This window comes from Cavia porcellus, unplaced genomic scaffold (assembly GCF_034190915.1).
Source record: "Cavia porcellus strain 051 isolate PalLab524CR breed Dunkin Hartley unplaced genomic scaffold, mCavPor4.1 scaffold_4, whole genome shotgun sequence".
NCBI classification, from domain to species: domain Eukaryota; kingdom Metazoa; phylum Chordata; class Mammalia; order Rodentia; family Caviidae; genus Cavia; species Cavia porcellus.
Window position 1 is genome coordinate 49,503,150 of NW_026947487.1, and position 144,179 is coordinate 49,647,328.

Here is a 144,179-nt window from a genome sequence, read left to right on the forward strand (position 1 = left end):
TTTCTGAACCACCAAATCATCAAACCATATACATACATGTATATATATATATATATACATATATATATATATATGTATCAAACCATATACATACATGTTATATATATATATATATATATATATATATATATATATATATATAACATGTATGTGCCATAATGTTAACTCCCCACATTGTGCAAATATAGACTTTTTCCCCCTACTCACTCTACTCATTCTGTTCCCTCACATCTACCTCTCATGGTGTTTCCTAAGTTGGGGGATCAAACTTCTCTCCATTGTTCCTGCCGTAGTGAGTTGCAGGTATTCATACTAGTTTTTTAATCCTTAGACACAGTGGCAAGTAAAGGTTTTCTAAATGACTCACAAACTTTGACTAGAAATCTAATTTCCCTAGTTATATTATGAAAATGGTGATCCCCTGTTACTTCACCTTGTGAGTTGGTACATCATCTACTACCACCACCACTGATACCCCTCATTTCATCAATGTGGAGATTGAGTGAGCATCTAAGTGTTCAAATCTTCCTGAAGCAAGTAATATTGCATTTTAGGGTTATTTCTCCATGTCTTTGTGGAAAAACAAATGGAAAAATAGTAATTACTTCTGGGATGAGAAAGAATTTTCGGGATATACAAAATAAATGCAATGGAATTTGTATCTTTCACCACTTTCACACCAATAAAGCTAGGAAGAACAAAGAGAGATCTGATGTATCTTTTCAGCTTCTCCTCCTCTGCCTCCAGCTTCTGCAATTTGTCCTAGATTTTAAATACTGGCTGTCCATGCACTAGCACATGGAGGACTAGTCCTCAAAAAGCTACACCACTTTTACATCCTTTTGAGTGTCGCATTGACAGGTGGAAATGTTATGTAATGAGACTAAATTTTACCCAAATCTAAAGGTCACGGGCAGAGAATATGACTTCTAGTCAGAATTAATGGTAGCTAGTAAAGAGATTTCCTAATCCTGCCAGCTGAAGCTTGGTAAATGCTGACTGTCACTTTCAGTTCTGATTAAGAGTGAAGAACAATCAGTCTTCCCACCAGTATTCCTTAGGCTGCTCACGTAGCTGTCCATGAACTACAGGTTTGGGTGACAACTACGCTCTTGCCCTTCATGCAGCACGTGCTTCAAATGATCCATGCACTTTGTGTAGGGAAGCAGGTCTGTGTGGCAAGTTTGTTTATAGACACACCTTGTCATCTCTGCAAGTCATGTCGGGGTGTGGTTCTGCAAATGACATTTGAGCCAAAGGCAACTTAGCTCAGTGAACCTCTGTGCATTCTTTGTGCATCTGTAAAGCAAACCCCATCTGATGTGGCTAGTTATGCAAAACCGCACCAATTAGTATCCCAGCCCATGTAGTCTAAAAGTCCTGCATGTTGGCAAGCACTACCGGTGCTTCTCAGAAAGCAGGAGAAATAAGGATCACCGAGTAAGGATCTTAGAGTGCACCACCCGGCAACCCCACTGCTGTGTCTTCCCACTGTTCTGCATTGTCTGTTACCATCCCACAAACCATTGCTGCCACCCGTCAATGCTGTGACTCATATAGATGGTGAGCTATGATTTGGCGACCTATATTTTCTATTGTTCTTAATTGTTGGCCCTAAACTAGTGGTCACATGGACAAAATTGCCTCCAAAGGCCAAATAACTGAGGAAAAAAAAAAAAAAAAAGAATCTTTGTTTTTCATTTCCAATTTGTTAACCTACATGACCCAGGAACAACTTTAGTTCGGTTATAGTACTGACAATGAATGTCTGTTGAACTTAGCCAATTTTATTTTAGGCTCATCTTAATTTACTTTAACTGTAGTTTTATTGGACATAACTTAAAAGTCTAGTAAACTGCTTTGCACAGAAATCACTGCTCCGAAGTTCAAGGGCCACCAATGACTCATTGCTCCCTAGGGAAGATTATCAGATCTCAGGTAGTCAGGTTTCATTAGTCTTAACAACCTTAATTGTTGGAATTTGAGGTCAGAGGCTCAAGTGATAAGGTCTGTTGAGATGCTCCTTTAATCTACTTTGTTGCATAGCCAGTTTCTACCTCCTACATGTATGCTATAATAACTGCTCAGTGACCTATAAAGTGGCGCAGGTCCCTGACTTTATCTACCTGGTCCAGAATTTGAGCCCAGGGTCTCTGGGCTGACCCAATCAGAATTGTGGCAACCAACAGAAGAGGTCAATGTGATGGGAATAAAGATGGCTCCAGACCAATAAAACATACCTTCAGGTGTGTTTTGGGTTTTTCCAGAGATGATAATTATGCTACCAAAAAGGGTAAACTTAGGAAGAGAAAACTTGTCCTGACCCTCAATGGCACCATTCAATAAGCTTGTAAACTGGATGGGTTCAAAGGAAAGAACAAGGAACCTAGTGAGCATCAGAAAGGCTCCATCCTGCTAGCACGAGAGCAGCTTTGCTACTGCCATTGCCCATGGACCTCAGACTCTAGCTTCTTTAGTCCTTCAGTGAGGCTCACACAACAGCACTCCAGGGAGCTTCCAGGCCTTTGATCTCCAACCCATGCTGCATCCCTTGATCCCTCTTGTTCTGTGGTTTCCAGCTTCTTGGACCAAGCAGCTGCCCTCTCCTCTGGCTCTATGGCATGCATATGGCTTCTGTGGATGTTCACACTTCTGATTCTATCATTCAATATGATAATTCCCCTTCCCCAATAAGACATACCCATATAAGTGCATATGTGTGTGTGTGTGTGTGTGTGTGTGTGTGTGTGTATAGATATATGTGCATTTTTCCTATTGCTTCTATTCCTCTAGAGAAGTTGTTTCCTAAACCAAACCCTATGCCGCCTGCAGTTAAAAGGACTCTGCCTCCTTACCATCAGACATTCACACTTATTAATATTAGGTTTATCACTGACATTCTTGTACAATCCCTTCTATAAAAATATATCTTACAATGCCTTAACTGATATGCGAATTGGGTTTAATATGAAGCTTTCTGGAATCAGATTTCTAGATGGAATATAGAGCATCTTACATTAACACTGAAATCTCTCTTAGGACTTGAATGGGGTCCCCTCAAAATTTATATGCTGAAATCCTAACCTTTAATATCTGTCAGAGAGTAACTTATCTGCAGAGTTCCTTCAGATGTGTGACAGGTGGCCACATTTGAACAGGGGAGTTTCCAAACCCAATATGACTGCTGTACTAAAAATGAAAATTGGACACACGTAGATACACAGGGAGAACATGGGAGGAAGGTGAGGCAGAGATTAGGGTGACATAGTTCACAGTTAAGAAGCCTAAAAACTGCCACAAAGTTACCAGAAGTTTGAAGATGAACATAGGATACATTTTTTTCTTGTGCCTCAAGGAAGGAATCGGGTACAAATACACTGACATTTGATGTTTGATCTGAAATCTGTCAGTTTAATATCATTGCTTAAACTACTTATGTTCTGGGGCTTCATTCCAACAGATTTAGGAATGCAACCTACACTCCATGTGGTGTGATTCCAGTTACACTGATCCCACACAGCGAGCCCATCTACGACCTGCGACTTTTTTATAAAACAAACCAGAGTTTGAATGTGACTCCAATTTATGTTATTCAAATTCTTCCTTTTATTGATATTCTCCAAGAAACACATCCTTGAATGCCTACTACTGTTCCATAATGCATATCTCAAGTGAAAATGAGCATAGATTTCATAGTAAAATTGAAGGAACAATATTTAGGCTTCATGATAAATGTTTACCTACTTAGAAGAAAAGAATAATGGGATAGTTATCAAATCTTCTTGGAGAAGATTTATGGAATCATACAAAATTTTGTTTATTGCTGAAGTAATAAGAAAGTCTTATAGGTTTAGTAATTAGATTTCTCCATGCTTTTTTTTCCATGATGGATTTGAATGTTTTATGTTCTTGACATGATATCAATTACTTTATGAGAAAAAATACAAAATTTAGGTTATTTCTGAAAAGAGTACTCCTTAAAACTTCAGGTCCCATTTCCAATCCTTGATTAGTAGTTTCCTTTACTTTTCAAACTATTGTACAATTTGTGGTCACATAATTTTCTTTTATTCAAAAGATATTTACATACAATCATGATGTGTCTACTAATTCAACTGTGTGAATTATTATGTCTAGAAGATAAAAGCAAATTATTAAAGCTAATTAAATTGAAGAGTCCTTTAATATATTTATAGAGAAGAACAATAATTGCTGGTTGAAATCACTAAGAAAAATTAATATATACATATAATGTATACAACCAATTAATATAATATAATTTATATTCAAATATTTCATGTTAACCCACAACTATATACTTTATTATTTTTACTACCTATGTTGGTTTGTCATTCATACATATTAATGCAATTTTGTTGTCTCATTGGAGTTTCTTGAAATGCAGAACGATGGAAGGATATTGGGCTATTTACAAACAAACCAGAGATTGTTTCTCAAAGCTCCGCTTTCTTTTTGTGAAGTAATTATTCTATCACAAAGAAAAATTCATATTGTATAACAAGAACCTTCATGGGATTCTGAAAGACCCTTGCGTCCAATCCAGAGGGAAAGAAAAAATTAAAAAAAAATTACATGTTTTTTTTTTTTACAGAAAAAAAGGTAAAGCAAAATTTCATAACTAAATAATAGAATAATAACAGTAATAACAGTAGTTAATATATTACATGTTGTTATCTTTAAAGTAGTAGCTCCGGGTAAAAGATATAAGCATAAATTTTTTTTTCCAATCAATATTAAGTGAACTGAGAGACATTAATAGTATAACTGACTTACATTTTTTTCCCTTTTCCCCTTTTGTCTTTTGAATACTTTCTTCCCATCTCACAAAAATCTATTGGACATTTTAGACCTTACTTACTCTTTCAGATTCTCACACCTGGGAGACAGCTCAGTGTTTACAAATGTGCGTCTGATTTATTTCATTTATGGATATGGCCTCAATTTGCATCCATTTGCCCACAAAACTCTCAAGTTTATCTTTCTGTATGGCCGAGTAGCACTCCATTGCATAAAAAATGCATCTTTTTTTATTCATTCTTCGGTTGATGATCATTTGAGTTATTTCCAAGATTTAGCTACTACAAATTGTGCTGCAAGGGCTGGGGATTTAGCCCAGCGACATAAGCACCTGCCTGGCACATGCAAGGCCACAAGTCAAACCTCAGTTAAAAAAAAAAAAATCTATAAATTGTGCTGTGATGCTATAAAAACAGCACACATGTATCAATGTGGTATGATATTTCAGTTCTTCTGGGAAGATACTCAGAAGAGGAATAGCTGGGTGGAATATGCCTTTAGTCCTAGTTTTTGGAGGAATCTTTACAGCGATGTCCATTGTGGTTGCACCAGTCTACACTCCCACCAACAGTGGAGAAGGGTTATCTTTTCTCCACATTCCTGCCAGCATTTGTTGTTGGTTGCTTTTTGATGATAGTCATTCTGGGGTGAGGTGGAATCCTACCATTGTTTTAATGTGCATTTTGCAAATGACAGTGATGCTGAACAATTTCTCATATATTTATTTGCTATTTGTATTTCTTCTTCTGAGAAGTATGTGTTTGTCTCAGAGGCCCATTTTGGGACTGGTTCTTTGAATTTGGGGCAGTCTGATTTTTTTTTTTTTTTTTCAATTCTCTACAGGTTTTAGATATAAGTCCTTTGTCTGAGGGACAATTGGCTAAATTTTCCCCCTTCTGTGGGCTGTCTTTTCACTCTTGTGGCTTGTGGCTTCCTTTGCTGTTCAAATAATATCAGATATCAGTTTTTTAATAATATCAGATATCAGTTGCTGAAACTTTGAAGTATTTCCTGTGCAGACAGGGCTTTGTTCATAAACTGTCTACCTACACCTATGTCTACAAGATTTCTACCTACTTTTTTCCTGCAGTGAATTTAGTGGTTCGCTTTTGATATTTAGATCTTTGACATTCTGACTTTAGTTTAGTGAATGAGTCTAGTCTTTAGACATGAGTGTTGTTTTAGTGTCGGGAATGTGGAGAATCAGTTTTTCCAGCATCATTTATTAAGGAGGCTATCTTTCTTCCCATGACCATATTTGGCCTCTTTGTTAAATATAAGTTAACTGAGTGTGTGTCCTTGTGTCTCTATCTTCTAATCTACTGCACTGATCCTCAGGTCTGATTTGTTGCCAGAACTATGCTGATTTTATCACAGTAGCTTTATAGTAATTTCAAGTCAGGGAATTTGATGCCTCCTGCCTTGCCTTTGTTGCCCAGGATTGCCCTTGCTATTCTAGGTCACTTCTGACTCCAAATTAATTTATAGGAATGTTACCTCTAGTTCTGTGAGGTATGCTCGTGATATTTTATTGGGATTGCATTAAATCTGCATAATAATTTTGGGAGTATGGTCATTTTCGCTATGTTATTTCTTCTTGTTTATGAGCAAAGAATCTCTTTTCATTTTCTGATATCTTCTTTGATCTCATTTTTCAGAGCTCTGTAATATTCAATATATGTATCTTTTATATCATTTGTTATGTTGATACAAATGCATTTCATTTTTGGATGCTGTTGTGAAGGATGTGCTTTCTCTAGTTTCTCTTTCAGGGAGTTTGTTGCTTGTGTACAGGAGTGCTATTTTGAGTGTTGACAGTATCCAACTATACTACTGAATTTGCTTATTAAATGTAGACATCTTTTGGTGGAGTTTTGGTGTTTTCTGTGTAGCGTAACATGTAATCTCTTGAGTAATGATAATTTAACTTCTTCCTTTCATATCTTTGTTGCTTTTATTTCTCTCTCTTGTCTAATCGCATTGGTTAGTGTTTCCAGAACTGTATTGAGTAAGAGTGGTGATAATGAACATCCTTGTTTTGTTTGTGATTTTACAGTGGAAGCTTGCAGCTTTTTTTTTGTTTTTCCATTTAGTGTGATGTTGGCTGTTGGCTTGTCATAGATGCCATTTATCAGAATGAGATTGAGGCCAACTAGTTTGATTTTCTGTAGAATTTTTAATATGAAATAGTGTTGGACCCTGTCAACAGCCTTTTTTGCATCTATTGAGATGGTCATGTGCTTTTTGTCTTTAGCTCAGTTGATGTGGTGTATTATTGTTTTACATATGTTGAACCATCCTTGAATTTCTGTAATAAACCCTACTTGGTAATGGTGCATAAACTTCATGATGATTTGCTGTATTATTTTTGCTAGTATCATATTGATAGTATTTGTATCTCTGTTTATTAGCTAGACTGGCCTGGAGTTCTCTTTCTCTGGTTTTGGTATCAGGGTGATATTTATCTCCAGAAATTAGTTATGGAATACTGTTTCCTTTTCAATTTCATTAAAGAATTATTATCCTTAAATCTACCCTATATTTCTTGTAAAATTCAGCAGAGACTCTATTCAGACCTGGGATTTACATTGTTTCTAAGTTTTTAATTACTTTTTTATTTCATTGATTGATATTGTGTATTCAGAGCTTTTATAACTTCCTGATTCATTTTAAATTCACATATATCTAAGAATCCACCCAGTTATTGTTTCAATTCTATGAAATTAAAGATTTTTGAAGTAGGTATTATCCTTTGAATTTTCACGGGATTTGTAGTGATTTCACCCTTTTTATTCCTCATTGCATGAATTTGAGTGATTTCTTTCATTTTTTGATAAGGTTTTTGGAAAGTTTATCAATTTCTTTGTCGTTTCAAAGAAGCAACTCTTTGATGCATTAATTCTTTGTTTTGTTTGCTTAGTATCAATTTTGTTGATATCTGCTCTCATCTTTACAATTTCCTCACTGTTATGGGTTTTAGGTTTGACTTACACTTCTTTTTCTAGAATCCTGAGGTGCAACATTATGTTGTTTATTTGTGCTCATTCTGTTTTCCTAATGAGAGACTTCACTGGTTTAAATCTCCCTTTTAAGGCTGCTTTCATTTCATCTCACAGGTTGCTGTTTAAACCATGAATAATAAAAAGATATAAAAGTCACTACACACCCGTTAGGAGAAAACATCAAGATGGGGAGGTAGTAATCATAAATCAGTAAGCACCAATTACAGGACCACCCAACTTTATAAGACAAATATTAATAGACTTGAAAAATCAAATGATCAATATAGCACAACTGTAATGGGGGACTTCATTACCTCATTGTCACGAATACATATAATAACAAAACAAAAAATTAGCAAAGAAATACCAGAACTGAATGAAACCTATGAACAAATGTACATAAGATGTTTACAGAGTGTTCCACCCAGCATAAAAATACATATTCTTCTCATCTATACATGGCTATTCTACCAAATAGACCATATACTAGCACATAGAACATACATAAATAAATGCAAAATAATTGAAAGTATCCCATGTATATTATCTGACCGTAGTGAAATAAAATTGGAAATTAATAGCAAAAGAAATCACAAAAACTCCATAAACACATGGAAATGAAGGAACATTCTGCAGAATAGCTATTGGCTCCAGATAAAATTAGAGATGAAATGAAACGGTATCATTACAATTTTTAAGTTTTCTTAAGCACTTCACAGCCGTAACCAGTATAAATGCACACACACATAGACATGTGCACACACACAAATGCACACAGACACTACTACAGTTATTAAGTAACTTATATTGTTATTTGTTCACAGGTGTTATGGTCAATTAATTCATTTTTAAAATTTAATTAAGTTTTTTTACATGGGATTTCTTCTTAATTGTATTTATATTTCCTTAGTAAAGCAATATTTTTGTGCAATATGAATACATAACCAACATAAAGAATTCAAAAATTGTGAAAAGTGCTAGATCATGAAGGGAGAAACAAAAATCTTCATATTCTCTCAGCCAGAAACAAAAATTAGCAAACAGTACTCATCATTCCAAAATACATTTTGTATATACATTTTATACAAATACATAAAGATGAATAGATACACACAGTGGAAAAAAGATAAATAAAATATATATTTAAAAATTATCATACAAATTAGGATACTATAATCATTTATATTATGTTATATTATGGTGTTTATTTTCCTTAAACTCTGAAAGTAGAATTGCCCAGAAATTTTTCTCAAACAAGGTATAATTTTCTGATATGAATAAAATAATATTTTAAAAGTATTCAAAGCTAATATAATTATGTTCATATTCATAATCACTCTTCTATATTTGACTCTTCTAAGAAAAGTTGCACTAATTAATACTTTTACACTTCCTCCTCACATCCCAATTCTTTCAGTTACAGGGGACTTTATGTTTTCAAGGTCTGAAGCATTGTTCTTTAATTATATAACTTTACTTCCTAACATGATTTAGTACTGTTTCTATATTTAAATTTGATTCAGTGCTGAACAGAATTCTTAGTAATGTGGTTCTTCAAATCTTGAGTTGCATTATTTAACTGGTTTTTGACCACATTTCATGGACAAAAATATTTCTTTTTCGAGTTAATTTTGTTCATATTTGAGAATGTTAGCCTGGACATATTAGGCTTTATTTCTAAAATGTTTTCTAAAGTGCTCAAGTGTTTAGAAGTTGATTAGGTCATCAGGGTCTTGCTGATCAATGGATTTGTCCTTTGATAATTTCAGTAACTGACTGTGCTATTAGAAGGTGGGGCTTGATTAGAGGCAAGTCACCCTATAATGACCTAGAAGAGTATATTTAAATCACTGTCTCTCACTTTTTGTCTCTGCTTCTTGGTTACCAAGGTTGAAAACCTTTCTTTCATGGTGCATTTCTACCTTAAATGCACTGACAATATACTGAACCAACTGAAATGGTGAACTAAAATAAATCTTTCCTTTAAGCTATAAATGCCATATAATTCCTCCCAGTGATGAGAAAGAGAACAATACATAAACTTTATTGCCAAATTACTTGAAAGGACTGAAGTGTTTGATTCACAAATTACTTCCCAAATGTCTGGGGAGATGAAGTAACTATACTGTCTTCTACTACGTCTTAGGACAACTTGGATTTTCTGTTATTGCAAAGGCTTCTAATTGCTTCAGATCGAAAAGAATGGTAAAAAAAATTAAATTCAATGTTTACACTTTAGTTTTTAAATTGTAATCAAGCATTTTAAGTAAAGTAATTGTGATAAAGTTCTCATTTGTAGAATGAAAATTCATCAAGTCCAATTTAAAAGAAATCCAGAAGATATATTTTTAAACTTCAGATGAAGCATTGACTTTGCATCAAAAATTTTTCGTCATTTTCATGAAATCTTTAAATAATAATTTTATTTCTCTAATTTTACTTGTCTTGTGTCAACATTTTTCAATCCCATGTCTGAGTGTTTACATTCTTCTTACGAGTTTTCTACAGGATTTCTTGTTATTTTCCTTACCCCCTATATAAATAGATTTTAAATCTTGTTTGGAACTTGCTCAAAATAAAGATATTTCTCACTTTGTCACAGGCCTACCTAATATTAGGAGAAGAACCCACATGCCATGTGGCTATTGTTACTGTGTTCAGAACTTGAGATTTAACCTGGGACCTTGTAGATCTTGGCAAGGACTCCACCCCTGAGTTCCTTCCCCTGCTCTGTTTTAACATAGTTTCTGGTACTTCTGAGAATGCAAGACATGAGGACATAGGTGCTTTAGACCATCAGTTCAGTAGTATATTATATCTGTGTAGCACAGTTTTTCAGTATTTCAATCCTCATATATCTTATTTGCCATTCAGAATCCCCTTCTATCTCCCTCTATGCCTTCTCCTTTGTCATTGAATCGAATGTTTTACCTTATATTGTTTTAATATTACACTGTGTTGTATATGCCCAGTTGTTTGATCTATCTTTCCTTTCAATTACACTCAGGCTGCAGTCCCTGCGAAGCACTATTTAAGCTGATATAATGTAGAGTTCATCATGATATGACTCCCACCATATCTGAGAGTAGTGTGATTTCTCTCTGATTTACATGGTGAGAAAGGTGTATTTATGTCATTGGTTTTTAGTACCTGAAAAATAATGCACCCAAGACTGGGTATTTTTGCCCTATTATTGAGCCTCCTGTATCAGACACAGCAACCTTTGTGCCTCTAGGGCACAGAAGAGAGGTTAACCCATTCTTTGGAACTTCAGATTACTTCCCTGTTTTAGCATTTTACCATTCAAAATTCTCATTTTTACATAAAGTGTCTACTTCAATTTTCAAAGTTTCTGTATTATCTGTTATTCCCAGGCCTTATTTTCACCAGCTTTGAGTTGCAAGGAGGAACCCATAATTATTTTAACTCTTAGTTGTTTGCATGCATTGTAATGCAAATTGAGACATGTCAACTTGAACAGATTAAGGAATGCCTAGCTGGTTAATAAAGCACAGCTTTGGGTATCTCTCCTGACTGATGTGAAGACCAGTAAACTGATGGAGGGAGACCCAACCCAGATGTGAGTGACACCTAAAAAATAGGCTAGTAGCCTGGAAGGAACACAGTAGAAAAAGAAGAAGGAAATGGAGATTTGTTTTAAGAGCTCCATCCTTGCTGAGTTGTGACCTTACTGCATTATCTTCAGACACTGCTTTCAAATTTATTTAGCCTTCCAATGCATAATCCAACAGGCATCACTCCAAGGAACTTCCAGGCCACTGACCTAGGAATGGCACTGCATCCTTGATCCCTCTTATTCTATGGGTTTTGTGTTCTTGGGTTGAAGAGAAACTGGCTCCTCTCACTCTCCAGACATGGATGGCCATTGTAGACTCTCCTACCTCTGATTCTGTAAGCCTGCCTAATTGTTCCTTGCATAAACCAAAATATATTTTCTAGTGATTTAGTTCTAGATTCCTAGACAATATAATGTCTTTACAATATTCTGTACTATTACTATATAAATATTAAAGTGGAATATAAAATGCCCTATTTGTAATATGTGTGTAGCTATGTTTTCTACTCACTTTCTGGAGAGGTTCCCAAACAACTTCAGTATCTGACCACTTCCATGCTCCCAGGATAAGATCTGGACGGGCAGCTCTGGAGGCTCCACTGCACTTTTGAAGGGGTGGGCATTCCCATTTCATATCCTGGGGTGGAGTCTCATGTTCCATTTGCTTTAGAAGCAGCATTCTGAAAAAAACTCCTTTACTACTCAATCAAGCTATCCAGGGGCAGATTTGCCATCTGTTTGCTGAGGTTTATGAGTAAATACTACCAAAAAGAAATGCTTTGTTTAATTCAGACAAAAAAAAAAAAAAAAAAAGACTGGTGACCGCCTGGGGTATGATCACTGCTAAAACTGTGCATTCTGCATGGGTTTCTCTTCCTTGTATTTATATCAACCCTAGAAGGAGAAAAATGAGAGAACTTAATTTACCTTGTGATCTTGAACACTTCCTTAGGGCAGCTACCTGTCTTCACATAATCGATTCAATCCTCCTTTTAGTCTTACTCCAATTAATAGCACTTACCAGAGATGCTCAAGGCTTTCAGAAATCCCCACTCTCCCTCACTTGGATTTCCATGTAGTTTTACCTGTTCCCATGTGATGGAATGGGCAGATTAGAAAGGGCCATGACTGATACCCATAGAATTTGGGAAGTGACTCTGTCCTCCACAGAGATGGAACCTGGAACTCACGTGGAGTTGTGATTTCAAAAGCATCACCATTACTTCTTCCATGGGCTCAGGAGAGAAGGAAGACAATGGATATGACCCACTGGTAATTCTTTAAATTCTTTCCAGGTAGCCTTTGGCATTTTGATGAAATAAGACACTAGCAGGGCATGATTGTGGGGCATCAGAGCATACACAAGAGACCAGAAAATTTGAAGGATGGAAAGGAAAGAACAAAACAGCTCTCTGTAAAATTAGGAAAATGACATCATAGAAAAGTATCAGATAATTTTGCAGAGTATTAGGGCTCAGTCCTTTGCCTAAGACCTTCCTGTGGCTCCTTGGCTCTAGAGTAAAACTCAGGTGCCGTGCTTTGACACAATGCCTTCCAGTTCTGACTCCCCACAGTCTTCTTGCTCTAGTCCTCACCTCAGTTCCTCCAATTTCAGGGCCTCTATGTTTTCCTTCTTTCTGCAAGTAATTCTTTCTTTCTAGATCCCCCACGAGCTCATGAATCCTTTAAGTAATTCTCCAATATACTATTTCATCATGTTCTCTACAAGTCACTCACTCTAACTCTGAAAAGCTACCTGATACCTTGTCCTTCCCAGCACCCTGCCCTGATTCATTCATCTTTTCTATGCATCAGTTTCTATGTTAAAATGTGATTCATTCTTTTGTTTGTTCAGGACTTTTCTCTTCATAACAGAAGAATGATTGTCTCTGTTTGTCAGTGATTTATTTTGTGCCTGTAGTATAGAGTACTACACATACATTGCTGGATAAATGAATGGGCAGATCTACAGAGCTATGGAAACATCATATTATACATCATCCATTTCTTATCTTGATGAACAGAAATCTTTCATCAGATGTTGTATGTTCCTAGGCTTTCTCTTTTCTTGGTGTACTTATTCAACTTGTGACTCAATAGCAGAAGAGCATGAGGTTTTTCAAGCTGTTGATAAGTATAAATCGATCAGAGGAATGTGTTACAACTTAAATGGCATGTAGGGGATGTCTGACGTGCTTGCACAACTGCCTATATGATACTGAGAATGCAAGCCTACTGGAATGAGCTTGTTGTCCTATCTCTTCATAGGTGATGTTTTGTGTATCCACACTATATGTAAAACACACTGAAATTTATTAGTAACTTACAAGTGTACATTATTTATTATAATACTTCCAATGGTCCATCTTGCTTGTGAAAAAGATATGTTTTATAAATTACTGTTAATATTTCTTTTCATCTGATTTTATAAGATACATTTATATGTGGATTGACAAATATATACACATTTATTTTCCAAATTGTTAGAAGTCAGAAAATAACAAGCTCCCCTTTTACGGAGTTTAAGTTAGAAAATATACACCATGTGAGGCAGAAGATAGCTTTCATAAGCATAAATTTTTTCTTCATCTGACTCATCACAAAATATAATTCACAGTTAGTCTCATTTCATTACTTGAATCAGTAGTTTGAGGTCTTCATTAATCAAAAATATTGAATATTTTCCAAGTTTCAGCTTTACAGATTCTGAAATGTGTTCATATTCTAAAATCATGATGAAGTACAAACCAGGTGGATGGACAGTAAGCAAAAATTTCATCTGAAATATTTACAGAGCAAATTGTATAAGTTTCTCACAACTGTCTTCAGACTGAATTTTGAATGATTACTTGTCAAGCTGAAATGTAACAATGGGTCATCTTTAATTCTAGAACCATATAATTTTTTAAAAAAGGATTTCATAAAATAGTAATTAGTTAAAACCGTATCTATTTTACTGGAAGCCTTCTGAAGTACAGAATATTGAAAGTACAGATTACATCTAGTTTTCTGGGGCTGCATTTTAATGTGGTTGAAAGTTTGGCTGTTCAAAAGAAAAGAAAAATCATATTGGTCCAAATTTTAAACATTTTTCCACAACTATCTATAATAATAATGATTGTCTCATACATGACACATGATTGAAGTTTTTATTCAATGATAAACTCTAGTTTTATGTTAAAAACACAATTTAAGTAACGTTTTCAAATACATTGTCTTCAGACTAAATTGGTTCCATTATTTTTCATTTCTACTAATACTGATTCCTATGCTCTTTAACAGACAAACTGATCAGTGATTATTAGTATTACCTCACTTCTGATATTCCACAAATAAGGACATCCTCCATGATAATACAGCTAGAAGAGTGGGTTTAGCATGACAAGTGCAATGGGAGAGAATGATATGTACATTTAAATAAATTCATATTTAATTCAATGTTAAGTAGAAAATCGTCTATTAATTCAATAATACATTTTATAAAATTTAAATAAAACTAATTACATATATAATTTGACAATTTCATTCTTATTAATAATTTTATGTTCTCTTATAGACTGAAAAAACATTTTATGGATATACTAATTGGGTGATTAGGCAACTATCTTACATTTGAGTACAAGCAGTATGTGGGTATAAGTTGTCTCTAATTTTTCTATATATTTAGAATAAAAATTTAAAGAAGGTTTCTCATGTTATTTTCCATAATATTATAAAAGTGGTGAATTTTCTAGTTTTCCTGAAATTTTCACGATTGAAATAAATTTTGTGCATATATATTTAAGTCACAAATCACAATTATTATGAAGTAATCCCTCAGCCTGGAGTCTGGAATATTACCAAAGCCTGTCTATACCTGTGTCCTTTGCTTCTTACCCTGCTTCAACTCCACCCTACCTCTAGTAATGAATTTTGAGCATATAATTCCAAAACTTCCGCAAAACATAGCTTACTCAGTAACATATGAAGTCATAAACAATATACCATCCCCTTTTGTGTGATTTGGGAACATTATTCTTCTGTAATATTTTTAATAAGATCACACAGACAGATCAAGAAATAAAGAAAGAAAAAAAGAGAGGAAAACAAAAGACAGTACTTGGGAAGCCTTCCTGTATAACTTCCCAGTCATTTTCTAGTTTCACATTACCTTAGACCAATAGCCAGAGATGGACGTTACCTGTCTCTGATATTACTACAAGTGAGATCCCACCGTGTATCTAGGCTCTCTCATACACAGGTTTTTACATTTGTCAAAATCTCATGGTTCATTCATACAACCGTTCATCAGTTACTAACTCTGCAAGGTATTGGGTCGTCCTGGTTATTAATCGTTTGCCTTTGGCTCCTAATTCACCCTTTTCCTGCACTTCTGGAGCTTATGTGACTGAGCCCTGGAGAATTTTTTTTTTTTTTTTTTTTTTTTTTTTTTTTTTGCCAACCTCTCTGGTTTATGCCAGAGAAGACAGCAGACAGAGAGTATCTCAGTGCCAAAGTAAGGAGAAAGAACTTTCCCCCATTTTCCCAGGATATTGCTTGACATGCTGAAGATAGGCTATGGTGCCAGGGAACTCTGCTTCCCATCTAAGTAACCCTGGTGGCCCAGCTCTGGCCAGCACTCTACAGCAACCTTCATCATGCCCAGCTAGCGCCTTGGTCTTGGGTCATTAACTCTCCTCATCACATGGTTAGAACCCTACCACTGGGAAAATAAGTCCTGGGCTTTGGTAATGCTCTAAGTGTCTGTCTTGTTCACCATCTTTCAAGTCTGAAAGTAGTAGCCTTTCTATTATCCCTCTTAGTCCTTCACAGCAATATTATTTCACATTATTTAATTCTGTTTTCCCTGTGCAAATTACTTATATGTCATTTCCACTTCATGTGAAGACAGACTAAAAAGACAAGATTAATATTCTAAAATGACAACACCAAATGTCACACAAAGGTGTATGAGACAGTGGTTTCAAGATGCTCAATATTAGAGGATGAAAAACTGACTGATGGGAGATGGGGATCAAAACATTATGACGCCTATTAGCTTACTTAGATAAGATCAGGGCACCAAGAGGATGCTGTGAAACCAACTGATGAGCACGAGGCTCCTGGCAGCCAAGGATAAGCACAGCTCACAGCAGGGGAAATAGAGAGGAGCCTGGAAATCTGTGTGGTCCTCTCTGAGTGTTCATCAAATTTTGAATCCCTAAATCCATTTGAGGAGAGCAACTGGGCCCACAGAAAGAATAATTTAAGGGATGAAATTAAACATTTCCTGAAATTCATGCAAGGAGAGCTATAGTGCCTCTTCTATGTGCCACACTGCACAATCTAAATCCCCAACATACAGAAAAGCGGAAGGCTCAGGAGTGCTTCACAACACGGTGTGGACTGTCAGCGCTTACAGCCAACTAACATATCATGAACCAGCACACAAGAAGGTCACAGTATTGTCATGTTACATAACCTACTCTGATACAAAAGTACAAGATTAGTAGGATGTCTTTGGGAAGTTGTAAGAAAAATACTTAGTACAAAGCACAATGAAAGTTAAGGTGCCAGACAGCTGGTCAAAAGTGATCCGATACACAAAGAACCAGAAAACAAAAAGAAAGAAGAAATAAAATAAATTAAGCCGAAATAGACACTGATGTTAAAATTAGTAAATACAAACTTCATGACCACTACTAAAATTGTGACTTGCTTTTTAAAAAGTGTTTAGGAGACACTGGAAGTTATAAGAAAGACCAAGATTATAATTCTAGTAGTGAAAGCAATAATATTTGAAAATGCAAAGTTTTGAAGAAATTACATCAGATTAATTTTTGCAGAAGAAAATCTAGTGAATTGAAGAGTTAAAATCTGCCCAACCAGAATGACACAGGCAATAATTTAAACAGAAAAGAAATGAGCATCAAAGTGTTGGGGTTAAATTTTGACCACACTATAGTATACAAAATTAGACTCCATAAGGAGGAGTGGAAGTAGCAAAATTTGAAGAATATTTTTAAAATGATGGAAAAAATCTTTTGAAATATGGTTTTTTAAAAGAAACTGTAAATTCAGTTGTAAGAGGCTCAAAATCTCTAAGAAGAAGAAGCAAAAATAACACTATATATCGTAATCAAATTATTTTAAACCAGTGCATTAAAAAAGATTTTCGTCCTCACAAAAGCTTCTGAGAAAATAGAGGAGCAGACATTTGCTTTTGGCCCACAGTTTGAGAGGGCTCAATGTAAGGGTGGCTGGCTTCCTCGTGTGGGCCTGGGGAAGGCAGAATCATGGCAGAAAGATCTGGAGGGAAGCTGCTCACCTCTCCACAATCAGGAAAGAGCAGGTGAGAGGGAATGAAGCAGAAAGCGGCCAAAGCAAGGCTACATGACCTCGATCTAGGCAACTGGGACTCTTTTCCTATTTCCGTTGTCTCTCAATGATGCCATCAAACCATGGTCTCATCAATGGAATTGTGACATTATATTCATCATGATCCAGTCACCTTCTGAGAGCTCCTGTTCTAATCACAGGAAAATTTTAGGCTGCACTTTAGATCTGAACCATAGCAACAGGCTATAAACAGATGGTCTCAGAAGAAGGGAAAAGGCAGAAATGATTCATACAGAGATTCATAAGGTTTAGAGTCTATCAGAACATATAGAAATGAGTAGGCAGTTAATCAACATGCTTAATTTTCTGAACAAAATGAAAATGTGTATAAGGGTAAATCTAGACTCCTACATATAGTAAAAAAAATTCTTTCAAAAATGAGAATAAAATAGAAATAATTTCAGACATGTGTAATCCTGACACATTGATATCATTAGATCTGTACTATAAGAAATGTTAAAGAAGTCATTCACAGAGTGAAATGCTTCCAAATGATAATATGAACTTACACAGAGTAATAGAGAATATTAGAAATGCTAACTAAGTAGTTAAATATGTATGGACATGTCTGTTATTATTTGAGCATTTTTCTGAGAGTACTGGTGAGCCACCTTGGTTCTGTCAAGGTTTAGTTTTGGAATTATCTGTTACCAACAGTTATTCCAATGATTTTTGTCCTGAATCTAACAATTCCAAGCCTGTATTATTTTTCTGATTATTTAATTGATTCTAATCAAGATTTTGAATCATTGCCATTGCGTTGATTCAAAGTATGTAAGGACTTTTTATTACAAATTCAAATGCCTTGAAAATTCATGTGTGATTTTAGGATTTGCTAGGGTTGATTTCTTTATGTTTTATTCTTACCATTTATATTGGCTTATTTCCTTCTGAAGCATCAACAGAAAACCAAGAGTATTGACCTATATTCTTCCCCTTTGGCTTACTGTAAACCCAAGAGTAACTACTCTTTCAGACACTGCTACACATTCCTGTTGACTTCTGTTTGATTTCTTGGAGTGCTGGCTTATACATGTGCAGATTAGGGGTAAGACAATCTGGAAAATATTCACATACAGATTATTAAATTGCTTTTCCAATGTTTCCTATCTTCAGTGTAAAAAAATTTGGTTAGCTCAGAACTTCCCCATGAGTTTTTCCGAGTTTCCAATCCTTCCTGCCGTAGTTTGGAAAGTCTTTTGGAAGAGCACTTGTTGGATTCTGTGAAGACAGTCAGGCTGTTGGGCTTTATTCCACTTTAGAATGAGAAACAAGAACCTTCTTCAGCACTTTGGAGTGCTTTCTGGCAAACTTTCTCCAGCAATCTTCAGTGAGCAGAAGCCGCACGAGGCTCAGTACATCCTGAATGCTCTGTTCTGTTTTCCCATTATGTTGCCTGTACTTACTGGTTTTTATATTTTGAATTTGCTTTTTATTCTGCACTGTGAACTCGGTATAAAAATGATTCATTGCGTCCATGTTGAGTACAAACGAGATGGGAAGAATTAGACAGATTGTGCTCACTGTCTCTTGGCGCCTTTCTGTGTAAGAAGACATACTGATCCATTTGAGCCCATTGCCCAGATGGTTTGATAACTGTGGGAAGCATGATTCAATCTGGCAATGGGCATGAGACAAGGCATGTGCTCTCTCAGAAGAGGGCAGATACTTCTCACCATCTCTTGGGTGCTACATGCTTCAGGGACTCAAACTCCATGCATGGTCTCCAATGAGACATGGTCCAGGGAATCAGCATTATCCGTGATGCAGCAGAATGATTAGAGAAGCCACACTTTGGCCAACACACACAGCTTCAGTTCTGGCATGCAGCGAATCTTAGGACTCAGTTTACGAGATAGATAATTAAACTTCTGTCCTGTTTAAGCTACTTTAGATTTTTAAAGGACTTCCAACCACTTTTAATATAAATCACGACTTCTTTCATTTAGATGTTATATGGTGATTTCTTTTAAATCAGTACTGTTCAGATACTATATTTATGAAGACTTGATATTACAGTAGAAAAATGAAATATATGATCATGATAGCATTTCTGATTTTTGCTTTAAAAAGTTGACATTTATTCTTATACCCCCAGGCACTATAAGTACAAAAAAAATGTTTAGTCCTGTTGTCACTGATTTTCTTATTTACTTTGTTTTGGAAGCTCCTTCATCAATGTTAATATTCCAAATGAGAGTTCAGGCCATTATAAAAATGTGCAAGCCATCTAAAGCCAGCTGTTAAATTCATGCTAAAAATGCAAGAAATACGCACATAAACATTTCACATCAGTGATGATTTTAGGTATACTTTACCAAGACGTTATAACATAATATGATTGGTAGTGAACTCACGGAAAACACACTTTCCCGATGTTTTAGTTTACTTTGCCATTTTGTGTTTTATCTTGCATTTAACCCAGTTATTCACATCTTTTATAATACAATTTAAATGATTATAATCTAAATAATGTCCATGGTTACCGAATGTCTGAAACACTTTGATGATTTTGAAATGGAACAGATTATTTTGTCACATTACAAATTGTTTAGATTTGTGGACATTCTGTTTGCATGGTTAAAGTCACAACGTCCTATTTCAGTGAAAAGCAAAATGTTTTCGTAGAAAGGATATCAGGCACATGCAAGTAAGTTTTCAATAAACATTGCTTTTGGATAAAAATCTGTTTTCTATAATTCCTCTTATATGTTTTCTATATGGTTTGTAAAAAATTATGCAAATTTCCTACGATGTTTTTGAGTCTTGTTGAGATACCTACTTTACAGATGACTCATGGTGCATTTCAATAAGCATCTGCTCGAATTATCAGGAGGGCATTGAATAAAAGTGAGCATGTGTGCATCTTTAAGACATTAGCCAAGACCAGCTGTTTCATATTCTGAGTCCTTTCAATAACATAGGGCTTCCAAGCAGCTCCCAGGTAAAGGGATTTGGAGAGCAGGGGGTAGGGGCAAGCTGTGCTTGCAAGCAAGGAGGTATAACGGTGTTGCTCAGCAATCTTGCATTTTCTGCAGTGTGCTGATGCCTGCGATCCCAGCAGGTGGGTGTGCCTTGAGCCAAACTCCATGCCTAGGAAGACAAAACAATCTACAGAGCTCGAGACTCTGTTCAAAGACCGTGTGGAAATTTTCTAAAATGTTAACTGAAATATGATTCTAAATTAAAAAAAAAAACAAAAAAAAAAACAAACAAAAAAAAAAACTGAACTTCACTTCTTCATTCAGGCTCTATTATAAATCATATTGAATAAGCACAGAAAGAATCCTGTTGTACTTCAAAAGAAAGTTTTCATACCTTTTGCTTTTCACAGCTGGTAATGAGAATAATTAATTAAACTCCTTAATTTGGAACCCCTCCCAACACCACTTGTTAGGGCATCTTCTGTAAAGGTTATTATTTCATTCAACTCCAAAGTGAACAAGAACAGGATTGTACCAATTTTGCATAAAACATAGTACTTATTGATCAGAGTAGCAGACTCGATGAAGGTGTTTCTTGATGGAAGTGAGTTTTCTGGAAACGATTCAGTTTAAATGGATATGAAGGTGTCAACATCCATAGCTGCACTGGGCACCATCAAAAGGACGTAGGGATTCGGTCCAGGCTGAGACAATTGGATCCAGCCATAAAAACCAGGTTCTAATTCTTATATAGGAAAAACATAGACTGCAAAGACATAAAACCCTAGCATTTTTATTCATACTTATTCACACCAAAGGCCTAATTCTCAAAGCTACTGTCACAAATTCTTATGATTTTCTAGTGTAAATCTTTTTTTTCCCCTAGCTTTCTGACTTCACTAAATTCTTATTTTAATTCCATGAGCTACTCAAGTGCCTCTCCCCTCAGTATATTATTGAGAATCTATTTGTATTTCCTGTTTTGTATGACCAACAGACATTTACAAATACAAATTCGTGACTCCTCATTATTTAATACACTATTGCTATCTCTAGTGTCTTGGAGGTTTTGAATATTCCCACTTGTGTAAATTTCATTATATTTTAAATCTTTATGCAACATAACTCACATCTTTTTTAGTCTACATTCTACTTTTTTACACCAAGAGAATCCATTTTTAAACATGATGAATGGAAAGGAATTCAGAGCCAATTGGTATGAATTATAAGAGGAAGTTTGTCAAGAAAAGAAGAATTATTTTATATGGTGTTATATAAAGTGTTTAAAACCAGAGACACTGGAAAAGATTCAGTGTAATTGGAGGAGAGGCCACATGTGATCAGAATTGTATTTCCAAGAGGAAATAGAAACACAGTGGAGGCTGTGAAATGGTGAGAGTCGATGGTTGCATCCCAGATAAGAAATGATAGGGGCTATGATTGGCACAGCAAGTGCAAGAGGTCAGCAGCTGTGAGAGAGACGTGCACGGCCAGTGTCAAGAACTCCACGCCACAAGGTCATGATGAAGATGTGAGAACTGCCAGGCAAGTGTTCAGCTCAGATAAATCATAAATGATCAACACCCGGAATAAGGGAGCACTAACGTGGGGAAACAGAGGTGCTGAGATGATGCAGCTGATGTTAGAACTTTGCAGTGAAGGGATTGCACGGCCCTTAGGGAAGCTGTCCTGGAGACTGCAGGACGGCTGGGAGTAAGCAAAATGTTACTGTGCGGACCCCACCTTGCCAGGGACCTGTACAGAGATGAAGCTTCAACATGTGACAGTAGATTCAGTAAACTAGGGAGAGAAAGGGTACTGAGGTAAAATGGCCTACATACCACACAGTGAAATGTATTGTTTAAAAAAGAAAGATTATCATATTCATTTTTCTAATGGTCTGTCACAAAGAACTATATATTGTGTGGGTGACCTAAGTGATAATTTATTTTCTTGTAATTATGGAAGATATAAGTCCAAATTAAAGAGTAGATAGGCCATTTTCACAATATTTATTGTTCCTATTCAGGAGCAAGGGATGCCTTTACATTTTCTGAGATCATCTTCAATTTCCTTTTTCAGTGTATTATAATTTTCAGCGTACTATAATTTTGTATAGGTCTTTCACTTCTTTCATAAGAGCAATTCCTAAATATTTCATTTTTTTGGTTGCTAGTGTGAAGGGTGTGGTTTTTCTTATTTCTCTCTCTGTGATTTTGTTGTTAGTGTACAGAATACTATTGATTTCTGAGTATTGATTTTGTATGTAGCTACATTACTGAATTTATTTATTATATCTAAGAGTCTTTCAATGGAGTTTAGGGGGTCTTCTATGTAGAGTATAATGTCATCTGCAAACAGTGATAATTTAACTTCTTCTTTTCCAATCTTTACCTCTATTATTTCTCTCTCATCTAATTGCTTGAAAAAGGCCCCTCTCCCAAAACTCTTAAATAGATTCAATGCAATCCCAATAAAAATACCATCAACATACCTCACAGATCTAGAGAAATCACTCCTAAAATTTATCTGGAGCAAGAAGAGACCTAGAATAGCAAAGACAGTTCTAAACAGCAAAAGCAAAGCAGGAGGCATCACAATCCCTGACTTGAAGTTATACTACAAAGCAACCCTAGTAAAATCAACACGGTACTGGAATCAAAACAGAACCGAAGATCAATGGAATACATTAGAAGATACAACCACAACTACAAACACACTTAACCACCTTATCTTTGATAAAGCAGCCAAATAGGATCACTGGAAAGGACACAGTCTCTTTAATAAGTGGTGTTGAAAAACTGGCTCTCCATATGCTGGAAACTAAAACTGGACACATGCCTATCACCATGTACTAAATTAAAATCTAAATAGATCAAATATCTGAATGTTAAAACAGAAAAATTAAATCTATTGGAAGACAAATTGGGTAGAAACGTTGAAGACATAGGAGTAGGTAGAGAATTCATGAACAAAACACAAACCGCACGGGAAATACTTCCCAGAATCAATAACTGGGATCACCTCTTATTAAAATGTTTATGCATGTCAAAAGAAATCTCCAGCATAGTGAAAAGAAAACTCACAAACAGAAAAAATCTTAGTGAACTGTCCCTCAGACGAAGGACTTCTGTCTAAAACATATAAAGAATTAAAAAAAAAAAAAAAACTCAGACCCCCAAAATTCAAAGATCTAATCCAAAAATAGGCATCTGAGATGAATACACACTTCTCAGATGAAGAAATACAAATGGCAAATAAATACATGAAAAAATGTTCATCATAATTACTCATTAGAGAAATGCAAATTAAAACCACACTGAGATTCCATCTCACTCCTTAAAGAATGGACAGGATCAAGAAAACCATTAACAACAAATGCTGGAGAGGCTGTTGGGAAAAAGGAACTCTCCTTCAATGTTGGTGGGAGTGTATACTGATGCAAGCATTGTGTAGATCAGTTTGGAGATTTCTCAAAAAGCTGGGATTAGAGTCCCATTTGTTACAGCTATTCCATTTCTAGGCATATTCCCAGAACTGAAAGCATCATACCACAGGGATATATGTGTACCCCAAGTTTATAACGGTACAATTTGTAATTTCCAGATCTTGGAAACAACCCAAGTGTTCATCAACTGAGGAATGGATAAAAAATTGTGGTATTTTTATACAATGGAGTACTACTCAGCAATAAAGAAGGATCACATTGAGATATTTAAAAATAAATGGATGCAGCTTGAGACCATACTCATAAGTGAAATAAATCAAACTCACGTGTATTAATACCAAATAGTTTCCCTAATGTATGAAATAATTCAAATATATAAATTATGTGGTAATCATGATTCTCCATTATGTGGCTTTAAAGACTTACAAGGTTTTCACTCATTAATTGGAATGGATTTATTCTGAGCTGTTTGATATTGTTTCCTGTGATGATATGAACAGTTATTTTGAAGAAAATAAGGCATCATAATAGCTAGTGCTGATTTAATATCATCTTGTTTTGAAGTCCCACCAAACTGTTGTTCTTCTGCCTCCATTGGTTTTATGATGTTGTATCTTACTGTATTTAATTATATGTGATAGTATAAACAAAATTTTTATAGGCAAAGAGATAATATAGAAACCATTGTTCATTTTCCATTAGCTGGTTCTAAATACCCTGTAATACTTTCACCCTCTTGAATGGTTTCACACTGCCTTAGTATGTTTGAATCCGCAGTATATAAAGTTACACTCAAATATTTCAAGGAAAGAGATACTATGGTAACTAGTATTAAGTCGGGTTATCTTGTAATGAAGCACTAGGTTGCTGAAATTGTTATGTTGTTATGTCCTCTTTTATCTCAATCTCCCCCTTTTAAAAATTATTTATTATTATTATTATTATTATTATTATTATTAATTAAGGGAAAAATAGCAGGATATATTATAGTACCTTTTTTGATTTCCTATTAACTTGATTTGAAGCCCTGTATTGCTCCCACCATCTTGTTTTGACTGATTTTACTCTCTTCTCTTCTTTTTGATAGTATCAAATTCGAGGGTATAGGCAATTACTTTGAAGGCAATAAGATTCACTATGACGCCTATTCTGGTTTGACTACTATCTTCTTTTGAAGTCCTGTAATGTTTCCAATGTTTAGGTTTTTGGTCTTGTTCTGTACTGTTTTGTTCAATTTTATTATACCTAATGATATAGCAATTCTTTTTAATGTAGCAAGAGGCATTTTGGTAACCTTTGTTGATAATGTTCTATTCTGTTTTTACATCATGTGCTAGGTCTATACTTTGTTTTGACTGACTGCTTTGTTTTGTCATATTCGGTTTTATTCTCTTCCAGAAAAATGAATAAGAACTATGGGAATAATAAAACCCATATGTAAATGTTGTTGTAAAAATGAGAGGAAAAAAAAAGTGCTCTAAAGTATACAACTGCAAGTATGTTTAGGTGTGTTAAGATAGATGACCATATTACTAAGGTTTTGCTGGATCATTGAACACAACTGTTTGCAGTCTTGCTGTTTGAATGTCCACTTTGTATGATTTAATTCTGTAACTTTAATAACTATTTCTACGTTAACAGCATGTAATCTATTAACTAGTGATTTATTAGTTTTTTTTTTTTTTTAATTCTGTATTACTTGTACCCTTATACTGTTTTTTTCTTCCTTTTAAAAAATAGGTAGGTTTGGGTTTTCCTAATTCCTCTCCTTGGCTTCCATGTGGTGGTTTGTGGTATCCTCTGTGACCTTTCCAAGGTGTTGCTGCATCCCCAGCAGCTATCTGTTCTATTTAAAATGTCACAGGTTCCAGCGGATTAGGTATCTAGGCTTATCCCAACTCTTAACCACAAAGATCTCTTTAGCCGTGCCATTTCCAAATACATTCAACTTGATTTAGGACTTCAACACTTGTGTTTATCATTCACACAATTCAGGCCTTAATAATAAGCATGACAAAAAGATTGGTCCAGGGATGTGTGAAGTCAAAGAGGAAATCACAGGGGCCATCACAGTCCTGGAGGAATCTCCAACCCTCCAGAGTCAAGTTCCGTTTAGAAAATCTATGAAGTCAATTGAGAAGAGCTAGGGAAATGGAGATATTAGACTCTTACATTAATTATATAAAAGTTCATGTCTACAAGGGAGGAAAAGTTAGTGAAAGAGGATGCTATTAAACTCAGAGCAATTGTTTTGCTAGAAGCAGAGGCTGTTAGAATGCTCATGAGAAAGGAGTTGCAAACTGAGAGGTCCAAGGATTCCCTGGGGCTGCAGAATGTGGATTCCCTTACAACAACTGCTCTCCAGTTGCACATATGACTTCCAGGAATGGATCCCACCTCTGATTTAGGATTTAGAGAGGCAGGAATGACTGTACCTTGTCCCAATCTCTATATTATTTTCAGGTCATTGTGCTTAAATAGCAATTGATTAAATAAAAAAAAAAATATATGGACTTGACAAGTTTCAAAGTCAGCCTGAACTCTTAAGTTACATGATGAAGACAATGATGAACTTACTTAACAGCGCTAACATGGAGCTTCTGAGCTGGAAGACAGTGTTCAAAACACTTCACAAAATATTCAGCGATTTATGGGGCTGGGATTTAGCTCAGAGGCATAAGCGCCTGCATTGCAAGCAGGCAGTCGTGAGTTCGATCCCTGGTACCGGTAAAAACGAAAAAGACAAAAAAAAAAAAAAAAAAAAAAAAAAAAAAAAAAAATATTCAGCGATTTAAACAACGGTGGGGGCAGAATTAATAAAATAATAATTATAGTGTCAAAAGGAAAGCTCATGGGAATCAAGAATTTTAGCTGGCATCAACTGAAAGTATTCAATACTGACAAGCTGCCTCATGTTTATTGTTCAAATATGTGCTTGAAAAAAATCATCTAATCTCACAAATAAAGGCATGGTGCCATCAACCTTCTTTTGTAGCTCAGAAACAATGCATTCAGAACTAAAAAGTAATATACTTTAGCTCAAAATTCCAATCAGAAAAAGTCATAGCAATTTTCTTTGAAAATGCATTAAATATATAGAGACTTTGGTTTTCTTGTTTACTAGTAAGGGTAGCCTCAAACAAAGACTTTTGTAGGTAATTAAGTATTCATTCTGTCTTCCTAATTTAAGCAAAAAGGTCCATTATCAACTCATCCTAATCTCTAGCAGAATTTTGTACTAATCCATAGGCCCATAAATATTGTTTATTTTTAGTTTTGCTCTGATAGAAAATAAGGGTTTTAAGACTGTACTAATGAATTTGAAACTATGTCTCTGGTGCTTCCTTGTTTCCATTGGATTGCTGTGTGGTTTATTTTGTTGGTGCTATTCCTACCTTTACTCTAATGTCATATTGTGGCTTTATCCAAATTTTTTAAAAAGTATGCCTTCCACCTCCAGAAAACAGTCTCCCTCTTCTCTGATCCACGGTGGTTAATTGTTCAAAATTCTAACTATGAGAGCTATGAACTCAGCTCAGCAGGAGAGCAGGAGCTTAGTACACAAGGGCCCTGGACTCAATCTTTAGTACCACAAAACAAACAGAAACAGCATTGTACATGTTTACTTTTTAATACGACACTGTGGAATATTTAAGTCTGATGGATGATGTGTACAACAACAATGAATTCTCATGAACCTGCCCAGATTCCTGCCTCCCTGATGCTCCTAGTCAAAAGCTGTTTAAAATATATCATTAGTTTAAAAACAGCCAACAGCTGAGTTTGAATTTATTCCTGAAATTGTTTAGTATCCAGTTTAGAGTTCTTCACAATACTGTTGACCAAAATAATAGTAATGGTCATAAATTACAGGTGTTGAAGAGGGAAGACTTCTTATTTCAAAGTAGTTTTAAAAACTTTAAGAATATTGAAATAACATGTGAAGATTGCTTGTTCTGAACTTTCGGAACTGTAAAGAATCACATGGACAGAATTCTAGAGAAATTGAAAAGCAAACCTCATATATTTACTGATACAATTCTCACTGCCTGCCTTATACCTCTCTGATAAATAATCCTGTCAGACTGGAAATGAATTATAGGACTGCAGGATTCTGTGGATGGCATTGCCTTTGTGTTGGACGTATCTTGAGCTCATATTCAAAACTGAGTTTCATCCACTAAAGATATATCACACACAATATTTTCCTGAAGGTAGCAGAAAACATAACTTTGTCAGTTTAATGTTTGTTTGTTTTCAGATCCCAAATTCCTCTCTTTCCACTAATTTTGTTCTACCTCTTTATTGGTCAATGCATGAACTCTTATCCCTGTTTAGTGGGAGAAATTCAACTCATCATCAGTTTTTATTTCTGCCCTGTGGCACACACCCACTCCCTCTGCATGTTTCTCCTGCATCTCCTGACTTCTAACATCATCATCATGAAGGGGTTTGGAATTGGCTGCTTCCGAAGCTCACTGGCCAAACTCAGGACCCCCCAAGTCCACAGCATTTCATCTGTTTCAAAGATGAACTAACAACAACATCTATATTTGAACAAAAAGTTGATGGGACAAGAGATGGAGGTGAGGGATGGAGGATGTGGAAAGCCACATAAACAGAATGAAGTTACGTACAGACATCATGATGAATATAACCGCTGTTTACTGCAATTAATGAAAGTAGATTAATAAGAGCAAATAAATAAATAATTTGACACATTAGCAAAGACAAGCTTAATTAACATGTGGGTGTCTCACATCTCTCAGGGAAGAAGAAATTGGGTGAGGGGCAATGAAAGGAATCGTAAATGTCAGGGTTTTGGCAGATGAGGTGAGAGGGAAGGAGGTATTGCTGGCTCTAAAAGTAAGATGTTTCCCCAATTCACAGCAGCTTCCTACTGTTCACGGATTCAAAAGATTCTGCAGCTTTCCCCCCGCTTTGCTATGTTCATAACGTAGCTGGATTAGCATGGGCAGCAGTGTAGTGGGAAGAGAAGAGATGGAGAGCCGTAAGCTCTGTTTTGATCCGTGGAGGGCAGTAATACCATTCTGTGGGCTCAACTCATGAAAACTACCTGTGTATCTCATCAGGAAAACCTAGAGAGCAGTGGGTGACTTAAAAGAAAAAAAATAATAACTTGATGTAAAGGCACTCATTTCCACCCACTGGCTTTCCTTTGTACTTGTGGGACGGGGTCAAGCAGGTGGACCTCAGACCCAGCGCTCCTGGGAACTACGGCACACACACTGTGCTGGCAGGTGTCAGGACTGCGGCCTTTGAGAAGCTCCTTCCACCTTCTCTGTTACCCAACACAAGATCCCTGAGTGGAAAATAATGTGCGGGCTTAGAATTTCAATTCGCATACCAGCTTTGCCCCTAAACGGAATCTGGAGTCGATTAGTCGTCTAGAGCTAATGTACTTTGCAGACGGTTGCCCTGTTCTGGGGTTATTCACACCTGGAATGAAATTCTGAAATATCCAGAGAGGCTCTAACTTGATCCAGTCATAAAACTCTCAGACTTCAATATTTGACCTCTAATGATGTTCAAAATTAATTTCTCTCTCTTCTCTAACTTTCTGCATTTCCCCCTTGCTTTGTTCTCTACAGTTTGCTTCCTCCCTGTCTGCTTCCCTCCCTCCCTCCCTCCCTCCTTCCTTCCTTCCTTCCTTCCTTCCTTCCTTCCTTCCTTCCTTCTTTCTTTCTTTCCTTTTTTCCTTCCTTCCTTCCATTCCCAAGCTTTCTTCTGTTTCTGAGTGACTGAGATTTTTTCTAAGTGCACTTACCTAGAATTTGCACCTTTTGAATGATGTCTTATTAATCAATTTCATGCATATACTGTGCTGATTTCTTTGTGTATATATTTATGCCCGGAAAAAATATACTTAGCAATTCTATCAGAAAATAATTATAAGTAGAAATTGGCTACCATAGTAATAATCTTACTTGTCTTTGAAAGATCAAGAGAATACAATACTAAAATTGACTTTTCAGAACGTCTTTCTTAATCAATACATAAATGTATAAATGGAACCCAAGGTGTCACATGAAATGACACCTTTCTTTTTATGGTGTAACTCAAATCAACACTGACACTTTGGGCAAAGCAGATCTTGAATCTATGAAGCACATCTGAAATAAATAGCTAATACAACTCTGCTTGCTATATTTTCAGACCAAAAAAAAAAAAAAAAAAAAAAAAAAAAAAAAAACAAAAACGTTTTTGAACAAAGCTGTAATTCAGAATTGCTCTAAAACTGGTATCAAATGTAAACATAAGCATGTTTAATTCAGGATCAATAAATATTAGTGAATTTGAATTGACTAAGCTATTCACATTTTTAAATTCAGAATTTCTGGCCTCTATTGTGTCTTTTCGGGCGTTATAGTTTTGTTCAGATCATTTTCAAGACACAGTAAACTGAAGTCTAGCAGTGCCCCATCACCAAGGAGGCGAGTCTCAGAACTCAGTGCAGGGGAGCTTCTGACCCGTGAGATGCTAACAGTATGAACCCACCATTATAACCAATCATATTATTTCTGTTTGACACTTCCTTTTTTCTGGTTATAAGTGTAATCTGTTCACATGGAGAAGGGTATTTCCAACTGTCTTTGGCATATTTCCACTCACTTTTATAATGGTCTTTGATTTTAAGTCAGTTTAGTTAAACTTAAGTGCTAGTTTGTTTTTAGTAACATAGAGAGTGAAGATTTTTAAAGAACAAATGGTATTAAAACTAAAAAATATATAAGTAAATAATTTGTTAATACATGGAATGCATAGGAAAATGTCTAATGCAGCCATTTTAATGTCAATGGGTCAGTATTGCCATGATCATTATTGTCCAATATTTAGGATATTTACATGATAAAAGATTGCATGTGTTTATTGAGTGATATGTGTATTATCAAATGATAAAAAGGAAAATCAAAAGGATGTCAAACTTATATAGCTTTATGAAAGGGCCCCATGAAAAGAATATCGATTTGTTTTGTGCTAATTGATTGACCAAAGCCATCATCTCTGAGTCTCACTGATAACATAGAGTTGCTATCTTGGACAGAAAACACCTGCTATCAATAGTGAAGTTATCCAGACTAACAGTGTGTGACTTCCGCTACAATAAGCCACATCTGTGAGGTTCAGTATTCTGATCTCTAAGTGTAGGACAGTAAGGGCAACTGTAGAAAAGTAACAAATACATAGTTCAGAAAATAATGGATACAGACGACAAGATAATGATAGCATAGCTTGATCTTAGGTAATGACATTTTAGAATGTGTGCAGATCTTTTGTCTAAGTAAACATTGCATTTATTTTATACCTTATGAAATTTCCTTAGTATCCCTAGAAATTATATCACTTAACAAAAATTTGCTAAGTGTTTTAAACTGAAAACAAAGAAAAAAATCTCATAGTTTACCTTTAATTAACTCATTTACTATATTTTATTTTTTATTATGGGGAAAATTAAATAAACCCAACAATGAGATAATACCTCAAGCATATTAAATTGGCCATTATCAAAAATACAAGTGATAAAATGTATTAGTGAAGATGTAGAAAAAGTAGGTGCTTGCACACTGTTGGTAAAACCATTTTGGAAACAATATGCAGGTTCCTCAAAAAATACACTTAGTATCGCCAAATCTCAGTCCTACTTCTGAGTATTTGACTGAAGAAATTGATTTTCACGTATTAAAAAGATATTTGAACTCCACATTCATTGCAGCATTATTTAAAATAAGCAAGATGGGGAAACTATCTAAAACCTCAGAAGAATGAATAAGAAAAATATGAGGCACACACACTTGCTGAAATGTCACATAATCATAGGAAAACAAATTCTGTGACAAAATCAGTGGAACTAGGGAACATCATGCGAAGAGAAGAGAGCCAGGCACAGGAAGAAGTATTTGGTGCAAGTGGAAAATAAAAATTCTACCTCACTGGAGCAAAAAGTAGATAATCACTATAGCCTGAGAGACGGAGAAGAAAAGGAAAAGGGAACCGGGATGGAAGCCTTCAGAGTTTTCTTGAGACCAGAGGACTAAGTCCCTGTGAGTGATCGCCCTGCATAGTGACAGCAGATAATACAGTACATACATACTTCCAAATTGCCATAGTAGTTTTAACAGTCACACTGTGAAGAACAACACAAACAAGATAATTTAGTGAAGTGATAAGAAACTAGAATTAGCTTGGCTGAATCTTTGTGTAACATGTAGCAGCATCGCATGGTACCCCACTAACATACACAATTATTGTTTGTCGATTAAAATAATTTTTAAAAGATCATAGTGTAAGGTGAAAAATAGGTATAAATACAAGATTGATAAATAAAAGATGGCCAAAAGTTTGAAATTACTTAAATATACCATTTAGACCAGTGTTCATTAATAAATGGGACCAGTTTATGATGAAGCCAATTAAAAACATGAAGTCATTTTCATTTTATAGCCATAGATTTTAAGAAAAGTTATAAGACTGATTTTAATTGAAACTTTCAAGACCTAGAAACATCTGCAACCATTGATTACTTCCTTTTATTGGTTATATTTTAAGTGTAGAATTTATTTGAGTGAGCTTGACATTTGAATACACATGCGCAATGTGTAACACCAAATCGATTTGGCCAACGTTTATATTGTCTTAAACATTTACAGTGGCTTGGTAATATATATATTAATTGCATGTGTATATGTATTTATGGGGTGTGGTATGGCAGTTCAGTACTTGTGTATAATATGTACTAATCAGATGAGGATAATGAATAGTTTATTTTCCTATCAGCACTTTGTATTTAAAGGTTTTGAATTCCTGTTTTCTACTGATTCATAAAATACATCACAGTTTACAGTGAGCTATCGTCATCCCACATGCTATTTTATAGAAGACTAGAACATATAAGTTCTTTGTCTGGATAGTCTTTACCTAAACCTTTATATCTCATCCTAGAAGTTAAAATCTTTCACAGTATAAAATGGGAATTTTCTTCATTTCCAACTCTAAGAAATGCTCAGAGGTTACATGAGGAATACAAAGTGCACAAATATTTACATGGGAAAACCTACTTAAACATAGTATTATTGAGAGTGATGAGAAAAGAGAAGACATTTGCGCTTAACCAACAAGTCATACAGCAGATTTGCTACACACAGAAAATACTTCAATGAAAAATCTCACTACACTGGACAATCATCTTTATTTTTGAAGAAAAGCTATTAAACATTAATATAAAAATTTTTAGCTATCCCAATTCAGTTAATTGAGAGATTTTTTTAAATTCAACAACTTCTAAAATTTTTCTAAAAAGTAATATAATATGAATATAATATAAAAGTCTTTGGAACATAACAACATGAAAATTAGAGATGATGTATGAGAACATTAATACATGTTAGTTTTAGAGTTTTTAAAATGTTTAGAATATTTTACTTACTTTTGCAAGTGTAATAATGTAAAATTTTTTCATGAATTAAAATTTCAGATTATCAGTATCATAGAATATTTGTTCATTAAATATTTGTTTCTAAACTCACATCATACATTGTACAGATACCATTATGCTTGTCTGTTCTAGACAACATTTCAATTTCTGAGAGGCTTCATATTTTTAAAAAGACTTGTCATCTGTATCAGTAAATGTACTAAAAGTTTGAAAACAGTTAACAGCTTGGTCAATAAATGGAGAATTTTTTGTATCTTCCAGTAGATACGAAAAATGCTGGTAAAATAGCTGTTACTTAACTACAGCAAATGAGTGCTTTTTGATAGCAAATTCTTTGAGTTTTGGACTTGGGCAAATGAAACTTTGTGGAAAATAATAGAATAGTATAGCACAAAATTCCTATATTAATCACCAGAAGTTGACTTCAAGGCTGCTATTTCTATAAACTGGATACCGTGTCCTGAAATTTAGAAAGGAGAACAGTGCTTCTATCTCCTGTGACCCTTGCCCTTTCTCAATAGGTTTTATCAAAATGTTACTCCGTAACATCAAATATGTTTCTTTGTGCCTGCTTCTTCACAAGGCCAATTTTATGGAATCCTAGCTCCGAAAGGGTTTGGATTTTTTAACACAATTTCTAGTCATTTGTTGTGCTTTACTTCACGTTTTGCTCTGGCCTCACCATCTTAAGCGAGTCTCTTTTTATTTTTATCCCAGGCCTTACCCATTGTGTCATCTGGAAATATGATTAGATGAGTAACAATTACATTTCTGCTGAAAGCCTTAGGATTATCTGAAATATTATTTGATGGTGCATCACCGTACACGACGTAATACTAAAACTGTCACATACTATATCACACGAGTGTGGAAGATCAGGTAACAGCTGCATGGGCCCCTCCATCAAGTTCTGCTTACTGTCAACAAGAGGTTAGCAATTGGGAGCGAGAGTAAAATTTGCAGAATAATGGCATCTGACATGTCTGTGCAGCTGGCAGCGACATAGAGCAAATGAAAAGGTAGCACATAATAGAACTTTCATTTTTCAGCAAAGACACACACTCTACCATGGAACATTTCAACAACCGCTTATGAGTCCTGTGAGATTTTCCTTTTCTTCCAGAAATGCAATTAAATGCAGCGAGACAGTGCTGTATTTTATATAAATATTTGTGACAATTCAATGAACACTTCCTAACTATTCACATTGGCCTGACCTTTTTTTTTCCCTACTTGGGCAGGATGCCATTAGCCACACATGGTCTGAGGTTTTATGTCTGGGGATAAAACATCTTTACCTAAATGTTTCATTTTACTCTCACGGCATTCCATATTTCATCTTTGCACCTTTGGAGATAATTTTGCTTATGTGGTAGCTACATTAAAGAAAACACAATCCTTCTACTTCAGCCAAATCACCACAAAAAATCCTGCTTCTTGGGTGCTGCTGACTTTGAATTGTACTCCAAGCCTAAATGCTTTTCTGGACTTTGGATTTATATTTCTCTTTGGAGGAGAGTATGTAATGAGAGTGAGAAACACCATCTTTTTTTCCTTCAGACCTTCAATTCTTATCTTTCTTTTTTTCTACAAAGCAGATAATGCATCTAAAAAATGCAAAATAAGAACTCATTATAAACCTACGTCAAGGATACTCTTGTATCCTTATGCATTTAATATTAACAGATACCTGTAATGTGGGTCCTTCAAAGCTAATATGAGCTTCTTATTGGTCGATGCATGTTTGGAGGGAGCAATTATTGATTAGAACTTTTATCTTTGTTATTAATCGCAATTGTATGGGATTTCTGCAAGTGAGTTCAGAGTTATACAACTCTGAAACTTTGACTGTTTCTTTTTTCTGCATTTATTCTGTTTACCATGGCTGGGATGAAATACCCAACCACACAACCTCAAGAGGAGAGGTTTGGTTTGGTGATTTCAGAGGGGTCAGTCCATGGCTTCATGAAGAAAATATCATAGCGGATTAGAGTGATGCAGGAAAGCTGACCAACTCATTGTATTTGGCAAGCAGAGGGCCAGGAAAGAGCTAGAAGAAGGTGCCAGAGACCAGGTGCAGTTCTTGAGGTCACAACTCCCTGAACAACTTCCTTTGGTGAGGCCCGACATTCCTGCTTGGTCTTTCAGCTATGAAATCCCCAATGGCTAGGCCTATTGGTGAGGTCAACTCCCTTACAATCCAGTCACCCTGCAGCGATCTCCTAATGCAGCCCAGTGACATCCAAGATTAGCAGGCATATCTTCTCAGCTAAAGCTGGTAAAGAGACACTATTTTGAATATACCTGTAAAAGCAAGATGCTGAAATGTCAGAAGGTCTAAGTATATGCATCATGCAAGGGACTTATATTCCACATTTTCAAGGTCTGGCTTTGTGTCTTTCCATCCTCCTTAACCTGGAACTTTATTCTTTACAACGTGGAGTGGTAAAATTTGAAGTGCAGACATTGAGTTGCAACTCTCAGCTCAGGCACATTTGATGTGTTTGGAGATGTTAAACAAATATAAAAAATTTAATTAATTATGCTGTACATTTTGAGACAAAAAATGAAGATTTTGCCAAAGCATTGAGGCAAATGGTTTAAAAATGTAATATTCTGGCAGGCCTTGTATCTGCTGTAATTTTCGGCATGGTTAGGTGTGCAATAAATGTAGGCAAACCGCCTTCACAAAGTAAGAAAATCGCTTCAATATTTTACACATGGTTTATATCGAAGCCTTAAAGGTAAAATTTAATGTTAGGAAGCACTGGTTAAGATTTTAAATATGCTATTACTATAGGTCATTGTTTTGCATGTAATCTTTGTGCTCTTAAAAGAGGAAAAGCCAGACCTCTACCCCAAAGGAGGGTTTAAACAGTTCTGGGAGAGTTTATGACAAAAGCCTTTGATCTCCCTGTGTATCCAGTAAATACAAAACACTGCTATGTTTTAAGGATGTGCATATCTAACCACATTATGGCTTTAACAAATGTTTAAAATCTGCATTTTGAAAGTTATTGGCTTGGTAAAGCTCCAAACATATTTCTCTTGACGTTTCCAATGTTAACACTATGAGCTTCAAAGTTTGAGATTTTGCATATTGCAAAGGAGCTCTACATGCAGTGTTTGATTCTATTTTACAGACATATTGCGTTGTGTTTCAGGTGAAGAAAGTAATACATGAAGAGCTATAAAATGAATGATTTCATCCAGCATCTTTGACACAAGCAGCAATATTGAATAACTTTACATATGTGGACCACAAATAGTTTGCAGAATGTAAAGCACATTATAAAATTTAAAATATTTCATGATGCTAAAAATTGATATACCTCTGGTATGGCTAAGGATTTTTCATAGGTATGAGATGAAGTTTTAAGACCTATTATACTTTTTTATTATCCCTTTCTTCAGAAATATTGTCTGGTGCTAGAAGCTGCTACTAGACTTTTAGTTGTACAATGCTAAAACTCAGACACAAGAGGGACGCTTTCAAGGGCATAGAGATTCTGAAAAAATGTTATAACTATTTAGGATGTTAAAATACAGATCAAGTGATAAGATGTATTAAAATGAACAGTTTGACTTTGATGAAATTTAGCTATTTTCTGTTACTTAGAGTTGAGGGAACAAAAAACACTTTGGAAGTCATATTTTGATTGTTTCCATGTTGTACTGTGCAATTTCTGGACTTCACTGTGGGTCTATCGGGACTCAAAGGCCAGAGAAGGGCAGGACAGAAAAATAACTAGTACAGAGTGTCAGGCAGGGTCAGGACTGCCATTTATATTGGGACACTTTGTGAACTTTTGGGACAGAAACACAGTAAGAGAAAGCAAGAAAGAGGGAGAGAGGGCACTCTAATGCTCGAAAAACTTGAAACTGACTTAAATCAATATTTTATTTTACAGATGAAAAAATATGTGTTTTGCAGTGCCATGCAAAGATGGGCCTCTTATTAATTATGCTTTTTTAAAAAACATTTTACCCTACACAGGTCCTGTGGCTTGGAAACTTCGGGGCTGCATGACAATATTGGTATTTATATCAATATATTGTTACACATTATATGTGTTATTAGAAGCCAGAACCAAACAATGTCACATGTCTTTGATGTGCTAATTCATTTCCTTCACTTTATGAGGTGGCTGACAGAGTGGGCCTCTCTTTGGGAAATATTTGAAGATTAACTATAGACTACACAATGCACCAATAAATATGTGACTACTATCAATTATTGCAAGAAGCTTGGTACAGAGGTCCACACAATCTCTGGGAGCAAAACGGCAGCGGAAGGAAGTGGTACTGGGGCAGGTCAGGTGGGTAGTGTGTGGGTTTTAGGGTGAGAAGCTTCCCCTAGAATGCCCCGTTTAGAAGTAGGGGGAAGTGGGGAGGGAGTTCTCAGGTGCCTTAGGCCCAGGTGCAGATGACCCCAAGCGGGACAGAGACATTGCAGGATGAGGCAGGCAGGGGAGAGCGCACCCTCTGAAGGACTAGCTTCTTCCCGGGGTGCTTACCCCTATTTCTCTCTCACCTGCGTTTCATTCCAGATCTTCAGGAGTTTGGAATGAGGTAGTGACAGTTTGTGTCGCTGCTGGAGACAGTGAACAGACGTCCTATCTGTGGCATCTTCCTATTGTGATGTGCAACATACATGACAGTATATGAATGAGCTCTTACATGCTCCCATTCTGAAACCACAGATATCACCAAACCCTGTACACACTGTTTCCCTACATGGACTTCCCCATTGCAGATTTTAATTTATAAATTCAAGACAATAAGAGTTAAAAAAATTAATAAAATACTAAAGCACTCGAGCTATATACTTTACTGAGGCAAATGAATACGATCTCCCTCAAAAGCAAGCTGAGCATGATATCCTGAGTTAATTCAAGGAAATGCGCATCTGCTCCTCAGGAGGGCTGAGGAATCCCATGTCCAGGAGAAGTGTGACTGAGTGTGGAGTAATGAACTCGTTAGAGGACTGTCTGGACACAAGTCTCAGCAAGGCAGCCTGACCACTGAGGGCTGAGAAGGGAGGAAACAGAAGATCCACATATGACCAGAGCCACAGCTCTGCTCAAACCATTGAGAACCCAGGAAAGGGAAGGCGTCCTGACTCAGGGAGAGGCTCAGCTTCATTGGCCATGGGGATTACTGGAGCGCACCTACAGGAGCTACTGGGTGGGTGATGGAGGGGTGGCCTTGAGGTCTGTATAGGATCCCTGCCCTTTCCTTCTCCAGCACTGTGCCCTGCTCTGCTTTTTCAAACTATACCAGGCCCTTCTGCCATAAAGTTTCTTCCTTGGAGGCAGCTGATTGAAGACTGATTTCCCTGAAATCACGAGCCAAATGAGACGTTTTTCTCTTTTAAGTCATAGGTGCTGAGTACAATGCCCCACTCCTGACGAAGCTGACTAATTTAGAAAGATTGAGATGACAGGTCCACTGTTACATGTCAGGGATCTTGCTTACACCAACACAGTTCAGCAAGGGTTTATGAGCGACAGTAGGAAAAATAACCCATGCAGGAACACTAGGTCGCCTGGCATTCCATGACTTTGTCAGTCACTTCCTTCCAGTGGCCTTTGTGCCCTTTATGTCTGCTCCCTGGTTCAGTCTCACTCACCTGTGCCTCTTTCCAGTTTCTTGACTTCTTTCTGCTCAGTTTCTTCTGCTCCCCTTTGAAGTCCTGTTCTCTCTTCTTATTTCATGCTACACTTTTGCTTATCACTTGAGGTGCTGATTTAAGTACCCGCCTGGTGATTTTTCATCACCATCCATTATCAACCCAAAATTGAGCTTCAAACAAATTAGGTTTGCTACTTGCCTGAAACCCTAGGGAAAACTAAGGGAGCCTAATGGGAAGCTCCCTCCCGAAACAGAGGGACAGCTGTATGCTCCTCTGCTTGGTTCCAGGCCGGCCTTAGTTCCACACAGGGCCACTGTGCTTCCTCTTCCTCTTAACATTGACTGAAAAATACATCTACCCAGAATACAGTCTCAGTGCTGCCTTTCATGTTTTGGATATATATGGTACTGCTTCCAGCTTCAACTGTTGATATTTTTCAGAATCTTACTGGGAAATTTTTCTTAGTTTTCAAAATCTAGTCATTTTGCAATGCATGTAAATACAAATATCATATGTCACAGCCACATAATGAGTTTCCTCTAGCATTAATCTATGTGAGCTAAATGATAAAATTACAATAATGATGAGATAATTGTTTCTCTCTAGCAGAGAAAAAATGGACTTTGGAAGGGAACTTTGAAGTTGGAAACTGGCACTGTAATTTACTGCAGTTTGACATAAAATTAAACAGGGATAAGTAATTTGCTTTCACAGCATCCGTTTTCCTCTGTGCATAGGGGAAGGTATTAATCCTTATCTCACTGAGTTTTGGTAAAAAATAATGATAGGAAAAAAAACACCTCATTTAATAAGTGGCATTTTTAATAACTCAGTGCTTATTGATAGCAAATAAATAAAACAACAACAAAGCAGCATTTCATAGGTGGACTTCATACTGGAATAACCTCCATTTATGGATATTTGGAACTCAACACACTAACATACTGATGGTTACTTTGGGTTCTCAGTGGGATTAAAGGGCACCTAAGAAAGTCAGCACACATACTTCTGTGGGTGTCTGTGAGGAGGCTTCCGGAGAAGACTGAGCAGCATTAAGGCGAACTAAAAGGTGAAGAAATCCCTAGTGTGGATGGCCTGTCCTGTGGCCAGGGTGCCAGACGGAATGAAGACACCAGAGGGGACTGTCCTCCCTCATTCCCTTGTCCCTGATCAGCTGCTTTTTATGCTGACTCTGTGTTCTCCAGCCTTGAATGTGCACTGAGCCGGCGGGGGGGGGGGGGCGGGTGCCTTCACTCTTTCACTGCTTCCCTGGTGTCTCTCTTGTTTTGAGCCTCTGGTGTATCGAGCTGAGCAGCTACCAGTTTCTGGACTCTTGAGGCTGCATTTAGCTATTGTGAGACCATTTACCCTCTGCTGTGTGAGCCAATCTAATAAACCATCTCTTAAAACTACATGTATTCTACTGATGTTGTTTCTCTAGAGAGCTCTGATACAGGGACATACCCTCAGTTTGGTGATTCTAGATTGTGAAGAAAGGAAAACAAATGTCTACCTTGCCTCACTGAAGCCTAATATCTCAATGGTGATAAAATTTACACCTTGAAAAGTTCAAATGTGCTAATCATATCAATAGAGAGAAAGAATGAAGTTTTGGAAAAGCCAGACATGAAGGATTCTGATGTATGATATTGTGTTCACTCTATAAAATTTGCTCCCCCCAAATCATCTCTTTCCCAATTCACAAACCACACTTAACTCTATGTAGCTATCAATAAAATCTGTATTTAATCTATTACATTAATCCTTTGTTATTTAGTTCCCACTTTGATTTAGAAGAATTTTTGCTTCAAAATTTGGTACACACAAAAATTAGAGTCTTTACCTAGCATGCATGGAGCTCTGCATATGAGGCCTAGCAGGGGAAAATTGAATATTTTATTGAAGAATGATATTTGATCAGTGAAGATATTAAAACAAATAAAATCTTAATGTTCTTCAAATTTTTATTATTAAAATATGCTATGATAAATATTAAAGACAGAAGGATTCAAGAAAGGAAAGGGCGATCTGTTCAAGAAATGTTTGGAAATTTTCATAAAATTATCTGTATTCACAAAGCAACATATAAGCATTTTCCACAGGTCTATACATTTTCTGTCTCCTACCACATGGGCAGCATTGCATACTTCTGAGCAACCCAGAATAGGAATCTCACAGGAGGATACTTCAGCAGCTTGCTTTCTAAAGAGGTATAAAGCGTTTAGGGGCTACATTTAGTTCCTCTCTGAAGAGGTAGTAAAAGCACTGTGCTTTGGTGCAATGTAAGATATTTCTCTTTGTCATAGCTTTTCCATGAATTAGTTGCTAAACATTGTGAGCCATGAATATTGTTTTAGTGTTACTGTCCCCCAAACCAAAGGATACTGAATAAAACTTTTTTGTTATAGTTCCTCCAGCAGACTAATACAGATTTTGACGTTAAGAACTGAAATTTTGCTGGAATAAATATTTTAAAAAATACAGAAAAGTCTTTGGAACTGAGGGATGTGTAGGTGATGAAGAAACTATTTGAAAGTAGACACTTTTGGTAAAACTATGGATTCTAAAGACCATTTTGATTCCATTTTAGAAATGAACAATAAATCATTGGAAGCTAGAAGAAAAGTGGTCTTTGATATTCAATGCAAAGTCTTTGACTGAATTGTGCTCTAGGGTTCCATAGAAGTTGGAACTTTCCAGTGATTAAATTAAATACCTGGCAGAGGATATTTCTATGCAGCATATCAAGGTATGGAGCGATTTTCCTTGCTGCTCATAGTAAAATGCAAAGAAGAACAGTAAATTAAAGTACATGAAGAAAAGGAAATGGAATTTGGAGATCTGAACAATTTTCAGCCTTCCAGACAGTCCAAAACAAGGGTGTTTCCTCAGAGGAAAACAAGGGTGTGGAAGAACAACTAGTTGACTGACTGCATAGAAAAGTCTTAGAATCCTTTGCACTCCTGCAACCACCCATACATGGACTCACTTTATGAGCAGACCTTCTTAGGATACCTTGAAATCCATGCTTCTCATTCTTGTATGGTAACTGCTACCACTGCCTACAATAGTTTTGTTTCTTTGTTTTAGGTTTCTTAGAGCTTTTCTACCCATCTTATCATAGAGATTTAAATATAATCTGTATTAGAAGTATATTAATTTGTGTAGATGTTAGTCTATAACCTTATGCTTTATTTATGCATCAAACAAGAATTATCATTTTTTACCTGCCAGCCACTGAGACAGACATCTTATCTTCAGTTCTCATAAAAAAACATGAGTGCAGAATTGGAGAGCAACGTGCAAATATGGGACAATGCATGTTTATTCCCAGCTTTTCTACTTTAGAAGACAGATGAAAGAAGAAGTAAAGTAAGGCTGACATTTCTAAGGTTCATTCAGGACTTCGGATGGCTCTGTGCAAAACCCATGGAGTTTTAGTAATGCAAAGTCAGTCCCAAGTGGAATGCCAAACTGTTTAATGTAATAAAATGCAGGGAACCGTTTCTTAAAAGGATATAAAGGGAAATAACTTTGAACAATGAAAAGCTGAGAGGTTTCATATTTTGGAGGGGAAACAAGAATAAAAACTATACATGTAACAGTAAGAGGCAACAAGACCCTGCAAACTACGTGCTAAATGATGACCCTCTGGGGCACAAGCGAAGGGCTCGCCACCAGGAGGGATGATATTTAACTCTGAGCTGTTCACGCTGCTGTTACCTTACAGCACTGAGTCACCTCAAACACAGGATTTCAGGGAAAGTTAAAAACAAGGACTGCTTCTCCCCATGTATTTAGTTTTGCAATCCTGTTAAATATACACACAGTACAATCTGGTGAATTTAATGCCTTACTGCTCCCTGTGGCAAAGCTAAGACTCAAACCCTGGTGGCTGACTTCAAATCCCAGGCACTTACATTTGCTTTTGCTTCTCAGTCAACCTTGTATACCTGAGTGCGCTGCAGGGACATGTTTTACAATTAATCTGGTTGGAACATTTTAGATGTACATAAGGATCACATTCGTCATAGGGAGTTTGTACCTGCACGTGACATAACTTGATTCTTCCTTTTCTCCCCGTCCATCTTCCCCTCCCTTCAACCCCTCTTCTCCTCATTTAAAAAATCTTTGTTTCCATTTTCCCCCTTCCATTCTCTTTTTCAAAACTTCCTCCTTTCCCTACACTTTCCCTCTCCACTTTCCTGTCCTTTGTTCCCCTTCCCATTTGAACATTTTCTTCCTATTTAACATCTGTTTAATATCTATTATAACTTTTAGTCTTTTTTCAAACTTTCAGTTTCTTACACCAGAGAAACCATGTGATATTTGAAGATGTGTGTCCAATTTATCAAACTTAAGAGTATGGTCTCAAGGTATATTAATTTACCTGGAAATGTCTCAAGCTTACTCTTCATTATGGCTGAGTAGTATTCATTTGTATTAAACACACACACACACACACACACACACACACACACACACACACACACACACAATCTTTATCCATTCATTGGTTGAGGGGCATTTGGGCTGTTTCCAAATTTTAGTGATTACAAACTCTGCCACTGTTTACGTGGCTGTTCATATATTTCTGTGCTATGATGCTTTAAATGCTTTTGGAAAGATATAGAGAAGGGGCATAACTAGTAAAATGGAACCTCTGGTTTTAGGTTTTTGAGGAATCTCCACATCGATTTGCACAGTAGTTTTACAAATTTACATTCACACCAACAGTAGAACAGAATTCATTTTCCCTGCAGTCCTGCCAGTATTTATTATTGGTTAATTTCTAGATAATTGAGTTTTCTTTTGGAGTGAGATGGAATATCAGCATTGCTTTAATATGAATCTCTCAAAAAAACAGTGTCATTGGACAATTTTTCATATATTTATTTGCTATTTCTATTTATTCATTGGAAAAGTATCTATTCATCTCAGATGGCCATTTTCTCACTGGATCTTTAAATTTGGGAGATCTATTTTTTGAGTTCTTTATATATTCTGGATATTAGTCCTGGTCTGAGCAGCACCTGCCAAAGTATTTCCCCATGCTTTGTGTTGCCTCTCCGTGGTTTATTTTTCTGTGCAAAAGCATTTAATAAGACAAGATCCCAGTTATTGATTATTTGTCTTATTTCCCATGGGATTGGGTATTTGAAGTCTTTGCCTGCACCTGGGCATTCAGGAATTCTATCTGCTATGTCTTCCATCAGATTTAGTTTTGCTGTTTTAATGCCTAGATCATTGATACATTTTAATTTTAGTTTATTGTACCTTGAGAGATATGATTAGCATTAGTCTTTCACATGTAGAAAGCCGGTTTTTCCCAGCACTGTTTATTACAAAAGAAGCTATCTTTGTTTCAATGGAGAAGTTTGGGCCCTTTGTCAATGATTAGGTAGTTAAGTGTGTTTGGAGTTGTTTTTGCATCTTCTAGACTTCTATTATGCTTCATTGACCCTTGGATCTATTTTTGTTGCTGTTTTGTCTCATTCTTTGCTAGTGTTTTTGTCACTATACTTTTGTAGTATAATTTTAAGCCAGGGATTGTGAGGGCCTCTTCCTTGCCTTTGTTACCCAGAATTGCTTTTGCTTGATATTCTAGGTCTCTTCTGGTTCTAAATGAATTCTAGAACTGTTTTTTTTTTTTTTTTTTTTTTTTTTTTTTTTTTTTTTTGCCTAGTTCTGTGAGATTACTACATTGGTATTCTGGTTGGGATTACATTAAATCTGTGTAACAATTTTGAGGGTATGGCTATATTCACTATATTTGCTCTTTGTAGCCAAAAATAAGGAATTTCCTTCCATTTTTTATATTCTCTCTGATCTCCTGGTAGATTCATTCTATGGGGATTCTGGAGCAGAAGTCTTTGTTATCTCCTTGTGCAATGTCCTTTAGAACATTTGGGATCCTGTCTTAGTGGACAGTGTCATAGTCAGTTTCTTTAGACATTGTTAATCATAGAAGTTTTTTACTTTTCCATCAATTTTGAAGGATAGTTTTGAAGGGTACAGCAGTCTGGATCGAAGGTGTTACTTTTTGGGCTTGCAATACTTCACTCCAAATGCTCTGTGACTTAAGGTTTTGTGTTGAGAAGCCTGCTACACTCCTGATGGGTTATCCTTTGTACATGAACAGCTTGCTGCCTGCCTCCTCCACACTGTAGTCCCTCTCTTTGATCTCCTAATGGCCTCTAACTCTCACTTCAGATCCTTGCTGGGCCCTGAAGACCCACTTCCCTCTTTCTTCTCTTCCTTGCCTTGCTATATTCCATCTTCTGGATTCCAAATATTAGAGAGACTATTTTTTTTTTATCTTTACCATTCCATCAGTTTCCCAGAAATACAGGAAATTTTATTAGGACTAACATACCCTATAGTTTTTTAAGTAATTTTTTGAGTGAAGAACAAATGCAATTTTCTCACAAATAATTTGTTACAAAACTTGATTGTATTATCATTTAAAAAGAGAAGGAATTTCACAGTGAAGAAAAGGAAAATTCTGTGAACAGATGTGTATGTTGGATACTTGTCCATTTTTAAAAGTATAATACTATTTTGAATGTCAATATAAAAATTTAAGCTACGAATCAGGAAAGATCATTATATCATCAATTTCATTTTAAACATTGACAATTAGTAAGAAGATACCATAATAAATGTAATCAAGACAATATTAACAAAACTGGGGCATCTCTAAATCACATGTCATTCTATATTTTTAGTATCATTTCAAAGTTCTATTAAATCACAAATAATAAAAATTTTAATAAAAGCTATCGAACAAGATAATAATCTACTAGAAGACAAACACATCTAAATAAATAGGAAAAACTTTTCTTTAAAGGAAATGAATTCTTAAGTACTAGTTTCCATAACACTACTTGGAATGCTAGCTCTGATATATTTTAAGATATGGAAAATCTTAAGATACTTTTTTTTTTTTTGTCTTTTTCCTTTTTATCGATACCAGGGATCGAACTCACGACTGCCTGATTGCAAGGCAGGTGCTTATGCCGCTGAGCTAAATCCCCAAATGCCCCTAAATGCCCAAGATATTCTTAGTGAAATAAATGATTAGTGTTAAAGGATTTCCTTACTATGGAATTGATCAGATACAAATGACATAATATTTAGAAACTCTCCAAAACTATAGTGTATAATAGCATATGTCACAAATACATGTCAGGATGATATAAGTTTTGTGAGTTCACCAGGAAGGGGGAGAATATTTCAGAATGGTTTGTCAGAAATGCTTCCAAACACATTAAGAAATGGTTTCAGAATGATTTTGTTCCAACAGCATTTCTTCACTCTACAAATACTCTTAGACAATTATTCCTTCATTTTGTGACCCTCAGAGATTATCTAGTTACCTGTTACTATGTTTTTGTTCTAATAGTAAAATGTGCTACTAAGGGGAAAATCCTGCTTTTTACACAAGTAATCTAAAAATCTAAAAAAATATAATATATATTTGGATAGTGGCACAACCAAGAAAGGAGTCACCAAGATTTTTATCAAGTAGCTTTATCATTGCAGTGGATTCTTTGAAAAGCAAGAAAGATAGCAAAGCAAATCAATTAGATCCACCTCTAACCACCTAAAAAGAACTGTCAGTTCAGGGTCAAATCTTCATTTCAGCATCTTTTTCCGGCCTTGTAAGAAGCTGGTGAACATAGTGTAACTAACAGATCTCAAGAGTGGAAGCACTGACAAGTATACTATCCTTCAACTGCCTGCAGACCCTGCAGGAAATAGTGTGTAGACACAGCCTCAAATCTATTCATTAGATGGTACACCTTATTTAAGAATTCTGTATGGCTGAAAGGATTCCAAGATCTTAAAGCAGTAAATCTTGATGAGAAGTGTCTATCCTTCATATAATGCCAATATCTGATATGCAATTTAATGCTAAGTATTGCTTGACATATTTAACCTTTCTAGTCTTACATGAATTCAGAGCTCACAAATTCATATCTGCTAGGAAATATATTCTCTTCACCAGCGGTTTTAAACAAAATATGATTCACCCATAACTACGGGTATTAGAAGAAAAAAGTATTTAATGTTTAAATAAAAGTAATCTTATTTTCTATTTTATTGTGAGCAAGTGGACAGATTTAGGAGATCATGCCATGAATCAGATGTACACACACACACACACGCACACATGTGTTCACACTATTGTCTAAGACAGTTTCAACAATTCTACTAAAAAATAACTCCTGGCATTAAGTCACTCTAATATGTAGCTGAAAAAGCTCATAAGAAATAAGGAGTTCAATCCCATTCCCACAGGATCTATGAAGAGAAGAATAGAATGGCAGCATACTTGTATTTAACAGAGTGGATAAAAACATGCATAAATTTACAACAACACTATTTTCAGTTTGCACTGTAGTATTTTCTCAGATTATTTACTTTTATTGCATTATTTATTAAACTTCCAATAGGGTTTTGTGGTCAAGGTGAGGTAATGGACAATGTGTGTGGAATTGGATAATGAGGATGCAGGCAACACACAGGCACACTCATGCAATTGAAGCATTTATTACACATTTTAGCTTTTTTATTGCACATGCCTGTACAATAGCTTCACCGAAGTGAGTGGAAAGTCCCAGTGCAAGCCATAAGCAAAGAAATTTCATGTTAAGGATGTCTTTGTACATCTGCTTTGCCCCACTGGAAAGTGTGCAGAGATGAAAAATACAGTATGCATGGCTCCAATGTGAAAAATGTGACCTGGAGATTGAATGAAATCACAGTTACAAAAGATGAGTTTTATTCTTAAATTTGGCTCCAACAAGTGAGAGCAACTTTATTTTGATATAAATAATGGTGTATATTTATGTTCGATGTTTCGGTTACGTGATAATGAGATGTATTTATTTTATCAATTTAAAATGAAATGTCAAGATGAAGACACTAAACCTGATTGGTAGTGTAAGTCAGAATTCCCCAAGGAATCGCAAATCCCTAAATAACACTGAAAGGTGAATTTCAGGACTAGGAGAGTGTTTAGCAAAATACTGAGAAAGATACTTCCCTATTGCCACAGCTTTAGATTATGCAAGCACAACTGCCTGAACTCAGCACCAAGATCTTGTTCAGAATTCAAGGCAAGCAACTTTTAAATTGCTCAACCAGCGAACTTTGAATTTGATTCTTTTATTAGCAATAAAGTTCCCAAATCTTAAATCATCTTCACCTGGAGGCACTATCCTGACTACCCACTTCAAATCATGACCTGCATGTTTAAATCTCAACAAATAAAAACTAGATGGGATATACTCATCAGGGAGCCAACTCTTGGGGAAGAATTGAAGCTGCGCGCTGTTCCAAGATAGCACTACAAACACTGTGGTCCTAGAACCAATGTTCTCACAGCTTCCCTATACAACCAAACACTAATCTAGATACTGAAAGAAAGATGAAAGATCTTTCCAGGTAGAACTAAAGATATGATTAGCTGAATTTATGGCAGCAACCAGGTGTTTGGTTACTCAAGGTGAGCCACTGTCATCACTTAAACCCTTAAAAGCAGAAGTGGTAGACAAATTCGTGAAAGAAGAAGCCACAGACATGAGGAACTAGGAGATGTCAAAGGGAATTTTAACCATGATGAGGATTAAATTTGCCAGCCGTAGCTTTGCAAATGGAGCCCAGAACCAATGAATCCAAGAACACGCAGGTCTCACAGGGAATGATATTTAATCAAGTGTTGGGCAAACCTGGAACCAAGTTTCCCACTGGTGGTTTCAGAAAGCAGCACAGCCCTGTGGCTGGCTGCTTGGTGTCTTGAAATCTTTTTAATCCCAGAGAAGAGAAATGGCTAAGACACAGAGTGCCTGACTTCTGCCCTGCATGACAGTCATAAAATGAGTAGCTGTCTTACTGTGCTCCTTACAGCAATTGCAACAGGTAATATGGATCATCAGTTAGACTGTTTGAGGGACTGTTTGAGGGAGTTAATGAGGCATGTTCCAATTGCATCTGGCTAAGTCACTGCAGTGTGATTGTGGACAATGTCGTTGGTCCCTGGACACCTCCCCTTGAGCTCTCCTCTGCTGTGTTCTGCTGTCAGATGCCCTGAGATGAGCGCCTTTCCTCTGGTATGTCCATGCCTTGACACCAGACGGTGATGGATTGAACCCTCTGAAACCATGAGCCAAATTAAACTTCTCTCACATCTGTCCCTTAACATTTATGGTCAGGATTTTTGTCCCAGCAAAGGAAAAGCTGGCCAGTATAGCAGCAATAGAAAACTAATACAAAATGGTCACTTAAAAATAGAGTTGAGGATTTTGTTTCAAACTTTGTCATTTAATACTTGTGGGAAATTGTTTTCTATTTTATTTTTATATAAATGATTATAGTGGAGCTATTTATTTTTCCTCTTGGAACTCAGAGCCTAAAATGTTTATTCTTTGGTACTTTATAATAAAAGTTTGCCAAATCCTTCTGTTGATGAATTTTTTGACAATATGTTTCACGTTTCTGTTGATGTTAAAAAGTGCTTTTGAGCTCTCTGTACCCCTTAAATCACCTTGGTAACATATGCCTGAACTCTGCCCAGAGCTCAGCCTTGGGGCTGCCACATTGACACCTTGCCTTGTGAACTTAACCTGATATTTTGGAGAATTTGTAATGAAGTGACTATGGGAAGACATATTAAGATGACCAATTTAACTTCTCAGCTGAGTTAACTGGTTCTGTTAAAAAATGATGCTTTTTCAATAAGGGGAGGAAGTGGAGGGATGATGATCCATCACATACAGGTATAGCTCCCTATGACTGGTGTGATCATCATGCATATCTATATTGTCCCAATACACTTAATTTTTTAAAAGATGCCATTCCTAGTTACATTAAAGTCTGAAATCGGTTCCTAAGGTTAACATTTCAGACATTTTTCTTAACTTTGTAAAAAAGAGAACATAGAAAAATAGATACAGAGAGTGGCACAAAAATAGGCAGAATCTTGGATGAGCATTCCTGCTATATGAAGAAAAGATGAAACAAATTTGCATGGTGCATGACTTTATATTTTTAATTAATATAGTTTTGAGAGTATAGACTAATAGTGAATCAAAATATAAGTACCAAAAATGAAAACAAGAGCAAAAAAAGTCAAGAAATAGATTTAATTTTAATGTTGTTTCAATCAGAAGATTATCAACATAACCTTAAACAGGAAACTAATTTTAAGGTTATATATTTCTAGTACTTCCAATAATATGTATACGTGATTAAATATGTTTATTCTTGTTATTAAACAAGAAAACTACATCAAGAAGCTCTAAATTAATTGTTCAGTTAGCCAAGAGGTTAAAACCAATGGACAGATGGAATTATTGAATGTTGACAATGTAGTTATATGGAGCATAAAATGCTTATCAAGTAAAAAATACAGTACTATACTGAAATACAACAGTTTCCATAAAGAAAATAGTTCAGTTTTTTCATCCTCAAGGCATTTGCAGAGCATATTTTTAAAAATAAAAAAGATAAATAAGAACATCCATAAAACATTGATATCCACATGTCGAAGATTTTGTATATTCAGCCAGGTCTCTGCACTGAAACAGACATGTTTCTCACACTTGGTTGATTTAAACAACTATCATTGTGTGTTGAACATAATAAATGCTCAAATCTTAAAATCATTCAAATAAATCCCATCTTTCCATCCAACTATGAATCTGACACCTTATGAGAAACATTTAACTGAAGCACAATGTAATCATCACAACTTGACTCCTTACTTTTTTAAAAAATTTCCGAAAAGTCAACAACTCTTTTCTTCATCAATTCAATATATTGGAGATTTGTGATGCTGTATCTGCTTGTTCTTAGCTGAGGTCAATAGTAAAGAGGAATTGGGACTACTTCAAGTGACTAACTTTCCCCTCTCCATACATTTTAGTCATTATGTCTTTTAAAATATCTGGAGTAGTTAAATTATTGTGCATTTTATGGGCTTGTTTGTAGCTTTCTATTGTGGCACGTTTTAAAAATTAAACACATTTGGCATAGTAACTTGTGATATGAAACCTATACAACGATGTTTGCCATGACTCAAAGCATAAATGGAACTTGATGGAAGTTCAATAAAGTTCCCAGTTTTTAGTTTAGTATGATAGCTACTACTACATAAACCAAGTTGACAAAGCATAGAAATTATAGTATAACCTAGTCTCTGGTAGATAACTTTGGGTCATGAATTAAATTTTCACACACATCTTCTGTCTCAAAGATTCCTGAATTCAAAAATACAGTTCCACAACTTGCATTTTTTCTGTTAATCTTTACCTCATTTATTTAATCAGTTGAAATCCTTCAAAGTTGTTTTGTGTATGAAATTAACAGCTTTCACAGAGAACACTAATTGCTGGAACATTTTAAACTTGTAAAAATAATTATACATTTAAACTGCTACTGATGAAAAGCCTTTCAATATAGAGAGCCCATTAGGAAAAACTCACTCCAAGTGGCTTTAAGTTTTGCCTCCACTTGCATGACAGTACAGCTGTGAACAACAAATCTAACGGATACCTGTGTCTTACTGTGACCAGATAGTGAGGTTCCCAGCGGTATTTTCCAGGCCCTTGTCCTATTCAGAAAATTGAAGGGGGAAACTGGTGAACATAAAAGTTTAACATTTATCAAAGTAAAAGAAGAAAAAGAAGCACAAAGAGAAATACGTTAAGAAATTGCACTCTGAACAAAAGGGAAGAGAATGCACACATAGAACAGGACACTGTAAGAACAAGATGATAGTGGCCATGAAGTCAGTTTCTACCATTTCATACCTGATTCAGATATTGGTAATCCCCTACAGGAGTGAAAAACTGCTCTGCATGAGCATCTCTGTGATTGACAGGGTCCTGTGATTGCCAGGGCACGCCCAGTTGTCTAGTCGGCAGATCGTGCCCTAATCTCCTGTTTCATTGCTGTTGACAGCCTCAGCTTCATAGGAAGTGATGGTGCTGAGGGTAAAGTAGAAGCAAACTGATGAGGGTGATGGGAGAGAGTGAGATTGGAATTCTTCATGCGGCCCATCATGGGAAACCTCACTTCGTTATAGTGAATAAAGGTGAAGTTGCCCCCAAGACCCAGGGGACCTGACTAGTGTCAGAAATTGATCAGGACTTATTCATCTCCAGAAGGCTGGGCACTATAGTCCCAGGGTTGTGACATAGCATGGACTCTGCTTGTCCATGAGGCATTGAAGTCACCTTGAATTACAAAATCTGTCTGTGACTGCTCACCTTGGAATACTTGAGTAAGAGCCAAAGGATGGTAACTGATAAACCCAGAGGGCTGGAAGAATGAGTTCTCCAATATGAATTTGGCAACTTCACATAAAAGAGGAAAGATTATTAGGAAACTATGAAGGGAATTGCATCCATTTATGATGGCTCATTTGATTATTACTTACAAATCTTGTGTTCAACCTGCGAGTCAATTGATGGATCAATCAATAAGACAAAATCCCTATCAAGATGGCATTGATAATTACAATGGAGGACCAAAATTTTTACACAGACATTGTGTTTCACAAGAATAAATGATAATAAAAACAATAAAGCAAAAAGAAAAGACTTTGCAAAATGTCAGCTGAACCAGGTGGCCATGAAGTCCCCAATGTTTTGGTAAAGACAGCAGAACTTAGGGAAGAAGGAGGCACTGGAGGAAGAGCATGCAAGACAGAGCATATGGATGGTGCCTGGTGCCAAGGATGGAGCCACTTGCTGTAACTGAGAAATGACAAGAAGCCAGTGTGACAAAAACCCAGAAAGTCAATGTGATGGACACTACAGAGGCCATGATGGACCACAGGGTTAGAAGCTCAAGCTCAGGGAGAGAACTTTGGTTTTAAACTACAGTAAGAACCTTTGGAAGGTTTTTTTTTTAATTAATTAAATTTATTAGCACATGTTAAGTATACATAAGGGTTGCATTCATCAGAGGAAATTTGCATCTGTACATAATATGACTTAAATCTTTTTCCCCATTGTGCTCAAGCCCTCCCTCAAGCCCTCTTTGGTTCCTTATTGGTGAAAGCTTTGCTTCCATTTTTCCTTCTTTTCTTCCTTTTTTTCTTATCCCTTCCCTCATTTCCCCTTCCCCCTCTCCTTAGCTCCTGTCCCCTCTGGAAGCCTTAAGAAGGAAAATGCTATGGCTGTCCCAAGGAGCTACACACTCACAGTCATCACTCCAAAATATAACTTCAGAAACGCTAATGTCAGAAGTGGAAGGATGGCTGTGCAAATGTATGGCCCAGGGACATTAATGGAAATTATGTAGCAGGCATATGAGAATTAAAAGACATGATGTGAAAAAAAGAAACATGATATTAAGTGAAAAATTATCAACTAGTAACTAAAATATAAAGGGAAACATGTTAATATACAAAAATTTAAAAAGTTGTGTTAAAATGGACTAATTAGTTGTTACTAAACACTTTTTAACTGTGCTATTTTTTAAAAAATATGTTTTACTTTTATTTGCTGACAAAGTTTGCCCTCAGAGCATTCAGTATAAATGATTTAGTAAGATTATGTAAGGTCACACCTTCTTAATCCCCATCCCTTTATCTCAGTCATTGTCAGAGTTTGCTTGAATTATACTCAGACTCCTTTCACTTATTTCATGATTCTTTGCTAAATATATCTCTACTTTTATTCTGACAAATGGAAAACTTTTTGAATCATTAATCTTCATTATATGATGTTTAAGTCATCTTTCTGTAACCTTTGTCAAGCTAAAGTTAGTTTGCTAAAATAATTGAGAAGTGTAAAACAGAAATTAGAAATGTTGTCTGTTTGGTTGGCAAATTTTACCTAGAGATCTAGTGATTTCTGAGTGCAGTGACTACCATGCACTTAAAATAAAAACATTTTATCTAATAAGTAGCTCAATCTATTCAATAAGGTTCAGTGAGGGATAGAAATGGACACAAACTAAAACCAGCATGACCATTGTCATTCTTAGTTATCACATCGAATATTTCAGCACTTATGAGTGAGCAAGTACTAAGCTGATTTCAGTACAAACCTTCAAAGGCAGTGATGAGAAGACTGATGACAGGCTGGGTTTCCTCAGAAGGAACCAGGGTTCTCCAAGGTATTTCCTACATGACCTTGAGTGAGTCATCTCCCTTGGCTTCCAGCCTGAAGCCTGAGGGTAGCAGTGCTCTCAAGTTCCTAACATAAGATGATAAGCTGCAGATACATCAGGTGCCATCTGATTGGTTGCCTTTTCATGCAGAACTGAGTTTCTGTTATCACAGCCATGACCACAACTGTGGCTACTGCTACCAACACACAGTCACTCCTTAGCCCAGCCCCTTCGCTGGGAAGCTGTGTGCAGACTTTGTGATCCTTTGCCCAAGCCTCCTGAAGTATCCAACCCCAGTGCTAATGCCTAGCCTCACGTTTTCTTTATCTTCACTTAATCATCTATAAAATTAAACACAATTTTACATTGTTATTTAATTGGTGGGCTTGAATGTTTGAAATTATGTGCTTAAAAATACCTAAAACAAAATAATGAATTTTAACTTTTATTCATCCCAATTCCTTACTTATACACATCAAATTTTAGATTTGCATTTAGCTATATAATTGTCCATGTGAGCCAACATAAAGGTCACTATCAGTATGTGTTTGCCCCTCCTCAACAATTATTAACAATATAACACTTCAGGGTGAACAGTTTAAGAAAAGTGATATATCAACGAAAAATGCAGTAGCAATAATAGTTTTTGTGTCAAAGTGTAAAAAAGCTTTGACTTCAAGACACTCCAGAAACTAAAAATAAAATGTGCTTGAAAAGTATTTGTTAAAAAATGGACATTTATTTCTTTTAAAAATTACATTTGTATATTGGGACAAATCAGATTTCAGCTATTAGGGATTTTTCTCAGCTAAGCTATAAATCACACTTTACAACGCCCTTCTCGGCATGCCATCTGATCTGCCTGACTTGCTGTCATTGTTGGTGTTTTCCAGGTGTAACCACACATTAGGGAGCCTGCTCAGAAGGAGCCTGAGGCTGTGTGTCCTTGGACCTTGCAGCAGTAGGATGAGTGTCTGTGCTCTTGGGCGCTGCCCCGCTGACTGTCCACTGAGGTATACCACTGCCAGGCCAACGTTTCACAGCTAATGGAAAATGCACATCATCCACAGGTTTTCTTTTTCCATTCTTTTTTTTTTTTTAACTTGCTACCTTAATCTACCTTAATAAATCATTTAAATTACTTCCATTGTGATAACTGTTAATATGATTTTCTGTGCGATTTTTCATTAAAATGAAATAAGCAAAATCATTCAGTATTTGTCTCACTGAAAAGTTTGCAGATCTTCACCAAACTTTGAAACTCGTGCTTAAACACAAAGTCATGAAAGACATTTAGAGTCAAAGGGATAAATAGGAACATTTAAGCCAAACATGCAGTGCTGAATTCATTTGCCATAACTGGGTCACTGGCTATGATGTCCAGAAAAATTGTGCAGCACTGGCTTTTGGTATCTTCCAGGACACTCATTAAATATTCTACTTTGAATTTTTTTGAAATTTGGAAGCATTTTTTGGGGTAGAAACCACTTGACCATTGTGAATTTAAGAGTGTCATTAGTGTATTATTGGAAGTTAAAACCAAAGGGACAAAGTGCAGTACAAGGATAAAAAAGATGTTTTTCACTCTGGCTTTATGCCCCTAGAATTTTTTTTTTTTTTTTAGCTTTAAAAATCATATAATTATTCTTTGCGGGTGACATGATAATCTACGTAGAAGAACCCCAAAACTCCATTGAAAGTCTACTAGATATAATAAATAAATTCAGCAATGTAGCTGGATACAAAATCAGTACTCAAAAATCAATAACATTCCTATACACTAACAACAAAATCACACAGAGAGATGTAAAAGAAGCCATACCCTTCACACTAGCAACCAAAAGCAATGAAATATTTAGGAATTACTCTCATGAAATAAATGAAAGACCTATACAGACAAATTTATAATCACTGAAAAAAAGATATTAAAGAGAATCTCAGAAAGTGGAAAGACATCCCTTGCTCATGGATAGGAAGAATAAATATTGTGAAAATGGCCATTATCCCAAAACTGTTATGCAGATTCAATGCAATCCCAATAAAAATACCATCAACATACCTCATAGAAATAGAGAAATCACTCCTAAAATACATTTGGAGCAAGAAGAGACCTAGAATAACAAAGACAGTTCTAAGCAGCAAAGGCAAGGCAGGAGGCATCATAATTCCAGACTTGAAGTTATACTACAAAGCAACTGTATTAGAATCAACATGATATTGGAATCAAAACAGAGTTGAAAATCAATGCAATAGGTTAGAAGATACAACCACAACCACAAACACACTCAACCACCTTATCTTTGATAAAGGGGACAAATATGTTCACTGGAAGAAGGACAGTCTCTTTAATAAAAGGTGTTGGAAAGGCTGGCTCTCCATATGCCAAAACCTAAAACTAGACCCAGCCTGGGTCTAGTTTTAGGTTTTGGCATATGGAGAGCCAGTCTTTCCCCATGTACTGAATTAAAATCTAAATTGATCAAAGACCTGAATATTAAAATAGAAACACTAATTCTATTGGAAGACAAATTGGGTAAAAATCTTGAAGACATAGGAGTAGGTAGAAAATTAATGAACAGGACTCAAACTGCATGGGAAATACTTCCCAGAATCGATAACTAGGATCATCACATATTAAAAAGTTTCTGGATGTCAAAAGAAATCTCCAGCATAGTGAAAGAAAACCCACAAACTGGGAAAAAGATCTTAGTAAACTGTCCCTCAGACAAAGGACTTCTGTCTAAAACATATAAAGAATTAAAAACAAAATCAGACCCCCAAAATTCAAAGATCCAATCTAAAATTGGGCATCAGAGATGAATACACACTTCTCAGATGAAGAAATACAAATGGCAAATAAATATATGAAAAAATGTTCATCATCATTACTCATTAGAGAAATGCAAAATAAAACCACACTGAGATTCCATCTCACTCCTGAAAGAATGGCCAAGATCAAGAAAACCACCAACAACAAATGCTGGAGAGGATCAAAAGGAACTCTCCTCCACTGTTGGTGGGAGTGTAGATTGGTGCAACCATTGTGGAGGTCAGTTTGGAGATTTCTCAGAAAGCTGGGATTCGAAGTCCCATTTGTTCTAGCTATTCCACTTGCAGGCATACTCCCAAAAGAATTGAAAACATTGTACCACAATGATGTATGTGCACCCATATTTATAGCAGCACAATTTGTAATTGCCAGATCTTGGAATTAACCTAAGTGTCCATCAACTGAAGAATGGATAAAAAAGTTGTGGTATTTTTATACAATGGAGTACTACTTAGCTATAAAGAAGGATCGCATTGAGATATTTATAAATAAATGGGCGCAACTTGAGACCATACTCATAAGTGAAATAAAAAAAAAAACCTCATATGTATAAATACAAAATAGTTTCTCTAGTGTAAGAAATGGTAAGGATACATAAAAATAGGTGGTAATCATGATTCCCCATTATATTGCTTTGAAGCCTTATAATGTTTTCATTCATTAATTGGAATAGTTTTATTCTGGGTTGTTTGATTTTATTTTCTGTGATGGTATTAACAGCTATTTTGAATAAAACAAAACATCGTAATACCTAGAGCTGACTTTATATCATCTTGTTTTAAAGTCCCACCAAGTTTTTGTTCTTCTGTCTCCATCGATTTTATCATGTTGTATCTTATTGCATTTTATTATACGTGATTGTACAAATTTTTTATAGACAATGAGATAATATAGAAAGCATTGTTCATTTTATGTTAGTTGGTTCTAAATATCCTGTAATATTTTCATTCTCTTGAATGGTTTTACACTGTCCTGATATGTTTGATGATATAATAGATGAAGTTATACTCAAATATTTCAAGGAAAGAGACACTATGGTAGCTACTGTTATGTCGAGTTATGTTGTGGTAAAACACTATGTTGCTTAAATTGTTCTGTTCTGACATGTGCTGTTTAATTGTTATGTCATCTATTATCTCAATCTTTTTATTTTTTTAATATTTTTAATTAAGGGAAAAAGAAATTTAAAAATAGCAGGATATATTATAGGAACCATTTTGATTTCTTATTAACTTGATTTGAAGCCCTGTATTGCTCTCAACATCTTGTTTTGAATGATTTTACTCCAATCTATCTTGTTTGATAATACCAAGTTTGAGGGTATAGGCAACTACTTTGAAGACAATAAGATTCACTATGATGCTCATTCTGGTTTGACTATTATCTTCTTTTGAAGTCCTGTAATGTCTCCAATGTTTTGGTTTTATAGGTTTTGATCTGTACTGTTTTGTTTAATTTTATTATATCTGATGATTTAGGCAATTTTTTTTTAAGATAGCAAGAGGCACTATGGTAACCATTGTTGATCACCTTGTATTCCTGTTTTTACATCATATCCTATGTCCATCCTTTTGTTTTGACTGACTCTGTTGGGTTTTGTCAGATTTGATTTTTATTCTCTTTAAAAAAAGTAATAAGAACTGTGGGAGTAATAAAACTTAAAATGTGTAATTGTTATTGTAAAAAAGAGAGGAAAAGAAAGCTCTAAAGGATACAATTGCATGTATATTCAAGTGTGTAAGATAGATAACCATGTTACTAAGTTTTTATTGGATCATTGAACAGAACTTTTTGCACTCTCACTGTTTGAATGTCCACTTTGTATGCTTTAATTTTGCAACTTGAACAACTATTTCTAAGATGATGATATGTAATCTATTAACTAGTGATTTCTTACTGTTTATTTTTTTGAAATTCTGTATTACTTTCTGTATAAATTCTGTATTCTGTACCCCTTTTCTGTTTTGTATTTTTTCTCTTTAAATATTTTTTTTAAAAAATCATATTTCAAATTCAAACTCTCCTGAATTAAAAAAAACTTTGCTCAGTCTAACGTGGGATAGTGAACCTTCATTCATTTTAATACCTCCATCCTCCTTGGTCCTCATTCTGCCTCCCTCCCCAACATTCAGCAGAAAGAAAGAGGCCTGCTCCCCACACTCCTGATCATCGCTCTCCAGGGTGCCGCCACTGGGACCTGCTCCCGCTGAAGCAGGAGGGAGAAGAGGGAAGCCAAGAACCAGGTGGGCATTCATGGTAGTTTGGGGATATATGAGCAAGTTTGAATTTAAACCACAACTGGAGATACACACAGTGTTCTTCCAAAAAAGCAAACAAACAAACAAAAAAAAATCAATGCAAAAATAATGAAAGTATAAACCATCAACAAACTTTAAAAGGTTAATGTACAGGCCTAGGAGAAGAAAACAAGATGAGTACACGTAGCGCATACAAATAGAAACTTCTAAAGCAAAAGAAGAGACGCCGAGCGACAACTGTGTAAAGAAATATACACAACTACTGATGGTTAAAACTTTCCTGTTTGTTAGTACAGTGAAAGTACAGATAGAAAAATACCAAGAGTGAAGAAACACAGATATATATTAAATACATTATAATCATGTCACTGGTGCAATTAAAAAGGGCTGTTTTAATTTTTATATCATTACATTTAATATGTACTAAAAGTTTTCACTGAGACCACAAAAATAACAGGGAGCATGTGAAACACTCAAGTAAATAGAGAAGGAAAAATTAAAGAAACAGAACTTAAAAAAGATAGATGAATAATATTGAAAATGAAGATACATATGTAACCTCAAATGTACCAGAAATCAGTCAACACAGGTGCATCATTTTTACATGTTAAAATATTTAATATATAATTTAATTTAAAAAGAAGTAAGATACATCAGGTTTATGTGAGACACATACAACACAAAATAATACACGAAGATCTCATATAAAAGAAAAACATGTAAAGGCAAGTGCAAAAAATAAAATCTGATGTGCAGATGTCAATAGAATTGGACTGTAGGTTTAAAATGAATTTCAAGATATAAACTCAGTATTTCACACATATCACAGGAAAATTCACTTAATCAGGAAGATGCACCAAATCTAATACTGGATATACTTAATGAAAACTCAGTATATAAAAGTAACAAATGATAGAACTACATAAATATATTCCCTAGTCTATTATTACATGTAGATACACATTCTATCCCAAGCAAAACAAAACAAAACAAAAAATAGTGAAGTATGCAGAAATGAACATAGTTAAATATCTTGCTGTTATGTGTTGCTGTATTTGTATGTCTACATACACAAAATATGCAAACAGTGTGCATATCCCCTACGACATCCAGTAACTGAGGTACGTGTCATTTTCTGCACGGGAGAGATTTATGAGATAAGCCCTTGATCATGGACCACAAATTTAGTCCTGGCTCCTTGAAAGACCGATGTGCAAGGAGTTAGGACAATTAAGTTAAAAATGCATCACAAAGGGCTTCCAGAAATACTTTTTAAATGAAGAGAAGATAATACCGGTGTCACCTCAGGTCACAAATGCTAACAATTTGGTTCTCAGACAGAAGCATCTGGCAACATTTTCTTCTCATTTGAGAACCCTGCATCAGGTGACAAACAGGACCGCGGCTGTCTCTTCCAAAATTCTGGGACAAATTCAGTTCATGAACCGCGACACCACTGTATATTGAATGACCTTTATCTATGGTCTCTAAATAGATATTAGAAAGTGAACTTAAAAAAAAAAAAAACTATAGAGCGTGTGCTTCTATTTACATACATTTCAAAAACCTAATTTCAGAACACAGTGTGGTGTGTTGTCACCCATGTTGAAATTATAAATAAATTCACAGAATATAAAACACAGAACACTGAGACCAAAGAATCTCACCAAGAAGGTGGATCAGGGTGTTTCAAAGTGCATGGAAGTATTTTGGTTGTGTTCTATTAGTTAGGCAAGGTGGTAACTAATATCATATTGACCTTCTTATTAAAATGAAGCTATCATTTATACAGGTCAAATAGAAAATGCACTCTTCAACCAAACCATGAAATGTTCTTTTGATAAATTGGTAACTGTCATATTACAGTATAAAGAAGAAACTAACTCATATTTTAAAAGAGAATGCCAACCATTTCTGTTGCAGTATGATGACCTCAAGAACAATGACTTAGTTGAAATAACAATCACTCCGCAATGGCAGATTTTTTGTTGACTCTGCTGTGTCTTACTTAATTCTTGATCTCCCTAAAGGTTTGAAATATAAATTTAGGGAAACCTCTATCCAACTAGAAAAATGCTTGTTGGAAGTGTGTAAAATCCAATCTCATGGCCACTTTTGGTTACTTTCAGTATTTATCCTCTGATGACAGTCACTGTGGTTTAAACAAAGGTAGGTTCAGATGATTTTTCAATTTTATGTTTGTCCTGTGAGAACTTTGATCCACCTGCTTCCTGTCCAACAGCAAGTCCAACAGGTCTGCCTACCTGTTCAAAAAAGGGTAACTTAGTTTTAAAGTTTCCAAATTATATAAAATATTAAGCTTTGCTAGTCATAAAACCTTCTAATTCAGAAAAGAAGAGTTTGGGGGTGAGCTCTAGTACTAACTGAATACGTCCATAACTACAAATGTGGCTTGGTGTTTCCACCGTCTTTGCATGTAGTATGACAAATATTTGTAGGAAAGATTTGTTTTAGCATTGCTTGAAGATGCCTTTAAATTTTTTTCTTTTATTTAGAAAAAAATAATATTTATTAATTTTATACAAGTATTTTATGTAATTTCTTTTTCTTTCTCATTTTTGTATTTGTTTTTGTTTTCTGACATTTACTTGACCTTACAAAAAGTAAATGATTTCTAGTCAGGGCTTTCTACTTACTGACCTTCTGCCACCTTTTTTTTTTTTTTTTTTTTTCTTTCTTTGAGACAGGGTTTTGTTATGTAGCTCAGGCTTGTTTGGAACTCAGAGTTATCCTCCTACCTCAGCCTCCCAAGAGCTGGGATTATAGGCATGCTCCACCACACGGAGCTCTTCTGCCAACTTCTTTACATGTTTTGTCTCAACACTCTTAATTTTTTGGTTCTCTTTTACTGTCTCATTTCTTCATTATCCTTCTCTTTCATTTTTGCTAATCTTATCTGATTTGATTTCTGAGGAGAGGCAAAAATGCATTATTCTTCTTTTAAAATCCCCTAAATTTTTTCCATTATGAATTTTATATCATTGACAGAGAATTGACTATCAGGTCAGATACATAAAATCCAGATGAAACATCAGCTGGAAAAAAGTATCGAAAGAAAGAAAGAAAGAAAGAAAGAAAGAAAGGGAGAAAGAAAGAAAGAGAAAGGGAGAAAGAAAGAAAAGAAAGAAAGAAAGAAAGAAAGAAAGAAAGAAAGAAAGAAAGAAAGAAAGAAAAGTAAGCAGGGAAGACAAGGGGAGGGAAAGGAAGGGAAGGAAAGGGCAGGGCAGGGCAGAGAAGAGAAGAGAACAGAAGAGGAAAAAAAAATACTTGGTGTAGTTTTGTCTTTGTCAGAATATTTGGTCAGAAACAAACTAATGTGTTCAAAGCCAAAAGTATAAAATGACCCAAACATAGGCCAATCCTTAGCAAGAATGCATGAACAAAGTACAAAAATAAAAAAAAAAAATACAATCTGGGTTCTGACTACTGCTAAGATTGTAGGATCAGAGTGTTTTGGATGAACAAGGTGGATTTTCTGGTGTGCTGCTTTGTCAAGGTATTAAACAATGTGGCTAAAATTTACTCAGTCCCTTTCACCAGTCCTAGATCTCATAGCTATCAAGCCATGACTGTGGGAACTGCTCACATGTGAATACACTGTGCAAATACAGCCGTGCTTCCCACAGAATGTCTATGTCAGTGGTGGACCAATTGATATACAATGTGATCTCTTTCGGTTATAATGGAACTGAATAATTTCCATCACCGAGTGAAATGATAGCACTGTGATGGTTCATAGAGAATGTTTATAGCTCATGACAATCCCTCTATCCCCACGCCTACTGTGCTGCTGGCGTTATAAAAGTACACTGCATATGATTTTGATATCTGATAGTGATAGTAAGCTATTGTGCTACTGGTTTATGTACTAGAGTTTATTATTATTTTACAGGATTTATCTATTTATGGAAATCAGCTTAATTGCAAAGAGTATGCTGGGCTAAGCAGGCAGCCACACGGTTCTTGTGTTTATGTTCTTTCTTGATTACATCATATTACGTGCTTGATTGACTCTCATGCCCTTCTGTTCTGTGTGGCCCTGGAACCACTGTCTATATCAGGGGCACAAAACGGGTGTGAGTTCACCTGTTCTGCATCCCAGTGGACTGTACATCGATAGTACACTACAGCACTGAGATTTCCCCGAGGGCATCCTCTGATGTTCATCCAACAAAACCACAAAGGACCCATTCTTACACTGTGTGCCCATGGTCAGGCGATGCACTGCTATACTCATTTTCCATTGTTCAAACAACTTATTTAAGAAGACTGCAACTAATGAGACTCACAAACACATGTACTTTTACGTTGCTTTGCCATAGAAGCAAACATCATACCACTTCGGGTTGAAGTGAAAACATACACAGAGGGTAAATAGACTAAATTTGCACTGCCAGGATCAGAAGAGCAAAGAGGAATACTGACTCTTGAGTAAGGCTTACTGAAGTCTGTTCACGTTCCTTTTCCATAGCATGACATACTTCAGCAAAAATCTGGATCCTGCGTTGGAGTTGGTCTTGGCATAGGAGTATAGATTTTGTAATCCTACCTTAAGTCTTGGGTGTTCTGTATCCCTAATTGAGGGAAGGATCTTACGCATATTTTTTTTTACCTTAGTCCAGTTAAATGTGTTTTCTACTACTCAACCATTAGTCTACTGCGTATCCAATTTCAGACAGGAGTTTTATTAATGTGTGCTTATTAACACCTCTGGCAACTTCATAAATAACAATTATATGCTGCAAAAACTCAAGCTTAGACCATGAGAAATGCCTAGCTGTTAGAAATGAAAAACAAGTTACGCTGTTTAAACCAACAGAAGCTTGTCAGTATACATGGATAGCAAACCTGAAATCCAACCAAATTCTGAAATGAGTGTTTGTTTTTTATCTGAACATTATTTTCCTCAAATGTCATTCCTCATTAGTTCAGACAGAAATAGCTCATTCTCTCCATTGTTTATTTACAAGTCTGAGTGTTCTGTGTTTGTGTCTGCAAAATTAATTCCATTTTCATTAGAACCATGAATTTCACAGCCTTCAGTATATTCTGTAACTCCTAAAAGTTCTTCATAAAGTAGAGCAAGATGTGTTAAATTTTATTTCTTAAAAAAATCTATTTAAAATTAGGAGATATTTCAGATTTACTATCCTTTGATATCCTTGTCTGAGTTTTCTCATTTTAATTATTGTAATGTAAACACATGACCTCTGAAAATTTAGAATAAGAACATAAATATGCTGAGAAAAGCACCCCAGGTAGGTAGATCTCCTTTTTTGTACACAAAGTAGGTTCCTGGATGCAAACTCCCCAGCAACTAACTAGCTGTCTAGAGACTAAGAACAATGCCCACTGTCCAGGGCAGAAAGAGTGTCTTGTGCTCTCTAGGATTTCTGGTAGTCACTTTATTTTTGTCTCCAGGCAGCATTAGCCAAATCATACCTCTCTTAGCTGCTGCCAAGCTGAAATGCATGTACAATGGTGGCCCATTATCCATGGAGAAAAATGAGGAGACTCCTAGCTTAGGACTGGGGAAACAAGGTCACTTCTTTTATCGCTCTGACTTGTCAAAAACATGGACCCTTAGGTCCACAAAGACCATGGCAGTGCTAAGAAGGGTGATTCCTGAGACTTCCTAAGGCTCCAGGACAATGAAAACATAGTTCTGCTTCCAATTTCACCCATGCTGAATTCCTTACCTCTGCATCATGCCAAGGTTCTGCCTTCTTCCACATCTGACCTGAACGTTCTTGACCCTCCTCACTCTCCTCAATAGTGCTGGTGGCTTATTAGAGGCTGGATGCGTGCTTTTATTATTTTCCAGCATGCTGAGACTTTACCAATGTGGATCACAGTTTCTCGTTTTAATCAAAGCTTTGCCCACTCTTGATAATTTATCATCCAGTGACCTAGATATCAACTAAATGCATGCATTTCTCTAGTTAACTTGTTTTGTGTGTAAGTGTTTAAAGAGGAGGACCAGAGGACATAAACACAAAATGATATAGCAGGCAATGCTGTGGAAATGTGACAGAGATGAGTCACACAGGACTAGCACACAGAAAGACAATGCTTCTTCTCAGAAAGAAACCTACGAGGCAAAAATTCTTAGAAAGGAAATTTGGGCAGAGAATGGAAGATTGGATGCATTTTTATCCCAAAGCCTTAACATTTTCTAAGAAGAAGGAGGCAAAACAAAATGTAGCAAGATTTGGAAAATAGATCCAGGTACTCAGATATCTTCCTCTCTTAACCTCTTCATTTTTACTTGCCTTCCTGGGGCTCTGTGTCAGCCAGGAATCATGTCCAGGTATTTAAAGCGGCCTCATGTGATGCCCATCCTCACTCCCAGCTTCCTCGCCAGAGGCAGACTCTACTGCATGAAGGGGGTGTTACATGGTGTGATCACACAGGGCATCGCTTACCTCAGATTGCTAACAGCTTGGAAAGGTGAACAGCACTGTCCATCGCTGCCCATGCTGTTTCTTCTGCCTCCTTAATTTCCCAATGGCCTCACTGGACAAGAAACTATAATGGTTTCAGAATGGCTTCCATGGAGGCTTCTACTGAGTCTCCATGACTGACACCCACCACTGAGTACAGAGTTCTTCACCAGGCTATCAAACCTCCTTACACTACCACCATTTTTTCTTGAACCAAAAATCACAATTCCTTCTGAGCTTCTACAGAGACTGCAGTATGAACAGCCATCCTTTGTCATGTCATCCCCCCAGTGAGGTTACTGCTGGACTCTGAGGACAATGGGTCACAATAAAGTATATGAACTTGGGGTGTGGAGATACTGCAGAGAGCAAGGGTCCAAGGTTTTGATTACTTAGTCTCTTTTGAGCTTGGGTTAACATGGATAACTTTTATGAATCTCATCTTATTTATCTGTGAAAAGGGAATAATAAGAAGGATGATAATATTCCTACTAATTAATATTCCCTGCCACTCACTGAGAGTATACACATGAGTCTGGGCATTGGTCACTGAATAAACTGGATCTTTTTTTTTTCATAAATGTATGAACAAGGGAATATTCAGAAAGTTAAATTTAAAGGATGAATAAATTGAGTCCATAGAGAGAATGAAGAAGCATATATATATATATATATATATATATATATATGATAGAAGGAAAATTCTAAACATAGTGAGAGAGGAAGATAAAGGTTTGAGAGAGAAATTAAATATTCTAAGCTCCTTAGGACTGATTTGCATCTCGTTCCAGTTGTTCTCTGGTTTATCTGAACGATTTGTTTTCAGAGACACAAAATCCTGTTTTAAAAGAAAACATTGTATAGAATAACTTGAGTGAATTCTCTGTTAACAAAAGAAATGTAATAAAATGCCACCTTTCTCAGCAAATATTTTCTTCCTATACACCTGTGGTAGGAGGCTGTGTAAGTTAACATTGCCTGATACATCATGAAGACCATTGGTATCATTGAGAAGCTGAGCATACAAAGCTGGTAGTCCCCCTTTTTGCTGTGGGAAATGTTCAATCAAGGTGATGACACTTCATGAAAAGGTGCAGTGAGGAGAAAATTTCCCATGAACGGTAGAGGTCCATAGATAGTACCTCACATTAACTTCCCTGAGCCATCAGGAACTAATTTCAGGAACTGAAAGGAAGCTGAATTATACAGGTAAAATACAATGCTCCACACCACTTGGACTGCTAATTGACTCAGCAAAAACAAATATTATTATTGATACACTAAATGTTTTCTTTTGTGGCACTTTAGTGAAAAATCCCAAAGGAGAAGAGACTGGTAGAGTGCAACTTTTCATCAACCCTTTTGCCACAGAACTTGAAGTATATATTGAACTGTGAACTAATACTTTATTTCAAGGTGAAGATTGAGAGGCTTATCCAAGCTCAAATGTCTAGGGCAATTGGGATCAAAAATGACAATTATCCAAGTCTTGGGACATTGTTTAGAGAACTAGGTAAGGAGAAGCATTCATTACAAATGAGTTTATGATAAGTATAATATTAGAGACAGACAAAGGTGTACTGAAATTACAGGCACTGCCAAACAATGTATTAAGTAGAGATCTATGAAAGGGATACAGATAATAAATGAAAAATGGTAAGCATTTGAAATCGTTGATGAATAATGTAAATTGAGAAGAAAAAACTGGCAACAAAGCATGAACAATATTAACAGTTATTGTACAGAAGGCAAAGATTTAGACACAACAAATCATAAAGGAAAAAAGAAAAGTGAGGGGAGAAGAGTAAATGAACTCATTAAAGAGAAGCCCAAATTGTCAAAAGTCATAAAGCAGTATGATTATTAGAAAAATATAGTGCTGAAAATGGTGCAAAAATTCACAATAATTAAAAAAAATAGGTCAACATCTCAGCTGAGATGATGAGGGCAGAAAGATTCATGGATCAAAGTTACCTAAATGTGTGCATTCTAGGAAGGGTGCACATAGTAAAGATCAGGTAACATGTAGAAAAGGTGGACTGCAGTTTGGAAGTAGGTTTAACCTAAGTATAAGAAAGCAATCAGGCAGGCAGCAGGAGGGGTGACCAAGTTCGCGATGCAGTTTCTCTGATTGTGTTTGTTTCACTTTTGAAAAAAAAAAGAAATATTTTTAATTGCTGAGCTGATTTTATAATTCATAACACCTATATTCATCTTGGAAAAATGGTGCATATGCGTACTACATCTTAGCTGAGATGGTGAAAGCAGAAAAATTCATGGGTCAAAGTTACAAAAATGTGTGCATTATAGAGAAAGGACCTGCAGAAATGTGAGCAGTTAAGTTCCAGAACACAGGTGGGAAGCTCTTAGGAAGGAAGACCTCCAACCTGGATATCACAGAAGGAGAGAAGCAGTGCAAGAATGCAGGAGTAGCTGTATGATTTATCAAAAGCACTGTGAAGACTTCTCTTTTCTTTGGAGGAAGCTGAGAGAAATCACCAAAGATGGCTGTGCCTATGAATTCCATTGTACATTTTGCTGCTTTGAATTGACATTCATAGTTTCCCACTGGAACATGAGGCCCTGGTACTTTTCATTTAAACCAAGTGATAATAGCAAAAATGGAGCCATGTTCTGAAAGGGTAGCCCCCTCCCCTATCTTTCCCCTTGCGCATTTGGAGAACCCTGAGTCCACATAAAATTCCACCTAAGCTGAAGGTCAGTGGTGTTTCTACATAAAATACCAGAAAGAGATACAGATAATGCCCTGAGGAGATATCTGAAAACTAAATTTCAGACATTCAGTTTTTCTGGAACAGAGACCAGTTATGTGAGCAAACTTAGAGATAATTCTACCATCAGCCTGCATTTCATATCATCTAGTAGAGTGTAGGATAAAAAGCAGCTGTTCCTTTCAAGTTCTGTCCTGACTGCATATTTGTGAGCAAAATGAGCATTGCTGTTAGAAGTTTTATAGGCTTACTATAGAACCTTACTCACTGGGATGCCTGTAGTGAAGATGAGATGATCTTCTCCTACTGGGGAATGAGGCTTCAATGCGGGAAGTTTCCCGTTTGCCCTTTGAGACATAGATGCCGCTCATTGTTCTGTGTTAGTGCTTTCCATTCCTTGGCATATGGGTTTGGTTCAGTTAATCTAGGTGGTGTGGACATGCTGGCCATCTTTTCTGAAACACCCTAGTCTGATCACTAAGCAGAATCTCCTGCATTCCATGTGTGTTCTTGCCCGCTCAGAGTGCATCATAGTAGCTAAACCTTCTCCTGCTAACTATGAGCAGTTATCATTGGGAAGACCACAGCTCCTTTCTCCTAACAACTAACTGACAAGCAGAGGTCAAAGGTTTCCAGATGGCAAATGTGAGTGCATTTGATTGGGAACTTTTCATCATCACTTAGAGTATCTCTTCCTGTGACTTGAGACCTGGGTTTCTAATCCTGCAGAGCTCAGTTACTAATCTTGTCTTAATAAGGACAAACTCCCCCAGTAGGCAGGGGGAGAGATCTTAAGTAGAAACTTCTTCTCAACATACATATTTTCAGTAGTCAGCAGGTCATGGCCTCTGAATGTCCTATAGTGATGGAAAAGAAATGTCTACCTCCAAAATGAGAAGATAACAAGAGTCCAAGTACACCCTGGCCAAAACGAGTTCATTAGGGCTGAATTGCAGTGAAATAGACAATTCATGGTTGTAATACCACCAAAGTTGCCTGAATGCTACTGTTTTCATAGGATCTTAATTGAAACAGAAGAAGCATGACCAAAGCAACTAAGATCTTCGGGAAATGATATGTGTATTCTGCTCCCATTCCATCCTGATCAAGAAGCTTCGAGGGTCAGCAAGCACAATCTAATCATGGTCTGAGGTGACCCTGTTGTTCTTCAGTCTGGCACATGGCACGTGTTGAATGTCCATTGGACAGATCAACTGGGGTGGGTGTCCATTATAGAATAGGATTACTCTGGCTGAGGTTCACAAGCCAATCTTCACTATGCATCCATATTAAAAATACTATGACTTCATGCATCTCAGGGATGGTGTCCAATTCCCAGGAGACTGACTTCATATTGGTGCTTTCCTGGGGGTTTCTCTAAGGAGAAAGGGAAGACATTGATGTGCCTCAGCTCGGCATGCCCATGTGATTTTAGCTTATGAATGAACATGTGAAAAAGTTGAGATATGAGCTAGCAGACAGATGAGCAACGTCTACTGGGCTGTTTATAAGAGAAACACGTAAGTGGACCCATCTCCTGATGTTTGCTTTTTAAACCATTTGGTAGAATGAGTAGAGCTTAAGCACTTTTTTCCAATATGCAAATAACTTGCCATTATGTGATATGTTAATAGCTTACCATTCCATGATATGTGCAGGGGAAAGTGTTTGTTGTACACACATCTGGTGACACTGTTGAAGCTGAAAGAGCCAAACTGGAATCATCCACACCCAGATTTCTTACCATATAAGATAATAAAGCCCTTAACATTTTGCTCAGATACTTCATTATTTTGAGTACAATGTAGGTTCATGGTTGCAGAATCAGTGGTGGTCAAATTATGAAGGTATTTAAGAATTGACAACCTTCAGTATGGTACTGAAAAATCTGGGAAAATGGGCAAGAAAAAAAAAAAAACTGTAAAGCTGAGAGGAAGAAATACACAGAAGAATGAGTTAGCAGGGAAGTAAATAACCTGCATGTCTCACATTGCTTTTTAAGCATCTTGGCACTAGATGATTTGTGGAAATGCTTCTTGAGCACAGATGTTATCGTCTTGCTTCCTTCACAACCTGAAATCAGACTACATAAAATAATCATACTGTATTCTTAGGAGCATTTTTTCTGCATTCTTTCCTGAGTAGCATATGTATCCAAGTGAAAAAATCATTCCAAGAATATTGTATCACTGCAAAGCATTCTATTTTGTAAAATTTATGTAACAGTTATCTCTTTATTTGTATTAACATATAATTTAAAGAAAATTAACATTGAATATTTTAGCAAAGACCATTCCTATGTTTCAGGTACAATATGGACTTAAATGACCAAATTTAAGTTTAGAACAAAAACTTTGCACATTTTGATAAAGCAAAAACATAAAAGTAGAACAGGATGGTTAGAATGACAGGATGATTTTTACGTTACAACACAATTGCAAACAGAGCTTTGTCTTCTATCTTAGTCATGTTTCTGTTCATTATAGTAGAATACCAGGCAATTCCTTCTTAAAGGGAGTGATATTTGTTTTGCTTGGTTACAATCCATGGTCAACTGTCACCAAGGCAAAAGGGACACAGTGGAAGGGTTGGGTGGCAGAAAGCTGCTCACTTCATGGTGGCCAGGAAGCAGAGAGAGAAGCAAGGGACCAGGGAGGACGATGTACCCTTCCAGGTCACACACCAAATGACCAGCCTCCCCAAACTGAACCAACCTCCTAACAGCACAGCAGCTGTCTCTCTCTCTCATGATTCAGTCACCTTTCCAAAGCTCTGCATATGAACCTGTGAGGTATTTGGGGACATGCTTCATACAAACCATAATGGCTTCCAACCTAGCTTTATTTCTCTAAGAGTAGCATCTAGCTCCATACAAGTTGAAGCTTCACAGGATTCCTAGATCCTCCTACTTCTCATGGGTTATCTCATCTACTACCACTGCTTGGGCTGTTTTCTATGTATCAGCGGCTCCTAGATCTGTATGTCTTGCCCGTATAACTTTCTGATGTAAAACTGATATAAACCAACTCCACAGAAACAAGGCACGGAGATGTAACAGTGTCAGTGGACAGGAAAGATAGGTGTTTCCATTCAAGAAAAGAAAGAACGTGCCCTTGGTCCACCTTTAAATTCCACTGGGTCCCCTGTAGATAGGACGATGCCTGCACACATGCTCACATTGATGGAGTAGATCTTTATTCTGCCTCTGGATTCTGTTCATCTCCTCCTGAAATGCTGTCACAGACACACACCCAGTAGTGCTCTGACAGCTGTCCTGGCATCCTGTACCTTTGTCACACTGACAGGTCGAGGTATCATCACATAGTGCATGCATCTGCAATCAACTCCTGGAAAATATTGTTCTCTATTAAAATACCTCAAAAATCATACTGGTCAAAACTGATTTTTACTCTCCTAAAAACCTAGGCTTGGTTTTGTAGCTTTACTTTTTACTGATGTCACCATGTACCATGATGATAAACACTCAGTTTCCTCCTCCTATTGCCTCCCTCATCAATAGCTCAACAACACCCCAGTGTCTATTTCTGCCCCATCTTTCTCTCCACACCTTGCTCTTCTTTTTTTCACCTTGGTAGCTACAGAATTCATTCACTGCAGTCCTCTCCGCCATTGTATCCTCCTAAAATCAGTCCAGCATGCATTCTTTCTATAACACAATTTAGATCAAAATTCTACAGTGCTTTCTATTGCATTCTGGAGAAAATCTCAAATTCCTAGCATAAAGTCCTACATACTGCATGGTCTTCTTGCCACTATCTTGTACTTTACTATCCCGCCAAGTTCGTGCTAGCTGATAGGAATACATGCTACATGGCAATTTTCTTTTGCTAAACTCTCCTAAGTACCTTAACCATTTCTCTACCTGTCCTTCTTCTTGTCTCGGGTACACAGTGGTCCCACACACAACTGTTTTGCTCATCTCATTTGCAAACAGTGCTGCGCTGCTGACCTCAGTACCAAGGAAAGTCACAACCTAACTAAAAATCTTTCCCTGACTCTGCACTTCTGGGACAATTAGAAGTCCTCTTATGTGTCTCCAGAGCATTTCACTTATATCCTTTAAAATAACCTACTGAAACTTTATATTTTGCTATTTTTCTTTGTTCTTTCAGGTGACAGTTAAAAATTTGATGTACACTCTACCTTCATCCATGTTTTTGTGAATAAGATTCAATAATTTTGTGATATATTATTTTGATTTTTGAGATATTTGGTTATTTTCTAAGACTATTTCATAGATGGGTCATTGAGTAACTTTTATGTTCTGGGAACCATTTTAAACACTGAAAAGTTAAATGTATAATTTTCTCTTACTGTATATGACTGCTATAAATTGCCCTATAAAAATTGCTTCTGAATGCTCAGCATGCATTAGTCACATGCAGAAGCATGTTACATGTAATTTCATGTTTCAGTTTCCTTTAACATCTGTCACCTCTTGTAATTAAAGTTCAGTAATTTTTTTTAATTTCCTGATTAATAAGTAACAAAATTAAGACTAAGAGATTTTTAAAATCCTATAGAAAATAACACTGTCCCTACTTGGCAAGCCAAGACTGAAAACTGCATGCTTTCAATCAAGTTATGTTCTCTCAGGCTGAAAAGAGTGATTTTTTTTTTTTTTTTTTTTTTTTTTTTTTTTTTTGGTACCTAGGATCAACCTCACGACCTTGTATCTTCTAGGCAGCCGCTTAGGCCACTGAGCTAAATCCCTGAGCAATGATAAATGTAGTTTAATAGCTTCTAGTTCACAATGCAGTTTTCAGATAGTTCCAGAACTCATAGTTCTTGAATTTACAGGAACCAGAAACCACTGAGTCACTAAGGGGTAAGTTCTCTGGGGTACTAAAATGTTTCTATTAAAGACTGCAGTAGGTATTAGGGGATGGCTGAGGTTAAGTCATCCAGCAGAACTAAATTCTTGAATTCTGTCCTTATGGAAAGTGATAAATCTGTGATCATGCCGTCTACAGACTCACTAATCCTCCATAATTTATCAAATTGTACCAGACTTGTCCCACTATCTACATGACCTGAATGGTAAGCAGGGTTTAGTCCATCTACCCCTTAAGTCACCTCTCATCATCTGCAGGATGATTCACAAGGAAAGCAGGAAAGAGGTTTTAATCCTTTATTTAGAAACTGATCTCTCAAGCCTTTGGGAGATTGATCTCCAGGGAGGCATCTGCCTTCTTGCTGGGATTATCTGTCTCTTATGTTCAATGGATCTCATTTCAGGAGCCATCAGGTCAATTAATCTCACCATCTAGGATCACCTTACAGGCTCACGTGCCACTTGCCGCCGACCTCTGAGATCCTCAAGTGCTAGGGATTTAGTCACAGTGTGGACCAGCAGACCACCTGGTGCTCACGGTCTGCTACTTACAGAGTTTAATTTTCTTTCAGGATTACAATAAAAAACAATGACTTCATTAAGCACAGACAACCACTGTGTACTTAAAACTCAAGCTTAAATTCTCCATCATTTTGTTGAAGACTACTGACAAAAAGGAAAGGAAAATTAGATATACAACTTATAGAGAGTCATTATGTCTGAACCTTATTATTTTGCTCATATTTGGTTGTTCTATGATGGTCTAGGCAGCACTGTTACAAAATATAGACATGTATAAAATGAGTTTTAAATTATTCTACGATTTTTATCCTTATATTTCAATGTATGATTAATTCTATTTCTTTTAAACAAATAATCTGAAGAGTAAAAAATAAATATAATTATATTCAGAGTCTACAAACCAATATATTTTCATTAAAATCATAAAGTACATATAGATCCCTAAAAAGGTACAATAAGTACATTTTTTCAAAGTGTATGCTAATATAAAAATTATGAGACACAAATAATTTTATCAATATATACAAACATTGAATTGAAGCTAACTAATACTACATATGTTGCAAATTTGGTGATATGTTAGTATATATTTTTAAAGCTAAGAATGTACAATGTTAGTACTTAATAGTTATCATATTTTCAACTTTTTCATTGAGGAATTGGTATTAATATAATTATGGATTTAAGTAATATGGAGTTCATAATAATATATTTTGCAGATGTGTATTTGGTTTTTGTGAATGATCCACTGACCCGCAAATTCTTATGGGTCCACTCTTTAGAATAAAAAGGCAAGAAAATGAGCTCTTGGCTTTACAGAGAGTGGATTAAGTATCTATTTTATCCATGCTGACAGAAGGATTTCACAGGGTTTATTTGTCTTGATCTAGCTTGAGCACTTACACTCTTCAAATACTACACACGCCAGAGACACTGGCCAGCCCTTATGCTGTCAGCAGTGCAAACCGACCCAACCCTACCACTGTGAAGTTGGTTTTCTTCAAATAATTGTGTGAGACCCAGGGGAAAGGCCTAGTTTCCACAGCTGAGCCAGAGCAAGGAAACAGGGCCTGGACACTTATGCAGAACCTTGCCCAGGTTTGGTTGCATGCATGACTCTCCTACAACCAGTCTCCTCACATATTGAGGTGTCACAAACCACTGAAGATCCGAGAGCAGGCTGCACTCTTGTGGATTTGTAAGAGAGCCTGGGAGAGGCCATGTATATCCACCCCTAATCCCGATGATGTTAACCCTCTAATGCATCCCTTTCGAGGAGCAGAGAAGGAAAGTGGATCTGCTGAGTGCAGAGGCTTTCCCCACTGAGCCTGGCTTGATGGCCAAAACCATCACTCATAGTTAAGGACTGATCAGTAACCTAAGACTGACATAGCTCCTAAATCACCTACCGGAAAGCATCGCACAGGACAGAGGTGCAGTGATCCTGGTTCCCTTATTTTCAACATTGAGAGTGGACTGAAGAGAGGTTTGAAGTGTTGTTCAAAGTCATCCTACCAGGAAACCTGCCTGTGAAACTCTTGTTCCAAGCTCTGACCCATGACTCTGCCAGTGTGAGAGTCTTCCAGCAAGTAGTTCCACGTAGAGAATCTACTGTTGTAAAGAAAAGTGAAGATGCACCTGATTCTACATGTAAAAAGAGATGTTCAACTTTTTATCTAGTTTTTTACATCAGCTCTTAGGAATCTTTGGGTCTAAAATTATTTCAATCTACTAATAGCATTTATGTTTTATAAGAAAAATAAGAATAACAATCCTATGACCAGGAAAAAGCCTTCAAAAATAGTTGTATCAAAATTTAAAAAAATAAGTTAACCTCTGCATGCTTAATTGTGTAAAGATGACCTATTTGAATATAATTGAAGAAATAGATTATTATTATTTAAAATATAGTTAACTTATTTGTAACAAAATATTTAAAAGTATTTATAAATATGTATATACATGCACACACACATATATATATATATATATATATATATATATATAACATTTTTAGTGTTTTAACTTATTTTGTTTGATGATACACTTTTATCCAGTTGTGTCTAGCATGGATGGTTTCTCTAACAATGTTTCTCTAACAATGTTTCTCTAACATTGTTTCTCTAACAATGGCAAGGATATAAAAGTAGATACTTAACTTGAAGGCATACATGCCTAGTCTCCAGACCAGGTGTTGGATGCAAATAGATTGTTGGGTCAGTGAAATCATTATGGGTTCTTTGGTCTTTCTCCTATAGGCATAGATGATACTGATGTTAGTCAGGTATGCTCAGTATACATCTTTCATATCAGAAGGAATATATCTTATTAATTATATAATCATGCTATCAAAACCAGCAAATTTTCACCATTCTAAAATTTTCACCTAGATAATCTTTATGTACACTAATACTTTGTTTCACAAACTCTTCTGTCAGCAAATAATTCAGTTCACAAGCAGAAGCAAGCTGTAAACTTTTGCTTCTGTCTTCTCTGCATTAGGTACCAAACATGACTACAGCCATTTCCAGCAGAACTGTAGAGTGAGTTAAATTCATGAACCAAGATAACACTGTATTCAGGAAAATCTGAGGATCCTGTTATAAATAAACAGTGACATTACACTCCCTTAAGTGCCCCCTCTTTATTTATTTATTTATTTATTTATTTATTTATTTATTTATTTTTTGATTAGCAGTTTTAATTTTTATGACAAAGGGAAGAAAAACTAGTTTCTAAGAGATTTATTTCCTGGTTTTGTAAATAAAGTTTTATTGCAACTTCTATACATTCAGCTGTCTGTGTTTTTATGTGTGACTACTTTCCTGATCCAATGGTAGGAAAGGGTTGATTTTAAAGAGATTGTGTGCCAGTCCAAAACAAAAAAATACTTGTTGTCCAGTTCTTCACTGTCAATGATAGCCAAGTATAAGTAATTCCTTTTTCTCTAGTATATATCCTGAAGGTTGAGCAATTATATTTCATTTTCATCAATGAATAACATGCAAGCAAATTCAAGTCTACACAGAATTAAATTCACAAGATAACACCAATTTCAGAGGAAATATTCACTGACAATATGATATGTGTCAGTCTGTGGGAAAGAAGCCATGGTAGAGAGCAGAAGAAAGAAGGGAGAAAGTGAAAGGAGAAGAAAAGACTCGTGTAAATTGCTTTTGAATATTTTTGTACCAGAAATTGAACTCAGGACCTCGCACTTTTGAGGGAGGCTCTGTGCCACTAAGTTATATCCCTGCTCCGCTTTTTGTATTTAATGGTGGACAGATCAATAAGTGCTTGACTATAGAAAGTTCTTCATTAGAAAGAAATTCATGGCACTCAGGACCTGCAGCTGGGATCAGGTTGGGAAGTGCTCCCTGCTCTGCCAAGCTCTATGATGAACGTGGAGAAGGAACCAGCAAAGTGGAGAGACTGTAAATGGGGAAGAAAGAGGCCACCTTCCTCCTGTCTGTCCCAGCCAACACTGTGACTCTCACTGAAAGCAATGGGTAGCAACAGCAGTGTATCTGGCAAGGTTATGACAGCATCCAATGTATATTTAAAAAACAAAGCAAAAGAAAATATTCCTGCACTGGAAAGGAAATTACACAGGAATAAGATTGCTAAGGCAAGAGACCATTAGAAGATATGAAATCTGACAGAACTAAGGGAAAAGTGTCAACAGAAACAATACCAGGAGGTCTCAAAAGAGAAGAAAACTGTGGCAGTTATCATAAGAACAGTGACAAAGTGTGCGAGGAGACCTGGAGCCCTCATGGAGGCTGACATTCTGAAATAAAGGCTGCTTTGGTCTAGCTTTTCGTAGTTCCCAGATGTAAAAGCCAGATTCCAGCTTCAATAGCTGCAAACCGAGTCAGACTGCAAAGCTGGTGGCCGCAGAGGTTGTCACCCCCAGCTTCACATCATGTCTATCTGGGCCTTTGTCTGAACAGTGTGCAGCTCAGAGGCTATGCAGCTGAGGCGCAGCAGTTGGCTTTGATCTGTTATGCACCTGACCCGTATATGGGTATTGTAAAAATAACTTTCAGAATGGCAGCATCAAGGCATGACAAAAAGACAAACACTTATGGGGCTTTGGGGAGAAAAGGGTTCCATTTTACATTGTAGTTTCAAATGTAAAGTGTTAAAAGGACTATGGAAATCCATACTGAGATTCCTTAAACAATGGCACAAGGGTAGACATGGTAGTTCACGCCTGGAATCACAGCACTCTGGAAGATGAGGATCTCCATGAGAAGACCGCCATAAGATCAAGGCCAGCTTGAAATGTGGATAAATACCAAATTCAAGACCAACTCGAACTGAGTAATCAGACCATGTCTCAGAACAAATGAACAAACCAAAACAAATAAATAAATAGAGCTAGAAATGTTGTCAGACCCAGCCATTTCCTTCCTGGATATCATTCAAAAGTTAAGGGCATCGTATTACAGAGATACACACATATCCGTGTTTATACTAACAAATTCACAATAGTTAAAACTTGGAAATGGCCTACATGGACATCAACAGATGAAAGGATAATGAAAATATGGTATTTATATACAGTAAAATATTATTCTGCAGAAAGAAGGTTAAATTTTCATTTGTTATTGAAATGAGTGTACTTCAAGACAAGACTCTTTTATATGAAAAAGATAAATAATGTGAAAGTCAACATAAAATATAGATAACAGGAAACAGGGAGATAGATCATTTGTAAGTGGGATGGGGGTCAAGAGATGGAGCAGGGACTGAGAGGAGCAGAGGAGAGGTAGAAAGCCTTAAGATGCATTATTTACCAGAACCAACCCACCACGATGATTGTAATAATTACTCACTGCAAATGTGTACTAACAGAAAAATAAATGTAAATAAAAAGGAAATTTTATAAAGACAAAAGAATAACTTTCAGTGAGCAATAGAACACGTATCTGAATTCTGCATTGAGCTACATGCAGAATAAACTGCATAAAATTCACAAAAATCTTATGAAAAATACTTAGGAATAGGCTGCTAGAGATAACACAGAGATGTAAACATAGCTTTACTTCCAATCAGTTCTGTGTATCATTTCATCGTTATGATCACACCCTGCCTCTCTGTCAGAATTGCTTGCAGATAGAACACTTTAATTCAGAAAAATACCATACTCACGACAGGCTGCATGACATTTATATAAAAGTTGAAGTTTTGTGTTACATATTTTATGTAGATGCCATGTATATTAAATGAAATTTCAGTCGTAGAGATACATATTTGATTGGATTGAATTGGATTGGATTGGATTGGATTGGATTGGATTGGATTGGATTGGATTGTAAATTCCAGTGTCTTAAGCTCTTACCTTTAATGAAGTACTAGGAAAAGGGTGTGTATACAAATTTTGTCACATTTACCAAATCAGAATTTGTGTTCAGGGCAATGTTTTAAATTGAGCGTGTAAAGAAAATACTCAGTGAATTACCTGATTTTGTTTTTTTGGTTTTTTGTTTGTTTGTTTGTTTCTATTTGTTTCCTAGTACTGTGTACTGTATGCAGGGCATTAGTGACAAGTCTCATCCCAAACCATTTGTTCATTTGTTTATTTATATATTTATGTTGTCATAGTTATTTTTAAAGAGAAAATAAAACACAGAAAAATTAAAAAGGCCATCAAGCAAACCAAGAAAAACACTAACAATAAAAGTCAAAGAATGGCAACGACAAAAACAGTAGTGGTTCAGGATTTTAAAACAAGATAAGAATTTAACAATGGTTATAATATTGTATATTGTTATCTTCAAAACAGTGGCTAAAATTAACAGACACAGCTGTGCAAAATTGATCAAACCGAATGATTTCCCTCTGAGCAATCTCCTTCTTTTTCATTGTATCTATTGTAATGTTTGGATCTTATTTGCTCTTTCAGTTCCTTACACTAGCAACACTACAGTGTTTACACACATAAGTCTGATTTATTTCACTTATGCGACCATTTACCTATAAGAGCCTCTGGCTTACCCTTCCTTATAGTTGAGTAGTACTCCATTGTACAAAAATATCACATTTATTTTATCCATTCCAAGGCTGATGGGAATTTGTGTAGTTTCCAAGACTTAGCTATTACAAATTGTGCTGCTATTAACATGGGTGCACATATATCATTGTTGTAAAGGTTTTCAATTCTTCTAGGAAAATACCTAGAAGAGGAACCTTGAATCCTAATTTCCTGAGGAATCTCTGAACTGATATACACAGTGGTTTTACCAGTCAACATGCCTACCAACAATGTAGAAGGGTTCCTTTTCCCTGAAGCCTGGTCAGCATTTGTTATTTGTTGATTTCTTGAAGTTTGCCATTATTTCGGAAGTAAGATAATGTCTCAGTGTTGTTTTAATTTGAATCTATTGAATGATCAATGATGTTGAACATTTTTTCATATATTTATTTGCTGTTTGTAATTCTTCATCTGAAAATTGTGCATTCAGCCCAGATATCCATTTTTTTGGATTATGTTTTGAATTTGATGGAGTGCATTTTTTTCAGTTTTTTATATGTTCTGTGTAGAAGTACTTTGTCAGACCTTAGGATCAGAAGAACAGAAGAGAAGATACAGGCACAAGTACAAACACACTCAGTCACCTTATCTTTGACAAAGGGACCAAATATGTTCACTGGATGATAGCCTCTTTAATAAGTGGTGCTGGAAAAATCAGCTTTCCACAATGCTGAAGGCTTAAACTAGATCTATGCCTATCACCTTGCACTAAACTAAAGTCAAAATGTTTTAAAAATCTAAGTATTAAGAGAGAAACCCTAAACTAGGGAGCAGACAAAGTAGGTAGACATCTTGAGGCCATGGGAATAGGCAGAGAGTTCATGGAAAAAACAAAACAAAACAAAACAAAACAAAAACAAAAACAAAAAATAACACGGGAAGTACTTCAGTGAATCAATAAATGGGATCTCATTAAAAAATTTTGCACATCAAAAAAAAAATCAACAAGAGAATGAAAAGAAAATCCATGGATCAGGGTAAGATTTTTGCTAACTATTTGTCTATTTTTGACATTGGGTCTCTCTAAATTGCTAAAATTTCTCAGTTTGAGTTAAAACTTTTAGTCCTCCTGCCTTAGCCTCCCAGAGTGCTTAGATTATAGGTGGTGTCATCATTCTTATCTGTTACTTCTTAATGAAAATTGATTTGAACAAATAATTGACAATGATCTGTGATTCTATAGCCTTCTAAGACTAATTAAGCACTATGGGAATTTTGAAACAAATAGCATATACATGAAATTTCAGTTCATCTGCAAATTCTTTTCAAACTTAAAAATAATAAGCTTTAAAACACTGAGAAGGTAACTGTATTCTGGACAGGATGTCTAGGCAGGACAGAGTAAAATAAAAATCTGGTACACTTGCTGTGGAAAGCAGAAAGGGTCCTTTAGTGGGAACAGTGCAGCGATGTGATTAGAACTTTATGATATTATAAAGACAGTGATGTCAGAAACTCCTTTGTTCTATTAAGAACTCACTGACAGAAGTATGTTTCCCAAGGGGAAAGCAGCCCAGGTCTGCTCTGTGACTGGGCCTGAGTGGATACAGCCCTGGAGGAGGTCCACACAAACCCTTCCTGCCTCGTAGCTGTTCTTAGGTAGAAGGCAGGGACCTCTGGGCAGGTTCCTTCTCTAAAGGGCAAGTGATGTGAGCAGAGGCTTGAGCAGGGCTTGCAGCCTCAAGACAATGAATTCTATGAACTGACCTCATGCATGTAACTCCTGGGTCCTAGGAGGATTAGAGAGTATTCCCTTCATTCATGACTGCATCAGCCCTGTCCAAAGGCCAACATTAACTGACTATTCTTAAAGATGCATGAGACACCTAAATAAAATGCAGTCACCTGGCTCATAAGACAGCATAATGGACATATAGGTATCACACAAGTATATCTTTTTGTCCCCCTCTCTATATATTTTATTCTAACATAACTTTTTTTTTTTTTTTTTTTTACTTTTTGAGACAAGGAGTTGTTACCTCTTCTAGTCTGGGTGCAAACTCCATGTTCTGTAATAGGGAGAAAATGTTACATCTTAGAAACAGGACGGCCCCCCAAACTTTGATGCATTCAGACACAGGGCTTTGGGAGGTGACTGGATCAGGAGCACTGAACTCATTAGCGGATGTGTCTACTAATCAGACCATAGCTGAGGGTACTGTAGGGAAACGGGCCCAGTTCCAGACAGGACAACTCGGGGTGAGTGTGACATGGAAGAGTCTGTGCAAATAAGCATTTCAAACTCAGAGCAACAGCAGCAGCCAAGTAAAATCCTGTATTCTTCATGCCATAATGTATCGCAAATTCATCACGATTTCAGGCCTACTTTCAAATATATGCTCATTTTCCCCCCTAAATGGTCTCGTTCTGCTATAAATTCCAGTTCTTTTTTATTTAGAGAAAAAAAGCAAAACAGAATAAAGGCTAGGAATAAAATAGAATTTTTAAAAAAACAGTAAGAAATCACTAGTTGATAAATTACATATTGTTATCTTGGAAGTAGTTGTTCAAGTCACAAAATCAAAGCATAAAAAGTGGACAATGAAACAATGACAGTGCAAATCATTATCTTTGACGAACTAACAAAAACTTAGTATTATGGTCATCTATCTTACACACTTACACATACTTATATTCTTTAGAGCACTTTCCTTCCCTTTCATTATTACAATATCTATTATACATTTTGGATCATATTACTCTTTCAGTTTTTATTATTTTTACACTAGAGAAACAATACAATATTTACAAATGTGAGTCTGATTTATTTCACCTATGAGGATAATCTCAAGTTGCTTCCATTTCCCTATAAAAGCCTCCAGATCATCCTTTTTATAGCTGAGTAATATTCCACTGTACAAGAATACCACAACCTTTTCATCCATTTTGCAGTTGATGGGCATTTTATTTGCTTCCAAGATTTAGCTACTACAAATTATACTGCTTGTATCCTCATTTTTAAACACTATTTTCGCTCCTTCTTGAGATGACATTGAAGAAAGTTATCATCACTTATGACCTGGACTCATGCAAAATTTTTCTGTTCCCTCTTTCAGGCTAACACAGTTAACTCTGTCCTGCAGCCAAAGAGATTTTATTGAATAAATTGGATTCATCTTTCCATGGCCCACCACCCTCCAGTGGCTTCCAAACACAAGCTAAATAAAATTTAAATCACCTAATGACACTTACAAGGTTCTACATGTGATAAAAGCTGATGGTAAGACTTTACATGTTGCTTATACATAAAAGCAATTGTAGTATAAATGATTTTCCCGGTTGCAGCCTAAAGATGCAAGTTTTGAGGTAGTCACTGAAATATTTTGATTTTTTCTTCAGATTATCAAAATCTGAGATGGGAGGGGAAAATGGGACTAGGGAACTCAGTTTGATCATAACATCTTTAGACTCTGACTGCTATTCACCAATTTTTCTATCCTTTAAAAATTTTTGAATTGTGTATTATTTTTACACTTTTTCTTTTTTAAAAATAAAAAGTACCAGTTTTAGCTTTGGAAAAATAATGATTAAAGTTATACATTTTGCAAAAATTTAAAAAATATACATGGTATCCAAGGGTCAGGGTCAAATATCACAGAATTCTATATATGCATATCCCACAACAATGTATACTCAAATTTGGAAAAGAAAAGCTCATATGAATATTGTACTACCAAATTTACTGAGACATCATGAGAGAAATACAAGTCACCTTTGGCATCTACAATTACAAGGGACACCTAAGGTGGTGGCTGTGAGCTTCCAGACGTTTATTATTACGGTGAGCTACTGCGTGCGTAACCTTGGTCACTGAGATTGCTGCATATGCATTTTCAATTTGTTATCTAAGGGCCAGCAGGGCAGTGGGTTTTCTACAATATATGACAACCTCTAGGGTTCCCACATGAGGGTTACACCATCTGTTGAAAAAATATCCCACTATGTTTCTCTTCCTGAAGTATGTATACATAGTTTTGGCAGACTATGTACATCAGGTGGAATTGCACAAATTAAAATTTTCATAGAATAGCCTGGGGAAAAAGTAGAGAAAAAATGCTGAGCCATCAGAGATAGGTGATCTGTTTAAATCTATATTAAAAATCCATAGGCACAAACTGTGCATTTAGTGCTATATTCAGAGGTAAAATTTTAAATGTAAAACTAGCAGGTCTGTTCTTTTGAGGAGAAAAATTGTAACATTCTGGTAGGCACTTTATTACATACAATGCATCAGTGTAACACTATAGTTACCAAGCAATAACTGATGAAAATAAACTTTATCATCAGAGAAATAGAAACACCTCTTTAAACGTCAGTTCTTTAGCTACATCCTTAAAGAAAAGGATGTTTTCTGTTCCAGGGTATTTCTCATAAAAATACAAACTTCTTGGTTACTTTTTGTTATAACAGTACTAATTGCCTAATATTAAAAATGTACAAAATTTAAAAATAAATAAAATAAGCTATAACACAGAAGTCTTTAAGCAAATTTACTGCCATTATGATTTATAAAAACTATTTATGAACTATTTCAATTTTCTAGGTATTAGAAGTGAAAATGTGTTTGAATTACTTGTCAAATAATGAGTGGGAATCACATCAGACATACTATCTTTCATTTATTTGTTGACTTTCATTCCTTGCATATCAGACACATTGCATATATTGTCTCAGTGTCAGTTTTGATGTTAAATTTCAACAAGCTTTCAATTTTGATGAAATATCATTAACAAAAGCAAATATTTTTCACATGGATATAATATACATTGTCATTATTTGTTTAAATATCTTTTCCACTACCTAAAGAGAAGAATACAGAATAGTGGAAGACAAATAAAATCCAGGTAAATAACACTGTACAGTGGAAGTTAGAAGAACACTTAGACAGCAGCCTACTCAATTTTTATGAACTGAAAACTCTTCTAAGGAAAATAAAGTCTGTTAAAAACACCAACAAAGTTCTGCATAATCAGAATGTAACCATTAAATGTAAGAAACGAACATCAATCATTAATCTGCAGGTCTCATTCGTATTTTGACTATTGTACAAAATGTCTCTTATTTCTGGAATATCTAATCCAGGCTCCATGTGTGTTAGTCATGAAAAACAAAACACAATTTATAGAATAAAAACAAAATATACATACCATGATTTAGCTGAATTCAACGTGTGTATCTTTTGTGGCCTCTGTCAACCCACCGATCACCCTTGTCACTTGGTCTTGCACCATGTGACTTTGGCTCCTCCCTAAAGTCACAATGAGCATCGAAGATAAATGATTTTGACTGATTCAGAGTGGCAAGGCAGCCAGGGCAGCCTAAGAAAAGCTGCTCCCAAAAGAGGACTTGCAGAATCACTTTGGAAAGTGGAGGGAATGATAGGAAGAGTGAGGTAGAAGCAAAGGAAGGGCTTAGGGTAGACAATGACAATGTGTCTTTTACTGTAATAATTTATTTGTTTTTATCTCATCACCCATTGTACATTTTGGTCACACTTCATCTTTAATACATGTAACTATAACATACATACATACATATGTGCTCATAATTATGTATATATGTGCGTGCAAAGCCATGCTGAACACTATAGGAAAACCAGAGAAAAATAAAATATGGGTAATCCTTCTTCTCTGAGTTTACATTATAAGCCTGACATTTACTTCAGCATTCTATGCTCTAGACTTTTTTTGTTCTCTTATTTTTCTTGTAAGAAGTCTATAACATAGAAGCATATTTTTAATGTCAGATAAATATGCAAGTCTGAATGCCATAGCAATTTATCAGAAATCGTCTCTTCTAAAATATACTGGGATGTACAACTCTTATTATGAACTACCTTCTCTCCCATTGTCTTGGCTTTAAGAAATGTCCTGCTGAATCAGTATTGGATATGGGGTAGAAAAATACCTTCACGTAAACACTGGTTACTTCTAACACATTTGTAAGAAATAAAAATGCTCCTAAAAATGGGCTTTCAGTTTGCCTCCACTCTATTGGTGTGGATCAGTAAGTGAGAAATAACAGGCTACACCTCAGTGCAGAGGCTAAAGGACACTCCAGGGTCTCAGTGCTGGGTTCCTTTTGGTGAGTTCCGCCCCATCTTTCGCATGTCCTCCCCTTGAGGGCATGCCAAATCCGGAAAACTTTTCGCATTTCATTTTAATCAAGTTGTTTTCCAAAGAAAGAAAGGTTTAACCTTCCTAAAACATCCTTCCTCTTCATTCTGTGCTGTGCATGGAGAGGTTTACGGAAATGTATGGGTTCTAATGATCTGTGATAACTTCAATTAGTTTCAATGAATGCAAGTCATCAAGCTATAAGCACGCACACAGAAAAAAGAGTTTCTGTACACTGGCAAGGGTTTTCAATTTTAATGTTTATGAGTCACCTGGGCATTTTTTTTTAATGCTGATTTGTCTCCAGCACCTCTGGGGAGGAGCTGAACTTCCCTATTTCCAACAGGCTCCCAGGGGTTTTGGAAGCTATTGGTCCTTTGGCCAAATTTTGAATAGCTAAGAAGTAGAACAGAGAGAAACACACCATTGCTGTTTTGGTGTTAATTTTATCTACTGCATGTCATTGTCTTCAAAGCAGTTGTTTAGATTACAAATATGGGCCTGAAAAAAGAAATGATCAAACAACTGAACAGTGAAAACACAGACTCTTCTTTCTGATGAACTAACAGAGATTAGGAGTATAGTTATCTACCTTGTATATATACATAATATACATACAGACACAAAACCTCTTCCCTTCTCTCTTTTATTCTTTCCTCTACCCAAATTGTTCTTTCCTGAAGGAATAAATAAGATCCAAAATGTACAACAGATAGTGTGAAAGGAAAAAGAAAGCAACACCTCAAAAGTGTTCATTTTCTTAATGAAGAATGATAACCCTACTGCTTTCAGTTCCTAGCGATGCTATAAATAGATCCTCAAACACATTTCCCTTCAGGTTTTTTGACTTCATTTTATTATTGTGATAATTGTAAATTTCTCCGTCTTTATTATATTCTGTTCCTAATTATAACAATTCATACTAAGAGAATAAACTGTGCTATTTTCAGAGCATCTGTAAAACTCCACATCACCTCCCCTCCCCAGTCTGTCATGTACGAAGTTTAGAAGTTGTCACTCCAAGTCAATTACAAGAAAAAGCTGAATGATCAGAAACAAATCAAATACATCTATGTCCAATAGAAAAAAAAAAATGAGCTCTTGTGGGAAATGTCTAAAGTCGGGAATCACCACGTACCAAAAGAAACATCCACGAGTTAAAAGTCTCCCAGCAATCAGTGTGGGGTTGGAAAAATGGAAATGCAATTGGTGAACTCCTGCAGGCTCAAGAAGGGAAAAAAATCAATCAGATAAAATCTCCAGGGGAACCAAGCATGATGAGACTGATATGTCTATTCTGGGGGCCAAGGGGTAGGATCTCATACATTTCATAGTTAAAGCTACAACTTCTAATTTTTAAGAGGATTGCCCATATACACTATTTACCAAAATAGATGGTGAAGGTGTTTAATTATTAGAGGCAAGCCCACATGTATTAAGGAACTTATGAAGACATTTGTGTCCATGAAATTTTATCTGTAGTTTGCCATTTGGCATTTTTTAAAGATATTTTGGATCAAAATCTCAGTAGCCATAATTCCTCATTACTTTCTATTCCACAAACATGTTCATAACTGACCTAGGTTATGCTTCATACAATGTCTTTTCTTAACATGTTCAAACATACTCAAATCTGACTTAAGGACTGGTGCTTTCAAAGAGAGAAAGGGAGCAGGTGTATTGTCCGGGAGACTAAGAAATCTTTGCACAGGGATCATTGAGTGGAGCCTAACAGGAAAGGCTAACAAGTGAAAAATATGAGAGAGGAAAGGACAGGTGGGGCACTTCCCCTGGGAGGCGGGTTACACGTACAGTCTTCAGGAAGCAGGGTTCACAATTTGAAGAGGACAGAGGAGAAAGTTACAGTCTTTGACCCCAATCTGTCAAGTTACTTGAAACAATGAAATACTTTCAAAATCTTTCATATCCAATTGTAGAATGTATACAAAGTTAACGGGCAAGAAAGAGACCTTGTCATTAAAAAAAAAAAAAAAAGATATTGGACTCAAGCCACTATAATTAAATAATAAAAAATTTAACAATCTAAACACAGAAACTATTTTAAGAAATTAAAATAAACCTTTTAGGTAAAAATATGTAAGTTATAAGCTTTTTATTTCAATCCATAGGCAAATTTTAAGTATATCTATAGAATAAGAAATAACTACAAACTATCTAAACATGAGAGAAAAATAAACAGTTTAAACACAACAGCCAGACTAAAACTAAAACACTTAAAAGTCGGAATCACATGTTGTTCAAACCAAGGTGAAGCTGGTGTACTCACTGGCATTTGTGTAATCCGCATCCCTAGATGTGTACTTAACATGAAATAGAAAATGAAAACACAGGAATAAATATTAGAAACAGAAAGGAAAATTAACTTTATTTCAATTTGATGTGATATTATTTCTAGAAGGACAAAAGGGGCCTAAACCAAATTTGTACCCTTGATCCAGGAAATGTACTTCTCCAAACTGAACCAACAGAAGTGAAAAACTGTTGTATGGAATTACAAGCTGTTTTCTTAAGTAAGAAGCTGAGGTCGCAAACTGAGTAAGAAAACACAGTATTCCTTTGTTAACAACAAAAACAAAAGTTATGTCGACTCCTAAACATATATATATATATATATATATATGAAATTTAAGAAACCTTGACTTTATCATCACCATTGTGAGATATGCAACAAGCTGTAAAAATAAAGAGAAACCATCAGCGATTTAATAATATTATTTATGCACACTAATATGGGTATAAATTATACAATGATGCACCATGAAAAATTAATTACACTGTTAATATGTTAGCCATAATTCTAGTTTTAACTGTAATTTTTTTACAAGGATCATATTATTTTTTCTTAAAGAGTACACAAACTCTGGGAAAGGGTACAACTTGCATAAATGTATTTCAATAAGGTGATCAAGTTGCCAATTTATAGAATAAAATTCGGTACATTTCCCCACTTACTTTTTAGTTAAAATTTGACAGAATTAGATGGTCTATTTGATTCAGTAACAAGTTAATGCACAATAATTCTATCACACGTGATGTAAAGTGTTGGCCATGGTGGAAATTGGCCATGATGTGTAGAAATAGACATTCCACATTCAGCCTTTGAATTCAGTTGGCTAACTGTAAAGGTTTCCTATCATCCTGTTTCATCAACCTGGAAATAAGTTACTGACCTTATAAACCAAAGTTTACTTGCAGAAAATATGTACCTTTGAAACTCGTAACTCTTGTACATTACCAAGGTGTAATATTCAGAACTTTATGAGATTTCCTTGCACTTCAGACATCAGTCTACTGTATGGATGAAGAAAAAAATCAGGTAAATATCACACAAGATTGCACTTTGCACAGTGATATTGAAGACCCTGTGTCAAATAAAAAAGTACTGTGGATGTGGCTTAACAGGAAAAAATGAGAGACTAAAATTTTGAATATATTTTCCCTTACAGGTACTTGGTGAACTCTCAAGAGAGAAAAAAATAGTACAAGGAAGAAAAGCTTTTAGAAAATGATCTGAGTGGCAACTCCTCTCATGAGATATATAATATACTGTAATTGCAAAATAATCTCTGTGCTAACATTACTAAGACTAGACTAGCTGCAATGAGGCTTGAGGATTAACTCAATTTCCAGCTCACTTTCTGAGAAATTGCATCAAACTTGCACTCTTCTCAGCATACTAATTATTATTTAAAGTTCATGAGATGTTCTCCAAGAAAAGAGCAAAGTGAATCTTTCAAACCTTGTAGTATTGTGAGAGGAACTCGTCATCCAGCCAAAAACAAACAAACAAACAAACAAACAAACAAAACGTAAAAAAACATGCAGACAGTAACCAGAACAGCAGAGTTTATTTTTCCCCTCCTGGAAATAATTTCCTTAGGCTATAAAATTGTAAATTATTTTGAACTGCCTTTTATACTCATCAGGGATAATCAAAGTAATAGTGCCCGAACTGTGTTAGCATCCAAAAGCTTGCATTTTAACAACAATCCCTTTGTAGTGATGGAATTTTAATTCCAAGAATTCATGATTCACCCATGTTGAAAGAGTGTACAAAAATTTTCCAATGACAAACCTCATTGCCAGCTTAAAAAATAGGAAGAGAAACAAACCTCAAGGGTAAAAAATCAAGGAAGCCAGTGTTTGTATTGGTTTGATGATTGTTATGGTTGATATATTGTGTCAACCTGAGAGGCTCAGAAGTTTAACTGAGATACTCCGCAGGGAGCCTGGATCCTTAATTTGTAAATATCCTCAATCTGTGCAAGAGGAGGGCAAGGAGATTTTGTGAGTGCTACACCGGCTCTGGAGAACCTGGAGGTGGCCCGTGTACTACACAGAGAAGAAGCTTGTTCTTCCGACTTTGCCCTGGCTGCTGCCTTGAAGTGCTGCCCCTGTGCCACGCCACCCTGCCTTGCAGCCAGCTGATTATGGACTGAAACCTCCACAACAGTGAGCTAAATAAACCTTTCCTTCCTTCATTTTGGGTGTTGAGTATTTTGTCTTATCAAAGAGAGAAAAGTAACCAAGACAGTGTTACAGCAGTTCTTTTTCTCATCCAAAATATCAGTTCTGGTTTCTGACAGGGTTTCTCAGTGATATTTTACAGGTGGCACCATGACCCGGAATGAGATGTGAGCCATCCATGAATGGCAAAGCAAGCAGAGATGTGAGCAAATGGGGAGGAGTTTACACGGTTGAGCACAGAAAGCTGTGAACTACTGACTGAATGTGGTTAAAGACAAAATATACAAGGACCAATTACTTGAGTATAACACTTTCTTTCTTAAGCCTGCCTACTTCCTCCCTGCTTACATGGCAAACCAAGAAAAAATGTGGAGTAAAATTACCTCTGTGATTCTCAGTCCTTACATCTCTAATATCCATAGCATGGCTACCTCAGCCTTTGTCTGGGGTGTTACATATCTTCTAGGAATAACACACAATTTAGTGAAAGCAAGGTGACTGAGTCATGCAGCTAAGATGAGTTTTTCTTAGTCCTAAACCGTCTAGGAAATTGTGGCCAAGTTCCCAGGCTCCTAGAAGTCTAATTCTTGTAGGACTTGGACTTCATGTTTGCTTCTTTATGATAAAATGAAATTCTGGGGGCCTTAACTATGAACAACTCTAACTTCGTTTTAGGTGTTATGGTGTAATTTTGGCCACAGGCAAATGCTTAAAAATACTTTTAAAACTCCTTAAAGATATATCTTTTTATGAGATGAAATTTTTATATGTTTTCCTTTTAAAAATCCTAAATAAAGATATTTACCATGTTGAAGCACTGGAAAACCTAATGTTTTAAAGATGTAAATGCTTCCCAAATATGTGTAAAGAATATATTCTATCTTAATGAAAATAGTAATAGGAACACATTGAGTTTTGGTAGAATTTGAAAATTTAGTCACATAAGTTGTGTCTCAGGACTAACTTGAAACTAAATGAGAGGGCTGTCTGTATCAAATGCCACAATTATGGCAGAGTGCAGAATTGGTGCGTTATAGTAAATAAACAACTGAAAGCTTACAACTGGCAGCCCCAAAGCACACACATTACATAGCCTTGGTACTTTTTGATAATGACAATCAAAACAGAAATAATGGAGTTTTCAGTGCATGAATCTGGCCCTACTCAGTATTCATACATTTTTTAAAGAATATTTGCATTATCTCTCACAATATCCAAAATTAAATTATGAAGAGATACACAGTGAAAGTCTAAAGCAGTAATAATTTTATAACATAATTTAGGGAAATTTCTGCAAGTTTTTAAGCCAGAGAAAGTTGTCTGCAACATGATACAGAAAACTATAGTGCATCCATATTAGGAATGTCATTCAGGCCAGGAATATAGGCCAGTGGCACAGGGGCTGCCTGAAAGGAACGAGGTCATGAGTTTGTTCCCCAGTACTAACAAAACCCAAATTACTTTTCAACATAAACCCAAACCCTAATCACAACAAATGTTCTGCTTGTTCACAATATACTTATAGAATATTTGTTCATAGTATGTTTGCAGAATAAAAAAAAGTTCATAACTATCCACTGATGAAGGATTTTTTAAAATATGATAAGCCCCAAATCCTGGAATCAATAAGTAAATCTTTGAAAACCAATAGTGAAAAAGGAAGTCTAAACCAAAATTTCAGAATAGAAATTGCAAATAACATAAGAATTTACTTATCATATTAATTGTGAAAGAAATTTACTTATCATATTAATTGTGAAAGAAATGAAATCTCCCACAGATGAAATTATGGCCCATGTCACGGAAAAATAACTAAAATACAAAAAATATCTTGATAATAAGTCTATATAATAATTTGGAAAAAATAAATCTCATAAACATTGAGTAAATGTGTGTAAAGTGAAGAGAACATAATGCTTATTTGTATCCAGAACATTCTCAAGAGTCAGCAGAGTACAGTTCATTTATGCAAGAAGAGGAAAGCCTCAAAATATGTGTCAATGGATAAATTGATTAATAAATTGTAACATAACATATTCAGTGGAATAAAATGAATCGATGGAAACTGACAAGTATATCATGTTTGAGTATCTAATGCTCACAGAAAATTAACAAAAGTCAATTCAGGATGAAGCCTAGAGAAGTGTCAGAAATGCTAACAAAATTGTATTGTACTAACTATACTGAAAATGATGTAAAAGTATAAAGACTTAAAATTATCATTGCAAAACAGCACTTACAGCATGTAAAAAAAGTCATTTCAGATTTTATATAATGATTAGTAAAATAAAAAAAATCCATCACTAATTAATTTCTAATAAGGATTAGTAATATATTCTAGCAGAAAATGCATCCATCGTTGAAATTAGTAATTTCTAGGAAAAAATTCAATTTCACTGGAAATCAAAGGCAAAAGAAATTTAAGAAGTGCACCAAGATTTTCACTTCTAAAAGCACCTGCTGATTACTGGTAAAGTGAATTATTAATAACCTCAAAATTTAGGAAATTTCTAAGACAATAAATTTATGAAAATGATGAAGAAATATGCAATCATTAACTGACAACAAGTAGGTGTGTAGTGGGCCTAACAAAAATAGTATCAGCTTAACATTGTAATAAAAGTTACAATAATAGGTATCTTTTTCTCTATTGAAATGTTCAAGAAATTGTAAAACATCAAATTAAAACTTTCTAATCTATACTGGAATTTTGAATTTCTTAGCTTATGGGAAAAGACTGCTTCAAATGTCATACTTCAGTAGATGAAGCACACGACAAGTGAGAATAAAAAGCCTCCCACAGTTTGCACCATGTGTCTGCCTTAGGACACCGCTCCATCTGAAATGGGCAGTTGCTTTTTATTTCTCCATTACCCTGGATATTTTTATACCCTGATGTGATGTCTCAGGGAAGCCACAACATAAACGCTAGCACTCCTTTTGTGTTTTCAACTGCCAAAATGATGATTTTGAAGACAGGAAAGAAAATAAATGTTTCAATAGCCCAAATGTAGGAGTTCAGGCCTTTACAATTAGGATGGGATATATTTAGATATGCAAAAATCAGAATTTCATGTTTTTACATTATCTTTTCTATGGCTCTCTGTAGATATTTGCTAGTTTTTAGAATAATACACCTAAATTTATAGACCAGTGCTCCGGGACATTACATGTACTCCCTTTACATCAAATATCACTAAGTTCTAGAATATTTTAAATTTATCTGTAAAATAGGTAATAATTAAACATCTCACACATGCCAGGTGCCACGATAGAACCTGGGCAGTAAAGCTTGTCATAACAGCTCTGTGAAATGTCCTAAATATTATATCCATATTTTGTTTTATTCTGACCTAAGATACACATTTGTACTACATTTATTCAGCTAAAAATACTGTTATTTCCCCACCCAATCTTAAGTGAGATATCAGTGTGATATGGATAGCCTTGACTGTTCATTTGCAGTTTGAAAGTATTACATTTTTCTCTAATCTGTTAAAAGCTAAGCCTCCAAATAGTTTATCCTTCTTTTATAGATGGTTTTACATTTTTACTTTTTCTATATTGTGCATGATTGCTTTATTATGAGAATATATATTGTTAATATTTAAAAGCATTATTTCATTTTTCATATAACTCATTATGGTTTCTCTAGCCATGATTTTATTTCTAGAAAAAAACTTTACTTAATATGTTTGAATATTACCTTTTGTTTTCTTCCTTGAACACATACTAGTCGTGGATAAAATATTTCTTCTTTATCTCCTAAAAGTTTGTCATTGTCTCATCGGAGCTCCATTCTATTTTGTTGTCTGTAATGTGTTAGCTTGGATTTTATCAGGTCTATATTTGATTTTAACTTTGTCCATGCAAATCTGTAAGTGTATACTCTTCACTGAAATATAACATGTATATCATAAAGAATGATTTGAAGCATACCATAACTTATCATTAAATGATATTTCAGTCCTTTAGTTTTTGTACTGATTCCTTATTTATGTATAAAATTCCAAATTTTACCTCTGATTATTGTTTATAAAAACCTGACTTACATTTATATTTTATTACTCAGGAAATGTTTGAAGCATATTGCTAAGTGCTCAATAGCCTTTTGTTAAGTTGAAATTCAGTTAAAGAAGAAAATATTTTGTACTCCATAAAATTTTATGTTGTTGGTTTAGAAAAGTATTGAAGATAGCTTGATTTTTATTTATTTATTCATTGAGGTAGGGTTTCACTTCATAGCCCAGGCTGGTTCTGAACAAAGGGCAGTTCTCCTGTCTCAGCCTCCCAAGCACTAAGATTAAAAGCATTCTCCACTAAGCCCAACACAGCTCTGACTTTTATTATTATTATTTTGGTACAAGGAATGGAATCCAGGGCCTCCCACTTGCCCAGCAGGTGTCCCTCAGCTCCGACTTAGGTATAGTCACAGCAATAGCCTTGCTCCCATTACCAAGTTTTGTACTGGCCAGGCTTCCCTAGAGGTACACATCAAGAGAATATATGTAAATATGTAATATGTAAAGATATAAATAAATAGATAAAATAGATGCACATGTATAGTTAGCTCTGCTCATAGGATCAGAGGTAGGATTGTGCACAAATTGTCTGCAAGCCACAGAGCCAGAGGACCTAAAAGTTACTTTGTCTAGAAAGCTAAAAGTCTCAGAACGGGAAGACTCTGGGTGCATGGTTCTTCTGCAGGGAGTCGATAGTGTGTCTCAGTCCAAAGGCTGAAGAAGTTGGACTCCGAGATCCATAGTAACTGCAGCGAAAAAGACAGACCTACTCAAACAAAATGGAAGTTCCAAACACAGGCTGACTTCCACAAGGAAGTGGAACTTTTCAAGGAAGAAAGAAATTTTCATTAAATCTGGTTGGTTAGCCTAATGAACGGTGGCAGTCTGGTGCTTCAATTTTGGGGGTGCATTCGATTAATGTCTGAACAATGCCACAGAGATACCCAGAAACTTGATTGAATACATTTAGAGGAGTCCAGGCAAATTGACAATCATCAAACAATTGACTTTGCTGCTATGCAAGCTTCTTTAGGTCTTCCCCCTTCAAGATGCCAGTACTTTTAGAGTTTCAGTCATACCGGGAACCTCGTAACTAATTTCCCTTACATTTCTCTCATTGAGTGTGTGTGTGTGTGTGTGTGTGTGTGTGTGTGTGTGTGTGTGTGCACGCTGTCTGAAATTGAATCCGCGGTCATTACTCTGAGGTGTACCTATAGCCTTTTTTATTTTTCACTTTTGTAATTTTGAGACAGAGTCTAGTTAGGTTGCTACTTTCAAGGCTGCTCTTAATTACATGAAGTTCCCGTGTCAGCCTCCCAGTGTCCTGGGGTTTTGGATGTATGGTACTGTCCCTGCCACATTTACCTCTGCATATAAATACAGGAGGGCACATACATGCACTTTGTATTCATGCATCTGCAACTGACACTGAAGAAATGGTTTCAAAATTCTAGTGCTTCACAAGTAGTAAACTAGTTTCAGATAAAAAAGAAAGCTCAGTTTTCAAACAATTATTGGAAATATAGAAATCCTAGTCTTTTGTCTACCAAAAGGTACTTTCTTTTCTTAAAACTGATTCTCTCTATTAGATCAAGTCAATACAGAAAAGGGAGGTTTGCAGTTTGAGGAGATAGAATACAGTCATTTCCTTACTGAAACTAATCGTAATTCACATTCAGCCTCCTTCCATGATATATTCAATTTTGGCAATTCTTTGCTGAATCATATTGATGCTTTCAATATAATGAAGCAGCAATCTCTGACTGGAAAAAGAAGCAGGTGATTTTTCTGAAAATAATGAACTCATGAAGAAAATATTTTTTGTAAGGCAACAAAGGAAAAAATAGTTGAAAATGTTTGGTTTTTAATTTAGGGCTGCATCCATAAGCATTTGATCAAGAAAGACAAATGATTTTCAATATCTGTAACTAACGGATTTTAGAGCTGACATTACAATGCCCTCAGCCATAGACATTCTTCCATTGTACAGAGTGGGAAAAGGAGGGGAAGAATGAGAGAAGTCACTGATCCTTCCTTGGGAACCTCCGTGCATGCTGAGTGGACCAATGTGTGTTTTCAGAGAAACCCAGGGACAAGACAGGTCTGCCTGCTCCAGGGAACCACGGAGGGAAACTGGAGGAGCCGCACAGGGCAGGCTGCTAGCTCTACATCCGACGATGCCTTTTATGTGGCAGCTGACCTGCTTATCAGCAGGAGAGGTGTGCTTGCAGAAATTTGAGGAAGGAAAAGCTAGACTTGGTCAAAACCTCTGTGTCTCACCTCCCATATCTGCAGAGGATGATGACAGCCTCACCTCTACCATTTAAGCCTGGGGACGTCTTCCTGTATCAATAATCACCTTACCTGCACTGAGCTCTACTTTAACTTTTATTATAGGACACTGGAGAATTCCGAGAGTTCTCACAGGACCTTTTATATTCTGAATCTATAATGTTCTTCCCTGTCTTTGAGTAACCATCAAATTTCCTCACCAGAATCATGGTCAACCATCCCATCCAGTGTAATAGTCCTTTTCTCTGACAGCCACTTTGAAGTGACCAAGGAGCCAAAGTGACCAAGTAATGGTTTAAGCATTGTGTTTCAGAGAACCCTTGTGATATCCTCACAGTGAGGATACTTCCTTCAAAGCTATGAGCTCTAGAGTTACAGACCAAATTACCATGAGAAGGAACATTCTTTTCTAATAAGTGAACATAAATAAAATGAAAAGAAGCTGCCCTGTTGTCATTCTTGACTCACTAATCATGAAATCCTGACTAGTAAACAAATATAGAGGGAATTACCTTGAGTGCAGTGTTGTCTGCTCGCCAGCTGACCATGGTCTGAAACTGTAACAAAAAAAATGCATTCTTCTCCCTTTAAATTGCAGTATCCTGTTAGCCCTCTGTCTCAGCGACTAAGACAGTGGTTTAGACATATTTTGTCACCAAGAATGGGGTCACAGCTGTGACGGTATTTTACCATATAATTTCGAAACCTTTGAAAGGACTTTTCTGTAGAAATTGAAGAGTTTTGGAAATGTGGGCTAGAGATGCTCTAAAATGCTTTTAATTTGAGCTTGATTAAAGATTCCAGCTAGGCTTCTAAAAACCAGAAACCTTATAGAAATGCAGACAGTGAAGTTCAGGACTGTAAGGCAAGGATTTAAACTGGCAGTTGGAATTAAGCCTATGTGTGTTACGCTGGGGAACAAAATATGTCTATGTTTTTCCCATTGTCCTGAAACTTTGCAGGATAATGAGATTTAACAAAAGACTAAGTAATCTGGTGGAAAAAATTTCAAACAGCTCAGTGTTAAGCTGTGACCCAGGTATTGCTGCTTGCTTTGAGCCAGATCAACTGTGAAAATTGAGAACAAATAATAAAGTCAAATTGTGAAAAGACTATATTTTCAACAGGACTAAATACCTATGAGTCCACAGTTGCTCAAAGATGAAAGATGAAAAGAAACCAAATATTTTACATTAATTCATAAGAGATAGCTGGAGGGCATGTCAGGAATCACCAAGACATCATCCCTCACAATCTCAGAGGTACAGTATTGTAAACTTTTCATATGAGAAGAGATCTTCTGACCCCTGCTTGAGAAAAGACACCAAGAAAATTGGCTCTCTGGGATTTATTTCACAGTATTTAGTCATTCAGAATGATCAGCCATGAGTGAAAGGAGTCTGAGTATTGCATGAACTGGTGGTAGACTTGGTGTCAATCATGTATTACTGCTTTTAAAGACATGAAGAATGCAAGAGTTGTGGAATCATGGGGTTTTCCACCTGGACTTTACAGGAGTGTCAGAGTGGCTAAGCAGTGTGTCTATGACATGGTAGTATGCTAAGCTATAACAGAAAAGCAAAAAGTGGAGTTCATAGCCCAGGAAATCAGAGACTACAGAACATGGAACATTTGCAGAGGAAAAGAACAGGCAGTGAGCAAAGCCACCTCAAGAGAGCGGGGAGCCCTCTAACCAGCAGTGTTGGAGGGGCAGGGTGGCCCGAGCTCCATAGGATGCACATCTGTTCACAAATTGGCCTGGGTAGTAGGAGACCCAGAGCTCTAGAGCTGTAGCATTACTGTTTGTCCTGATGAACAGTATTATTGTTTGCTTCTATTAGTTTTTATCCTGTTTCTCCCTTTTGGAATGGGAATGAGCCCCGTGCCACATTTTATCTTAGAAGTATTTAACTTCCCTCTTTATTTTTACATGAGTTCACACCTAAACTTTCTCCTTGAGTTTCATAAGAGACTTTGAGCTTGAGCCCTTAGGTAATGCTGAAACCATAACCTTGGTGACACTTAGATATGGACTAAATATATATTTTTTTCATAATGAAGTAAACAAAGTTTTTAAGGGCCAAGGGCTGAATATTACAGTTTAGATCTATGATATCATTAAAATTATCATGCATGTAAAGATCATTTGATCACAGGGTGCTATCATCATCAATAGATTATCCATTGATGAATTGAGAGCTAACAGTGCTGGGAGGAATGAGGCCTGCAAGGCACTGTCACTGGGGTCGTGGCACTGCAGTGTGAATATTTATCACCTTTCCCTCCCTTCCCTTTGTGTTTCCTGCCTGCCAAACATGGAGTGATCTTTTTTTCTGGGGTCTGCTCTTCTGCCATCCTGTCCTTGCCTTGATGCCAATTGATCACAGATTAAATCTCTGAGCTAAAATATGTGTGAGTTGGGTTGTATCTCCACAATAAAAACGTCACTCTGAAAATTACCTGGGTATCAAAGGCCATCCCTCCATAGCTTCAAAGTAATGTGACACATTAAAAGACAAAGCAACTTTATCTGCCAAATCCATTGCTTTCTTTTATTTATAGTAAATAATCTATCTGGTCAGAAACAATGCTGTTCTTATTAACAGGTAATGAATGAAGTGGCTCTATTTCTGTGAATGATGATTCTGGTAGACACACTGCAGACATCAAGGGAAACCGATATCTGGAGTGTTTATTCTAGTGAGTGAGTAGGAATCCTTTTCCCTTCAGTATTGGAAAAGGCTTGATGTAACCAGTGCCATCAGTGCAGTCAACCTGTCTACCTATTTCCTGTGGGAAATGATACCATCTATTATGCTGATTTCCCAGATATTTGTCACCTGCTTCTCAGTGTTCAGTCACCCTGTCACAGCATCTCCCCCTGCCCATACGTTGAAGCAGATCTCATTTTGGTCATTTCATTCTATAGACCCTCTCCTTCTGGGCTTCCGATGGTGGGGCTCTCATGCATAAAGAGATTCCTGGGGGTGAGGTCCGTGTATCAAGCAGAGCCATCTCCACACTGGACTGTGATTCTTCCTCCGAAACATTTCATCAAGACCATGCGACCAACATGTTCTTCATTTTAAAGATCGTACATGTGCCTGCTAGGTCCTCATAACGCCCTTTTCTCATATATATGTGGGACCTAATAATGAAAGACTGCTGCTCACGCCCAGTTTTAAAAATTTAGTTGTGAATTATATCAGAAAATCTGTAATTAAGCATTAAGATAATAATGTGAGGATTGGTTTTACTCAGCGGTAAAGTGTATGATTGGAATGCGTGACCACATGGGTATGATCCCCAAAATTAAAAAGCAAATAGATCAGAAAGGAAAAGAAAAAAAAAAAAAAAAAAAGAATATTCAGACATATTTACTAGAGTCTCCAGATCTGTATTTCCTTCTTCACTTTTAACTGTGGTGTTTGCTATTGGCTCATTAACTTGCTTGATGTAAGGGAGATCTCAGATTTTCAGTAGAAGTTAGGCTTCGCCAGTGATAGATTTGCTCATGACAAAAATGTTATAGTCTTCATTACACTGCTTATAATAACCTTTTATCCCGGTCACTGTCTAAGCCCAGTGGAAGAATGGCTTCAATTTTCTTTCTAAAATGCAGGTCAAGTTATTAACCTGACCACTCTTTCCAGAGGCTGGAAGTCAGTCAACACCTGGAACTGGCTATTCACTCTGAACTGGAGAGAGCATATCAAAAGCAGGATTCTCAGCTAGCAGGTGACTGCCCTTCAGAAAGTGTGTCATAAATTTCCAGCTACGAATTTTAATTTTCCATCTATTATGATTTTATGAATCCATATCCCATCTATTGCAAGTGATTGACAAACTTTCAGTGTGTATATTTGAGAATCAGTAAAGATCTTTAGCATGGCTAGTGATAGAAATGAAAGATTGGAATATACATATACATACATATATATATATATATATATATATATATATATATGTGTGTGTGTGTGTGTGTGTGTATGCATACATATATATAAATATACACATAAATATATCATCCTTTCTTAATATTAATTTAGCTAAACTGTAAAATATTTGCTTAATTTTGATTATGTATTTGACAAAAGTATTCTATGATTTCAAACATTATTAAAGATTAATAATTTTTAGTATTATATTTTAAAAGTCATTTATATTTTGCTAATTTTCCTTTATATTAATATGCTAAAATTAGTATCAACATTTTATATACATATAAAAGCTTACATATAGTTAGATAAACATGAAATACAATTAATAGGCATATAGTTGTGTATATATATAAATTTTAACAAGAGTAACTTAAAGTATTTTCTATTTGAGAAAAAATAATTTTTAGCCTTGTTTTCAAAATAAATCTTTAAAATAAAATTCTTCACCTATCAGCTTCATAAATGTTCTTGAAACACAAATGTCATCTACTTTTTTACACTTTTTTTTTTCTTTTTTCTTTTTATTGGTATCGGGGATCGAACTCACAAGCACCTGCTTGCAAGGCAGGTGTTTATGCCACTGAGCCAAATCCCCAGCCCCAATGTCATCTACTTTTGGCAGATAATATTTGAGTGTTTTTCTGCCTCAGAGGCAGCTAAGTAGTAATTATATATTTTATTAAGACAGTTAAAACAATAGGTAATTTAAAACTCATCTTCAAGATATTTAAACTATTTTTTATCAAACGGAATAACAGTTTATTTAATTAACCATTTTAGTTCCTTGTAAAAGAAGAAAAAATCAAATTTTGATTTTACACAAATTAGGGAAAACTAACAAAAGATGAAAATAATAACTAATTTAGTAACTGAATATTTATCTGGAAACTATTAATACCAAAAACAATATCAAAAACTTCAAAATTTCCATGCAAGTTTTTATAATCTGTGTAAAGGAATGAATGTGTCTGACTTATGAAGAGGTCTTTTTCTCCAGAGCTTGGTGATGACTAACACTAGTCCTATTTCATTATCCCTCCGGTTTTCTTCTCTGTGTTAATGCAACCAACATAATTATGACTGCCCATGTGTAATTCACAAACATAATTATTTTCCAGAATCCTGCAAAAACCTTTTGGAAGGATGAGGTTTAAATGTGTCTACCTCTCAAGAATATTCAGCTATGTCTATTTAAAATCAATGCAGAGCTTTAACAAGTGGGAATTTAGCTTGGGCATCTAGAGACTCACATTTCATTCAGTTTATGCCCAATATTTTAAGATTTTACTCTTAAGAATAATAGAAAAATTTTAAGGCATAAAAATTGTATTTCAGATAAACATCAAGTGATATTTTAATGTAAATGTGCCATATACGAGATTTAAGGCTTATTCTGAAACAATATTTGTATCTATCTGAAACTCAGATTTTGGAAAACCGCTTGTACTTTTGTTGTGCAAAATGCCCTACTAAGACCACACACTTCATTTCAATCTATTAGATGTCTTATTAGGAATAAAGATACTATAATCTTGTCTATTTCATCAGCCTTTAAGTTTGCGTTCCTGGATTCTCTAAGTAGACAATTAATATTTACTAGATTCTTGTAGAAATTCTTCAGAAAGGATCATGACAGGAGCAACATAACAAGAATGTTCATCATAAAGACACCCAAAATTATACAGTTTTAGCATAATGGTCCTGATTCAACAGTAATGATACTTCTATCTATGCCAGTGATTTCATCCTGAGACATCTTTATTGCTAATATCTTTACATTTTACTAATTTTTCAAGGAGGTGCACAAGTTAGAGAAGTAATAGCATCAAATGTTCTTATGGAGACTGAGCTGATACCATTTTCTCTCCAACACATCTTGCTTCACACACTGGAATATGAGCATTTGAAGCATTAGTGATGGTGAGTTATTCAATAAATTTTCATTTGAAGCCAAATGAGAGGGGCCATTTTTTACATCCAATGACAGCTCTAATTTCTACTAAATATTACTCTACAAATCTGGAAACATAGCAAGTCATGCTTACTTCATCCATCCTACCCCAGGTAATTTTCATTTCTCACCTATTATGTAGTTTTCTCCTAGGATCATTTTAAGAAATGAGTATGTTTTATTTCTACTGAATTTGATGGTTTTGTTCTGAATTTAGTACTTAAAATTCTGCCTAAAGATAGAAAAAGATACCTTTTACAGTATAATTATCTGAGATGTCTTATTAGAATAGTCTTAAAATAGGTATCTAGGATGACAATCTTCCAGTCTTTCTTTGCAGATTCTCATCAAATATGCTATACAAAAATTTCATTTTTATAGGTAAATGTGATTGCATTACAAAAGCCATAGAGACAGTTTAAAAACAAGAAGGATTCCTTATGGATTTTCTGCATGATGCAGAATCAGTTTCTCTCTGTGAAAGTAAAATTTGTCTTTAGTGAATATACTTGTGCTAAAATAATGTCTTTACTTGGTTCTTATTTTTCAAGCATTTTCTAAATAAAGCTTGAAGTTTGAGAGACCATCCCTTTCAATTTTTTATCATGGTTATCCAGTAGTCACATGATCCTTAATCACTGTGCTAAGGTTTACAACACAGAATCTCAGTGTTTCTCCTCATCAGGTTTACAAGATACAAATTACACATATGTAAGGCAGGATGCTCTAATTTTATTATGAGTATGCATTTCCCCAGTGAAACTGAAATTGGATTTTAAACCTGCAAATACTGACTTTATTACTTATGAGCATATTTTATCTGTATATTATGATTTACATATTAATCTTTCTGTAATTCAATTTTCTGATCATTAAACCAGGACAATGGCTAATTCAGATATTTAACATAATTAAGGTTATGTAAAATATGTGGTAGATCCACAGATGATTGATACTTGTAGTGACAATGACATCTCAATATTAAATCCTTGTATTGCAGTGTGTTTAGTGAACACCTAACATTTCAGATACATTCCAAAATAAAGCAAATGAAAACAGTTTAACATGAAAACTCAGCAAACATTTATGTAACTATCACTGAATATTCCAGAACATGTTAATTTTTATTTTTTTTCCACTTTTTTCCTGTGAGGGTTGCTACTTAGAAACTTGAAGAATATACTATGGAGAATGACTTTCTCACATTGGGATAAGAGGGCTTGTCTAGTTTAAAGCACTCATCCCTTCTTCTTTACCTAGAAAAAAAACCCTAGGTGCCATTGCAGGAACTTCCTGGATTTTCAGAAAAAATCTATTTTCTTGACCACGTTTCTGGAAAATTCGGATTCTCCCTGGGCCCAGCTGACATATTTAAATCTATAATTTAATCATTTTTGTATTTTAGAATAAGTAATAACAAAGGAAATTGTTCTAAATTTCTACATGTTATTTATTGTACAATAAAGCAATGATTTGAAGAATATAAAACTGAAATATATCATACATTCTAAGGTGTTTCCTATTTTCAATAGTACAGGAATATCTTTGGTAAAGTTTAATATTTATAATGTCTAGTTTAAACAAAATTTTTGAGGGATAAATATAAGTAAGGAAATATAAATTTCTAATAGGAAGAAAACGAGCAATATAAATTGTACCCAAAGAAACCAAGACATAATCTCACAGACAGCAGACATTGCCAGTTGCATGCAGGATAATCTATTATTAGAAAATATTGAGAATTTATTTGCTTTGAAGCAATCCTTTTGAACCTAACTGCCAATTTATTTTCTATCTTACCATTTAATATCAAGAAAGTTTCAGACTTATTTGCAAAGTGACATCATTTCCATTGATACACACTTTATATAATATAATATTCATCAACTTCAAAGTGATGGTTTGTATTAGCATGTTTACTATGTTGTGACTAAGCACAGTAGTGCTTGAATATTTTCATGGTTCATGGAAAAAGTGCTATATACTATTAAATAGTTGCAAACTACCCTCCCACCATACTATGTAATCATGTTGTAATTTCTGTAGATTTATGTATGTCAGATGCAGAGTGAGCTTTGTGTCAGAATTGTTTTAGGAAATATAATACTTTCGGGGAACATATGGGTTGCAACTGGTAAAAGTTCTTTGTCATTTGTATGGTGAAAATATTCAATTAAATAGGTAAATTGCAGTTCATTTACCAATTCAATGTTTATATGGATTGTCTCTTTTGCCTGTTCACATATAGCATTAGCCTGCCCATTACATTTTCTATCTCAGTTATAGTGTTTTCTAACTCCAAAATTCCTATTATGTGTTTTAAAAAAGAAGTGTTTTATTAATATTTAATATATAGTGAAACATTTTATACTTTCTTCTAAGTTATTGTATATAGTTTGTTTTTAGCCATTTGAATATAAACTAAAATAAAGGATTTGAAGATTTTGTTTAGAACATTTCATGTCTTGGTTTCTTTGGGTACAATTTATATTGCTTGTTTTCTTCCTATGAGCAATTTAGATTTCCTTACTTATATTTATTCCTCAAAAATTTTGTTTAAACTAGACATTATAAATATTAAACTTTAAACTCTATGAATCACATATTCCTCTCTAAGTTCTATTGCAACTGGGGTTTATTTAGTGATTTTCCAGACAAATTCTAAAATTTTATATCTGTTCACATGTATGGACCCTGATATCTTTGTTCCATAATTTAGTGCTCGGCTAAATTTTAATTAAGTGCCTACAACAGAAAAGTTTTCCAGTCTTTGCAACGTGTGTGTGTGTGTGTGTGTGTGTGTGTGTGTGTGTGTGTGTGTGTGTTGAAGCGTACCTTTTATACTCAGTCATATATTTTGGAACTCTGTCTTACGCTTCCCTCCAATTAGAGTACCTCTATATTTATAGAATGCACATAGGTAGTACTTACTGTCTTTTTATCTCACTATCAAATTCAAATTCCATTTATTCTCACTTATTATCTCAGCATGTTTTGATGAATTATATGAGGCTGTGATATAGGATTTTACCCAGTGAAAAACCAAACATTTTCAACTCAGGTTATTGCATTCATTTCTCCATGATTACAAAAGGGCAAAGATATATCATAATGATTCTGGGCAGGTCAGCTTGATTCAACACATTTTTCTCCTATTGTTAATAAAGTAGCCCATATATTTCTTGTACATATTCAATGCTCATGTCAAGAGTATGAGTCTTCTTTATGTACTTATTTGAGTTAGTTTGTTAGTTCCCAGTTATTTTATTGTTTATGTTTGTAATACTTAATATATTTTATGATTTCTCAGAAATCAGTACCTTTATATAACATATCTTTAACATTTTGAACCTTCTCTTCCTTAAACCCCTTCTGTATCTCAAAAAGTCTGACCTGAGATGCATCACTATGTTATTTATTTAAAATTTCTCTTTTCCTCTAATGAAGTCATTCGTGGCTTTAAATTTCCCCCCTTAGAAGTGCTTTCATTGTATGCCAGTTTGATACATATTGTATTTTCATTATTATTTGACTCTTGGCATTTTTACATTTCTTCCCGACAGAAAGAAAAGCAAAGAAAATATAAAATGAGATAAGCTTTATAGTGCTTGCATCCAGTTCATAAACTAGAAGAAAACTGATGTCAGATGACTAAAAACAAACCCCTGTGAGGGAAAATCCGGCTGTCATTGTGGGAAATTATGGAAATAAAAGGAATAATTTACCCTCAAACTGTTGCACTTCACAAAATATTCTAAAGAGGGGAAATATTCTAATGACTGTAGCATGCACACACAATAATCAAGTTGGTACCCAAGGAAGACAGTTATGAGATGGCAGAAGGACATATAAAGAAAAGAGGTGGAAAAAGGAATGTAAATGGCAAGGGAGAGAAGCTATGTGGAGATTAAATCCAATTAATGACCAAGCAGAAACAAGAACTTAGAAAATCCTATAAAAGTCCTTGGTGTGGAAGCGCATACTATGAGAATACACGTGTAAAGCCATACTGAGTACTGATGAGCTGTTCCAAGCACATATACTCCTACCTCCCTCAAGCTCTTTGCAAAAGAAATACCCTAAATATGACTATAAAATCAGTATTATGCCTCTTTGTTATTGTATTTATTCTATATTCTAAATTAGTCTACAGTGGTCTTCTGTCCCATCTCTGATACCAGATGCCTCCTGTAGCTTGCAAGGAATTGAACACTGTCCTGTGTTGCTGACTGGGACCTTGTTTACATTGACCAGTGGCTGAATTAATTCAACCAATTGACTTAAACTCTCCCATCAGAGAAGTGACGGGTCACAGCACCCAGACCATCCATTAAACCTGTCTCTTGTAACATCTGTAGGTGGGTCCTGAAGGTGGGTCAGGTATCTGCAAAATTCCTGTCCAAGCTGCACAAGCTATGTGTGTCAATGAAGGTGCAACTCTCTCTTCCCGAAGTGGGGGGGGGGGCAGGGATGGGCCAGCAGGAACATGGTGTTTGGGGACACTAATACCCAGCCGTCCTCAGGTCCCAGAAGTTCCCTCAAATTCAGAACCCTCTCAAAGGAAGCCCCATCTGCCAGCACCCATTGCTGGCTGTTTTGTCAGACTGCTGCTTTTGTACTCTGCTTGGCCCATGTTGTCTTCAAGCCCTGACATCAGCCTTCTTTGAGCTGGTGGTAAAGTGCAATTCCCATCTCAGAGTTTTAGTTTTGCCTTATTAGTCACCTGGTTCTGGGACCTACTCTCCCTTCTAGAGATGATAGGCTTTTCTTCCCTTTTGCAGCTAAGCTTTGGGGTTATGGAATGTGTGCAGATTTACTGTATCTTGGTCATGGCACTTACTCAAGGTGGCTTTCAGCCCTGATTCTGCTGGTATGTGTTGCTTGTTTGTTCTATGCAGACCAGTGGGGTACGTGTTTCCATTACTGCCTCTATCTCTACTCAGCTGGCTGTGGTCACATCCCCTATCTGAAAAAGCCAAATCTATGTTCCCAAGCAGGAGCAGTGCACCTGGTACAATGCTGGGTCTTTCCTTTTATTGCTATCTGGGAAGGGAAGATTCCTCTTCTTATCTGAATCACTACTAGTTCAGCCCTGAAATATGCTTTCCATTAATTTACTAATCCTTCTCTAAACACCACCATTCTAACTTTTGCCTAGTTGCTTGCTCTCCCTTGATACAGTCTTGTGTCTCTCAGTGTACCACAGTCTATTTGAAGAGCCCTGCACCTGATGACTTGATTAAATATCCCAAAGAATTTTGAATCCACTCTTCTTCTAGGCTGTCCTCCCTTTTTCTCTGTTATGCTGCTCGTTCAATCCTTTCTGTACAGGAGGAAGTAGGCTGCAAATGAAGAAGTTGCTACGCTCAGTTCCCTCAGGCCACCCTCCTTTTTATTTGTAACCTCTTTGTTTTAAATCCTCCTACCTTCTAGCAGGCATTTTCTTCCTTATTTTGTTTTGGATATGAGGATCTGAGCTAAAAGTCGAGGCTCCCTTGGTAAAATGTGAATTTCACAGAGATATTGAAACTGGAAATTAATCACACCACTTCAGATGGGGAAAGAAAATTTGGGCTACAGTATATATGAAAACTACTTTGTCATGTGTATTAGGAATCTCTCCTTGCAAGGAGCTGAATCTATTCAATCTTTTTTTTACACCTGAAAAGTGAAGAGGTAATTGAAAAGATTTACAAGGACTTTGAAGAGCTGAGCAGAGGTGAAGTTCAGTCTGTAAGAAAATTGGATCCAGGAACTGGAGCACCTAGGTGACAGTTTCTTCCTGTATTATTTTCTTGTGCAGCACTGTCATATCAGACTTTACCAAGCTTCCTGTTTTTCCAACATGAAATTTATATCACAAGGAGTAACTGAGAGATACGAGCATTTGAGTTTTAAATATCAGTATAGCAAATAAATATTGCCATAATGCCCCTAACATGGAACTCACCCTCTAAATGTTCTTGGTCCTTTTTGGAGCATTTCTGAAATCTCTCCTTCATAAGTCTCTCTACAAGGTATGATACAAAATAGAGGGATATTGCTGCTGACTTCCATCGGTGGGATGGCAGGCTCACAAATATATCACAGTGTGTCCTTGTCCCCCTTACTCACCACATCAGACACTGTGCAACTCCTGGTTGCTCCTCAAATTCAAACTGATCAAGAATGGTCAACACTTTGAATTGATTCAGGATACACAGGCAACAAAAGATATTTGTGAAAGACGACTTACAGAACTGCTTCAGAAAGCGGCAATTATGATAAGGATGATCAAAGTGAGAGGGTCACTAATAGCAACATGCTCTTCCATGTAGTACATTTTATAAGAGGTATTCACTCTAAGTTTGATCATGCCTCGTATTTCCAATATAGCACTTCAGAAAATCCTCCCTAGAATCTGTAACCCAATTACAAATTATACTGGGAAAATATCATACCCAGATGGAGACAATGCTAATTTTGACTTTTTCATGTGTTCTTTTTGTCTTTCTTTTGATTATTCATTATTTTCTTGAAATATTGATTTAATTACTATGCATCAGTAACTTTTATATGATAAGAAATAAGCAACAAAATATCAGAAGCCTCAGATGTCAAGACTTCTATATAAGTTGGGTTTTCACTCCAGTTTTGCATGTTCCTTTGAAGCACAACTTTTGACACATAATTTCTCAGGGCCCTCAGTGCAAAAATATGAGTAGCAATTTTCAGAATACAGAGTATAGGTGGATAGGCAACTATCTTAGTTCCTTTTCTCTCTCACTGCTGAGACCCAAAGTTGGGGAAGGGAAGGATTATTTCTAGTAGGTTGGAGGCTCCAGTGCATACTGACATGGCTGAGAGGCAGCAGTTCATTGCGGTGGCAAACAGCAGGCTTGAAGCAAAAAGAGACAAAAGATACACCTTCTTCACGCTGCCATTACATTGTATGCTGACTCCATCCCTGGGCAGGTGGAGCACTCACACCAGCAATGCAAGCCCCAGATGACAAACCAATCACAAAAGCTAAATTTGGCTGAGTCTATGATTGCATGAGGCTTGGGGGTGGGGTATCTGAACATATATCATAAGAGCAATCTAAAGTGTAGTCATTTTTCCCTATTTGTAAGATCAAAGGCCAAGATACTGTAGGTCATGTAAACTGTGTCTTGTTTTGTTAGTTGATTCATTGATGGGAAGTTTAGAAATATTAGTGCTCCTGGGCAGCTAACGAAGTAATTCTGTGTTTGGTTATAATAAATATTTTCCTCTTTGTCTTTTGAAATCATCCTATTTGCAGTCTAGGTAAAAGTCTAGCTCTGGATAGTTTCATTTAACATTTAGAGCAGCAAAGTTTTGTTTTATTGGTAATTAGGACAATCAAAGGGCATGAGAAACCCACACTGGTAGTTACTTCATAAGACTGATGAAGCTGCCATTGATAAAATAGCAGTTCAGTTCACGTTAATTTTCATAAGTTTGACATACAAATCATTTATTTCTTTTTTGAGTAAACCTCATCTCACAGTGTGGCATGGTCTTTGATCCTACATACAGTACTTGTTTCTCAGTGATGCTCTCATTTCTGTGTCTTACACAAAAGGAATACAAATTTTAAAGTAGTAGTGCTTAATTTAAGTTATTGTCTTCTCCTTGAGAAAACTAGAGATGAGATAATAGTGTGAATGACTCCCTTTAAATTTATTAACTATTTTTAATAACTATGAGTGTTTACTTTTATTTTATTTTCATTAAAGGGTTTTTCTACTGTTCTAATTTAATTGCATTTAGATTATGAGTTTACTTATATTTCTAAACTTTTCAATCTATATCTTCAGTTACATTGTATCATTATATTTTAAAATGATTCTTTAATATTAAATTTTTTTTAGATTTTAGTATTTCCTAGTGTATGTGAAATTATGTACAGCGATTATATAATATATGCAATACATTTTAAAATTCATACATATTTATGAGTCATAAGTATATATATATATATATATATATATATATATATATATGTATATACCATGTTAGCGTGATTCAGTTGATCTTTTAAAATATGTCCATCTCTCCATTCTCTGATTTTGTCTGACCTTCAACCCAAATATAAACATGTGACTGAGTATGAGTCAATTAGAACATGCCACACCTTGGTTCTCTGGTCCAGGAATAACACATCTGCTAACTATATTTATATAAGTGTTTCTGATACTTCAAAATGAATATAATACTTCCCACACCCTGAGCATTCCTTCTCCTGAGTTACACTTCACTTTTGGGAATATATAGCTATTTTTCCCAACCAGAGTAAGAGAATATAGCTAACAAGGATGAGGGAATCAAACATAAGAGAACCTAGGTAGTGATAACACCCATTTCATCAGAAATCAAATGAAATCTAGGCTTTTTGAATACAAACTCAATAAAGTAAACCTGTTGGGGCCTAATATGTTAGGCAGATTTCTTGTACTACTTTCCTAAGTTTGCATCTAAACTATGAATAGATGTTAAAAAACCACCTCTCTGATAGCACTTTCAAAAATGTTAGTGATATATCTATTAGGCCACTAAATCTGATTCAAGCAGTTCTATGTACCCAATTCCTTTTATCAGAAAGATCCTGTCTATTCAGGTGGCTACTAGTATAACTTGACATTTTTCTTTTTATTTCCCAGGGCTTCAAAATACGGTCCAATTTAGTAAGTTTTTCTTGGAACTGATCCGATAATAATTCATGAGATAAAAATGTCAATGAATTAAAAATATTATTTGTTGTGAAGAAGATAACTATTCTATATGCCCCTATAAAGAAAAAATGCAAAGTATTTCATTATAACTCACTGATTTTGACATGCATTCCATATTCAGAAATGCTAAAATGATGGAGATACTAAAAACTGGTCTTATCACTTGAACATCTGTCTAAAACATTAGATTTTTCCATCTAGATAGCCATGTATTCATTTCTCAGAACTTTTAAAAAAATAAAAACTGGGGTGGTTTGTCAGAAAAAATTTGGCAATTGTTTTCTTAATGGGATACATTTTAGCAGGACTGAAATAAAATTACATGATTCCAAGGAGACAGTGAATACATTATTTTTTTTTCTCTTGATAACTACTTCCCCTAATCACAAGATTCTGATGTCAGACAGACAGTGACAATACAAGGCTAGTTAGTGTTGATTTGGCCCCAAGGCATGATCTTGGATCTAGCTGGATAATCAAAATCAAAATTGACAACCTAATGATTTAGCTGAAGTTGAGGAAAGGCAGTGATTTTTTTTTTCCCTTACATAAAGTGAGGAAAAAATCCCAGGTATTCTTGATAGTTCTTCCCCTAAAGACAGACAGACAGACAGACAGACAGACAGACAGACAGATAGACAGACAGACAGACAGACAGACAGATAGACAGACAGACAGATAGACAGATAGACAGACATGCATGCCAACATACACTTGCAGGGCTCTAGATTTAAAGTCCTGAATTAAAGGATTATACCTATTGACTCAAACACAGATCAGGACAATGAAGACATCAGGAAGAGGTCTCTCTTCTGTAAAACAGGTGCCAACCTTCGCCATATTGGACCGTCAGTCCTTAATCTAGTTACCAAGAGTAGGAAGGGAGGGAAAGAGACCGGGAGGATGAGAAGAGGGAAAAACGGGTCCTCATCCTCTGAATTAGCAGCTTGTCCTGGACATTGTCTCATTCTGATAGCTTAAGTAGGAGGAAGATTCTCTTCAGTTGAGTCACATCTGTGAGCACTCACTTCAAAACCAGTAGAAAGTCCCAATTCTGAAATACACCAAATTTTCTGAAAAGCATCACTCCATAGCCAATTTTTCCCTAGAATGGAAAAATGAAGTATTTAGGAATTACACCAAATGAAGTACTCTACTATTTTTGGAAGTGGGGTCACTGTACAGATGGTCCATTTCCGTCTGGAGTGTAACATTCTTGATTTAAAAATTCTAGAATATTTGGAGCAAATGAATAATATCTGTGAATTTTTAATTAAAGCCAGTTTTAAGGAATTAGGCAGTGATAATTGGAGTCTCAGGCGTTCATTTATCTCCAAGTTCGAGACTGAACATAAGTACTTTGGGATTCTGTTAACTCACCAGTTTAAAAATTATTTTTATCACTGCAACATTGGGGAATAGTGTTTAGTCTTTGGATTGTGATCAAAGTCTGAATATTTGAAGGATAAAAATCAAAGAGAGCTGACAAATAACAGTTTGATATAATAAAGGAGGATTTGGGCATGAAACACTTTGCTTTTATTATATTATCAAATATTTTACCATTTCAACTCACAATGGAATTACACAACCACCTATCTATCTAAAGTCAGGGGGTTAATTTCACACCACCTAAACTCAATCTCTGTGTATTCTCATTGTCTATAGTCTTCACTTGATATCTAAGTAAGAGCCCTTCTGAAAGCAAAGTGTGAGGATTCCTTTGACTTTTCCCAAATGCCCTTTGTAAAGACCCATTACAAATCTTTACACTATGCACACAGAAGACTCTGACTATCAAGAGAGCTTGATCAGAAGCAACCTGTATTTAAGTTTTTGTCTTCAAGATGTTAAAAAATGATTTCCACAGAACTTGATCTTCCGACATAGAACATTTCTAGGTTGCCAGGCATTCTATCACTTTATATGCTTGGAACAAATTGATAAATCCCACAAAAATAATATTGTAAAGATGATAGAAAATATTTTGGAAGCGACCTGTCGTAGTTCTATGTTGTGTATTTTGCATTAATTATATATTTAGAATATATCAAGAAACATTACAAGCGACTATACCTATATAACTCGTTGGAATTGTAGCACATATAAATTTTATTAAAAGATGATCCTATCACTAGTTTTTAGTTTTGTATGAAATGCTTCCTTTTCTTTCTTTTAACATTTCTTTAAGGCTTTATTCTAAGACATATGAAATAATGCTTTATTTTGTTTCTGTGTGCTCTTTCTCTCATCTTTGCAGCACCATTTTACAAGCACTTTTTTTTTCTTTTTCTTTTTTATGGGTACCGAGGATCAAACTCACGATCTCACGACCACTTGCTTGCAAGGCAGGTGCTTATGCCACTGAGCTAAATCCCTAGCCCCATTTTAGTGGTGACTTAGAACAGCAACAATAGGAGTTTTAAAATCATACATTGTGTATGTGAAAGATGATACATTTTGTTTCCAATGCCTTTGGTTCAACTTTACATTTTTTCTTGACCTACTGGATACTTACATCCTCCATTCACTCTCCAGTAAAGACAGAGTACAGGGGCTGTGTTCTGATTCTGACAGATAGGAAGTCAGGTCTGTCACTTGCTGAGGTGGTCCTCCAAGCTCCCATCCACCTCCACAATCTTCTCAAGGCTTGAGGCTTGTGCAGATTTCAGAGAAGTGTTCAGCAGTGCAGAAGCTTACAGGCTACTCGTTTCAATCCTTCCAGAGCTCATAAAAATGCACTATTGATTCCTGTGGGAATTAAAAAGAAACGAAGCAGTAAAGCTACTTGATTATCAATGGCAGTGTTTCATTAATCAATTTGGTGGAGAAGAGACAAAAAAAGTAAAGCTACAATATATACAGTAATAACTGGGTTCAGGGAACACTTCTGTCATGAACAGTTGAGTTAGCTAACAAAAGCATTTGGAAAAACTTTGCTTCTGTTTACAAACTATGCGTCAGTTGAAGAACATGACTGCAATCTTCTTCCACACATGAACACAATTCAACCATCTTCCTTGCTCCAACCCTTGGACTTAGCTTCCTCTCGTTGAGATTGCAGTTACAATTAGACCTGTGCACCCTTGCTGCAAAGTTTTTGTGTGCTTTTTAGCACATATAGTACTGTACAGTGTCATTTAATCCAGGATGGTTCCAAAGAAACTGCAGAGCAAGCATGGTGGCCAAAAGAAACTGCGAGCAGTAATAAAGGTGACAAAATTGTGAAGCGCCATAATGAAGGTGACAAGAATGTGCAGAGCAGTAATGAAGGACACAAGAAAGCACAGAAAAAAAAAAAAAAAAAAAAAAAGAAAGGAGAAGGTTTTGAAGAAAATAACCATTGAGCGGAAAGAGGAAACTGTAGAAAAGCCTGTGTGTAGTATTCATGTCACTCACTTGGCTTCGGAGTACAAGACGGAGAACTCAACAATCTTGACTGTTTTGAAGAAAAATATGCCATTAGAGGAGCTGATGCAGCAAAAAGAGTAATGAGATTAACAAAGCAGAGGACGCAAATTGTGGAAGAGGTGGAAAAACTTTTGTTAGTGTGACTCAGTGGCAAACTGCTGGCTGGTGATAGCATCAGTGAAGCTATACTGTGGGGGAAGTATTAAACAAACATGAAGTTACATAATAATTTACCGCAAGAAAACTCACTGAAGTGAATCAGTGATAAATTTAAAGCCAGTAGAAGATGGTCTGCTAAATTCCACAAAAGAGGTCCTCAGAGGGATATATGAAGGACAGAGTGACCCTTCCCTTTGTGCAAATGAAAGTGCTGATCCAAAGTTTAAACCAGTATTGTTGCATAGTTCTTAGGTCTCTTGTACATTCAAACAACAGGGTGTGCACAGGCCAGATGCCTGCCATTCAGTGGACCAGTGCAAAAGCATGGACCACAAGGCAATTGCTCAAGGAATGCCTGCATAACGTGTTCACATCCACTGCTAAGAAATACCTTTCTGACAACCAGCTGCCTGAATGGCACCTTTTTCTGATGGACAGTTCCCCACAGCCCCCATCCTTGGGGGATGATAGAGACACTGGATATGATTTCATAAAGGACAAGATCCTCCCCACAAGACACCTTTTCTGGAGCCCATGGACCAGAAAGTGATCTGCAGTTTCAAAAACTGAACACAATTGCTCCTCGCCTAGTGTTTCAGTGTCACTGAAGAAACCTCCTTGACTCTGAAAGAGTTTTGCATCAACCTCACTGACAAAACCTGGGAAGTTGTTATCTACCAGCCCCAAACCCAACGTGGAGAACACTATGGCCAGAATGTGTCACTGGACATGACTTTGAAGGAGCTACTGCTCAGGAAGTGGAGGAGAGTGTGTCTATGGACAACAGTATGAGTCTAGACCTTGATGGTGCAGACACAGAGGAGCTCATTGAGGACCCTAAGGAGGAAGTGACGAGGAACCTGCTGAACTCCAGCGAGCAGCAGAAAGTGCTGATGAGGAACATTCTACTGAGGAAGATGAAGACAGGCAGAGGTGAGCAGTGATGTGCTAAAATTCCTTATGGAAAAATGAAACCTAAGCCAGGATTTCTTTGAGAAACACTTACCCAATACAGTACATGAATAGAAAGTTGAATCTAATCAATGACAGTGTGATCTCTTGTTGTTGGAGGGCCCGGCAACACAGGGAAAATCAAGTTCTATTAGGTGAATTTCTCATTGAAACTCAGTGCAAAACTAAGAGACAAAATAGGGAGGAATTTCCTGAAGGAGACCTCCCTGATGTCCTTACCTAGGGGGACTTTCCTGCCAAACAAAACCCTCCTCCCACCCACCTTCCTATCTTCCACACCAGAAATCGCTTCAAGAAAGGTGACTGTCGTGGCTCTTCATACCATACTGTGCTGCACTTTGTTTCTTATTTTTTGTAGCTAAAAATAGGTAAGGTTCAGATTGGGTCAGCCTTGATTTACATTGAAGCTTATGGGGAAATTTGATTTGGTTCATGGCTAATTAGGCTTGTAGCTAATTAGATTCGTGACCAGAATGATGGGATGAATTTATGAATGTAATTCATTCTACAATTCTGCAAAACATGGCCATGTTTGTGCTCCTGTGGGAAAGGTGTCCATAGCCGTGTTTGCCTCTTCATGCAGTGTTTGCAAACATGAGCAAAGTTTTGGGAAATGCTTTTCAAAAAGAAAAGTGTTCACAAACTGAGGTACCACTGTACTTAAATCCAAATTACTATAAAAAGCAAGACAGAAAAAAAAAAGAAGAAGAAAAGAAAAGAAAAGAACTCTATTCCAAGGAACTTTTCTTGGTTGCACATAAAATTTGATCTATTGAGTTGTGAAGAGGAAGACTGAATTAAATTATAAGTAGTAGATCCTGACATCTATGCTCCCTTGCAATGTTACATCATTCATACCTGTAGGGATTTAAAATGGCATTTTCAGGAGTCGGTGTTTGTCATTCCAAAACTTACAACATACTGTGTGCTATCATTGCTCAGAGTTGCTAAATTGTTAGTGTTGCACTGTTTCTAGTAAATCATTTTATTGGAAATTGTTGCAATGTGATTTATAAAAAATAAATACCTATTACTATGCACTATCCAATTTAGAAGATATTTCAAACACCAATTCGCCTATGTAGATACAGTCACTGATACTTACATCCAAGTAACTGTATTTCTATTTGTACACCTCGCAGTCTGTGTTTGGAATTTTGGTGGACTGTTTCCAAAATAAATACCTTGTCACTTGTTACTGTGTCTTATGTCTTAGAGTGTATAGAGGATCATTAATGTGTGTCAGATAAAACATTCCATAAAATAACCCTGGGATGAGTTTAGTAACAGTGTGTTTAGAACTATTTCAGATTCAGTAGTAATGTCTGGAGAAGTACAAACAACGGTACACTTTGAAAATTCTCTAATTAAAAAATTTTAGCTTATCATAGCAGCTTGCAGATCTGGATTTTGAATACATTTTTCCTTCTTATCCCTAGTATGGTCTCTTCACAGTTCCATGTGACTCTGTGGTGTTTTTGATTGTATTCGTTTTTTACCCACATGCATACTTTGTCTAAGCATTTAAATTTAGAGTGACCTATTTAAAATGAATCTACATATTGCATCATCCTCAAATGCTTGTTCCTGCTAGAATTAGAACTGGAAATTATTAGTATTTTGCTTTTGACTTTATGTAATATCCATAAGTGTCTAGGTTACATTCACCAGGAATGTGGCCATTCAATAATTTGTGCTTGTTAGCGAATATAGTCCTTTAAATTTTAAAAAGTTATATTTGAAGCTTTAGTGCTAATAACTTTGGAAAATTTTGACTACATGGCTGTATGTATGTATTTATGTATCTCCAAGAAGTATTGAAGTGATTTAGATTATTGCTTGGCTTTCATTGTTACACATGAGTTCATTAAAATGCTTTGCTGGTTTTTCCCAAGAGATGAATGATCATGTTTTATTGGTTCCCCTAACAATACAAACAACGGGAGTTTTGTTTACATGAAGTCAAACTACAAATAGGTATAAAGTAATGTATGAAAAATTATTTTATCTGGGCTTCTTAATGGCAGATTCTCTGAAGAACCACTAAACCTAAAGCAAGCAATAAAATATTAATTGCTTTAGGTTAATTTTAAAGACACAGTGAAGCCCTGAAAGAGGAGGAAATGACCACTTTCTTTCTCATCAGAGATGTTAATCTAGAGTCCCTCCATACACATAAGCAGGTCTTCGACCTAATTATAGATGCTGTTCCCAAGACATGAAGGCGTCTTATAGCTCAGAGTCAAGGGCCAGTTCACGAGACCTGTCTACCTCTGACCCAAGCGTGCTGGGAGGGCGCCACCAACGCTCACTGTCCTGGCCTTGATTTGTGGCTTCCTGTTCCCAGCGGATCTGGGGGAGCAGGCAGAGCCTGTGGCTGGCTGGAGATCAGCAGGATAAGAGAGCCTGAGGGGAAGAAAGAGGAGGCAGAGACAGCCAGCAGGCAGGGGCGAGGTGGATGATTTCCTTGTGATGCCGAAATCAGAGGGTGAAATCTGCCCTATCAAAGCGGTTGGGCTGTGAGAAACTAATGACAGGGCAAAGCAAGGAGCCTCTCAGCTTGGATAATCACATTTCTCAGGAAAAACAAAATCAATGGAAAGTAAATATAAACGACTGATTTCACTATTAAAAGTCTGTCTTTGGGCCCAATGCAATGGTGATCTTTAAGCAGCAGAAAAATGTTATTTCCTGTGAAGCTGCCTGCAGACGGGTTCAAAAAGCCTATCAGCCTGAAAAAATTCATGTGCCCTTCCCACATTCGTCAATGTCATTCTGTTGGCATTTCTTAGGCTTTTCCCACACTCATCAACACCGTAATGGCACTGCATGACCTGGTCTAGCCTTGTGATAGTGCCACTTCAGCAACTCGTATTTCATGTTTCCATGATTCCGATTAGTTTTCTTTTTCTAGGTATATTAGCAAGTCCAACTATTGCTTTGGAATAAAATCTGTCTCTCAGAGAAAATTTTATTTATTCGTGTATTTATTTATTGGTATATGTTTGCTTTGCATAATGGTTGCATTTTTCCTGGGGAGTTGGTACATATACACAGTGTCTCAATTTAATCATTTTTTTTTACAAAAGAAATTTTAACTTCATAGAAATAAAAAAAGATAGTGTTTCAGTTTACTTTATATGATTCAACTGAAGAATCAAACATAATAAGAAGGTAGAAATATGTGTTTGGGTCATGTTTTCGTTCACCTCATTCAACCTCTGTGTGATCTTAGGTAAGTTGTTTAATCCAAAGTACTTAGGTTTTAAAGACATGAAATGTTTAATGTAGAAACGCTTATAGTTATATTTGGATGTAAAATTTCAAGATAATATGGCCAAACTGACTCAGCAAGGGTACAGATATGCATAAAGCATAATTATCCTTTGACAGTACCCTCCATTTTCCCTCATTAGAAAATTAGCCAGACATCATGACTTCTCCCTAATAAGACAGTTAACAAGAAGTTGTGTTTGAATCAATTAAAATCACATTTTAAATAGGGATTTAAGTTTTATACTAGATTAGTTCTAGTGTGCAGTTCATTTAGAAAGTTTTAAAAGCCTTCTGTCACATAGTACTGGCAAGTTATTGAAGTGGAATCGCAAATGACGGAGTTCTCGTATGTTGATAATTTGCTAAATGTAGGTGAGTAGCCCAGGTTTATTAGCTCCTAAGTCTCTACTGGCTTTCAAATTAATTAAACTAATCATGTAACTCTAAAGACAGGCTTTCAGCTGAATATTGAAGGAAAGAACTCCCAAGGCTACTAAGCCTTGAAAAGTACGTGAATGCTTCTAACACTTCTTTGGCTACTTCTGCTATATTAATAGTTAAATTGTCCATGATTTTTCTAATCTTAATAATTTGTTGTTTCTAATGTTTCTCTTCCTGTTTTTGAGCTGATCCAGATTCATGTCGAGGTTAAGACCCTTTGTTTTTGTTGGCTCTGTGAGCCCAAGGACCTTAACAGATTCATGGTTTCTGTCTATATATATAGCCTTTCACAACCTCAGAACAGTAGTTTGAAAGTCCACGCATCTATTTATTTTCCGGGCTTTACAGCTTTTGACAACTTTTCATTCAGGTAAATGAAGTAAACCCATTAATGAAGAAAATAATACCTATGTTGAAAATTTTATTGATTTTTTTAAGCAAAACAAAAAAAGGAAACATGTGTCTTGACCATGTGCACAGCATAAAAATGGAGGAGGTCATAATAGTTGCTTGTCCTCAGAACTGTATGTGGGTCTCTGTCACAAAAATCTGGCCCTTTCCTGTACCTTGAACTCATGCCTGCCCACTGATCTTCTTTCACTGTTTTACCAATATCATGTTTGTATTGGGGATTGTTAAGAAGGCAATCAATGGTACTTTGCATTTTCCAAGACTCTAGCCTCTGAGTTCCATGTGATGAATATATTTAGAGCACATTAAAACCACAAGAAGTTGGTTTTTGAGTTTTGTCTTGTGATTGGTGAGACTTGAAGAGAATTTGTGAAGATTTGGATATGTTTTCCCTACTTCAAACGTGAGTAGTTCAGTCCCCAATATCTTGATGATGAGATATAGACTACAGAGAGGTGACTGAGTCTCATGAGCCAAGTTCTCAGAATACATCTATGTTGTAATTTTGAGAGTGAATCAGTCATTTTCAGAAGAAGTTACTAAGGTCCGCTCCCCTTGCTCGTTTTTTGCACGTATGTGCGTAGCATCTCCCCCTCCTGCAGTGTTACGGGCAGTGCTGATGTTCTTATCAATGTAGTGGCCAGGCCTTTATGTCTCCATAAAGAATGAAACTTCTTTATGAATTGCTCCGAACGTAGAATTCTGTTACAGTCATAAAAAGCAGGCTGAGGCTATAATAGTGGCTAATAATATTCTATCTACAGTAAAAATAACAAGACTCAGTGGTGAAAGATAATGCCAGCACCACGCCTAGAAAGGTAATGAAGACAGAGAAATGATCAAGTGGGGTGCAGTTCAGTGACTGCGGGTAGTTGACTGACCGCTGAGCCCTGGAAATGAAACACGTAGCCAACCCACTAAGTCAGCCCTTATCCGCACTAGCAGACACGGCTTGTTACTGGCCGGACAAACCCAAGTAGGGGAACCGTGCTCCTGGTGTGTAGCCACTTGGCCTGACCTCAGGCAGTGACTGTTCACAAACTCAGAACTCCCTGATGGGAGTCGATAGACTCTGACATGAAGCTATGTCTGTACAGTCCACATCCACTGCCAGATTTTACAGCATCCGGTGGCCATTTGTGAATGTGTCGGTAGTGTGCTAAAAGAAATAAACTAATGAGACTTTATTAGATGTTGGCTTAAAACTAACAGTAATTCCTAAGATATAAATCCTCATTAGTAAAGCAAAGAGTGCTCCTTGTAATTACAGAGGAAAGACAAGAGCCCGAACACATTCTATGATCTGCTTCTTCAGTGTGAGGGATATAAATATGCTTCGTTGTGGACAGCACATCCAAATAACTCCTTGACTACCAGGCAATGGCTATATAGTGGGAATAATAGATTTCCTAACTCTTCCTTAAAATATTAAATCAAAAGTAATTCTGCATTCAGAGAAAAAATGTAGATATCACTGTAGATATTATCAGCAAATATCTGCAAAACAGAAAGGTATAGATTCCTATTGCATCTCCACGTGGCTCTTCTATTTGACCAATGCACAAGCAGCAAGGTGTTTCACTGCTAGTGTGGATTTTTGTAATTGAATCAAGGGCTGGTCAGGACAGTTGCTTTCTTGACATGGCGCCTTGGCTGTGTCCACTAGAACTTGGTGTGGATCTATTGACCTGTCACATCTATTTTACCAGCACCCATGTAGATAATCAAAAGTCGTTTTCATTTCTCTGAAGGGGCAGCAGTACACCTTTCACGTTTTATTACAAGGCTGTTTTTACTCTTTTTTCTGTATATCATAATACAGTAGAGAAAACATATTTCATGCACTTTACCAAATGAAACAGTTCTGTGATGATATAGGCATAGTAGACCTAGTGAAAAGGAAGTAGAACACTCATATGTCTTAGGTGACCACAAGCATGCCTGGAAATATCACACTGAAGTCATGACATAGGTGGTAAGACTGGAGACCAGGGTACATACAAACATTTAAAAATAATTATTACAGTAAAATACCCATTGGTATTAATTCACCTCAAAATATTCCCAATTTGAATACACTTTTCTCATTTTTCTTGCCACTTTCTGAAGAATTTCTGGTGGTGCTATTTTTCACATATTTAGTAGGGTTTCTGTGGCTGGATGTCTGGAATTATTCAACATATTTACCTTAAAAATTATATTTACCTGCTGTGGTCATTTTGACTCTGAGAAAGAATCAGAAGTTGGGTAGAACTTGACCTGTTGAATAAGGTGGATGAGGACAAATCGTGTATTTACAAGCCTGACTTTCTTGCCTGGCATTCAGTAGCTATGTTTATGATACTTTTGATCACACCTAGGAAACACACTCAAGAATGAGGACTTCCACAAAGTAACAAGAAGGATAAAATAAATGTTTGCAAACCAAGAAGTACTGATGGGGGTAAATGACAAAGTTTTGTGTTAGATTTTTTTTTATTTAATCATTTGTCATATATTTGATCACTCATTTTCTTTATCCTATGAAATTATCTCAAAATCATCTCTGTATTAATGAGCACCTCTGTTGTCCAAATCTTGATTTCCTAATATCAGCTGCCACTACATGAAGACAGAAACAGTCACGTGAAAAAATATTTGACTCTGGGCCTGATCCTGCAATTTTTTATGTGAAAATGAAAGTTCTATTTACTCCATCAAGAAAGAAGATAACATGCTGATACATTAAACATATTTAACATGAAAAATACTGAGTATTTTGGAAACTCAAAAATTTCAGATATTAAATAATACAAATAATAAAAGAAAAAAATGAAAATAAAATGTGACAGAGAAGAAATTATGGAATTATAAAAACTTAATTATATATGTAATTTCAAGCAAGGGTCTTTGTTTTGCTAATCAGTGGTTGAAGGAATAGTCACACAGTCTTAAAGAATTCACTAAATCTTGAGCAGCAAATTCAAAGTGAAATAGCTTTCTATATTGTGGAAGCATCTGATGGTTACCACCTTTCTACGACCTTTATTGATCCTGAATATCATCATACGAAGGCCCCCTAATTTGCAACTGAAGCTCCCTATTATCTAATCTGTATAATTACTAAAATATGTAATATGATTTAAAGTAGAGGAAACATGTGAAAGTTAAATTGCCAAGTACTCTACCAGAAAGCTGTAACTGGATTCTCAAAACTTCATAATCTTGTAAATCAGAATTAAAGAAGATATCTGAGATTCTTAAAAGATGCATATTATTTATAGTGTGCAATAAACTGATTATTTTCCAATAAAGAATAAATCAACAAAAACCTGTAAAAGACTTTGGGAAACAAGTGTCACTGGAAATATTCTCCATATATTATTGGGAATCAGGCCTAGATCTTCAATCTCCCAAATGAGTGTATGGTAAAGGTTTAAAATAAGTGAGACAAATGGTGTGATTTTAGGGCTCCAGGAGGGTCAAAACCCTCTACAGAGTTCAAAACTCTGGTGGCTAAGACAAGAAATGTCTCTGGGAAGCCCATATTTATTCTTTCAGTCAAGGAAGAGATTAGAGTGGAAAACACAGGAAACTTGGCAGGATATTGGGAGTCGTTCAAAGACTTTTCTAAGTAGCAGGTTGTGTTAATTTAGGAGAAAAACCTTGACCTTGAGTATAATCCTGATATGACTCACCAAGGCATAGATGATCTTGTGCTAAGAAGAATCAATGGGAAATCTCAGAGGGATGATACCAATAAGCCCAATCCTTCCTTTTAACTCATAAGGAAATATGTAAACCAATCACTGTGAGTTAGTTGTCCCCAACAATGTATTAGATTATATTTCTGAGTGTTAATTTTCTTGGGCATGGGTAATTATATAAGTAGTGACACATTATATGTACATCCTATTTTTAATTGTCTCAGAAGAAAAACAGCATGAAGGACAGTGTGAATAGTAGACCTCCACAAGCTACTTACTGTAAAAGGAACTTAAATTTTTAAAATGTTTAGGAAAGATTATTATTTTATTTTGGATGAGCACAGATTGCTTATTTCACAGTGTAAGTTTATTATATGCATAAAGGAAATTAATATTCACTTGTGTCAATTTCTGTCTGTGTATTACCAAATATTGTAATGTAAACCCTTAACAGTAAAATAATTCTTATTTTTAAAAATTGGTACTGTATTTCAAATATTGCTCCTACTCACTAAACTTAGTATTCTTCATTAACACAACAAACCAAATTATCATAGTGTTTTTGGCATTCTATTTCTGCTTTGTAATTTAAAAAATATCTGACCTCTATTGGTTACTTTTAATAACAATTAATTATTTTGATGAAGCTGGGGGTTTAGCTCAGCAGCATAAGCGCCTGCTTGGTGAGATCGTGAGTTTGATCCTTGGAACAATATTATATATATATATATATATATATATATATATATATATATATGAAACTGCATCCTTTGGAAGCCTGAGTTCTTTAACATTTCTGAATCTATAATTGAGCAGTATTCACACATGGAAAGGCATATGGTTTCTGGACTGGGTGCCCATCGGGAGCATACAACCTGAATTCTGTGCAGGCTGAGTTCCCAGGAGAGTTTACTTCCTGTGAGACTCTACCAGCAGGTGGAGCCCAGGTGAGGAGAGCCTTGGCACCAGCTGTTCATACCGGTGGGGTGCCGCCCACTATCCCACTACTCACCTCCTCTGGTGGCCTGGTTCCTACTAGGCCTCCAACTTCCACAGATCCTAGGCCAGAGTTTTGGGGATGCTTGATCTACTTTATGCATGTGTCTGTATCATATTGTGTGCACATGATATAAAATCAGATGAACAATACTGAAATGATACTTATGAAGCACAAAGCAACTTAGAGCTTGAGTATGCCAATGTAAAAATAATGTGCTAGTGAGTTTCTTATTAATATGAGTGCCGAGTATCTGCTTACTGTCAGCTTTGATGAAGAGAGTCTGAGGTGTAGATTTGTTACTGCTCTATTTGAACACCTGTTTTCCTCCAGTCTTTTGTCTTTTGAATCCATAATCCGTTCAGCTATAGCTTATTGACCATTTCCTACCCATTCAGATACCTCAGTGAAATTTTATAATTTTATTCAAAAGATTATTCATTTCTGCTAAGCAAAACTCATTTGGTTTCTATTGTCTTTCACGTAATTTGTAATTACCCAATGGGTTTGCTTACAAGTAAATTGTGCTCATTCAAAATTTTAGACCTTTGTTTTAATTTTATTCAGACTTTACTTATTTATTTAAGGTGCTTATTTACAATGCCATGAAAAATAAAACATTGAAATGTACAAAATCTTGAACTTTCAGAAAGGGAATGCAAATGATTTTTATAGTGCCCTAGAAACTAAGACAAAAACCATCCTTTGGCTTTTGTTCTATATCCTATAACTCAATCCCTATGTCTCCATAAGCATCTATGGAGACCAGAATGAAGATAAAGGTAATTCTCAGTGCCTTATCAGCAAAGTGACATAATCATGTACATATACCTAAAGCTTTGATAATTTTAATAAATTGAGAAAAGTGAATTATGGTATGACTTGTGGTCAGTCACTAAAAACTGGAATTTCAAATCACATGATTGATCCTTGTTCTATTGCATTACCCTTTTATAGAAATAAGGACATATGGATGTTAAAATATCAGTACTCTGGGACTGAGGATTTAGCTCAGCGGCATAAGCACCTGCCTTGCAAGCAGGCAGTCGTGAGTTCGATCCCCGGTACCAGAAAAAAGGAAAAAAAAAAAAAAAAAAAATCAATACTTCAAGTGATATTACACCAGTGATTACTAAGAGTCCTGGAAAATATTGTGAGGGTTAACCTAACTAAAATATATAAATGAAGGTAGAAAATATTAGTATTGAATTAAATCCATTTATTATTCACTTTAAAAGTTTGGAAAAAAGTGATTTTGTGTAAATAAATATGAGAGTGGCTTCATGTTTTTTCTCATCAAACCTCTGTTAGAGTTAAGTTTGTGACCTGCAGTAATCTTGCCTTGACTGTTTCCTGCTCCTTGCCATGTGTCCTGTTGAACATTCACAGGGCTACTTAGCATTGGATCCTTCTGGGTGTGCCTTTTCTCCTTATCCCGTGAAGGGTTTGGCTGTCATAGGCCCAGTTTCCCACTTTTGCATGTTGATCAGAATGCAGATGGGTCAGTGGAGTGGTGTTACACTCTCACATTTTTTCACTTGCTGTACAAACATTTGGCAAATTCAGTATCTGAATTTCTCTTTGTGAGAGAAAAGCTCTAGTTAGCTTTACTCAGAATGGAATTCAATTCACTGGCTGGAGCATATTTAGGGTAATGTACAAGGAGCTATCCAAATGTAAAATGTGTTTAAACAAACAAGCAAACAAACACTGCATTGAAGGACACATTGCCAGGAATCCTCCTCAAAACTCTCCCACACTTCGAGCACTTTTATCCCATTTTCCTTGGCACTTTCTTGACACAGTTCTGTAAGTTCTCTCTCCTGAGTGTCTTCACGAGCTGTCATCAAAAGTACTGTGACTGCATGTCCCAGGGCCATCCAACAGAAACGCAGATTGTGAAACCATTATGGTTTATCTTCCAACACTTGCTCACAGGCACCTGGCACCTCTGCTGCTCCTTATAGTCCAAATGACCGTGAAAGGCAGCAGCTCTGAATCAGCACAATGAAGCAGTCATGATGATGTCGCTAGACACTGATGCACTTTCACAACTGCTTCCAAAAGTAGCAAAAATGTGAGGATGAGTATTTACAAACAAAGAGGAAGTTTTTTAGGAGAGAATAATGGCACCGTCTTTCCTGTGGTACATTTTAAAAATGTGAACAGTCACCATATTTTTGAATCATATTCATCTATCTTAGTGTATATGCCTAAAGAAATATGTGCATTGAAAGCTAAATGCCCTGGTCACTAGTGTCAGAATGGGATTTTAAGCTACTTTCCAGGATTACTACAAGGATAAATGTACAAATCTAAAATATGCAGCTCTGCTCAGGTAGCTAGTATGCTTTACATTTGTGAACTATTAATGAAAGTATATGGTAATTTAGGGCCATGAAGGAGGAAAGTTTTACACTTTACAGAGTCTTTAAACTTTCATTAACATGCATTGCAACCCAAATGATAAATAATGATATAAGTATACTGCACTTTGCTGAACATATTTTAATTGTTGAACATATTTTGCTGAACATATTTTAATTTTAATTTAACTTCATTCTCCACCTTTCTATTGGTAGCCAAAACTTTTATTATACACAGAGTAATAATTCACTAAAGTGCATCACTTGTCTCTTTCCAAGTCCCTATTATTTCAAATTTTTTTTCTTTCGTTTTTCATGGCTTTTAAAATTTTCTACAACTCTCCCAGTACTAGAATTAAAGGTTATATTTTTCTTTTTCCTCTTTTCTTCCTTTTGTTTTTCTTTCTTCCTTTCTTTCTTGCTTCTTTCTTTGCTTCCTTTCTTCCACTCTGGCTTTCCCCTCTCTCCTTATTCTATTACTGTGTTGCTTTTTGTCTACTCTTCATGAGTTGTTACTTCAAACCCTACTATATATGTTTTTACTTGCATATATCAGTGACGTATGACACTTGCTTCCTGGGAGATAATTACACAGACATATTGGATCTTGATCATTTTTACTTCTCTTTCCTCACCACCTGTTCCTTCTCTCCCTGACACAGACCCGTCCCACCTCCAGAATCTGTGTCCCTGTTTTTTTATTGTTGCTCTTTAAATAATTTTTATTTAGGATATCTCATGCAAAAGAATTTAAACAATATTTAGACTTTTGTGTTTCAATTATTTCACCTAACATTTGGTCTTAATCTATTTTAATGTGTGGTTAAGCAAATAGATGTCAAAGAAAATCCCAATTATTGTTTACAGTAATAAGGTTTTTTGTTAATTTTTATGGGTGAAATTTTAAAAAAATCATGCCATGTTGACAAAATAAAAATGATACATGTTTGCATTTTATGGTATATTACCTATGTGATTAATCAATAATAAGTTCATCTTTCAAAAATTTTTGTAGAAATGCTTATATGTGAATTTACAGTTTTTTAAAAAAATAACATTTTGTGCCTTTCCACATCAAAAAATTCTTGCAAGTATAATATATTTTTCTATTTTGATTAATCCAATAATTGCTATATCTTGAATATCTCTTACTATTTAGTTTTTGCATGTACATGGATGCTTTATTACACTGCTCAATTTTGTGGCTTGTCTTCTTCATTTGATCTCAGTAAAAAGCTAAGAAATGATTGTGGCTCATTTTTTTTAAAATAGAATCTATTGTAAACATAATAATCATTTTGCGATCTAATTAAGTTATAGAAGCCTTTGGAAACGCTGGAAATATTTTCTCCATTATTTCCTTAGTCTCATTCATGTTTGTTTTGTTATTTAACATTCTCCATCAGAGCTCCAGGAAGTATGCTACATAAAGTGATAGGGAAATATTTTTAATGGAAATATCTCCATCAAGTATAAGTGCAAGAATACTAGTGCAAACATTATGCTGAATCAGATATTCCATTCTCATTATGCATTTTAGAATATTTGTTTTCTGTTATTGAATTTATCCTTCAAAATAAATGCATGAATACATTCCTTAGTATTTTCTATTATAACAAGACAATATTTTCTTAGCATAAAGCCATCCTGATAAGTAACGTTTGTAGGATTCTCGGTTTTATATTCAGTTCCGGTTGCATGCCTAGAAGAAAGTCCTTTAATAGATAGAAGTGCAAGGCCTTTATTGAGGTAGTACTTTTTCAAGGAAAAACAAAGAAAAAAGAAAAGAAGCAACAATTATTAAGCTATGAGCAAAAGCAAATTTGACAGAAAAAGGAAAAGTGTAACCTAGAGCCAAGCTCATGAGGAGCTCCACAGTGCAAACTGCAAAGCAGAGCTTGTTCTGTGCAAAGGCAGGGAGAGCAGTTTGCTCTACTGTGACCTCCCACACAGCCTCTAGGATGTGATTGGTCCCTGGGAGAGGGTAGTGGAGGCACAGATTTTGAAGCTTCTTGAGGCAAAGCAGCTTACCGCAGGCAAGGCAACGCTCCTTAGCAGGCAGTTGCAGGTTATTAGCATCCGGGCTTCACCGCAGCCCGATGTCGCACTCACCTGACCTGCGATGGACATCAGCCGCATCCATTGGAGCTGTCTCTTTCCCCCACCCAGTCGCTTATTTTTAACATCATGCTCCCTGTGTGTGCTCACAATCTCATCAGGGCTCCAGTTGTTTTCCATTTTGGAGAAACTCTCTGTACAACAAGCTATAGTAACCTCTGATATAGTACATTCTTGACACGTAACTGAAACGTACCATTTTCTTCCTCTCCCATCCCTTCTACAATCTCTGTATGCTCGCTGATCCGACCCTCACGCCAGATCAACAAGCTCATCTTTAGATTATTACTGTGTTACTTGCCCAGTTACAGTGGAAACAGGACACGAAAATCCTGCCAGAAGGCCCACTTGGTAAACACCACCGCTCATCACTGTGGTGCATGGCAGCTCAGGCTCTTGGTAAGCAGGATGGAGGAGTCTCCTTCCTTGGTGGGATTTGCTCTCTGTACTCACCTACAGAGAACGTGAGCACCTACAGGCTGACGGGGTTGTAGGTCTCGAGGGAATTAGGGGAAACACTCTTCAGACCCTCAAAGAAGGGGCCCTTCCACAGGGCACCTGAAACTCCAGAAAACAAAGCCTAAACAAGTAGGGACAGACAGCTTCCTCCAGCCAAAACCCCTACTGGGCTGAAAATAAGTGGACACTCGTTTACTGTACCTTTATTTTGAGTTACAATAAGTGTATACAACCTTGAATTTGCCTCTTATTTCAAGTTTAACTGTACATATAAGATTTTGTGTGTTTTGCAAAAAAGAAAAAAAATTTCAGTAGCTGCGGTTTCATTCCTTTATGTCAGTATACTTTAGGCTTTCATGAATGCTAAATTGTTGGTTTTAACCGATACGTGTTCATCTTATTTGTAATTCTTAGTTTTGACTTACATTATTAGCAAGAACTATATTGGTTTGAGGAGTGTGAGACGTCACAATATCTAATAAAATTATGTTTCACCAGTGGTTGCAGAGTAGATGAGAGCACTATTCCTAGGATGTATATGGCTTAGGAATATTATTTTAATAACAATTCTATCAATCATTGGTCTATTTTTATTCCATAGTTTGTCAGAGATGAGCAGTAATGACCTTAACAAAAAGTGTCTGCCAACTTTTCCTCTCATGCATGATTAATTTTATTTAGTATATACACAATATCATACACCTTTATGTTCAGTATAGACCCTGTTGCTTCTAAAACAGTTTTCTTCTGCTCCAATCAGACTCTTTCTTCTGGAGTTTTTTTGTTTGTTTGTTTGTTTTGCTTTTGTTTTTAAATGCTGGGAAGGACATAGTCAACTTTGTTTTAATGTATCTTTTGTTTGGAATGTCTATACCCAGTGTCTTATTTAAAAAAAAATATTCATATCTGATTAATCTCTATAGTATATGTGCTTGTCTTGAAAATAAAGCTTTACTGAAATATGAATTTATTTTCATAAAATAAACCATGATAGTGTGTCCTCATCAGCCTTATTCAATGGATGTAGCACTTAGCTATTTCTGGCTCTCTCTAGCCTTCAAATGGCTTTGTAAGGTAAATATTTTTATTCAGTTCAGGGGTTGAGGCAGCCACAACAACTCAACTAAAAATTCCTGAGTGAAGAGTTACAGAACTATCTCAGACATTGCCCAGAAAGGTGGGTAAGTGTATCAAATTAATGCCAAGTCTTTTGAGGTTAGTTAATGACAATATGCATTTTGCTTTAATGAATATTTTAAATAAATATTTTAAATACTCAAGATTTTGATCCTGAGTTGTATGCAGATAAAAGTAAACAGAACTCTAATGCTATCGATGCAGATCAAGTTGATGAATCATACAATTTCCCATCAGAACAGTAAATAGGACATTTTTAAAATAAAAGAAACACAACCCCTTTCATAAATTACTTGCTTCTTGTTAAAAAAACACTTTAGTATGTTGTAAATTACATATGAATTTTGTCTCAGTCATCTTATTTTTAAAGGATATTTTGCTGCCTTTTCCCCATATTCATCTATTTTTCTTGCTATGTATATTATATTTATTTTCTCCAATCAGCGGGGTCCATCTATGTTTTTACATTTTCAAAAATTGTCTTTAGATTTTTCGAGATGTTATGTTAGGTCAAATTTCTAAACAGAATCAAACATAGTGATACATAATTACTTCTAACTTTTTTTTTTCAAATAAAGTGAGGAATTGCATATGCTTTTCCATGCTTCATTCATCCACTTCCTGACATTACACAAAGATCATTCCCCCAGGAATGCTAGGGATGAAGACACTGTAAAAGAATGCACAGTATCCTCAAGGAGACACCATACTGAGGGACCGATCTGAGTGTGGAATTGCTATTTCTTGTATTGTCCACGAGAATAAGTCAGGTCAGAAAGAAATTCAAAACAACCTGACTCCAATTGATACCAAGGTTCTGAGTCATCCTGCAAACTCACCCACATCCTGGAAGACGTGGCCATTGGGTCTTTGGATCTCATCTTAATGGTGTGTTTTTCCCGTATTCCAGAAAGTGACAGGAAAAAATGATTTAGTGTACTGTTTACAAAACATGAACACAGAATACATTAAGTGACAGTGTTACAGGGACTAAGCAAGAAATCATGAACCCCAAAATTACTCAGGCCAGCACTCTGGATTATCTAGCAGAATAGATGAATTTCATACCACTGGAAATGGCCTGTGGAAATAGTTTACTTTGAGAAGCATCTGGTCGATGCTGAGGGGCCATGAACTTTTACTCCCCGGGAAGTTCCTAGGACGTGGTTTTTCCTGAGTTACCGTGTTAGTTCAGGAAATCATTCTTCAGTGTAGAGTTGAGATGGCGGAGATGGGAAATTCTCTTGGGAAAATTGAAAATTTCATGGAGATATTCGCAAAAGAAAAGCTACTTCCCATGTGGTAGACAGTGAATTAAGGAAAAATATACAATTTACTTTTACAGTTCCTTAAGCATCATTCTATGTCATTGTTAGATTTGGGACTATTTTTATATATTTGAGATTCACATGTAATTGTTTTCAGTTTCTCAGTTTTGGGAAAATTTTACATAAACTGTAAAATTGTAAAGATAACTCTGAGTTCTTCCAGATATGTTGATTTCTGCTTCTCTTATAATTACATTATAATTAGCCTCAAACATTACAAGGGTTTATTTGTTTCAATTAGTGGACCAAACATAATACATAATTATTAATAAACATTGGAGTTTATGCATTTTTCTTAATTTTCACCAATATCCCTTTAAATTCTAGGAACTAATTTCTGATACATTTATTTATGATATTTTATTACTACTTATTGGGTATTATTTCCTTAACCTTTGCTTTGATGATCATGAGAACTTTGAGGAGTGGTTGGTTAGACATTGTATAGAACATCCCTTCATCGGGACGTGAGATGGTTTTCTAATTGGCTACATTGAGCGTGGGTGTTTTGGGAAGGAAGATCACAGAGCTAAAATCTCACATCACAGATGTTATCTCTCAAGATTACTTACCACTGCTAAGGCATTGCTGAGCTCAGCTATTCATCTCCTGCACTTTGGTTAGGATGTTCCTAAGGAAAGTTACTTTCTGTGTTCTTGTTTCATCTTATCTTCTTGGAAAGAAGTCACTTTGTGTAGACCACATTTAAAAAATGAAGAATGGAGTTTCCATACAAAATATTTGGAAATCTTCCACAAACATTTAGTTATTCTTACAACTTTGATTATTTAAACACTTACTTGTACTAGGATGTATTCAATATTATTTATTTCATGTCTTGGATTATAATCTAGTAGTATGTACCCATATTTTGGTCTTTTGGTAAAACTTTATTTGGTGTGTGTGTCTGCATGATGCATTTACTTCAAAATGTGATTTGCTTTTTGCACTTCCTTATTTAGTGATCCTCCAAGTTGTTTCAGAGTCATCTTTTATCTTTGCTTTCCCTGAGAATCTGCATTTTTCTGTGTCTTTTCATTTTATCTATAAAGGACCCCTACAAGAGTGAGACAAAAAAAGCCCTCATCATCTGCCATTTACTTATTTACTTGTTTGAGTCTGATGTAAGCTTAAGCAAAAAGTGGATTTAAAAGTTCACCAAAAGTAATTTCAGGTAAATTTTTGTTCAAGAAAACTGGGACTTTCAGCTTTAAGTGAGATATGTAAAGGGCTTATTAATGGTCCTGGTGGTTTCTGCCTGGTGAAAGTTGGTCATTCTGCAAGGTCAGTGACTTTCCGAAACACATCACTGATGTCACAGTACACATCGCAGCCTGAGATCTGGAGACTTGGGCCAGCAGAGATATATGGCTGCGAGCTGCTTCCCTGGAGTAGTTACTTCGCCTTATATCAGATGAGTAACATTCGTGTAGAGAAACCACTGGAAATGCCATGTGGAGTCGGATGAGACTGAGGGTGTCCTGGTGACTATATTCTTATAGATGGAAGTGGCACACGTGACAAGCTTTGACATCCATGCATTCCACGCATTCTCAGAATAAAGATCCCGCATAGATTTCACAAAAGCTCCGGGAAGGGGAGTAGAAGGTGAATTATGGGTGAACCTTGTACCTTCTTTACAGAAGAAAATTGTTGCCAGAGCTGTAGCTCAGGTATAGAAGGGGACCCAACTGGAGAAGGAATGGGGTAGCAGAAAAGTGAGAGGAATTTTAATGAGGAAATGCAAGACATAATGTAACATAATGGAAATCAAATTTATACTGTGAGATTCTACACACACAAATAATTCAATACAATTAACTAGAGAATCCAGAAAGCAACTCCCAGGTTATAAAAACATTTAATATATGCTGGTGTTGCCATTTCAGTTTTCTAGAGGAAATGATGGATACATATTTTAACGAAAAAGGAGGCACATGGATAAATTAAATAGTGTAAATGCTATAATATAAAATATGGAAATCCAAGAAAAGCTAAGACTAAGAAATGAGGAGAGCGTCATAACCAAGTCTTCAATCAAGATGTTATAAAATGAAAGAATGCCATGCCTGGCCAAATAAAAACACAATCTTTCATGTGGACTACACCTCATAAACAAAGTCAAAAGACACACAATAGATTTAGAGAAAATAAATTTCATGAAGAGTGGAGCCAGAAGGCACAATTTCATGATGAGTGGGACTTTACAAAAGAAGGAAAAATGTCACTCACTAATACAAGTGAAAACAAAACAAAATAAAAAGATCATGAAAAGATAATTGACAGCAAAGAACATCCAAATGTTTCATCAAGTATTCAAAAACGTGTTTTCTTTTATATGTGTACAAATGAGCAGTAGACTGACAATCTTATACCTTTGCATTCAAAACTTGTTTGAAGTGACATTGAAGAAAATAAAGTAGGGAAATACAGGGTCTGATGATGAAAGACTTTGTTTGCTATGTTAAATAGCTTTGATAGACTTCTGTAACTAAAGTGGTGTATTAGTGCTTGCAAGAGCTTTCTGGGCTAGGAAAAGGCTCCTCAAAAGACTGCATATGCTCTGAGATTTAAGCAGGACATGAAATTTGCAAAATTGGTCTATAATGGGTGCCCATGGAGTCAAAGCTGCAAGAGTTCAAAGATCAATCTGAAAGCTAGAGATCTGAAGGATCCAGGCAAAGGCCTGGAGCCAAAGCGTTGTCCCTTAGGAATCTGCATCAGAAGGCTGAAGGGCACACAATAGAAGTGCATAGAGTCTGCTCTGGGAGGTTGAAGGGTCAGCACTAAAAGCTAAAGAGTCTGCTCTGGCAGACCAACAGGCCAGTGCTGGAAGTTGAAGTATCTGCACTGAAAGCCAAGAGATGATGCCCAAGGCAAAGGCAAAGACTAGAGCTCCTCTGAAGAGAAGTGAAGCTCTCCTTGCTGAAACGGAGGGTTTGAAGCTCCTCTGAAGAGAACAACCAAAGCACCTCTAAGGGAAGTCAGCCTCAAGGAAAGTTTTCCAAGGAAAATCAACTTGAAATCTTCCTGTTCCATTCTCCTTTTATATTGATCTAACATCAATCCCCCTTAAAGTAGGTCTTCCATGCCCAAAACCATGCTGACTATTCAGTAGAGTGTTTGCACTGAGGTTGACAATTAGTCAATTAAGCACCACAAAGGAAGAAAGTGAAACACTTTAGGTTGTGTAGGCAATGTAAAAATTGAATTTAAAAATGAAATTATTAGTGAGTGTCTCAATGGTGATTTTTTAAATTAATCTTTTGGTGTCATTAACCAAGATAGAAAGCAGAAGAAAATCTGTCTGATGGCATAATGATTGTATGAATTCCCACTCTTTGAAAGGGGAGAGATGGTCACTATAACCAGGTGTATATTTATAGCCAGCATAGGTTTAAAGATAAAGCTCAAGTCATCAGATGTAGAGGCCATTATAAGTGGAAGAGGATTTTCAATCAAAATGAAGATGAGCAAGTTCACTGAAAAGGTTTTTGCCCAGCTTGGGTGACAATGCGAATGAACTCTTGAGTTCTGACTGTAAAGGTCCTGTATGTAGCAAGGTCCATACATTGGCAGTTGTGTTCCTATGGTTGAAGTGAGAGAGCTATTGTTTTCTGTGCTCATGGTTTGGTGTTCTTGGAAATGAAAAGAGCAGTAGTATTATTCTTTCTGTTTGAGGCACATTAGGCCAGAGTCTGAGCAAAAGAGCTGAAAAATAAAATCCTGCTATGAATTATAATATAATCCACTGTGCACGAATACCCTTTTGAATTAGCATATTTCCTTGGCTTCAAAGCTAGCTTTGTATGTATTCTCATTTTTTTGTTGTTGTTGCTCGGTTTACTTATATCGAATGTATGATGTTTAAATTAAACTTATTGACTGATTGTTCATCAGAGCAAAATTCTATTTTGAATTCAGTCAAGGACTTGAATAAATTTTTTTTTCAATGACAATTCCTGTATAGTGAAGTGAGACTAAGAAGGTTATTTCACTGCAGTCCTCCCTGAAGCTATAATTACAAGTGGCATTTGTGTTCCCCAACACTTTGCACCTCGTCTTTCAAAAACGGGGCTCTCAAATGGAGGAACCTGAATCCCATGTACTTTGGATTCTCCCCATATACAAGTGTGACTTGGTATGACTCCCTCACTTCTAACAGTCTCCTGGAATGACAGGAATTATATGATCACTCAATCCGAGTAACTTAGTTTGATTGTGCTGGACTTTGCATTGTGCCTTGTCTATCTCCTGTAATTTATTTTGAGCAACTTTACAATTTTTGTACATTTAGATACAAATTTTGTGTAATATTGTATTAACATGTTATAATGTGCATCACTTTTATCATATATTAGGAAATTTTTACAAAGAGTTTGTCATTTGTTGAGTGTACTATATGTCAAGAAAGAAGACATATTCTGCTGAAAATAAGTGTTCAGTGGGAAACTGTCATGAGAATGTGTAGTTGCAATACAATATGATAAGAAGTGGATATAGAGTATTTTGCAATTGTGGTGGGAGAGATTACTAGCCACAGCTCTCTCATGTGTGAATAAAGGTCAAAATAAGATTTGGTTTAGATATTGATTAACCCTAACTTTGAAGCTAATTTTATTCTCTCTAGGGATGCCTGAGCTTCCTGAAGGGGAAGGTGCATATGATGGCAGGTGAGCAGTGTGTTATGCATCTTCCAGTCCCTAGAACCAAATGTGATTTTCACTGCAATACACAACAAATATATAACAAACATAAGTGGCTTGGAAATAAATCATGATTTAGGAAGGGAAAAAAAAAGAAAATGCTAACTCTATTTGATATCTCCAAATTACAACTTCTTTTTTTAAACATACACTTGTTAACCAGTGGCTATTAGGAAGATGTAATAATTACACCCCAGAACTGCTTTCCAGTACCAAGTATGAGTTATACTTTTCTTTCTGTACATATGCAAGCAAATACAGTACTTTCTTCAACCTACTCTTTTACTGTGTCACCTCATACACCTTGGAATAGTTAGAATTGTAATAAGGTTTCTCCATCTGAAGGCTGGTAAGACAGTGTAGGAGCTAGGACTCAGTAAGGAAGCTGACTCTTGACAGGTGGGGAAATCTGCCAAACAGCCTGAGGAGGACAGCATATACAATATGGCAGTATTTCCGAAAGATCACTGAGCTGGACTCCAAAGAAGGGAAAATGCTTTCTACAATGGAAGATTAGAATAGGAACCTAGTGAAGGTTCAGTTCTCTTAAGAGCTAAGGAATTGTATTTTATGTATTAAAAAAAAAAAAGAGAAAAATCCCAAATGCCACAAATGACCTGAGAACAAGATGTAATCTTTGAAATAACTATTCCAATGAGGATAGATAATATTCTCTGGTACAGTCTACTCTAGAGTGCTATCAGAAATAGTAGCCAGGGCATGTGGTCTTCCTAGGTTATTATTTTGAATAGCCAAATTAATTGCATGCAGAGATTCAATTGCATAATTACATAATGCTATTATTTTTATAAAATTATCACTTCAGATATTTTAAGACACTGAAAAAACATATTTATTTCTGATGAACTCCACAGCAGGTGGTACAGAGGAAATTGCATATACAGGAGGAATTCATTTTACGTCCTCTGTGTTATTTTGACTAAAAGCTAAAGCCCTCTTTATACAGCCCTTTATACAGACGCATGCAATGATTGAGTTTCAGTGACACAGTGGATGAATTATTGAAACAAAGTAATTCAAGCTTCCAGGCTCATTTTAAGAACTAGCACAGCAGAGGGCTCTCCGAACATGTTTTAATAGGCAGAGTTTTCTCTGTAGTTTGGTTGCATTGTAAATTAGATGCATCACACAAGATTTTAAAATAGGAAAAAGGTAATATCTAATATAAGGATAATTACCTAAGAAAAATTCCCTAGTAATGCTTCTGTATTATCTTCCATTGCAAATTCATTGGAACAAATGTCTATATATTTAAAATTCCCTGGGTTTATTATTGTATGTCTCATGTGAATTATTGTTCCATCTAAAATCATGCTCACCTAGCCTAAATGATTTTCAGCACCTACATTTTTAACCACAGTTTTGATGTAAATCTATTTTTCTGGTGGGTAACTTTTGGAATTATGAGAAAGAAAGTATTTTTATTAGAAGCCTACAGCTGGATAATTTCCATCTTGTCCATAAACTTTCATTACATCATTTATCACTGTTTTATGTATTTAGTGCAAAAGTGCATAGGCTTTTTGGTATATTGAGGTGTGTATTTAAAAGCAAAGGACAATAAATATCTGCATTTCATTATTGGATAAAATTATGACTAATGTATGCTTGGTGTAACTTTAAATATGGCTATTATAAGGCAGCAACAATAGGTCTCACTTTTAAAAACATAGTAACGTGGGTCAGAGGAGCCACCCTGTGGGGGACCCCCATGGCAACCCCTTGAACTCCTGTAATTCTATTTCTTCCACTATGCCAGAGGGGCTTCTGGGGTTGGAAGAAGAGCTTCAATGTTTCTGTTCCTGTAAGTGTTGACATATGTATCCAGATTTCTATTTTTAACCACACAATCCATTTGTAGTTCAAAAAATAACCATGGCTCTGAGCAATTTTTGCTTGTTTGCATTCAATGTTTCTCATACTGAGGGTCAGGAACTCTAGTCCAGGGGTCATGAAGGCGTCTACAGTGGTTCAAAGAGGCTGCTGGTCAAGCAATAAGCATTGATAATGAGCTTTGCCCGGTCCTGGCAAGAAACCATCTGTCAGGACTTTCCGTACCTCGCCCTGAGCTGTCTCCATTGCAGTCTCCACTCCTGGCGATGCTCTTCTCTCCTCAGAATGGCTCCTTTGTCCCCAGACTTCTAACAGTGAGCACCATTCTGGTACAAGTATGCATGGTTCTCCCATTGGAACTGGCCTCCGTTGTGGAAAGCAATTCTTTGCTTCATGGAAGAGTATTCATAATTACTATTTACAGATCACTTCCTTTTTCTTCTGCATTATGGCAGTCATTATGGTTGGCATTAGGGTATGGGAGTGGGTTTTTCAAACAAAACAATCTCTTTAAATCTAACTTTAGAAACTCCTCAGCTTCACAGTTAGATTACTTTCTTTAGATTTCAAAAGTGACAAGGTACTTGCAAATATTTTACAGTCACATTTTCTTCTTCATAGAGAAGTATCTTTTCTTAAAATCAAACAGGCATATTGTTATAAAGAATTGGTTCTGGTAGAAAGTTTTATGCCACTTGCTTCTCAATTATCTTATAGTTAATACTTTAAAACAAATTGGATATTAAAAATACAGATGCTTATCTTTTATACATTATTTGCTACTCAGTGTTCTTTCTTTGTAATTGCTTAATTTTAACTGCCCATATTTATATTAATCTTCTGGAATTGCTAACCTGCATCACCTGTACTTTTTATGTAATATTATTTTAAACCTATAGCTATTTTAGAAATTGCATGTGTTGCCAGTCTTTCTCCAACCACATGGATCTATTTTTGTTTTCCTTCATTAGACTGAAATCTTGAGTTTTTAAATGTTTATTTGTACCTTTTATAGGTTGTCTTGAAAAAATTTGAGATATTCTTGCATGCACAGTTTCTATAATTAACTTGATATTTTCATCTTTGATGTAACCCTTTCCTTTGATATTTAGATATTTAGTTAAACTATTTCTACTCTTTCTGGGCATCCTTGTGAGAGTGACATAGTCTTTAAACCCTGCGTGGTGATCCCAGATGTGCCATCATGCTGCAGAGAGAGACAGGTCAACCTGGAAAGCTGATCATCTCCTTTAGATCATGCAACTTCTAGAAGATTATGCAAAATGCTTTCCTGGGGGAGCAGACAATGTGGGCCCCATGTGGATGCAGGAGGTATGCATGTCCCCCGGAGAGAAGGCTGTGGGGCTGATGGGCAAGACATCATGATGGCCAAGACCATGAGGGCACTGGGAAAACACCCCAGCTCTGGAAAAGCTGGCGTCTCCTATCTAGGGGAATGTGGGCTTTGGCTTCATCAAGGAGGACCTCACCGAGATCAGGTATATGTTGCTGGCCAGTAAAGTGACAGCTACTACAGCTACTACATGTGCAGTCACCACTGCACTACATGAAGTCCTTGTGCTGGCCTAGGATACTGGACTGGGGTCAAGTTTGAGGCCTCATTACTAAAATCTTCAGGATCTGCACTGAAATCTTAAAGATGTGCAGCTAATTAAGCCTGGAGACAAAGCAAAGCCCGCAAAGCCACCCTGCTGAACAGATATGTTGCAGTCAGGGTTGTGTAGAGAAAAATTAGAATCAGGACACAGAACTTATAATGCTATTTTATGACGGTCACCCATAGTTAAACACAAGAAAGTGCAGGAAATCTATCCAATCACTAAAGACCCGGAATATTCAGCCAAGGGCCTCGATCCAACAGCAATGACTTGCTTGGATCCAGATGAAAACTGACAGCTATGACAGGAGTCCAACTGGAAGTCTAGAGCCCATGAGAAGGATTCACACCAGTTTGTTTTACAGTTCTGCACTGGGAAGACCAAAAGGTCAGAGGTGGAAGCTAGAAAGTCTATACAGCGGATGCAGGAACCGTACTGGGTTTTGCACTGGAGCTGAGAAGTCATACTCACAACAAAGACCAAGGCTGTCCTGAAAATCACCACAGCCATTCTCAGCAACAGAGGTCCTGATCTCCTCTGATGATAAGAACAGTGGAGTACATGCCATAAGGTCAGTGTGATAACTTTCTCCTGGAGATTAAATGGTACATATCTTCCCTTCTGGAGTCAGGATGCGATGTTCCATGTAAGGACCAGAGCTCCCCCCAAAGTGAACCATAGCCTCTCTCACCAAAAAGGTCCAGAGCTACTCCAATGACAATGATCAAACTCACACTGGGGAAGCTAGTCATGATGAGCTCCTCCAGGAGAACCAGTGGCTCAAGCAACACACTTAGATAGACCTACAACGCCTCATTCATCTTCTCCACACCTCTATTTATGCTGTCAACTTTCCTCAGGTGAAACATCTACCCTCAGCACCAGGCTGATATAACTTAGCTGGCGTTAAGTTGACCACCAGGTTTTACTCCATAACAATGCAGACCACCTCCTCATTCCCCTTTGGGCTGATCCCCCAGCAGGTGTTTAAAACTGGCAGCATCTACAACCCCGAAGTGCTTGTCATTCCAGAGGAAGCTCTCTGCTCTCACTTTCTGGATGGTGTCTTCAGTGTCACCAGTCTTTGTCTGATGCCTGGTCACCCACCTGTTGCCTCAGTGCTTCATTCTACCATCAATGGGTACTCATGCCTTTATCTGTGGTGACAGATTCCACCTTTCCACTTGCTGAAGAGCTCCAGGCTGTCTCTTCTGATCCATTTGCATTTGTGGCAGTCTTGTTTGTCGCTCTTATCACCTCGGCTACTGCAGCTGCCCTAGCCAAGGTGGAAGCCAAGGAAAAGTCAAGTCAGAAGAGTCGGGAGAGGGTGTGGGACGTGGTGCCTTCATCGCATTCCCAAAATCCAAGCTGCTTAGTGTGCGTGACCGGCAATATGAGATAAAGGCGCAATTCTCTTCAAGTAAATAAATAAAGTGTATTTTGTATGGTGCGAAGAAGGATACATTTTATTTTCACTAAATAGTGAGCCAAATTGTTATTTGTCCTGAACACTGAAATTATTTACCTTATACCACAGTGTTGCTTTTCACCGGGGCTTTCAGACTGTGTTCTTTGTGATCCATCCTTTTGTGCTTTTATCAGTGATTCATTTTTTTCCCATTATTTTGTCTTTCCTAAGTGTTTACTTTTTAATTAATTTACAAAGTGAAGAAAAAATGCAAAATTAGTAGAAATAACTTACACACACAGAGACACGTGCAAGCACATGCACACACACACACACACACACACACACACACACACTTCAATTTCTTCTGTTTACATTTCAGAAAATCATACTAAAATTATCAAGAGTAAAAGATAAACTCCGGGCTGGGGATTTAGCTCACTCGCACAAGCACCTGCCGGACAAGTGTAAGGTTGTGAGTTCAATCCCTGGTTAAAAAAAAAAAAAAAAAAAAAAAAAAAAAGAAAGAAGTAAACTGTGTCCTACTATCATTACTCACCAGAATGCACTTTTTCAAATGCATCCTCCTTTTATACTAACGTCGCTATTTTATGAAGAGTATGTCCTGTCTTTGGCATTCTCTTTCAAAATTGCTTTATATATAATAAGTTATTTACTGATAAATTGCACATTTTTATGTTAAGTTTGGAGTTAACTTGTTTTAATTTCATCACGGTTCAATTAAACAAATTAACATAATTTTAGATAAATCTGGGGACAATTTTGCATTTTTTATTGCAATGATTTATTTCATACATAAAATAATGCTTTTTTCATTATTATTACTTTATTCTTAAAATAAAGCTTAACATTTCTTTCCACAAATATTTCATTGAGTGTTTTTAGATGCATACCTATGTATAATTTGCTTCTTTCTTCTGGAAAATTATATTTTACATTTTTTATATTTTCACTACTACCATAATTACATATGCTACATAGTTTAGAATGCTTACTTGATTTCTAGGTTTCTCAATATACAACAAAAGTCAAATACTAGCTTCCTCTTGACTCACTTCCAAAGATTTTGCCCAAGATATTTATTTTTCTCCCCAATTTTTAAGATAATAAAGACATACTCTTCTGTCTCACACCTTAACAGGCACATAATTTATATTCTAAACTGATGATTTTGTTCTTTTCCTTTCCTACCTCCACCCTATTCTTGCATTCAAAACTGTGCAGGACTATGATTACATTCCTATGCACTGTTTACATGACTATGTTTGATGTTTGCATCTAAATGACATAAGTAATTATGATAAATCTTTCTGAGATACAAAGATGTATATGTAAATGTATAATAATTCCTGTATATGTGTATGCATGCTTTCCATGGAGCAATATTTTTCCAGTTTCCTCTTTATATTTTAGTAGCTGTACTCACCTCTTAGGACAGTCTTCTCACTTTAACTAGAATGGTCGTCATCTTACAGGAATGTCTTCCTTCTTGACTTGTTTCCCCAGATTGATTGTTCTCTTCATCTTTAGTATCCCTTTCTGGAAATTTTGAGAATCCACCGGTTGACTCCCAATTTTGTGATTTTCTACTTTCCCGAAGCACTCCCTCATCAGAACAAAACTTGTCTCATAAGAGCCTGAGGGTATAGAGGAAATATTTTGATGTTTTCCAGATTTTGAAATCCAACCATTCCACCAACACACTAGATCATTTGACTAAAAACGTTTCACTGAGAAATTTCCAACATGGGTTTATTGTTTTCTAGCCTCCAGAGCTTCTGCTGGAAATCGGAAGCCATTTAGTTGCCTACGTTTTTTACATGAATTGTCTCTGTTTTGTGGGGGCTCTCTCTGAGGAGCCACCAGAGGAGCAGGGTTCAGTGTGTCCTTGATTTTTTTTTTTATTCTAAGGAGGGTAAAACTAAGCATAACAAAACAGAATAAAGCAGATCAGAAGAAAACAATGTAAGTGACACAAATTTCAAAGCAACATAACAGGAGATCGTCACTGGCTATCCTAGTGTCTCTTGTTTTATTCTAAATAGTTGTCCATATCTTCACACACAATGAATTCATACAAAACAAAATAGTATTAAACTTATCAGAACAGACTGATGAAGGCATTATAGGCCTTCAAAACCAGACAATAAGAAAATCAACAATGGCTGCCATAATGTCTCTCATTCTCTTCAAAATACC

General features: G+C 36.0%; 1 pseudogene; it reads left to right on the forward strand.

The window, feature by feature from the left end:
• Positions 1–140,126: 140,126 nt before the first annotated feature.
• Positions 140,127–141,953, forward strand: LOC111753815 (large ribosomal subunit protein uL10-like; annotated as a pseudogene).
• Positions 141,954–144,179: the final 2,226 nt, after the last annotated feature.